The 118,695-nt window shown below is 47.3% G+C and overlaps 5 protein-coding genes across 13 annotated transcripts in view; 4 read left to right on the forward strand and 1 right to left on the reverse strand.

The window, feature by feature from the left end:
• Window positions 1-17,321: 17,321 nt before the first annotated feature.
• Mrps5 (mitochondrial ribosomal protein S5) lies at window positions 17,322-36,247 on the reverse strand. The gene is made up of 12 exons (XM_055616273.1): window positions 36,153-36,247; window positions 30,430-30,516; window positions 29,087-29,224; window positions 26,340-26,465; window positions 25,015-25,248; window positions 24,014-24,048; window positions 22,599-22,689; window positions 20,919-20,965; window positions 20,117-20,174; window positions 19,799-19,861; window positions 18,490-18,626; window positions 17,322-17,658 (listed from the first exon to the last, which is right to left on the reverse strand). The coding sequence occupies exons 1-12, from the start codon at window positions 36,208-36,210 to the stop codon at window positions 17,434-17,436; spliced, it is 1,299 nt and encodes a 432-aa protein (XP_055472248.1). The 5' UTR covers window positions 36,211-36,247; the 3' UTR covers window positions 17,322-17,433.
• A 3,654-nt stretch (window positions 36,248-39,901) lies between these two features.
• Window positions 39,902-49,288, forward strand: Znf2 (zinc finger protein 2). Of its 5 annotated transcripts, XM_055616486.1 has the most exons (6): window positions 39,904-39,945; window positions 41,337-42,371; window positions 42,897-43,220; window positions 43,677-43,803; window positions 45,932-46,045; window positions 46,709-49,288. In XM_055616486.1, the coding sequence occupies exons 3-6, from the start codon at window positions 43,188-43,190 to the stop codon at window positions 47,698-47,700; spliced, it is 1,266 nt and encodes a 421-aa protein (XP_055472461.1). In that variant the 5' UTR covers window positions 39,904-39,945; window positions 41,337-42,371; window positions 42,897-43,187; the 3' UTR covers window positions 47,701-49,288. The 5 variants fall into 5 exon arrangements, with proteins under 5 accessions (XP_055472707.1, XP_055472461.1, XP_055472528.1 ...); XM_055616732.1 differs by lacking the exon at window positions 41,337-42,371 and having other exon boundaries at window positions 39,902-39,945; window positions 43,151-43,220; XM_055616553.1 differs by lacking the exon at window positions 41,337-42,371 and having other exon boundaries at window positions 39,924-39,945.
• A 4,577-nt stretch (window positions 49,289-53,865) lies between these two features.
• On the forward strand, window positions 53,866-69,795 carry Znf892 (zinc finger protein 892). Of its 2 annotated transcripts, none has more exons than XM_055616904.1 (5): window positions 53,866-53,881; window positions 54,642-54,773; window positions 56,632-56,733; window positions 58,021-58,100; window positions 62,391-69,795. In XM_055616904.1, the coding sequence occupies exon 5, from the start codon at window positions 62,414-62,416 to the stop codon at window positions 63,653-63,655; it is 1,242 nt and encodes a 413-aa protein (XP_055472879.1). In that variant the 5' UTR covers window positions 53,866-53,881; window positions 54,642-54,773; window positions 56,632-56,733; window positions 58,021-58,100; window positions 62,391-62,413; the 3' UTR covers window positions 63,656-69,795. The 2 variants fall into 2 exon arrangements, with proteins under 2 accessions (XP_055472879.1, XP_055472807.1); XM_055616832.1 differs by having other exon boundaries at window positions 53,872-54,017.
• Window positions 69,796-93,849: 24,054 nt separating this feature from the next.
• Window positions 93,850-107,984, forward strand: Prom2 (prominin 2). 2 transcript variants are annotated; one of them, XM_055603572.1, is made up of 24 exons: window positions 93,850-94,172; window positions 94,698-94,747; window positions 95,096-95,298; window positions 95,405-95,525; window positions 95,723-95,786; window positions 96,043-96,132; window positions 96,443-96,645; window positions 96,986-97,060; window positions 97,936-97,999; window positions 98,206-98,365; window positions 98,586-98,738; window positions 99,622-99,745; window positions 100,174-100,265; window positions 100,413-100,497; window positions 102,387-102,533; window positions 103,354-103,425; window positions 104,133-104,225; window positions 104,362-104,415; window positions 104,652-104,732; window positions 104,905-104,973; window positions 105,659-105,748; window positions 105,910-106,016; window positions 106,306-106,378; window positions 106,543-107,984. In XM_055603572.1, exons 1-23 carry the CDS (start codon window positions 93,929-93,931, stop codon window positions 106,367-106,369), a joined length of 2,505 nt encoding a protein of 834 aa, XP_055459547.1. In that variant the 5' UTR covers window positions 93,850-93,928; the 3' UTR covers window positions 106,370-106,378; window positions 106,543-107,984. The 2 variants fall into 2 exon arrangements, with proteins under 2 accessions (XP_055459547.1, XP_055459552.1); XM_055603577.1 differs by having other exon boundaries at window positions 106,348-106,378.
• A 5,527-nt stretch (window positions 107,985-113,511) lies between these two features.
• The window catches only part of Kcnip3 (potassium voltage-gated channel interacting protein 3), a 62,130-nt gene continuing 56,946 nt past the window's right edge, over window positions 113,512-118,695 (forward strand). Inside the window, exons 1-2 of one of the 3 annotated variants that reach the window (XM_055617098.1) lie at window positions 113,806-113,824; window positions 114,014-114,122. In XM_055617098.1, the coding sequence (XP_055473073.1) occupies window positions 114,108-114,122 (15 nt within the window). In that variant the 5' untranslated portion in view covers window positions 113,806-113,824; window positions 114,014-114,107. Of the gene's footprint in view, window positions 113,616-113,805; window positions 113,825-113,978; window positions 114,123-118,695 lie in introns of those variants that run through there. The other 2 variants (XM_055617171.1, XM_055617018.1) reach the window with 2 other exon arrangements.

Raw genomic sequence — 118,695 nt, forward strand, 5'->3', positions numbered from 1 at the left:
GTGTGTGTGTGTGTGTGTGTGTGTGTGTGTGTGTGTGTGTGTGTGTGAAAGAGATGACAGAAAAGTGAGCCCACTGAGAACACTGGGAGGAAACATTGAGGCACAACTGAATTTTCTTCTGGAAACAAACTAAATGATCACAGTTAGATTATTCTTCTCCCATCACTCCCGAGCTTGACCCTGCCTCAGAGGTGGCTATGACCATCGGGTTGACGTAAGGCTGCAAATCTCTTACCTCCTGGTATGAAGGATTACACCAGTTACAATTTACAAAGCAAAATCCTCTAAAATGGACATGTCATAAAGCTCTGGGAGACACGTTTGTGGGGGACATAAATGCCATTATGCGTTTATGTGCATGGCTGTGTGGGAAGCATGTCATTCGCGTTGTTCTCTGACTCCACACAGTCACATGTCCTAGTCTTCAGTGTGTCAAGACACATGCTTAATTTCTTATTGGCTGAGGCTTTCTTTCACTGGTTATTTAATTATTACCTTTTTTTTTCCACTGATTTTAAAATGTGTTAATAACAAATCTCATTCTAGGAGTCTTCCTCCAGAGTAGATACCAAAGACTAAAATTCCTGAATAGCACATTGAAAATTTGGATGGTGTGTACTGTGTTCTGCCTGCATGTGCGCCTGCACACCAGAAGAGGGCACCAGCTCTCATTATAGATGGTTGTAAGCCACCATGTGGTTGCTGGGAATTGAACTCAGGATCTTTGGAAGAACAGACAGTGCTCTTAACCGCTGAACCATCCCTCCTGCCCAATAATTAATTTTTTAAAAGATGATATTTAAAGGATTGGCAAGATGGCTCGGTGGCTAAGTGGCTGCTCTTCTAAAGTTCAAATTTCCACACCCATGTGGAGGTTACATCCATCTGTAACTCGAGTTCCAGGGGCTCTTCTGATCTCCATGAACTGCACACACTTGGTACAGACATACATTCAGGCAAAATACCCATTCAAATAAAATAAATTAAAGATATTTAAATGTTCCTCCAACGTATATGAAGGAGCCTATTTTTGCCTCTTTTCTCAACACATACCATGACTATTCTTAATTTTTGTATAAAGTTATGTTCTTTGAACTGGTATTGTCTGTTAGTTGGGTTTTCAATCTTTCAAGTGCATATTAGTTGTACTCTGTCTTATGAGAATCACCGATTTATAGCCACACCTCTTTTTCCCTGGGCTGTCTTTCCCCTCCAAGCAATCCATCATAGCTTAACACTGGGGTTTATTTTATTTCTAAAGAAAATTTATTGCACTTTATCTATGTGTATACACACACACACATATATGGGAGTACAAGTGTGTGGAAGACAGAAGACAACCTGTGGCCATCAGTTCTCCTCCACCACGTGGGGTCCAGGGACTCAGCTCAGGCTAGCAGCAAAGACGGTAACCAACAGAGCCATCTCATCAGCCCATCTGCGGAATGCCTTATGGTAGAAATGGAATGCTTCCTCTCCATCACTGCCCCGGCACGCCTTCTTTACTTCCGGGTCACAGACATTCTTCTGGCCTTTCCAGAGGTGCCACAATAAGCCTTTTAGGTGGATTGCCAGTCTGACAGCCTGGGCTTAACCAGTCAGGCGGCCAGCTCTTCAGCTGTCTGGTCTGCTGATCACTTCCTGGGGCCGCTGTGAAGATGAGGTGAGACAGGTAAGGTGGTCCACCCCAAGCCTGGCCCATACGGAGCACTCAGTGGACGCCAACTATAAAACGATTGCTCTCAGTTATCACGGCGCTCACGTGTGTGTACACAGAACCATCACGTGAGCATTTGCTCACCACCATTCTGAACTCAACTTCTATGAGTTTGGCTTTTTAATATTTATTATTATTATTATTATTATTATTATTATTATTATTATTATTTTGAGACGAGACTACTCGTAGCCTAGGCTGGCCTTAAATTCTTGCTCCTCCTGCTTCTACCTTCTAAGTGCTGGGATTACAGGTATGTGTCATTATGCCCAGGTCTAAGTTTTGAGTCTTGGGCACTCTTAAAATTTTATTTCTTTATTTGTTTGTTCATTTATTTATTTGAGACAGGCTGGCTTTCAACTCTATTTGTAGCTGAGGTGGATCTGAAATTTCTGGTCCTCCTGTCTTCACCTCTCAGGTGTGCGTCTTCATGTCTGACTTACATGGAACCCACCCAACTCGTGTCTTCTCTCTCTCTCTCTCTCTCTCTCTCTCTCTCTTTTTCTCTCCCACCCATCTAGTAGTGATTGTGTGTGTGTGTGTGTGTGTGTGTGTGTGTGTGTGTGTGTGTGTGATGGTTTCTCTTTCTCAAGGAGAAAGACACAAAGTCTTAAAGCAGGATGTGGGGTGTGCGGCCACTTTCAGCTTCACTTCAGTCAGCCGCTCCTGGAAGGCTGTAGCGGCCCACAGATCCTCACAGCTTTCTTGTCTCCTTAGAGGCTGTGTCTGGTTATGGTTCAGTGAGCACGTGCACAGTTCAGGCCCTGAAGGATGAGCCGCATTCAGCTGGGCCTCAAGCCATTTGCTCTAAGGGGTGAAAGGAAGCACCAAGAACACCTCCAAGCCAACCAGGCCCGAAGATCCCGGCTCCGAACTGCGGCCAAAGCCCTCTGCATCACCCTCCGGGAGCACTGAGCCACCCACTGTGGAGTTAAGGACCATCAGGTTTGGAGGAAAGTGTGCACTGAGATGGCAACTCCTTGCTGGTCTTTATCTCTCACTGTCTTGCAGCTTCTTCCTCTTCTCCTTCTCCTTCTTCTTCTTCTTCATCTTCTTCACCTTCTTCGCCTTCTTCTTCCAAACTGGAAAGACATCTCAGTATATCATCACTCAGAAACCCAGAAGAGAAATAACAATGAATTGCAAAAGGTTCCAATAGACTAGTACCCTGGGTTTGTTGCTTTATTGTTTTTAAATTATCTATCTATCTATCTATCTATCTATCTATCTATCTATCTATCTATCTATAGTATTGAGATTTGGATCTCATGCATGCTAGACCAGTACCCTACTTCAGAGTTTTATTTGCAGCCTGTGTGGTGGGCTTTGAATGTGCCACAATTTATTTGGAGTTTGGGATTTTGGATGTGTACATGGAATTGATATGCAGTTGTGTGTGTGTTGCCTAGAAAATAATAATAATAATAATAATAATAATAATAATAATAATAGTGATGATGATGATGATGATAGCTCTGAGCTCAAAGCCTTGTTCTGCCAGTTTCCCAGAGGTAGACTGAGAAATCTGTCCTTTATGTGTGTGTATATGTGTGAATGTGTTCAAATGTGTACATGTGTTCAGGTGTGTTTGTGCATGTGTGTGCCGAAGCCAGAGGAGACCCTCTAGTGCTGTTCCTCGGATCCCACCCACCTTTGTCATTATTTATTTGCTTTTACACAGGGTCTCTTACTGGTCTGGAACTCAGTAAAAAGGCCAGACTAGCTGACCAGAGAGCCCTGCGTCTACCTTCCCCAGTGCTTGGAACTAGAAAAGCATGCCACCATAACTGGGCTTTTTATTTCAGTTCTGGGGATCCGACTCTATTCCCCTGCAAGCTCTTTTATTACTGAGCCCTCTCCAGCCTGGAGTCTGTACTTTCAAGAAGGCTGTTGAGGGTTCTTATGCAAGTCAGGTTGGGACATTGAGGCAAAGGGTCTAGAAGATCCTGGCCCCACACTTAATTAGTGTCCTAAAACAGAGGGTTCATGGAAGGTCTCAGAAAAGTCCTGAGAGCCATGGGCCTTTAATGGTTGACCTAGCGCTGCCTCCAGTCAAGATGAGGCAGGAATGTGTGTACCTCAATGCACATCTCCTGGGGAAATGGGGGATGCTCTGATTTCACAACCAGTGGCTTCACCGGGCACCAGTGTACACACCTTGAATGTCAGCACAGGGAGGTAGAGGTAGGCAGATCTCAGTGAGTTTGAGACCAACCTGATCCATAGAGTTAGTTCCAGGCCAGCTAGGACTACACAAAGAAACTCTGTCTTGAAACACTAAGAATAACAACAAAAACCTGTGGCTTGCACACTGAGGGGCCTTGAAACTGGATCTGAGCCCCCTACTCCCCCCAAATTCAAGGGTCCATATATACTATAATCCTAGTTAGCAAATATATGCAAATATATCTATGATGCCCACATTCAAAGCATGGAAGTCAGAGCAGCATTTAGATTTTGATTCCCTCTAGAACTGTACCTGTTATCAATGTGTCACAGCTAAAGGGCCAACTGTTTTACCAAAACATAAAATTGAGGGGGTGGAGGGTAGGGTTTCTTGTAGCCCAGGCTGCCCTCAAACTTACTATGTAGCCATGGATGATCTTGAACATCTGATCCTCCTACCTCTCGAGTACTGGGATCACAGGCGTGTACTGCCATGCTGGTGGTGCTAAGGAGCGAACCTGGAGTTTCCTGCATGCTAGGCAAGCAGGAAACCTGGAGTTTCCTGCATGCTGTAGGCTAAGCTACAGCACCAGCCGTGTTTTACAGATATTAAACAGACATGGCCAGGCTGGATATTCTCGGGGTGAGAGCCTTCCCAGAGCAGCAATGGCTAGTGGCCACTGGCCTGACCAAGTGGGCAGGCAGTCACCCCATTCCTCCCACCCCACTTTGGTGACCAGCTGTCTTGGGTGCTCTCCAGGACTTGTGTCATCTCATCATCTCAGAGGAGAGGACAGAGTGAGCCTTTGGAGCACAGAACAGCTTGGGGTGGGGGTGAGAGTACCACAGCCACCATCTTTAATGAGCTGGCCATCACTACCTGACCCCTCAGTCTGGCTTCTATTCTAGAAGAGTGCTCAGCCTGGCCAGCATCGAGTAGAAGAGTCTAGATGTCAACGGCCCTAAAGGGTCTAGTCAGAATGGTCACCCTAAGACCCTCATGGCTATCTACTCAGAGAACAGACTTTGTCCTTAGGCGTCTCTATAGCATAAGAAGCCCAAACCACATTAAGACCTTGGGAAAACACTGGACCTGGAGTGCAGTTGGGGGTTTTCCTGAGCTACCTTGAACTCCCTCTTCTCAAAGCATCTTTTCTAAGCCCCGCTCTCTCCTCAGCTGAGAGTTTCTACTTGGTCCCAAGTACATGCTGTCATTAAGAAAGAAATGCTACCTTCTCAAGGTCACTTCAGAGGCCTCTTTTTTCCTACCCTCTGAGAACCAACAGAATGCTCTGAACTGGTTATTTGTGTTCTCTGAAGACCTACTGTTCTCTGAAGTTTTACATGGAGGCAAGAACAAGCAATTCCTCAGCCAATGTTCACTTCAACAGGAAGAAGGGAGGGACTGGTTGGAACCTGTCAGATCCAAAGGAAACTCCATTTCCCCAAGTTCTGGTGGTTAGACAAAAGCCAGCATTCCTCAGGAGCTGTGAAGCCGGTTCCTTTTAGTAGAAAAGTGTGTGCGTGCCTCAGTGTGCTTGCGGTAGCTGCCCCGTGTTCGCGCAGGCCAGAGGCCACAGAGCCTCCTGGCAGCAGGATTACAGGCAGTTGTCAGCCATCCAGCCTGGATGTTTTGAACCCGACTGTGGTCCTCCGAAAGAGCAGTCTGCGTTTTTAACCACTGGCCCGCTTCCCAGCTCATCCACACTACTGATAACTGGATAACTTTCTAGGTTACTTTCTAGGTGCTGCAGGAAGAAGATAAAAGCAATGCAGCCCTGTTGTCTGGACACTGGTGGCTACTCCCCCACAAGGGACCGCTTGCTTTCAGGGAATCCCCATCCCGGAAGACTGCCTTCAGCTAAGAGCTTCAGTTTGCTCAGGCCCATCATCCCTCCTCCCCAGGCCTGTGCAGGGAGGAAGTCGGTTTCCCCAGGCAGAGTGCAGTAACCTTGACAGCATGCTCTTAGTCCGTTAATCACTCTATCTGTCTCTTAGCTTTATCGATATGTAAACTGAGGACCCCAGAAAAAGCAAGAGCAGCCTGGGCCACATGGCTTTTTGTTGTTGTTGTTGTTTTCTTTATTTTTCATTGACTCTTGGGTAGAATTTTGACTCCTTATCATTGGGGAACAAGTGTGTTTTCTTTCAGTCCTTCAATCAATCACAGGTCTGTGTTTAAAAACTTTCCGGGGCTTTGAAGCCACCCCACTGTTTTGCCCATTTTGTACCTTGTTGTGAGTGTGACGTTCGTGGGTTTGCTGCTTCCCACGGCATTTGAAAATCAGTCACCACAGAGGTCTGGCCTTGGCCGCCCACGGTGTGTTTGGATTCCCGGGAACAGCCTCCTCTGCATCCTCTGCGCCGTGCTGCCAGGTCTCCGGCCTGACGGAAGGAACTTCCTGGTGTGAGGAGGGCTGGAAGGCCCGCGGTGGTGTCAGTCAGGGACACAGCTAGCCCTTGTTTGCTGGCTGCACTTCGGGGACGGTCTCAGTCCCGCTCAGGCCCGAGGACTTTAGGTCCCACGCGAAGCACCCACCTCTCCTGCTGCCCCCGCTAATCGCTTGCCTCGCAAGCAGCCACAGGCCTTCAAGGCTCACAGAACCATGCCACACACAGCCCAGGGGCCCCAGAGCTGGCCTCTCTGCATCTCAAGGACAGCCTGGGAGAAGTCTTTGGGGCAGAGGCCAGCCAGATCTTGCAGGGAAGAGGAGCCCTTCTGGACAGGAGAGCTGCAGCTTCCAGCAGGTGAACCCCCAGCCACCCACCCAAGCCCAGGAGCCGTTAGCAGCCCAGTTGGGGCACACCTGCCGGAGCTGTCGCCCGGCACCTTTCAGCAATGACCTGGCGGGAGCAGTTCGAGGCTGGCTATCCTCACTTTGCTGTTGGAAACATCCCCCGCGACTGCGCTCCTCTTTGGTTCCCGCAGCCATGCCGCGACAGCGTTCCAGGCGTTCCAGCAAGGTTCTGGCCTTTCCCTGCCACCAGGGCCTACAGAGCCACAGAGCTGCTCCTTAGTGAGGAACGAGCCAGGCAAATCCTCACTACAGGAGCACAGTGTGAGCACACAGGTACACCCCCATTCTCACCGTCTTCTCGGCATCCCTCTCCCCCACTCCACCTCATCCCCCACGGAAAAAGCAAACAAAAACCCCTAGATAAAGGAACTCCCTTGCCTTCTCGGGCAAACTGGCCTCAGGAGCTGGCTCTGGAGGCCAGCTGCTCTGGCAGCCTCCAAAAGGGTGTTGCCTTGAGCCAATTCATTTACTCTAGGGATCTCAGTACTCAAAGGTTTTTCGTTTACATGTACAAACGGACTGCAATGCCGTAACTCACGTTAAATGCTTTAATAAGTGCCAGCTTTTCTGTGTCCATAGTAAAAACATTGTAATTTGCACCTTTCTGGTCCAAAGGAGTCATAGCCAATCTCGGAGAGGCAGGAATCAGATTTCATGCTAAGAAAGGGCCAAGCGCCTCTGTTTGCACTGGCTGCCACATTACAGTCAGGGACACTGTTGGGTGGCCGACACCCAGCTGCTCCCCAATAATCCCAGACTGAAGCATCTCCTGCCTCTGCCAGGCTCTCCACCCTCACGCCAGTCAGTTCTGGAATTTGACTGAAACAATGATCTGCTGTTGAGTTGTCAGGGCCTCCCAAGCCAGAGCTATGAGGAACCCCAACTCCTCTCTCTACCATTGGCGCCTGCCTCACACATTCCTGGCAGGAAATGTGGGGGCTTCCTGTATCACACTTTTGTCACTGTCCCTACTCACTCTTAGAAAGCGAAACTGGGTCTCGGGGTAGAGAGTAATTCCGCGATTTGACTAATGCCACGCCCGCAGATAGACTTTGGAGTCACCCCACAGCCCCGACTTCAGTTTGGGCCTGTAATAAACCTGTCAGGGCCCCAGCATGTTGCTATACACCTTTAATCCCAGCACTCAGGAGGCAGAAGCAGAAAAGGATCTCTGTGAGTTCTAGACCAGCCTTGTCCACGTAGCAAGTCCCAGGCCAGACAAGGTTGCACAGTGAGTCTCCAATAAGTAATACAATTAAATAAATAGACCTGTTTGAACCTGGTGATCTGTGGCTGGAAGATGCCAACAACACACCCACACCTCATGACGAAAGCCCATGTGATTCCTTCATTTGCTAAGTCAAAGTGAACATTTAAATGGAACTGGCATGCAGCACTTGAAAGAACAACTCACTTCAAACTGCCCGTGTCAGTGACAAGACAGAAAGGTTTCTGTGGGAATTTCTACATGGCAGCAGTCCCAAAGGGAATCCAACTAGTTGAGGAACTCTGCCCTCTGGTGGTTGTAAGCAACTTAAGAAACAAAACGAACAAACAAAAAATGAAGTTTAAATAATGGAGGAAGACTACTCTCCCCCCCACACCCCTGGTCCCATGGCGATCCTAGCTGTCTAGAGGAGGCCCCCAACATCCGTCTGAGCCTCAAAACAGTGCAGGGTGATAAAGCAATCCATCAGACCTCCATAGCAAACCCATCCCACCAAAAACGGGAGCTGCCCCGTTCACAGCCAAGTTTCTGCTCCTAGTGAATGCAGTTCAAGGAGCCCAACTGCCACAGAACCCATGCGGAAGCTCTTGGGCACAGGTGTTCGGCTGGCGCCTCCAGGTTTGGCTCCCCTCCATCCTCCCTTCCATTCCTCCCTCTCCGACCCTGCTCAGAAAAAAGGCACCAAAAGCCCAGTCTCACATTCCAGACATCCGTCTCAATCCCCTTACCTGACGGCACCAGCCACCCAAGCCCCTGCCCAAGATGACCACACCTGAGCACAAACCCAGCATATGACAGATACATCATTGTCTTTCACAGACAATCCATAAAAAACTGCCTGACATAGTCTTCCTAGTGTCTTTTGGTCTGGTCCCCTGAGGCTGGTAAACTCAGGAGCCCAATCCCAAACAAACCTGATGTTTTTTACTTGCAGTTTGGCTTGAACTGGCTTCTTTCAGTTAGGGGAGAAAACCTATTAGCAGTGGGCTGCATTTGAACCACAAAAAAACCTGCAGGACTTACCCATTTTCCATATAACAGAGGGAATGCAAGAGGGGAGAGGGCTGCCGTTTCTTTCCCCTTGGGTTGCTAATGCCCCTCAATGGTCCCATTTTACATTTCACTTGTTTAGTTCACAAATCTTAATGCAGTAGCCCACTCCTAGGTGTGATGATGTCATTGGTCACCACCACCAGGGGCCCAGGATAGGGGGACCCCTGCCTCTTGCTCTCCTCTTGCATTCTCTCTGCCTCTGTTTCTCTCCTGGGCCCCTCCACCATGTCTCTCTCTCTCTCTCTTCTTCCCTCTCTCTCTTGTTCTCCAGCCAATAAATATCTTTCATATAATATCTGTTATGTGCATGGCACCATTGGTACATGGGCCGGGAAGGGCTCTCCTGGGAGTGTCTGGTCTGGTCAAGCCAGAACCCCTTACTCTGAGCCACACTATCTGCAGATTTGTCTTCTGTTTCACTAATCGCTGCTCAACCACATGTGCCGTGATGCTTGTGGGTCAAAACCACCAAACCGTGCCTCCTGTCCAAACCGTGCCTCCTGTTCCAGCCACCCCTAAGGTTTGCTTCTTCTTCTTTTTTTTTTTTTTTTAAGATTTTTATTTATTATGTATATAGTGTTTTGCTTACATGTACTCCTGCTCCCCAGAAGAGGGCATCAGATCTCACCATAGATGGTTGTGAGCCACCATGTGGTTGCTGGGAATTGAACTCAGGACCTTTGGTAGAACAGCCAGTGCTCTTAACCTCTGAGCTATCTCTCCAGCCCCAAGGTTTGCTTCTTAAATCTGATCCTAGAGCTACTCTTTCCACAGAGAGCCGCTCATGGCTCACCCTCCCCCAACTCCTACCCAAAAGTGTGTGCTCTGCCCCTCCTGTGCCCTTCTGCAGCAGGTCTGCGGGGGTCGAAAGCAAGCCAATGTGCCCTCTCTCACTTCTTTTTCTGCTCTCAAAACAATAACAAAAAGACGAAAACAAAACCTTAACACTAAACTATAAACCTTAAGGTAACCACATGGTATGAAGCAATTTTAAAACTTTTTAATCATAATCAGCTCTGTTTATTTTTTTTCTCCTTTTAGACTAACAAAACAAGTCCCATTTTAAATTCATATGGATCTTTACACGAATTAAAATTATGTTTTTACAACCTGTTGTATATTTGATTCAACCCTGGTTCAAAATAATTTTTATATAATGCTAAAATTTCAAGATGATAAAGGTCTATTCAGATTAACAAGCTAATTTAAAATATATGTCTAACTGCCCCACGTTCCTAAACTGGTAAACTGGTTCCTAAACTGGTAAACTGGTTCCTTTACCAGTTCCTAAATTAATGAATGAATGTTGTTTCTCCTGCCACCAGCTGCCTGTGATCCAGTTTTCTGGCTAATGGATTTGGTATAATAAATTCAAATATAATTTTAAAGTTGTTTTATACTGTTCTGATATATTATTGGTTCTAAAACTCATAATTCATTAAAGTTTTTGACTAGATATCTTTAAACTATGTGATATAATGTTAAAACTTGGTCATTATGCTATAGCTTTACTCTCAAGAGGCTATATGGTAATATTATTAATCTATACTGTAGCTTTAGATTTTTTAAAGCTATGGACTATGTTTATGTCTTTTAAGGCTCCAGCTTAACAGGGATGAAGCCTAGAGTCCTAATATTTGATGGTTAACAAATGCAAGTTAATAGTCATCTTGCAAATGATCCAGTCCTTTAATGTGTCCAAAAATAGATCTATAGTCCTTCAGATGCAAACACAGTCTCGCTGCCATCTTAACTAAATAGCTGAGGATGGTTCCTAAACCCCCGTACAGGAGTTGGTAAAAATGATTTTTAAAGCCTGAAAGGAGCCTTCCTGACAGGCTCAGATACAGCAGAAAACTCTGTTCCTGGCCTTGGCTGCTGCCCTGAGGTTGTCGGCATTCCTGAAGAGGAATCAAGGAAGTCTCTGATGCCCCATCCCATGGAGGTTGAGCCTAAATTAACTCTGCCAGGTACCTGCTTCAAATGCAGCCAAAAAGGCTGCCCATCCCCCAGCTGCCTCAACAAGCTGTGCCCTGCCTGCCAGCAGACTTCAGGCCTCTGGAAGTCAAAATGCTCCCATGCAGGCTTGTCCTGTGCCTAGACATGGAAGCTCAGCCAGCACAAGTGCCACAGACACCTCAAGACTTCGAGCTCCTTGGCCTGGTGGAAGACAAATGGCTCAACCACCTCACCAAGCCCAGGGTAACGCTGCAGGTCTGTTTTAACCTTACACTCAGGTCCCACGATCATACTGCCAACTTCTGCCTTGGGAAGCTTCATATGCCTTCTCAGTCCTCTTCATATGCAGGAGACCAAGCCTTAAGCCTCACTCCTAGAGCTGCTACTGTCACATCTAGATACAGGCTACTTTGTTTTCCGACTCAAAAGAACAGGTCTCAGATGTAACCTTTTACCCTTCCTTTAGCTAAAGGACAATGAATGTTCACAGAAGTCTCACCCTATGTGTCATGGTAAATAATTGGATACAAGGCCAAAGGATACAAATTTTAGAGGGTCTAAGGTGATTCAAGTTATCCTAAATAGATAAAATGCTTCCTATTTCTTCCTGTTGCTGTGCTGTTGTATTAACTTCCTGGAGCTTTTATATTAATCACTGGAGCTCTGACTTATTAACCTAACTCTAACAAAGACACTCCACTATACAAATCCACTATTATGGATCCAAGCTCAAGATATTAAATCTCCTTTGTCTTTTAAGCATAGACTTAAAAGTTATTTCTCATGGTGCTAAATTTATATACATCCAGTCTTCTGGATAGAAGCGGTCTCTCTTCCATGATGTGTAGTCATACTGAAGGTCAAGGTCCAGTGAGCATTTGCCCCTTCTACCTCATGGAAGGCTTCTGCCTTTCCTAAGCTCACCTCAAAGAATGTTTGTGCTTTTAACCCAAGGTTATTTCCCAAGCCTCTGCTATGCTCTAACACAAAGGTGTACGTCTACTGCCTTTCCTACAATGCATATTTCACTGCAGATTATTATAGTGATGCTAACATGTCTAAAGTTTTATAAAATTTGTAAAATTAAAAAAGCATTCTTGTAAGCTGCAGGAAATCCACCCGAATCCTCCTCTCAGGTCAAATGGAAGCCAGATGAGTACTGTCAATCGACAGCCTACATTTCCCGCCCATTGCCTAGCTCAGAGGGTGAGATTCCTCCTCCTTTTCCTGGTTTTGGAATTCCCCTTTCCTGGCTACACAACCAGTACATCCCTTCACTCAACACTGGCTAACAGGTAGGTCTTCATTTCTGGTTGACCCAAACACTTCCTACCGTTCCCACCAACCTATAGCCAAACCCTTCATCTAGGAACTTTTTCCCTTTGGGTGATATCCCTCTACCAGCATGGTTTCGCTCCTTCCACCTCTTGTCTACAAAATCCTAGTGCTTGGTAACTGCGTCCACTACAGGCAATTGTGCCCTCGGTCTCTGACCAATGCTGATGAGCTGCTGGAACAGATTGTACCAATCTACTGAGTCACACCTTGCTCTTGGGATACCTTGATGGGTTATTAAGCCCAACACAAGCCTAATTTCCAGGAGGTAGATGAGGTGAACTCAGGAGACCAGCTCAATCGATGCAAAATTGCAAGAGGCTTATTTTGACCACTGTGCAATGGGGTCACCCCTGCTAGTCAGCAAAGAGTGGCCCTGGGAGACAAAGGCCTTGGGTTTTTAAAAGACAAGGCACGGGAATTTTCAGGGGTTGCAGTCTTGGCAATTCGGGATTGGATGAGGAAGCTATAAGGGTAAAATAATTGGTTAGTCTTCCAGTCCTGCTAAGTGTGGATGTGGCTGCAATTAAAGGTGGGGGTGGGGGTGATTAGCTCATCCTTGAAGATTGGGGCTGTGGGCTTTTGGCTGGAGGTCAGGGGCTACTCAGAAGGACTACTCAGAGGCCATCTGGGTTGGTTGCTAAGAAACGCTATCTTGAAGACAAGGGTCTGATCATTCTTTTTGCTGAGCAAAGGTTGTTGCTTGCTCTCTTTTTTATCTCTGTCCTCACAGATGGCCAGGGTCACATTCCTCTGTTCTCTGGAAAAGTACTAAGAGGCTTTAACTTAACCTGGGCTTAAAACTCAAAAATATAGATTTTAGAAGACATAAAGGTTACAAAGTTAGCCTGATCCTTTCAGGGTCACTGACTCCTACCTGCCCAATGGGAGTGGTCCATTCTCCCGTTCCTCTGGGGTACCTTCTACAGAATTCAGATTTCTACACCTAGCAACCGCTTTAAGGGCAAGCTTACATGCCTCTGCAACAAAACTTGGCCTCAATTTCCCTTAGATGACAGATCCAAAATAAAACCCTTTTAATTACTGCCGACGATCGGGTAAATGGGGTTCCTATGTTCAAGTCTCTTCTTCTACCTCTGCTCCCTCTTCCAAAAGTTTCAAATGTAGACCTAAAGGAATTTTCTCCCTAACCTACTTAGCAAAGTCTTCTACCCAAATAATATATTTCCGTGTCCTGCCAGACCCAGGTGTTTCCTATACCCATGACAGCGCCAAAGCAACCACCGCCAGGTGCTTCAATCTCAGTCTAACCTCACAGACTGTGTTGGGCCAGACCTGCACTTTCACTCCCGGCCACAGATATTCTCACAGATCCTGGACAGCAAGTACAACAGCCTGCTCTTTCTGGACTTGGCCAATATTTCAGCCTTTTGCCCTCCCTATTGCCGTCCCAGTGTCAGCAGAAAGTAGCCAAAGATGGTTGATTTCTTCACCCGTTATACATTTATTATCAACAAAAGGCTGGAATGATGTGCTTCTGGCCCGGGAACAACAGCTCTAGGTTCTCCCAGCATTCCTCAATCTCTATCTGCTGCAGTGCATGGCTGGCAAACTCCACCCTCTACCCTGAACTTTCCAGGGCAGGGGCTTCCCCTCCTCCTCACCATGTAATCTGAAGTTTTTAGTGCTCTTACTCTTCCTTACTCTCTCTTACCTCCCTCCTTGGCAGCCAAGAGCTCCCTCAAATGAACCCACATTTCCATGCTTTACCTTGCCTTGCATGAGCAGTCAAGCACCCTCATTCCCACCTTGACAGCCTTCCCTACCTTCCCCTCTAATTATAGGAAAAGGAGGAATGTTAGTTCACAGTCTTGATGCGCTAGCCCACTCTCAGGTTGCTTAGACACCTGGGATGCTATCACTGGTCGCCACTGCCAGGGGCCCAGGATAAATGGACCCCTGCCTCTTACTTCTCTCTCTCTTGCTCTGTTCTCTCTTCTCTTGTATTCTCTCAGCCTGTTTCTCTCCTGGGGGAACCCTGTCTTTCTCTCTCTATCTCTGTCCAATAAATATCTTTTATATAATATGTTGTGCACATGGCATCATTTTTATATAAATCCTAACAACTTGCACACACCCGACCAATTAGGGCCCCAACAGGCTCTATGTAACCAGGCACATCACCTCTGCTGCCTCCCAGCTGGGGTCGGGGTGGGGCAGTTCCCAGACCATCCTGTTTTCTTCAAAGAAAACCTGAAGATTTCAGAGTCTGGCTCCCAGAGATGTGTCACAGCAAGATGCTCCTGTGACTTCCACTCCCCAGCCAGACCCTCAGAAGGCCCACCATGTGCAGACGTAACTGGCCCCTACTCCTTCCTGCTAGATGAGGCTTCTGATGCCAATGGAAGGCAGTTCACCTTGCCTTGAGGGGCCCTTGTTCTGCCACTTTGCCTGCAAGTAGCGGGCAGAGCCCCAGAATTCCAAGGACCAGGACCTGTGCTCTGCAGACTGGCTTTGCAAAGGATTGCTCTCTCCGGGCATGCCGAGACTCTTTGAGAGCTCAGAATTGTAACATTTATTGACAGTCTCCCTCCTGCCACCCAGAGCCCAGCCGAGGTTAGAGCTGTCACACTGGAAAGCTCTCCCAGCTGCATCTCAGAATGCTTTGCATTTGGATTGTTGCTCCTAACTAGCAAAACCAAACAAACAAACCAAAGTTCCCCTCTGTCTACTTGTCTGCTCACCCTTTGTCATCCGCCCTCTGCATTCGTGGAAGGAGGTTAACTCAAGCGTCCAAGGTAAGGCCCTTTCACAGTATTTTAAAAGCATACTCTTGTCAGTCTTGATGCATGTACACACCGTGAAACCATCACTACACCACCATGACATATACCATTCATGCTTTCAACTCCTGCACCACCAGACCCAACCATTTTCCTGTGGAGTCTAGTTAAGAAAAATTTTAGATACGTTTCTAACGTATCTAACTTAAAGGTATTTCTTTCATAATAATTAGCTTCTATCTATAGCCTTAAATAATGTAACACTGGAAAAAAATTTCCTTTGAGGGTATGTTTGTGCAGGGCCCTGAACCCAGGGCCTTAGACATGCTGGGCAAATGAAGAGAAACCATGACCAAGGCTTGCTTACAGTTTCAGAGGACTGGCAAGAAGCATGGCACTAGGCAAGCAGGCATGGGGCTGACAGCTTTGCATCTTCGTCTATCTTCAGCAGGCAGAGAGATAAAGAGGGCCTGGTGCGGGTGTCTGAAACCTCAAAGCCCGCTCCAAGCGGCACGCCTCCTCCCGCGGCCACACTTCCTAGTCCTTCCCAAACAGTTCTAACAGGACCAAGCGTCCAAACAGAGGAGCCTATGGTGCCATTCTCATTCAAACCACCACACCCTCTCTCAAAATATGAATTAAACAAACAAAAACGAAACACCCAAAATGCTGCAGAGAAACAAAGAGCATCTTTAATGGGCTCATTACTAGACTGAAGAGAAGGACCTCTAGTTGGTGGTTACATCAAGAGACACTTACAAAGCAGAAAGGAGAAGGGAGGATGGGGCTAGGAACTGTACGACCCTCCCCCAGCACATCACAGTTAAACTGCTGAAGACCAGAGAAAAAGGAGAAAGACGTCTTTAAAGAGGAAAAGACGCTTGTATAGAGGAGCAGAAATAAGCAATACACCCAACTTCTCAGAAACCGTGAGAGAAGCCTCACAAACCCACAGTTCTGTGCCCTGTAACACTGTCCTTCAAAGGGTGAGACAGGCTGACAATTAATGGGCTTTGTTACCAACGAAGCTGCCTGTAAGCTAAGCTACAAGAAGAGAAGGTGGTGGAGGTCAGAAACAGACTTAGGGAAAGAAGAACATCCAAGAATGTGAAAAAAGCAAAACAAAAAAACCAACACTTTAAACTTTCCTTCCTTGCTCTAACAGAGGTTTACTAAAAACCATAACAGTAACAGTGAGCAGTGAGCACTGCTCAGGTCTATGTGGCCTGCACGGCAGCAGGAGCAGGAGGGGAGGAGGCAGGAACTGAACCTCCATTAGGGTAAGGTACCTGACTAAACTGCCTATGAAGCAGGATGGTGCTGCTGAGGGGAGACCTGGATTAGTTATAAATGTATAAAGCAAACTCGAGCATAACTACTAAAAAAAAAAAAGATAATTGATACTGGCAAACACTGATTTCACTATATTGCAACAACTTTATGTCAATGACCTAAAAACACCAATAATAGGTCAGTAAGGCAAGTCTAACAGGGAAGACAACAACAACAAAACCAACCCCACCCCCCCCAAAGCCGAAACAAAACAAACGAAAAACCAGGACCTAATTGTATGTTATATCTGATAGATTTGTATCTAGAATACAAAAAGAACAATCACAGCTTATAAGAAAAACACACAGGGGGCTGGAGAAATGGCTCAGCGGTTAAGAGCACTGCCTGCTCTTCCAGAGGACCCCGGTTCACTTCCCAGCAACCACACGGCAGCTCACAACTGTCTGGTCTATAACTCAAGTTCCAGTGGATCTGATTCCCTTACATAGATATATATATATATGTATGTCAAATGTATATAAAAATAAATTAAAAAAAAAAAAAAAGAAAAACACAAATAACCCAAATTTTTAAGTGGGCAAAGGATCTGACTGGACATTTCATCCACAACACACACGAATGCCTAGCAAGGCAATGAGGGCACTCAAGGTGACAGTGAGTGAGACACCACTTTAGAGACATCAGAATAACTACCACCCAAAGCCCAGGAAACACGACCAAGGGTGAGGAGAAAGCCTGGGACCATAGTTCTGGAACATACACAACACGTGCAGCTGCCGGGGAAACCGGCTGACAGTGGCTCAGCCAGTCAGGCTATTCAACTCTCCGTAAAACTGAAAACATTCACTTTTGGGTGACTCAGGAGTAAGCATCACCGTTAGCTAGCGCAGCAATGGCTGGTGCCGTTCACTACTGGTGGGTCCATTAGCTATCTCCCATTCCACTCACACTTCCTAGTTTAAATACTGAATTCCTCCTGGCATTTGCACGTAACATTCCCATCATACCGATGGCTATATACCACATGCTCAGCAAACCAAATCTATAATTATTTATTTGAAAAACGGTTAGATTTCTTTAAGAAAACAAAAGGTGAGGGACAGCCTCCTCCAGGCACCGGCTGGCCCGGGCTGCGGGCGCTCAGGTGGCGGATCTCTTTAAGTCAGACCACACAGAGTGCTTCATCCCCTGCATGGCCTTCACTTCTTCCCAGTCCAGTTTGGTGTCGGGAACCTCGGGCTCAGGCTCCGGCTCCTTACTCAAGGGCCCCCGTGGGGAGGCGACTACAATAGGCAGAGGGCCACATTCCTCCCGGAACTCCACCACATGGAGACTCTTCTTATCCGCCAGATGTTGGTGGGTTTCCTGGAAAACAGCAAGTGGAGAACAGATTAGATCTGTGAAGGCCACCTGAAACTTGGAGGGTCAGGGCTCCTGTCAACTGGAAGGAAGCCAGCATCAAGAACTCTCGGAGCTTAGAGAAGTGAAGTAACTATTTCATTTTATTTGAGAAATACCTCAGTGAGACTGGGAGGGTGGGTCCATACAGATTTACCTCAGCAAAATAGCTCAGATGGAGGAAGACCAAGCCAAGGTCACAGGGCTGCCAGAGGGCTCGCAGTCACAAACCTTTCCCTCCATAAGCGGTGGAAGGACCATGAGCCAGGCCCCACTGGACAGAACGCAGGATCCCACCTCTTAGAGGACATGACACTCTTTGCTTCTATGACTGCACCAGATAGTCAATCCACTCAAAGTAACTTTTAAACAAATGCCTCATGGACTTCTTCAAGTTTAAACTTCAGTATTTAGAAAGTCAGTAATTACATTGTTCTATCATTAAAACATACTTGGTCTAGTTGTTCAACTACATGAAAATACCAAATAAAAAGAGAAAGTCCATTTGCTAGCTTAGTCCTATCTGTTGGATTTGGTGAAGCACCTATGGCCCCTCCATTTGGGAGGAGCACAATGAGTCTTTGTGTTACCCACAAATGGTTCACACTGACCTGAGCTAATTGGACCGATAACCATTAATAAGCAAGAGTGTATTTCCTAAGAGGTGAGAGCCTCAGTTTTTTATTGAGGCCAGGACTGGATCAGAATCCCTCTAAAGCAGAATCCCTCTAAACCTGGAGGAGGCCACACAGCAGCAGAGCCTGAAACACAAACGAGCATTTCCACCCAGGAGCTTACCTGACGGCTAAGTCCATGGAAGACGCCCCGGGTGAGGTTCATCATGTTCATGGACCCACTGACCTTCGCATACATGTCCTTGATGCCAATGAGACGGCAAATGGTGATAATGGCCCTGTGGCAGCGGAGGCCATAACCTACAAGAAGATCATAATGAAACACCCAACAGCTCTCCTACAGCAGGTGTCACTCACTCTGCTGGCTTTCATACGCTCCAGCCTCTGCATTTAGAGAATAAACGTATCTAAACCAGCACTCTCAACAACAACAAAAAAAGGCAATGCAAGCCACAAACAGAAGCCATGTTATTTGAATTTTTCTCATAGATAAATTAAAGTTGTTTTAAGAATAAAGAATTTTTTAGCAATATTTTTTATTAATCTAACAGGTCAAAATAAGTACCACTTCAAAATGTACTTCATACAATATGAGAGGAGTCTTGACATCCTTTTTCCATAGGAAATGTGGTGGGTGTTTGATTTGAGTGATGTCAAGAGCCACATCCGAAATACACAATCACCTACTAGCTGGCAGCCATTCTGTGGAACAAAGGGGTCAGCAGGCATCTGAGTGAACAGTTACAGCCGAGAAGCAGGAGGCAAGTGTTGATGCATTAACAGGTTGATGTGAGTGTTTGTTTTGTGAAGGGTGATGGTGTTTTACCCCACAGCTCTAGCAGAACTGTATTAGAAGCTTTGAAATAAAATTTTAAATGTTTGAACTACTCAGACCCAAACACTTAGCAATTTCTATGACCAGGGTTATCTGAGACCAGTTTTTGCTTGTAGAATTGCAGGTGAAATGCAAATGAATCTACAGGGACCATGGGGATGACTATCACAGCCCCGGGGATAGTCACAGTCACTAGCATAAACTCTGCCTGATTCTCCAAAAGGCAGGAAGAGCCATTTCCAAATGCCCAGTGTTTCAGCAGAGACCTCACAGAAGATGGGCACTCGGTGTGGAGGAAGATCTGGGGACATAGCTTAGTGGTTGTCACCTTGACATAAGCTAGAGTCATCAGAGTGGAGGGAACCTCAGCTGAAAAAAATGCCTACGAAAGTTCAAGAAAGGTAGCTGGATGAGGTAGCACACGCCTGTAATCCCAGCACTCGGGGAGCCAGGGCAGGTAGATCTCTGTGAGTTTGAGGCCAGCCTGATCTACAAAGCAAGTTCAGCACAGGCAAGGCTACACAGAGAAGAAACTGCCTCGAAAAAAACCAAAAGATCAAGAAAGGTGAACAGAAAGAGCAGAAGACCCGGCTGCTGCAGTCTCTCCATTTCTCTTAACAAATGGTGAGCTAGTTACCTCTGGGTTGTTTCTTCATGCTGATATGTGTCCTTTTAAATCTTAATGAAATATCATGGAATACTGGAGGAAAAAACACACATACAAGAAGGGTCAGGTGAGAGGTTGAACAGCTCTGCAATATCAAAAACCAATACCTCCTGCCCCAACAGCAGCACTCAGTGGCCAAGCATGGAAACATGCTGGTCTCCAGGTTAGATCTGTTTTTATATTCCATGCATTTATAAGAATGGAGTAACAGAAACACGAAAATATCTTGCCAGACATTCTGAACCAGATACATTCCTGCAAACTTCCAAAGAAATGCCCCACACTCACTTGTATGGTCTTCATATCGTTCTATATAATGCAAATAATGAATAGCTCTGTTCTTTGCCTATAAAAAAGAGAAAAAGAAAAAGAATTCTTAAATATTTTGTTGGATAGCTTCGTGTTGTGGCACCCACCTTTAATCCTAGCACTCAGGAGGCAGAGATCTCTCTGAGTTCAAGGTCAGCCTAGTCTACATAGTGAGTTCCAGGACAGCCAGGGCTCTACTCTCTAGAGAGACCTTCTCTTGAGTCAGGATTTTGCTATGTATTCTGCTCAAACTTAAATCCCCCTCCTCAGCCCCTAAAGTGCTGGGATCACAGAGGTGTGCACCATGTCTGGCTTCTTGTTGGAGTTCAGAAACATTTTTTTACAAAACATTTTATTACAAGCTATTCCACCTATATGAAAATTTTAGTACTTAAGAAAACAATAAAACCTGTAAGCATAATTTCACTGCTCCACTTATCGATCCTCCTGAGTGCCTCTGAACAGCCTCTCAGAATGAAAGTCCCCACAGCAGGCTCATAACAGACAGCAATGACAGGTCTGTAACAGGCACGTGAGAAATGGCTTATGAGGTAAGAAACCTTTGACAGCAAGCCTGAGAAGGTTCTAGAACAAGGTATTATTTTCTTATGGTTCCCAGGTTGTCTAACACATAGTTCATTATCTTTTACTAAATGTGAGAAAGAAAACTCTATGTAGCCAGATGTTGTAGCAATACACGTGAACTCGCAATTCTCTGGAGGAGTATCTGGCGGTCACAGCAGGACCCTGTCTCAAACAAGCAGAAAGATAAAGCACATACCTTTCTGAAGGCGTCTGCCCGCTCAGTAGCTTTCCCAACAGCAAAACCTTCCAAAGAAAAAGCAAAGATGTGGAACAGAAGCAGCTCTGCATGCAACATGCTTTCACCACAGCCCAACTGCATTTGGCGCCAACTGTATTTCCAAGCACTACATCTTCCCATCACCCACAGAAAAGCTGCTCCCATAACCAGCAAGCACAAACACAGGGCTTCATATGTCCGCTCTGAACATTTTACTTTTGAATATGTTCATAAAATTCAACATTCAATACACTACACTGCTTTTAATAAATCTCTTCTGAAGTGAAGTGAGAATGGGTTATTCATTTATTTATTTAATTTGCTTTTCTGAGACAGGGTTTCTCTGTGTAGCCCTGGCTGTCATGGAACTCACTCTGTGGACAAGGCTGGCCTTGAATTCAAAGATACACCTGTCTTTGTCTCCTAAGTGCTGGGATTAAAAGTGTACACCACGCCTAGCTCTGAGATATTAATTAATTAATTGATATTTGTATGTGTATGTGTCATACTGTATGTCTACGTACTACATGCATACAGGAGTTCAAGGAGGTCAGAAGAGGTGTCAGATCCCTGGCACTGGAGTTACAAACAGTTGTGAGCTGCCATGTGAGCACTGGGAACCAAACCCTAGTCTTCCGAAAGGGCAATGCTCTTAACCCTTGAGCTATCTTGCCAGCCCCTGCACTCAGGTCTTAAAAGGAAATACGTCCTAAGTTAACAGGCAAATGATTTCTAACACCTTTGGAAACAGACTGTAAGCAGCGGGTAGACATACAGTTGTCCTTCACCCTATGATTATTTTAAATAAGGCTTTTCATAGGTTCTTGGAGAGCTCCTGACACCTGCTGTCTATATTAATTATTGCAGTGAAGATTTACTTTGTACGTTACACAAGGAGAAGCATCATCTATAAGACACGAGACACTCAGGATACCTGAGACCCGGGACAAAGAGTTCCCATGAGTTCTAATTTTCAGATAAATGAAATAAACAAAACCATTGATATCCTAGAGGAAAATATGAGCAGACTTATTTATAATCCTCAAAACAGACTCTTTAAGCAAAGCACAAAATTGGAAGAGTGACAGGTCTGCTATATAAAAGCTTACAACATCTCTGCATTTAACACTGTGAAGAAAAAAACTCAGTCAAAGCATCTGAAAGGCAGTGGGCTGACATATGCCTTCGACTTACATAAAGTTTATGCTAATGGTTGTTTAAGCAAACAACCACCACTTTATAAAAATTGGGCCAAACACATGAACTAACAAAGCTCAAAAAGAAAATGGCATGGTCAAAAAACATGCAAAATTGTGCCCACACTTCCTAATTAAAGATATGCAAGTCAAAGCATGCTCACATTATGCTGTCAATCTCTGAAGCTTGACAGTACGAGGGGCAGAGGCATGATGGGAGGCAATCTGGTGATTCTTATCAACATATAAAAGACAGCGACCTCACTGCAAGCAGTCTCCCCTACTCCTCCACCAGGAAAAGTACAAGCTGTATTTATTAGGTTTTGTTATGTGGTAAAAATTTGGGTCTGTGAGCCCACACCACTAAACAGCTTAACTGACTGGAAAGACCAGGCCAGCAACATGGACTCTCAGGTTTTCAGCAAGGCCAGGCCAAGCCCAACTTCCACACTACTCCCTTCACCTGCAGCCCCATTTCCGTTCCCCACAGCAACCAGGACACGGATCGACTTCCTTCTTCCCTCTTTCGCTGTCATATTGAAAACGTTTCTTACCTAGAAGACAAAATGTCTCATCAATATCACCTTAGGAAAATTCTGAAGGAGACCAGTGGTACTCCTCCCTGTCCCAGTCACATTCCCAGCCTGTGGGTACTGCACCTTCCAGGGCTGTAAGACAAACAGACTTTCTCCCATCAAAGGCTCTCAAAGCTGCCCTCTGGGCCATCTCCTCAGGAAGAGAATGAAAGGAACACTTTCTTTTTCTGTTTCACAGGCTTAGTGGAGGATTCAACTGAGATGTTGAAAAGGAAATTTGAAACTTATGCAAAACCACTTTCCTTAATGAAGGTGCCACAGGAAAGAAAAACACTATGGATTAAAATGGAATGGCTCATCAGTATGGTATAAGAGACAGCCAGTCCAGCAACAAAGATGTTAAACTAGCTGCATATGGTGAAACACAGCACACAGAAATAACTGCATAGGACTGGGTCAATGGGTAATGATTAGGCTTAATGGGAAATAGATTGAAAATGCCTGCTTATGATGAACTACAAAAGAAATCTGCAGGTGGTTTGTTTGGTTGGCTTAATCTGACACATTTTAAAGGCTGTAAACTATGACACTGTTAACTAAACCACTTACGGGGTTCAGGCTGCCCCTTTACTGTAAAATGGAATTAAAGAAAAAAGGGAGCTTGCATCTGCTCTTGTGGATTATCATACAGGAAACTATCAACATAATCGAAGTTTGCTTTCAAAATCTCTACTTTTGGATAATGACAGCAATACTGATGGACACGCTGTGCCTGGCAGGACAGAGGCATGCTCCGCCCAGTTCCCGCTCAGGTGGCTGCTTCCCAGGCTACTGCACAGAAAGTGTGCAGTGCTAGGCCGAGGGCAGTGACTATCCTAGAGTGTGCTCTGGAAGTTCATCTCATCGGGGATTCAGTTCAAGGGCTGGCACGAGCCCAGAGCTCATCTCCAGCAAAACCAGACAACCACCTTCATGCTCCACCTCACCCAAGTCCCTCAAACTGAGTGCTGGATCTGATTGGTTTTTAACTCAGTGATAAACTAACCCTTCTTGAGCTTTTAGAATGGAAGGATATACACATAAGCTCCAAATCTGTTATTAAACAACTGATGAAGTTGTCTTGTCATGAGTTCTCAATTTGGACGCTGAAGGGAAACAAGGCAATACTAAGTAACTTAACAGGAAGTTTCATTATTTCATTATTTCCTTACCCAAATCAGCTCTGCATCTGAGAGACGGCCACCATCGAAAGCTTTTCTCTCCAGTTCTTTTGCCCCAGCCCTACTCCTCACAACCTAACCTCCCGAGAGACTTGGCAGGGTACTTAATTCTGTGTGCCTACCTCGAGAACCCTGGTATCGAAGTCTTCATATGTTTCTATAAGAAGAAAGACAAAGCATAAAGATAAATGAGTCTGTAGTAGTAACACATGAAAGTATTTTTCAACATAGGCACATTCACAGATATTTTGCTTTGTTGGGGGTTATTAATGAGGAACAAACCCAGGGCCTCGTGTTTGTTTAGACAAGCCTTCCACCAATGAGCTACATCCCAGCCCCATCACAGACTCTAATGTTAAAAATCTCGGGTTCTCTGGTACCCCTGTCAATGCCATGTCCTGGTCCCCTATCCTCAACAGATTGTTCTAACTCTGGACTTACGAACTGGATCACCCTCTCCCATCTCCAGTGCTCTGCCTTATCAGCTCTAAGAGCCCTCCAGAGCTTTGAATACCATTTGCCATTGGGCCAAGACAGTAAAGCCCATCACTTTCCAAACTCCCCAACCTTCTTCCCACACTCCCTTTCCTGAATCAGGACAGCTTTCTGGCCACACCCCGACTAATGGGCATGGCTGGACAGAATTCAAAGAATTACACACTCAGTCATTTAAAACTCACAGTCTCTAGTTCTGCCAAGACCCTCAGCTATGGTGGTTTTGTACCTCATTCTCCACACTCTGTTTTTTAACTTTTCAAAATATTCTTTTTATTCTTTGACATTTTTACATGTGTGTAATGTTACTTTCATCAGAATCACCCTCATTCTCCTTCCTCATCCCCTCCCACTCACCCTGAAGCATGTCTCTTATTTCCTTTAAAAAAACAAAAACAAAAACTACTGAGTTTAGTTAGAGTAACTACATGAGCTTAACTTATTATAGAAAATTCTATCCACACTTTTTGGTTGTGTTCCTTACAATACAATTTGGACAATAACGTTGTAAGTAATCCAAAGATGCTCAAGCCCTTTACAGGAAAAAAGAAACCTAAACAGTAAATAAAATTATTTCAAAAAGCACCCTAGCCCTGTCACAAGGCAAGTAAGATGGGAACTCAGCTACCTCCATTGGGTCCCGGGTCTGGGGGACCAATGCTGACACCGCCCCATGTGTGTCCACTCCAACCACGTTCCCGTTTAACTTTGATCTTCCTCTTCCGGTCCCACTCCTCTCTCTGCTGGGCCATGTTGGCCTCCACCTTCTCCTGTTCTTCTTTGCTTCTTTGGCCAATGTTCTGGACTACTCCACTTCGCATAAGAGGTACATTCAGACCAGGCCACAGAAAGCCAGAACGCCCTGAAGATTTAAAAATATTCATAGATAAGAGTTTGAAGATTCATTTTTCCAGTATCAAAACGCCAAACAAGATATGAACAGATAACCCAGGTTGGTTCAGCTTAAATAACATGATTGCTCAGCATGCCACTTTGTGCTGTCAAAATTGTAAATGTGTGCGGGCTAAATCACTGCAATCCTTACCACCTAAAGCAAGACTCTCATATCAGGACAAGGCATACAGGGCATAGATAAGCATATCCACTGAACTATTACTGCAAAAGCCGAAACTGCACTGTCCTAAGTGTTCAGGCCAAATGGCACAGCTGGTATGTAGGATATTCTGCATGAAATCCAAAGAGAAGTCACTTTCTAAGGCCTGATGTGGACTGATTTCCTAGACCTACTACTGAACAACTACTGAAGCAAAATTTAAGACAGCATATCCTAACTTCCTTTTCTACTATGATAAATACTCTGACAAGAGCAATTTAGAAGATTTTATGTTGACTCACAGTTCCAGGTTCCCATCCACCACTGAACAAGGCAGCTAGCCACAACCACAGTCAAGAGCAGAGAGAGCTCACTCTCTCCTTTGTGATACAGCCCCAGACCCAAACTCCTAGAACAGTGCCTCCTACTTTTAGACTGTCTTCCTGTGTCAATTGACAAAATCAAGACTGTCCCTCATAAACATGCCCAAAGGCCAACTTGACCTAGACAACCCCTCCCTGAGGCTCTTCCCAGGTGACTCCAGAGTATGTCAAGGTGACAGCTCCACTGCAGAGCACACAGAATAATTAAATTATCTTCAGAAAGGCATTTATATAAAAGCATTGAAAAATATTAAAGGAAACTTAACAAAACAAGACAGGAGGAGGCAACAGGACTAGAGGCGACTGAAAGGAGACATTCAATGTCCTCTACAATCCTTGCATTTTTTTTACCTGACAAGATATACTAGATATACATTTTATACAAAGGTCAGCACATTAGCTGGGAGTTCTGGCACAAGTGTCTAATCCTAGTTCCAGGGAGGCTTAGGCAGAAAGATCATGAGTTCAAGGCCAGCCTGGGATATACAAAACAGGAGATTAGATGTTTAAGTTTACCTTCACCAATGATCTGGCCTCTGTTCAAATCCTTTTTCTTCTTTCTCTTTGTTCTTTTGCCTCTGCCTTTTCTTGCTCCAGCGCCAGTCTCTGCTAACGCACCTTTCCAGAGTTCTTCTGCAGTCACTGCAATGAAACAGAGTTTGCTGCTTTAAATTCTGCACTCTTAAAGCAATCATCTAAGGTCTCCTGTTGAATAAAACGGCCAGAAGAAGCCAATTCATGTACACCTCTGCAGTGACATTAGAAGAACAAAAAGCCACTCTGTTTGCGCACCACACATTCACATGTGGAAAAGTATGATACTTTTACTCTTCACAAAAGACAGCCGACCCCGAGTCCAGGTCCCTACCAGCAGGCCTGTTTTTCTGACATCTGGTCAGCTATGACTTAAACTGTTTCCCTGTTTTCTTGCCTCCACAGTAACATCTCCACTGGAGTAATAAGTATTCTATTATCCCAGGTTAGTCTTTGTGGCTGTGATAAATCACTCTGACCAAAACCACCGAAGGAGAGGAGCACCTGTGTGTGGCTCACAGTTCCATTCACAGTCCATCACCGAGGAAAGTCAGCAGGAATTTAAGCATGAACTTGAAGAAGCATTGTGTTTAAATTTCATCTTTCCAAGTTCACCAACTATTTTATAACTAGATTTTATTCCATTATCAACTTATATAATAATAATAAAAATGAAGCCAGGGAAGGGAAGATGGTTTAGTGGGTAAAGTGCAAGCACCTTGCAAGCACAGGGCACACCTCTGATCACAGAACCATGTGAAAACAGCCAGGTATGGTAGCACATGCTTGCAATCCCAGCACAGGAGAGAAGACAAGGTGACTCTCTGGGGCTTGCTGGCCAGCCTAACAAATGAGTTCCAGGCCAGTGACACTATTGTAAATAGGGATAGTATCCAAAAATAATGCTACTTAAAATTACCTTTCCCTGATTAGTCTACCTCCTCAGCTAAAAGGCACAACTAAACGGAGCCAGTAGATTGGTTTGGGTGTTTTGTTTCGTTTTGCTTTAAGATCTGAAAATCTGATCATTTGTTTGTTACTCTGAAACTAGACTTATTTTTGACTGGACTCAAAAGTAGAAGTTCTTAGCAAAGACAGCCTACGTCTCTTGACAGTCTGTTCTGGGTATTTTTCTTTGGCTCCCTTCCTTCTCTTGGTCAAAAGTTTAGTGTATTCTGCAGCCTCCTCCTCGTTTTTCTTAGTGTGTTGTTTCTTCAGAGCAACATGTCAGCATTTGTGTTGCAGGACACCTGAAGTAACAAGATGGTCTTGGGCTTCTTCTTGTTTAAGGCTTTCTGACAACATATTGTGGGTTTCTTTACAGACTGAAAAGCTTTCATTTCCTGTGAGTTCTTCTGGACCTCAACAGCTGAGGGCAAGAGTCTCTGTCAGTCCAGTGTTGGGAGTTGGTCTGATGCTGGTATTTTGATGGTAATTACTGGCCCTCAAGATCTGGTTAATGCCTGAATAAACCGACCCTTGTTGTGTAAACCTGCCTAAGACATTATACCTGGACTGGTTGATTAAAGGCCTAAAACCTGGGCAGGGCAGAATGGGGTAGGTGTGGCTAAGGTAATCACAGGAGACAGATGGACAAGAAGAAAGGAGGAAGGAGGATGCCTCAACGGGTTAGCTGGAGAAGGAACCATGTGTGGGCCAAGAGGAAGAACTCCAATAATGCCATGGAAAGGCCCAGATGAAGAATAAAAGCAAGTATTTATTTATTTATGGAAGGAAGGTAGCCCAAATAGAATGGTTAAGGCAGATGGCACTGGATGGGGCTGAGGTGGATGGTGAGGTTACTGAGACGGTGTAGGTGAAATACTGCCCAGCCTTAGGTGAATAAGGCAATTATAAAATTTAACAGGTGTCTCTGTCTTATTTGTGGTAGCGGGTTAAATAATGCCGCTGTGGTAATCATAGGGCAAATAATAAATAATATAGAGCTAAACACCAATTTTATTTACTACAACAGTCCAGGAATCCCCTTCTCTACTATTTTTAACAAGGACCCACCCAGACTGGCATCCACAGAGCACGCTCTAACACACCTGCACTACTCCTCTCCAGTTCTCCTTGGTCATAACAAGGATGCCCTTGACTCGATCGATACCAGGTGAGCTCTTGTGGGTCAAGACCCTGCTTCACGGAAAAACCTTGTTTGTCATTCCCAACACTAATTCGGACCACAAAATCCTTCCACTTTTCACCCAGAGCATCCGCAGCTACCTCTGTGACCAAGTGCTTCTCACAGAAAGTACAAAGCTTGGCGTTCATTACCCACTTCAATGAGCTTTGACAGCCAATGGTTAGAAAGGAGGCAGTGAGCTTCATCGTGACACAGTCAACTGCCTAGGAGGGGCCAGAAAAAGAGAGCACCAATGTATCTTTTTTTTTCTGGCAGGGCTCTAAATCAGCAGGGTATTTGGCCATGATCCAATACTACTTAGACCTCAAGTGTTCCAAATGAAGAACCTTACATTTGCTAGACAAATGTTCCACTGCTGAGCTACACTCCCTAGCCTTCAAAGTAAACTTGTTATCAATTGTACAACTGATAATATGTAGGTAATTCTAGGGGGTATTTTAAGGAATGCTTTATTTTAACCAGATATTATAAACTAGTCATAACCAGCTATTATAAAATGTTTAAGAAAGAAGACAAACGAAAGCACAAGCACCTTCTGTTATCTGGCTCCATGAAAAGAGAAGTTTATCATTCTACTCACATTTGGTGAAGAAGCTGTAGGGTCTGTACTGCTGGCCTGTCCAGTTGCTGGGACAGGAAATACAGCACTGTGACTGCAGTGCATGGCTCAAGCTGGCCAGACAATGGTTGTGCCTTGTTCCCCTTGGTAACAAAGAACCTACAGGCAGGTAGAATAAAACTTTGTGTTAGATCACCCCTGGCTGTAGAGAAACACTGCTAGGGCTGAATATTCATACTAATAAAAACAAGGCAGTAAGGGCTGTTGAGATGGTTGGGCAGTTAAAGGCACTTGCTGCCAAGCCCGACAACTGAATTTGCCCTCAGAAACACAAGTGGTAAAAGGAGAAAGCCAGCTCTTACAAACCGTCCTCTGACTTCCACACATGTGGCAGAATCAGAGTAATATATACATAATATATACTCACACACATCTTGTAAGAATTTTTTGGGGCTAGGGAGATGGCTCAGCAGTTAAGAGCATGTATTGCTCTCAAGAAGAACCCAGGTTTGGTTCCCAGCACCCATTTCAGATGTCTCACAAGCACCTATAACTGTTCCTCTGAGGAACCTATGCTTCTGGCCTCCTTAGGTACCTGCACACATGAGGACATACCCACACTCCACCTGATGAAGACACACAGACTTAACTAAAAGAAGCCTATTTTTTACAAAAATCAAATTTCAAGACATCTTCAAAACAAAATAATCTAAATGGCCATGCTAGTCAGAGAAGCTGCTTCTCCTCCAAACAATGGATGCAGCATCCACCAGCGCACAGCCTACTGTGGAAAGATAGCGCCCTCTGCCATGTGAGCCAGGGAGTGTGCAATGATCCGCAAATGTCCCAGCAGAGCAAAACACCAGTGTGCAGAGTACCCTGTCTCATGTTTAAAAACAGAACAGGTGTGACTATGAGTATGTCTTGCACACCCCAAAAGCACATACAAGACGCTATAACTACAGCTGACCCTGGGGAAGAAAATTAGTGCATGTATCAGTAGATATGAAAGCTTTGGCAGCGCCCTAGATGGCCACCTTCACCCAAAGCCCCTGTAACAGAACTACTCTATAGTAAATAAATCTTAAAATAACAGAGATGTGGGCTGGTGAAATAGTTCAGCAGTTAAGAACACTGGTCCTGAGTTCAATTCCCAGCAACCACATGGTGGTTCACCACCATCTATAAAAGGATCTGATGCCCTCTTCTGGCATGTAGGTATACATGTGGATAGATTAAAAAACAAAACAAACAAATTACATTAAAAACATTAAAAAACAAAAAAAAACATACACAAATAAATAAATTTTTAAAGAATATTAAAAAAAAAAAAAAAGAAGAACAGAGAGGTGGTAGAACCTTACCGTGGCTAAGAGCTGTCTTCACTGCCAAAAAGGAAGCAGCTGCTGCTGGAAAGGTGTTTAAAGATAGCTGCCTAGACAGGAAATGACCTGTAAATTGGGAGGAAAAGGGTATGTTTAAGATACTTTCCTACATGAAAAGGGGCATTTTAAGCAGTAATGCCCATGAGATATTGACACCTACAGAACAGGATTAAGGCAAATGAGTAAGCCATCTCAGGGCTCCACGGCCACTTGCCAAGTAGCATGGCATCTCATCTCTACCCTTCATCTCCAACCCACCCAGTTTCCAAGTCTCATGAAATGTCCTCGGATGCCAACCCATCTGTCACCTGTACCCTGTGCTGTCCCTGCCGGTCCTTCTTTGCTAATGCCTCCTCATTGGTCAGGCACAGGATAACTCATCTCCTAGCAGGTTTCACTCCTGCCCTCTCTAACTCAACATCTTTCCAACATATCAGACAGAGGCACGTCAAAGCCCTGACAGGTTCTTCTTTGGTTCCCTCGTCTGCTAAAAAACAAAGTAAAACATCTTCAGCATAAACTGTGTTTACAAACCCAGGACTCAATGGAGAGAAAAGGATCTGGAATCAAGGTCAGCTTAGGCTCCATAGCAAGTTCAAGATCAGCTTAGGTAAATGAGACCCTGTGTCAAAAAATGAGTAAAACAATCCCTCAGCACATCCTGCAGGCTGGCCACATGGCCCAGGCTTCCAGTCTGGTCTCCTGATGTCCCTCTCTCCTACATTCTCCCTCTAAGCTTGCCAGATCTGTAGTTAGGTCTGAACTGACCCTGCTCTGGCAGACTTGTTTCTCCCGGCTCGCTGGCACAAGGTGTTCAGTAACTTCCTTAGAATAGAAATCCTCCCTTCAGGAAAGAGGGAGAGGCTCATGAGAGTGCAGGAATAATAGAGGCACTTCAGGTGACAAGAAGGCAGAAACATGTAAGATTCACAAGGACCTCACCACAAGACAGTAAGAACAGTAAACAGCTGCTGGGGACAGGGCTCTGACCAACAGAGTTGCCTGGAGATTCTTGGTTGCTGAGGGGCACGCAAGTCCTGCAAAGAGCTCTGGTAATGCAGCTTTCATGAGCTGCGTCAGAGTGGGCTTGTCACCAATGCAGCTGCGTTTGAGTATGCTTGTTCCTGTTGGTAACTCCTTACACATACTCCTGCAAACAATCCCAGGAGAACTCACTGATTCGCTGAGGTAGACTTTGGGAGAATCATCATGGCATTCTCTTGCGGTTCCCTAGCTGAGGTGAATAAAGCTTGTGTGTTGTTTCTCCCCAGAAGAAAGTGTCTTGTTCACATCAGCTCAGGTGAAGCCTCCCAGATCCCCACTCCTGCTCCCTCTGGTTGTCCTCCAACCTTCAGTTAGTGTGTTCTAGAACAGGCTCTGACAGCAGTGGTGAGGACACTGATGCATGGAGACAATTGGGCAGTAACAGGCGGGTGAATGAAGTTGCAGCTCTACCTCAGATCATATATAAAAACTAACCCCCAAATTGGCCAAGGGCAATAGTCGAAACTATAAAACTCTTAAAAGAAAACATAAAAGATCACAACCATGGATTTGGCAGTGGTTTCTTACATATAACACCAAAAGCACCCCCTACCAAAAGAGAAAGAGGAAAAAAACATAGATAAATGAGACCATCAAAATTTCAAATGTGTTGTGTTTCAAGGCTAGAAAACAGCTAGGTAGTAGAGCATTTGCCTAGCATGCACTAGGATCTGGATTCTCACAGACAAAAATTTATGTTTCAAAGAACACTATTAATGTCAGGTATAGTGGTACAAATCTACAATATCAGCATTTGAGAAGCTGAGGCAGGAGAATCATTGTGAATCTGAGGCTAGACCACATTCATAGTGAGAACCTTGTGGGGGACTTAAAAAATCAACATGCAATATGGGATAAAAAATGTTTCTTCATGAGCCAGGTGTGACAAATACCTTTTATCCCAGTCTAGAAGCAGAGACAGGCTGATCTCTGTGAATTCGAGGCCAACCTGGTCTACATAGTGAGTTCCAAGCTAGCCAGGACTACACAATTTGAGTCTGTCTCAAAAAAAAAAAAAAAAAAAATACTTTTTTTCCTTGCAAATTATATATCTGACATGAAACCTATATCTAGAAAATGCAAAGAAGTCCTCCAATGCAATAATAAAAAGGTCAACCCAACTGAAAAGTGGACAAAAAGCAGGCTCACAGACCAGCTATTAGAGAGGCTGAAAAGTTCAAGCCCAGCACGGGCTAGAGAGTGATTTCAGTAACAGCCTGGGCAAGTTATTGAGACATGTCTCAAAAAAAAAAAAAAAAAAATTTACTTCTTGTTTCTGTGATAAAACATCCTGGCATAAGCAACTCAAGGGAAAAAGGGTTCTTTTTGTTCAGCACACAATCCCAGATACAATCCAACGTGGAGGAGACATGGCAGCAAACACAGACAATATGGCAGGACCTCTCATCCACACCCAGGAAGCAGGTGATCAGGAAGTGGGGGCAGACTATACAGCTTCACAGACCACTTCTGATGACCCACTTTCTCCAGCAAGGTTCCGACTCCTAACCTTCCCAAACTGTTCCACAGATAGGTACCACGTCTTCAAACATGGGTGCTTAAAGCCCAGTGGTACAGCACTTGCCTAGCAGGCACAAGATGATAGCAGGGGTGTCCAACCTTGGCTTAACATGACACAGACCTTTAATCTACAGAGTTCATGGTCAAGAAGCACACAATCAAGTTACACACACACACACACACACACACACACACACACACACGGAAGGGGGGATTTTAATTCAGAACGTAGCTGCTCTGGCAAGAGATCATGTCCAAAGACCTTATACGTCTGTGTGATCTGGCTGGAATGCATACAGCCTCGAGTTTAATCCCAGGAGACAGAAGCAAGCAGATCTCTGAGTTCAAGGCCAGCCTGGTATAGAGCAAGTTTAAGGTAAAGAAAAGCTTAGATCCAGGCATGATAGTACATATCATGTACAAATGATAGTGCCTCAGCTTCTCAAATGGTACATGCATTTAGTCCCAGCACTTAGGAGACAGAGGCATGCAGATCTCTGAGTCTCTGAGTTCTATTCAGTAAGTTGGTTGAATCAGTGGGTTGAGAGGCAGAGCAGTGGAGTTGTATTTATGGCAGTAGGGGGAATCGAGGCAGTTTTTTACCAGGAGAGTTTTAGAGACAGGTTGAAGAGAGAACAAGATAAACACAGGTGAAAACAGAACAAGCCAGAGAATGAAAAGGAGCCAGAAGATTAGAACATATTGTCAAACAGAGCAATTCAGTCAGAAGGTGAGAGAAAAGCCAGACTGAATCAGTCAGCTAGGAGAGGAGTTTGAGCCAGTACAACTGAGTCGAACCAGCAAGCCAGAGTTCAGAAAGAGCTAGACAGGGTGAGCTTATTCAGCAGTAAGTTTCAGAGGCTGAAACATTCTAAGCCTAGAAAAGACTGTAGGGAGGTTAGAAGCCTCCAGGACTAGGCCTAGGTTAGCAGAACGAGGGAGTAAGCCTCTGAGATGACAATTACATCAGGCAAATAAAAGCTACTTTAATACACATACATATACACAAATCTTACAATGTTTTTAAAAAGTTTACAATTTTGTACTGGGCCACACTCACAGCCACCCTCAGGCCACAGACTGGCATTCTCAGTGTACACACACACACACACACACACACACACACACACAAAGAGACAAAAGATTTGAAAAGACATTTCTTCAAGAACATACACAAATGGCTAATAAGCATATGAAAACAGGCTCATTAGAAATCAAATCCACGGGGCTGGAGAGGTGGCTCAGTGGTTAAGAGCACTTAACCACTCTGCTCTTCCAGAAGTCCTGAGTTCAATTCCCAGCAACTACATGGTGGCTCACAACCATCTATAATGAGAGCTGGTGCCCTCTTCTGGCATGCAGAACATTGTATATGTAATAAAAATAAAAAAAAAATCAAAACCACAAACCACAAAGTTAGTACACTGCCATACTACTAGCTTGGCTATCTGAACACAACAGATAATAACAAGTGCTGGCAAAGAGAAACTAAACCCCTCCACAGGGCTGGTGGGGCTGGAATATGGCACAAATACCTGGCAGTACCTTAGTTAAACATGGAGCTATCACTTTAACCAGCAATTCCACTCTCAGGAAATACACAGAGGACGGCTATGGACACAGACAAAAACACAGCATTCAAATGTTCATGGATAAACAAATTGTAGCATATTGACACAAGAGTATTATTGGGTCACAAGCAACATGGGACTGGAATGTCACAGCATGATCAAATCCTGGCAAACACTGCATTACCGGCAGAAGCCAGTCACAGAGACCAGCTATCTTTTGATTCTATTTATTAAAAAAAAAAAAAAAAAAAAAAAAAAAAAGTCTGAAACAGGCAAGCTATAGCCAGATGGGAAATAGAGCCGTGGCTACATAGTGTTGAGCACTAGTGAGAGATGGGGGAGGTGGAGGCAAGAGTTAAGCAGTAGTTGTTTTTTTTTCTTTTGAAGTGATGAAAATGTTCTAAAACTAACTGTGATGGCAGATGCACTGGTCTACAAAAATACTAAAAAAAAAAAAAATGCTCAAGTATACACTTCAGATAGTTGAATTTTATGGTACTAATTTATAAGTCAATAAAGCTGCTACCAAAAAGAAAAAGAGGGGGAGTTACACGGGCAGGGGAGCGGGGTCAGGGACAGGACTTGAATGAAGCAAGTTATTATGGGTGTTAAACTTTAAATCTTAATCTATGGGCAATTTTCTCGTCTCTGTGTGCTGTAATTCCCTCATCTATAAAACAAGAATAAGGAGGCAGAGTCTGACAGTAAACAACGGTAACTCCGGCGTTTAAGAGCAGATATAGGAGTCTTATAAATTGGGAGACCACAGTGACACTTTCTCTCAAAAACAAAGGCGGGTGGGGGTGGTATGAGAACACAACAGAATCATCAAGGCACTGGTGAGGAGGAAATGGAGGAATAAAATCATAAATAGCTTAAGACCGTTTCTGGCACAGGGTAGGCGCTTGTGACAGAAAGCAACAACTCATTATTTACATAGGCCTTAAGGAGATAGTTTCAACGCCGGCAAAACAAACGGAGGCTCCAGCCACAGGTCCCACCAAGTGATTTCAGGTCAAATATTTGCAACAAAAGGAACTTTCAGGACCTGCGCCGTGGGCCTAATAAAGCAGCACACTGTCCATCGCGAAGCCATTCCTACAGGCCAACACTATGCTAGGGATCGGCACACAGCTGAGCAGGGCGGGAGCAAGACGGTGACAGCCAAAGTACCTTCTGGCAAACGGATCGGCCCGGAAGCTAAAATGACAGCTAGTTAATCTAACAGACTCGGCAAGAGAGCGGTCCTGTTAGTGTTGAGCTTCGTTGCTCAGGCTCGAAGGCGAGACTGACATCATCCTACGAACCACAGGGACGCTTGCTACATCCGCTCCCCCTCACCGAGTGGGCGCGAGCAGTTTCCCTGGCTGGAAGCACAGGGCCCATTCACCCGCTGTAATCTCAGAGAGGGAAAGAGGTGCGCAAGGTCACACAGCCCGCCAGAGCCGACTGAGAGTCCTGGATCAGGGGCCCAGTGACTCCTCGCGGCCCTCGAGCCGGGACCCCTCAGACCCGAAGGGAAGACCCCTGCTCGTGCACGCTTACGGTCCGCATCCAAGCGCTTACCTGCCGGCACGGTACAGAGGGCAGAGAGACAGCCCGCCGCGCGCACGGCCGCCGCCATGCTGCAGCCGGAGCGGCGACGCTGCCGGTCTCTGGGACCGCCTTCTCCACCGCCTGTCGCAACCGGCCGTGGCCGCGCCTCGCCAGACGTTAAACATTAGCGCAAGGAGGTGTGCTGAGACGCGAGGAATACTAGTCAGCGGACATGGGGGTCGGGAGACTGTCCACATAGACCACAAAGACAACTGAGTCAGGCTCAGCCACGGACAGCTCTATGGGGTCCTCGCGCTAGGACCCCAGGCAGGGGCGGAGAGAGGGCGGGGCTAGCTCTGACTCCTTCCTCAAGATAGTAGCCAAATCGTCAGGTACAACCACCGGTTGTCCTGTCATAGGAAAGCCAAATCTGCGGAGCCGGGAAAAGGGTCCGGGAACAGCAGGAAGGATCCAGGGGGTGAATGAGACAAAAGTTTGGGAAGTTCGTATCAAACTCTGTAAAAGTCTAAAGTTTATTAAATATTATGTTGCCTTTGATTTCAGAGGCATTTGCCTATTCATGGTAGCGGTTGTTCAAACACCATGTTCCAGCCCTAAGCCATATTTTTGTTTTGTTTTTTTGTTTGTTTGTTTGTTTTTGGTTTTGTTTTTTGTTTTTTTGAAACAGGGTTTCTTTGTGTAATAGCCTTCGCTGTCCTAGACTCTTCTCGTAGACTAGGCTGGCCTCAAACTCACAGAGATCCGCCTGCCTCTGCCTCCCGAGTGCTGGAATTAAAGGCGTGAGTCACCACGTCTGGCTAGGCCATGGCTTTTACTTCAGGTGCTCATGGCTTTACACTATCTCTGCTTGCCCCCAATGAGTCGCATATGATGATCCTGGACTCCCCATCTTGAAATAGTAAAGCTCCCAATAAACTATTTCTATGTTGCCTTGGTCATGGTGTTTTGTCACGTCAATAGGAAATAACACAGGGGTTTTCTTCATTAGCTTCTTCGGGATATAATTCAAGGCAGTGGTTTTCAGGTAAGCTGTGAGTATTTGCTAATGCCTTGCCCATGGTTTGAAACACCTGGAGAATCTAAGAGAGCTCAAAACGGGGGGGGGGGGGGGCGATTGCTTCTGTATCAAAGCCGGCCACTTGGAGTCACGGCTCCCGACATGCACGGCAAAAGGCAGACTGCTGCAGCAAGCAGCGTCAGCAGCAAGCCTCAAGTCTCTGCCTGCCTCCTCTATCTCCAGCCTTCTTCTCTGTCTCCAGCCTTCACTGTGTGTCTCCAGCCTTCTCCTCTGTCTCTAGCCTTCTCCTGCCGTAACTGTCTTTTTATTGTAGAGTTTCTGAGCCAGAGTAGAAACATCTCAGAACAATAGGTTAATTTGCACAAGGAGCTAGAGGAAGAGGTGTGACCCTCACAAGCTATCCCACCTGCTGTCACAAACAAAAGGAGATGGACTTGCAAGTTCTCTGCCATTAGTAAAGGCCTGCTAAAAACCATCTCTCCACCGACACTTCTGAAAGTGGGCTGGCTACTTTTTAAGCCTTTTCAGTATGGGCTGGAAAGGCTTCAGTTCATAAAGTGAGGGTATCCATGAAGACCAATAGGCAGTTGAAGACTTGGTAGGTGGGAAGTCAGTGAACTGCATCTTCTAAATCTGTCTTAGGGTACTGACTATGTCTGTGGGTGGTTACAAAGGGCCATTGCAGCCCGTGGGAACTTGGGAACAGACTGGAAGAGTCCTTTTCCTGAGAACAGGTGATTAAGTGTTCCTCTTGACCTTGTCCAACCAAAGTATCATGGAGCTCGTTTACAGGCTTCCATTGACTACTTGCAGTTGAGGATTTCTGTATGTAGCCATCCTTTGGGATTACAGAAGAACCCTTTCACAGTCGCCTTCTCCACTGACTGAGGTTTCCAAGGGATCCATCAGACTGACAGAGGGGAAAGAGGTCAACAAAAATTAGGGCACCTTGGCAGTCTAGTGATGTAATCTATTCCCTCCATTGAGGAGTAAGCCATCCCTTTAGTATTCTGTGTAGCAGACATGGTAACACTGGAGAGTTTTGGGATGTTGTGCATGAGAGACAAAACCTGTGGTCAATACTTGAAGGAACTGCACTTGGAGTTCAGTAAACCTCTTTCCTTCTAGAGGGCAGCATAAGTGTGTAACACCAAGGAGGTATGTATTTACTCAGTAGAAGAATTCACTTCTTTGAAACTCTAGGTTCTATTTAAGAAAGACTGACATTGGAGGGACCTACTTGATAGCTACAGAGATCATTTTTTTTTTTTTTTTTTTTTTTTTAGGAAGGAGGTGTAGAGATAGCAATGGGAGATTAAAGAGTCATTGTCAGTCCCTGCAGATACTGGGGTCATCTGGGGCTTCAGGGTCTAGTTGTTCAGATAGGTATACTGTGGACCACCTGCAATACCCAGTGGTCCAGTGAGGATTGCTATCAACCCTGCTTTGGTGATGTATAGTTGAAAGCCTGTCCCTCTTGGGAAGCCCATCAAAAGACTAATCTTTGGTACCTCGATTACAAAGGTTTGGAGCTCTCATTTAGTTTCCCACAGACTGGCCTGGCTGTTTCCTTAAATGCTGCAATCCGTATTCTGCAATACCTAGTTAGTCCCAGAAAAGCCCAAAGCTGTCTCTTAGGTCAGAGAGAGTGAAAATCCAGATATCCTGGGGCCAAATGAAGATTCAGTAGTTGACTTTTTTCTCTGTTACAAATTGAGTCTTTTCCCTAGAAACTTGACAGGCAGGGCAGTGCACACTTTAAAGTACTTTGGAAACAGAGGAAGGTGGAGCTCTGAGTTTGAGGCCAGCCTGCTCTTATAAAGAATGAAAATCCCAACAGTTCTATTTTTACCAATAATGACTCAGGAGACAGATGCTGGGCTTAGAGAGGCAGAGTTCAGGCCTCCTAGGGCTACATAGAGGCCTTGACACACACACACTGAGCTAAAAAGTTTAAAGCCTGTATAGTTCCTACATACAGAGGCCCTGTCTTAACAAGCACACACCCAATCCAGGGTCTGACCAAAACAGAACTGTCTAAGATTTTTTTTTTTTTCCCCTCGACAGGGTTTCTCTGTATTACATTCGCTGTCCGGGACTCTCTTTGGAGACCAGGTTGGCCTCGAACTCACAGAGATCCGCCTGCCTCTGCCTTCGGAGTGCTGGGATTAAAGGCAGAGACATCCCGTCCACCTCAGAATTCTTGGTGGAAGACTGTAATAGGTATGTTTCTAGGCTCATGTATCTGGGATACTCCACTGAAAGGCGACTAAGAACCGGGAACCCTGGCTTTCAGAAAAGATAGGCAAACCGAAAACGAACCAGAAATCGGACTTGTACTATCTTAGGCCCTTCCTCCCGGCTGCTCTGCTCAGGTCCTCCTTCTCCTGATAGCTATTCTCCAGGTTTAGTAACACACACACACACACACACACACACACACACACACACACACACACATACACACACACACAGACACACACACACACAGACACACACACAGACACACACACACACACACACACACACACACACACCACCACCACCACCACCACCCCCCCCCCCCACCCCCGTCCCATCCATTTCAGCACCACAGATCTGGAGTGCAACTTTCTGCTAGTTTTTACGTCATCTTTCAGCGCGCCGGCTGTCGAGACTTCTGGGAAATGGAGTCCACGCGAGGGCAGCACTTTGATTGGAGCTCAGAGGTCGAGCGCGCAGGCGCACTGCCTTCCCGACCGGAGGCGGTGAGGCGTTCGCAGGTTCCCAGCACTCTTGCCGAAGGTGAGGGCTGCGGGTCTAGGTCTTCGAGACGCCGTTGGACGCAGTGTCGGAAAGACGGGGACTCTGGGGACTTGGGGGAGGACTAGTGGGCGTGTCCTGGCGGACCGAGGTTCCGCGAGAGCCGCGGACCGAGAGCCATCCGGTCCTGTGTGCATAGATTCCGTGGGGCACGGACATAGGCACTGCTATCAGTGTCCTTGTGGGGTACGTCCACTGTGTCAGAATCCAATACTTTCCAAGTTGGAGGTCCCAGTCTTCTTTTTTTCCATAATGGATGTTGGCGACCACTCCACTCTCATGCAGTCCCCCAGGTCAGCTTCTCGCCCCGAGCCTGCGCCGGAATATCCTGGCGTGAGCATAGGATGCTCATGGAGGATACCGGATTTGATGTGAAGAAAACCCCAAAGGAAATGGCAAATGGCTTTAGGCAGATTTGAGACGATTTTGACTGGAGTGCACTGTCAAGAAATAGTGGGACATAAGGGTGAAGGAACTATACTGAGCCCTTACAAGAGCCAGAGTATCAGGGTAAAACCCACCATGCAGGGTATTTTGTGGGTTTTAAATGAGATCAACACAAATAAACTTTGCAATTCTAGAGGTAACGTTCTGACCAAAAGTCAAACACAACTTAAGACCAAACCACCAGTAATCATCATATGTCTGGAAGTCCGTCTGATGACCAGTTGTCTATTACTCTACTGAGGTTGATTGCAGTTTACCAGTGATCTTTTCCCTGGTATTTTTTTTAACATTGGAGATACAGTCTTATTTTGTAACTTCACCTGGTGGTAAGCCAGGAGTCCTCCTGCCTCAGCCTTCCAAGTGCCGGCATTACAGGTGTATGTCACCATACTTCTGTTTTCTATGAAATTTCAGTTATGCATATTAGGCTTCCCAAAATGCTGGGATGTGTTGCAGGCGTTTCTATTTTAGTCTGCTTAACTTTGTGGCTGTCTTTCAATGGAAATAAATTATAACATAGAATTAAAAGCTTCCAGGGAGGCTTTTTCCTCAGCCTTTTCCAAAGCCTGAATGCCTTAATTGCTGTGACATAGTACCTGTTATTGATGTACAAGGGTGGAATTAAATTATACTTGTAAGGAGCACTTAGCATAAAGCCTCATGAGAACAAGTGCTCAAAATACTAGTTAAGATGATGTTTAATAGTGTTCCATTGTGTGTCTGTCCTCTTGACAATAAATTATTTAAGCAAGTTTTCTGTTGTAGATGCTTAGAAGAGTTTAGATTTTAGTTGCATTATTTAAAGGTTAAAACAGACGATATATATATATAATGTGCTTAGGAAGTTGGCTGGCAGATAACCTTCAATAAAGATATGTTGGTGATGGTTAACTAAAAGCATTGTAACTATTCTCTCATGTTTCTAGAATAAATTCCAGAAGAGAATTGGCCAATCTGAGACTGTTTAAAGGCCCTTGCTACTCATCCCAATGTACATATCATTCCTAAAGTACATATCTAATGAGGACACAACTATGCTGAAATCCCTCCCAAAGCACCTTTTGATGTAGTTTGACCTCTGCTGGCTTCTCCATGTTCATCTTCCCTCCAGTGTTGCTCATGACTAAGTCTCCCCATATCTAATCTCAGTAGTAATTATTTTATTTTATTTTATTTTTTAGATTTATTATGTATACAGTATTCTGCCTTTCATATATTCTTGCTCACCAGATGGGGCACCATATCTCATTGTAGATGGTTGTGAGCCACCCTGTGGGTGCTGGGAATCGCACTCAGAACCTTTGGAAGAACAGCCAGTGCTCTTAATCTCTGAGCCACCTTTCCAGCCCCTAAGTAAATCTTTTTTTTTTCTTTTGTAATTCTTTATGTGATAAAGATCTGCCTCTTACTTATTCGAGACTCAGGCTTTCCCTGCCTGTAATATTGCTCCTCCCTCTCATCAAAACCGTAGACCCCAGTTGTGCCAAGAAAGCTGCAGCACTTCTCCCTCGGTCCCTCCAGCCTGGACTAAGGGAGCGGTGAGACTGCAAACACGCACCACCGCACCTACCAGTCTGTAGTTAGACTCTTCACTGTGAGACGGTGAGATCCATTCAGCTAACCCAAGCAAAGGGAGGTCGAAGAGGAGAAGAGTCTTCCGGAAATCCACGGAACTGGAGCTCACTTCCCTAACTCATCTGGCACTGCCCATGAGCGCCAGTGTTCCACCACTGTGAGCCACAACCATTGGTTCTGTCTCCTGGTGACTCTGCACTCCTGGTCCCGTGATTACTTCAGCACCTCCTGATATCTTTTTGCCTCATCGCTTGCATAATGTCCCAACACTTTAAAATTCATGTTCACAAAGAAGGATCTTTTCATCCCGGACCATATCTGTCATAGTTTTTGTCAACTGAATACATACTCAGGAAGAGAGAATCTCAATTCAGCTGCCTCCACAGGTCTGTGAGCATGTTTGTGTGGGGCATTTTCTTAACTGCCAATTGATATAGGAGGGCCTAGCCCACTGTGGATAATGCCACCCCTGGGAGGGTAGGCCTGGGCTGTATAAGAAGATAGCTGAGCAAGGCAGTAAGCAGTGTTCCTTTAGGTCTCTGCTTCGGTTTCTGCCTTCAGGTTCCTGCCTAAGCTTCCCTTGGTAATATTCTGTAATCTGTGGGCCATATAAACCCATTCTTCCCTGAGTTGTTTTTGGTCAGTGTTTCATTAAAGCAAGAGAAAGCAAACTAGGATGTCTCTAGTAGAGCTACTAGTTACTAATTGCCCAGTGTAGTTCTAGAAGTGAGATGTCTTAAGAGTGAGAAGCATCAGGCATGGATGCAGTAAATGGAATGCTACTCCTCTGAAGAGGTGTTGTCTTATGCATATAGTCATTTGTAAAGTTACTTATGGTTTCTTCTTCTCAGTAAACATTCAGGGCAATATTAAGTGTGAATATATAAATCTTACTGTGTTCTGAATCGCAGGAACAGAACTCTACCCTGAAGATGATGGGCTAGCAGACACTGCACTGCAGTTTCAATATCCACAGCTTTTGTTCTCACTCTAGAATGAGCATGGTGTGCCCTTGGCCTTGCTTTGACTGCTCCTTGTAAGGTTATGGGGATGAAGGTGGTTGCATTGCTCACTGGTATATGGAGAGGCCTTGCCACACGGATCAGAAGACCCTGGGTTTGGTTATTCTCATACCTTCTCTACTCCCACACTTCTTCCTCACTAGGACTCTGTCCTTCCCTACCAGAACAGCATAGAAGGGAATGGCTGCTGTGTCTCCACCTACGAGATGTCAGGTGAGGAGGACTTTTTTTTATTCTCTAAAATACTGTTACTAATTGCCAACATGTAATCACCCTCTTTATCCTGAGAGTCTTCTTTCACAACCCTCCACCCCTAAGCCATTGAAAGGCTCCAAAGTAAAATGATCTTCAGCACCTTGAGCCTGTGCCTACTGCTAGCCTGTCACCAAGCTTAGAACACCTGTAGCTGTTGCTCTACCTGACTTTCCCAAAAGCTGACAGAATAGATCTGCTGGAGGATTCTAGGATCAGTGGTTCTGTCTTGACCGTCCCTTTGGTGCAGCCAGTTCTGGACTGAGAGTCAGCCCCCATATATCAAAGAGGGCTGGCTTAGGCTGGAGTGTGCGGTGCATGCTATAGAGCACTCAGACTTAGAGCCTGTCTTAAGAAAAACAAAACAGTCAACACGAAAGAAAAGGGTTATAAGGGAGAGTGTGGTTGTGTTTTCAGGCATCAGTGACATTTGAAGATGTGGCCGTGACTTTCTCAGATGAAGAGTGGAGGTGTCTGGTCCCTGTGCAGAGGGCACTCTACAAGGCAGTGATGCTGGAAAACTATGAGAGTATCATCTCACTGGGTAAGGAGGCTTTCTGTGAGGAGTCAGAACTTGTCCCGAACCAGAGTGGGTCACATGGGCTGAGGATCACCTCTTCAACCCCTACCTGAGTTCAGAGCCACTAGACAGGCAAAAGAGCCAAAGGAGGTGGCTTTAGGTGCACAGCTGGTGAACCCAGCCCTGGACAGATGGCTGCCCTGATGTTACCAGCACTGAGAAACCACAGGCCTCCTCGTTCAGCAACAGAAGGCAGTCTAAAGGATAGAGCAGAGCATTTGTGTTGTACGTAGGGATCTGGCTTTCTGGAAGCAGCAAGCAGAAGAATTAATAGGTCCATGTCTTCTGGCATGCCAGCAAGTAATGCCCTCAGTTCCATCTGGCAGAATAAGGAACCATCTTGGTGAGTGGAGATATCAAATCCCTTCATGGAAGCCAGAGCTTCCTTTGAACCCGTGAAAAGGAGAAAGGTTATCAGAAATGTGCTTGATTCTGAATATTTGTTTTAATGACAATCTTAGATACCTATAAAAGGTACTTTGTAATTACACTTATGTGACAAAGGGGAAATTAAGAGTTATTGTTGATGTCAGCTGTTAGTGATGTAAAGTGAAGTCCCTCTAGGTAACAAGGAACTCTCAGAAGCTTCTAGAATAAGAGTCTGAAGCCAAGCACAGTAGTGTGTACCTTCGCCACTTTGGAAGCAGGAGTACAGAGATGCAGAAACAAGCTAAAACAGCAGATAACAGTCAAGTTCACATTGCCGATTTATATATAAAAGCACATATTGGGCTGAAGATGTAGCTAAGTTTTACAGTGTTTTCCTAGCATGTGCAAGGCTTTCTGTTTAATACCTACACACATACACAAATACTTCTGGATTAGCTTAAGCAGGCAAAGTCATATTCCAAACAGAACAGAGTGTTCAGTTGGCATTGCAGAAGATCCTGAGGTTTTGGAAGAGTGATAATATTAGACAGTATGGAATTCCTGAGGTCAGAGCCCAGAAGCCACAGAAGGGATGACAGTGGCCAGTCTGTCAGAGGAGAACCAGCACACAGCACACAGGTGCTTCTCAGGCAGGGGAAAGCACCCGTCTCCCGGAGTAGAACCCATGCATGGGGAACATAGGGCTCAGGTGTTTCCAGGAGTGAGCTCTAACTTTGTTCATGTGGCTGTGGATATGATTGCTTCTAGAAATTGACCCAAGGAATGTAATAGGATTACCAGTTCATACAGCATACCAGGAGACATTTGTCACACTGCTGTACATGAATAGCAAAACATTAAAACCAGTAAACTGTCTTTTGGTAGGGATTTGCTAAATTATTTATCTATACACTATTATATAGCCATTAAAACATTGTAGAAGATCTGTGCTAATTAAAATTAATGTTTTAAATGTATTACATTAAATGAACTTCAGTTTAACAGTCAGTAGTATTTCATTATCAGGGTTTGTAAAGTTCTTATAAACATTTATTTTTATTGCATTTTTCTTTATTTACTGGGGGCATCCATGTGCTACAGCATATATGTAGAGGTCAGAGGACAACTGGAGGGAGCTGGTTCTCTCTTGTATCATTTGGGTTATAAGAAGCAAACCTATTTTACCAGACTTGGTGCACCTACTAAACCATCCCCCCAACCCGTCATTATCCAGTCTTTAACAGAATCACATATAAGCTCAAAATGAAAAGGAAAGAAAAATTAATAGAAAGCATGAAAGGTAATTTTTCTTTTGCTTATACATAACCTAATTTTTCTACAGTGAACACAACTGACTCATTTCAGTAAAAGCATTATGCTAAAAATGAGCAAACAAACAAAATTGAAAAAGCCTCCTGAGGCTTTTTCAGTCAAGATGATTTTTTTTTCTTACTCTTGAGCCAAGGGCCTCTATTCTGCCAGTGTCCAGATGAAAAGCTTCCATTCGCTGCCTGTGAGTTGAGGTGGCTTTTGTGGGCACTACCCTAGTGCTGGCCGTTTGTTCCTTCCAAGCGTCTCAGTCCTGACCTTCCCTCAGGTTTCTCTGGTCTGCACTCTGCATTTCTGGAAGAGTCTTCTTAGAGGCCAGAGACTAAGTTTTGGAATGGTTAGGTATTTTCATTACAGCAGCCACCTGCTTTACTTACTTTTTCTCCATGAGCAGGGCTTCCTGTTCCTCGACCTGATATGATTCTTCAGTTGAAGAGAAGGGGTGAGCCGTGGATGCAGGGTCTTCATAGATCTGAGGAAAAAGAATGGCCAGAGAGCATCTCTCTAGGTAACCAGGTTTGAACAGGATGGGCAGAGTTTTGTTTGTTTCTGTTATTTGTGTATGGGAGGCATGTTAGGAATCTCCTATCACATTCAGGTTGTCTGTTTGCATGTTTGTTTCCTGTTATTCATCAGTTTTCTTTTTCTCCCTTCTACACTTTTATTATTTATCTGAGCCTGGTGTGGTAGTGAACACAGTGCTCGAGAGGCAAAGGCGGTGGATCTGTGTGAGTTCGAGGTCAGCCTGGCCAACAAATGAAGTCCAGGACAGCCAGGGCTCTGTTATACAGAGAAACCCCATCTCAAAACAAACAAACAAACAAAGAAAACAAAACAAAAAACCCAACCAAACAAAAAAAAGTATTATTTATCTGTATTCACCAACCTGTTTTTCAGAACTGCAACCTTTTGCCTGATATTTTTATTGGTCACCCAGCTCTCTCCTCAGCCCACCCTATTTAAGCTATTGGCCCCAATCCCAGATCCATTCTCCTGTATTCTGAGAAATCTGCTGTCAAATTTCTCCCTGTTTTTGGCTTTCTCAGAGTGTAAGAACTGTCTTGGAAATGAGCTGTGTCGTGACCGGGCATTACCTTTACATCTGTCATACCATCTGTCTCGTCTCCTAGTCCAGAGAAGAAACTGCATCTGTGTTTTCTCTTCGTTGCAGACCAGGAGACTAAGTCTGAGATCCTAGGTGCTTCAGAAGGAACACCAAGAGAAAGCTATAGAAAGCGAAGTTCTCTGTGCCCGAAACGTGAAGTTCAAACTCTAGCAGGTGGGTTGGAACCAGAGAAGAAAAGTTCTAAAGCAGAGACTTGCAAGAAACCCCTTTCCTTGGATAAGAGCTTGCAGCAAAGGTCAGCCCCATCCAAGAGAATCCTCAGTAAACATCAAGACCAGGAATGTAGTGACTGCGGGAAGACCTTCTTTGACCATTCCTCACTCATCCGCCACCAGAGGGCTCACACTGGAGAGAAGCCCTACGACTGTCCTGAGTGCGGGAAGGCCTTCAGCCACAGGAGCAGCCTCAGCAGACACCTGATGTTCCACACAGGACAGAGCCCATATGAGTGCAGTGCATGTGGCAAAGCCTTCTTTGACCGGTCGTCCCTAACGGTGCATCACCGGATCCACACAGGAGAGAAGCCTTTCAAATGCAATGAGTGTGGCAAAGCCTTCTTTGACCGGTCGTCCCTTACTCGCCACCAGAGGATTCATACTGGGGAGAGTCCCTATGTATGTCAGCAGTGTGGGAAAGCCTTCAGCCAGAAGAGCATCCTCACTCGCCACCTGCTGATCCACACTGGCAGGAAGCCTTACGAATGCAGGGAATGTGGGAAAGCGTTCTATGGTGTCACATCCCTAAACAGACACCAGAAAGTGCATACCGGGGAGCCACGCTTTCAGTGCAGTGACTGTAGCAAAGCTTTCTTTGACCGCTCTTCTCTCACACAGCACCAGAAGATACACACTGGAGACAAGCCGTATGAGTGCAGTGAGTGTGGGAAAGCCTTCAGCCAGAGGTGCCGGCTCACACGACATCAGAGAGTTCACACAGGGGAGAAACCCTTTGAGTGCAGTGTGTGCGGCAAAGAGTTCAGTTCCAAGTCCTCTGTTATTCAGCATCAGAGGCGTTACGCCAAACAAGGGATAGACTGAACAGGGGAGAAGCCTGAGCTAAACAAAGGGCCTTTCTAGAAACTCAGTAGGTCTCCTTGTCATCGACAAATCCAGCCTTTGCTCATTCCGCCAACTCTGGCGACGATCTTCCTGCCCCACCAATGCTCCAATGTCTAAGTAAACAGTGCACTCACTGTACTACAAAACCAATGTGGAGTGCAGAAGCTACAACAGGAAGCTCCAGAATCAACATTTTGGGTGGAGGCTGGGTGTAGCTCAGTGGTAGAATACTGCTAGCATGCATGAGGCCCGTCAGCTTGATCCCCAGCACTGCAAAAGACATTGAAGAGATTGCCAGATGGCTAGATGGGTATTAGAGGAGGGGAATCTACAGACATACCTTGTGAGGACAGGCTGTTATCACTGTACTTTAATAGCTGCAGGCAGGAGGGGAGTGTCACAGTTATGGGAGAAGAGCATTTTCTTCAGAAGCATCTTTAGAAGCTTGCTGTCTTGTGCCCCAGCATTTATCCTCCTAGTGCTACTAGTGGTAGTAATAGCACTTACTAAGCACTTACCTTGGAGTAAACACTCAGTGAATTTTTAGAAGGGCTATAATGACTGATTCTCTCGCTGAATCTGTAAAACAGGCCCTTTTGCTGTCTGAATTTCACAGAGGCGCACACTGAAGTTTAGAGAGATCAAGTAACATACTGTAGGTCACGCAAAGTGAAGCCAGGCATCTTGGTTGCTTTTCTGTTGTGCAGAGACTCAATGGCCAAAGCAACTTATAAAAGAAAGCATTTACAGGGCTTGCTTCTAGCTCCAGAAGGTGAGTCTGTGGCCATCGTGGCAGGGAGCATGGCAGCAGATAGGCACAATGCTGGAGCAGTAGCTGAGAGCTTACATATGATCCACAAGCAGTAGGCCAAGAGATGGGGACAGACAGACAGACACACTGGTCTTGGCACAAGCTTTTGAAACTTCAAAACCCACCCCCAGTGGCACACCTGTTCCAACAAAGCCACACTTCCTAACCCTTTCTAAACACTCCATCAACTGGGAACCAGACATTAAAATACGTATATGAGCCTGTAGGGCGATTCTCATTCAAACCACGTTCTACTTGAGGACAAGATCAGCTGATCTTCATGCTGAGAAATAGGTCTTTTTGCTGTCCGAATTTCACAAATGAGCACACTGAAGTTTAGAGATTTAGTAACATACTCTAGACAACACAAGGTGAAGCCAGATCTTTGGTATGGGACTGCCTTCAGTGTTTCTACTACAGTAAGATGCTCTTAAGTTTTGTCTTATAATTTATATGCCTGAATTATCTTCTCAACTGGATCGTAAGCACTTGAAGGTGTGATTTAATAGGTCTCTGTCTTACAGGGTGCCTTTCAAATATTAGGTGATCAATAAATGTTTATCTAAATGAATACCCAGGTCTCTATTCAAAACCTGCTTGGGTCTACCTCCTATCTAAGTTTTCACAATCTGGCCTCTAACATCCCAGTAGTCACTTCTAAGTTCTATTTCTTCCTTCTTAATTGCTCAAGATAAATACTAAGCCCTGCACAGTAACAAAGAAGCCTCCTAAATAAATAAGTTCCTGTGTCTGTCATCTGGTGTGTATCTGTCCATTCAGACTACACAGTTTGGGCCCCACCCATCACTGGGAATGAGGAAGGGAAAACTAAAGGATATTTATCAGCTAAGTGCCATTCTGATGACTTCTACTTGAGGTAGAATCCACACCTGAAGGCTAAGAACATAAACAGGCACCTTGACACTTGGATGATACTAGAAGCAACTATCAGAGTTGCATTTTGCATGTAACTTAGCTCTGCCTTTCCACATGGCCCCTTTCTGCCCAATGTTCCAGACCTAAAATATTTCTCTATTGAATGAAATACCTTTGGATATTTAAAATCTTCCTTAGTTCACTCCCCCATCACTAAACATTAGATCCTAAGTACCCAAACACATCTATTTCCCAGATAAAACCCTGTATTTTGTTGTATTAAAAGTCAGGTATGAGGCAACCTTGACTTTGGGAGTCTATATTCGCTTTCTGCAAGGTAAGGCCTGGGAAAGGGCTTGTGTATTCCAGTAGATCAAAGTGGGTTTCTCTTAGACCTGAGAGGAAGCTGCCTCTCCCATGCTACTAAACAAATTCATTTTGGTTTCTTTTGAAGCAGAAAACTTTCAGGGAATACATTTGATGTGCATAATATTTATAATTTATGCACCTTGAAGAAAAATGTCACAAGATCTGTGTGTAGATAATACCTAATGTTTCATAATGTCCAGAAAAATTAAAGGGACTATTGACACATCTGTTGACTCTTTCTGAGAGTTCTGAGTTCTGCAAAATAAATGTGAGTGTCAAATATTAGTATTTGTCTAAGATACTCTGCCACTATCAGTGAAATGAGACTGAGGCAAATCCACACTTCTAATGGACTTTTGGAAGAAGTGCCTGAAAACAGGGGGAAGTCAATTTATAGCTTCCTTTTGTAAAGTTAGTCTGTACTACCAGCAGCAACAGCAATGTCTGATGCTTGTAAGACTCTGCCATCAGCCCAAGCCACTGGTCAGTGATTTTACACCTATGATAACTAGCTATGCAAATTCTAGGTTTCCTTTGTTCCTTCCCCTTTGGAGCCTACAGCTATCTGCCGCTGACACCCAAAGACAACTTTTACATATGTCTTCCCAATGTGACTGAAAGAATCAGACTAACCTTGTAACCTATGTTTCTTTTAATTGCCTTATAACTTATATTTTCAAGTTTTAGGCCCATGTTAATTAAAGCCTCTTAGTGCTTCTCCAGAGAACAGAGGAATGTAGAAGTTCCTGACATGGGCCATCTGTGAGGGCAGAGATAAGCAAGAGAACAAGCAGAGATCTCTACCAGGTGGAGAGAAAATCACCGGCCGGCGCCTGTGAGATCAACTTTGTTTGGAAACTGGGCCAAATGGCCCAATCCTTCTCCTGAATAGCTCCTGACCTTTGACCAAAGCCTGCAGCCCCCACTCCTCAGAACAGACACAGGATGAGTTAATCACTCTCCCACCTTTAACTGCGGTTATATTTCATATGGCAGGAAATTCCAAACTGACTTGAAGATCAGATATTCCCCAGATATTTACAACAGGACTGACTGGACCAGAAACAACCAATTATTTTAAAAGTTAAATATCTCATCCAATCCTGAATTGCCAAGACTGCAATCCCTGAAAATTCCTGCACCTTGTCCTTTAAAAACCCAAGGCCTTTGTCTCCCAGGGCCACTCTTTGCTGACCAGCAGGGGTGACCCCATTGCACAGTGGTCAAAATAAACCTCTTGCAATTTTGCATCGATGAGATCCGTCTCCTGAGTTCTCTTCATCCCTTCTGGAAATTAGGCTCATGCTGGGCCTAACATGACCACACCAAAACTGAATGTATTTTTCCTTCCTGCTATTACTTTTTGTTTGTTTTGAAGAGTAAGTGGCCAAGCCTGGTTTATTGAGATTTTCCCAAAGCCTAGCTAGACTCCCTGTGGACTAACGTAACATTTCTACTCTCTCACTCATCTACCATGTTTATTTGCATGAACCCTGACAACTTGTTTGTGGTCCATCCAACATGAAGAACACAAGAAACTCTCCTAAGATGTACTTTTGTTCTCACCCCACTGGCAGGAAGAGAAATGATAAGAAAAGGAGTTTTTATCCAAGAAGCTTTAGGTCTACCTAAAATGTAGGGACTGTTGGAGAAAGGGCAATTTGACATTGTGACCTGTTCCTGGAGACATGGGTGGATCAAATCTTCTGTAAATACAAACTGGTTATCAAATTGGCTAGTTTCCCATGGGAAGATAAGTGAGGATACACTAGCTGAAGATTCACAAATCTACAGAATCCCAGAGCTCATGTAGGCAGTCTGTTACAGACTACCATGCATCAAAAGCAAGATCAGAGTCCTTTATTAACCAGTGACCAAGAGCAGGCTCTTGTCCCCAAAGAGCTCTTGACACTGAAGCTTAGGTATACACTGTTTATTAGGCAAAACCACAATGACATCATTGTCAAGTACAGGTCAGGGGAACCTGGTAACATCTGTTTTGGTAGAACACATGAGTTGTTTGGGTTATATAGCTGAGCCATGCATAGTCCAGGTCAAGGAAATTCTTGAATGGGCATCTCGGATTGTTTAGAGATTCACCATGACCATAAATAAATTTTAATAAGAGGCTTTTATTTTAGATATCAGTGTCCAGTGTGAGGCCAGGACTGCACCTGAGAGAACTCCCAAGATGCAGCACCTAGCTATATCAGTCCAAGGCTTATAAAGGCAAAATCCACCAAATTACATGTATTTTGTCTATGTGTAGGTAGGTTTAATTTTAACATATATGTCTTGCAATTGTCCAGCAACCTTTTTGAATAGAGTAAGCAAGTTTGATTGACAAAACGACAGTTCAGAGGGTAGGGGTTGAAGATTAGGACAGGAAGGTTTTACCTTGGCCACTCTGATATGGCTAACAGTAGTACCAATTCAGTAACCCTGCTGGAACCTGGCCACTTCTCAGTTGAGGTAATTTGTGGGCTGAAAATCCACATTTCCTTACTCAGAGCAGCCTGACACAAGCACCTTTAATTACTTCACATCAACCAAGGTAAATCTCTATCTCAATTACACTGGGCCTGTCAGTGAGATGAGCTAAATAAACCCTCTCTGGCTCCATTTGCTTTGATTTCATTTTAGTAGTCACTATTTTGCGGGGTGGAGAAGTAGACCACCCCAAATGTACCGCTACCTTGGTGCCTCTTACCTGCCTCTGAACATAAAGCTCCATATACAAGGCTTACAATCCCCTGATAAGACGATCTTTGTTGGCCACAGCTTCCACTTTCCTTGTTTTGTCAGTTTTCCAAATAAACCCTCCCACCCCCAATACACACAACCATCTCTCTTCAAATGGGCAACTGAAATGATCAAAAGGAGCTAGTTATTTACAACCACGCTAAGTAAGCCAATTAAAAGTTTTGAGTCCTTTTATTAATAGCCAGTCCAAGAGTAAGCAAGCTTGTGCCTCTCAAGACTCTTGGTGTCCAAGCTCAGGGGTACGGTGTCTTTTAAAGACAACCACAACTACATCAGGGCTGGGGTAGGAGGGTGTTACATTACAGAGGGAATCCATGTGGTCTAGTAATATCTGCTTTCTAGGTACTGAAGAGCTCTACAGTATCTTCAGCCATTACAAAATACGTCTGGCCCATGTTCACGGCAGTCCCCAAAACGTCGCCAAGGTGAATGTGGCTGGTGGGGTTGGGGTTGAGAAGTGTCTAGGCCGACACAAAATTAAGTCAGGACAAGATGGCCTTACCTTAGTCATTTCACAGCCAAGTGTTAGTTGTTACAAGCCAGCCCCCAGTTACAAGTTTAATGAAAGTGGAGGCTGGGACACGGCACCGTGGGTAGAAATGCCTGCCACCAAGCTGGACTCATATATGAAGGGACAAGCTACTCTATCAAGTTGTCTTCTGGCCGCCATAGGCACTTTGGACCATAGCTCCAAACAAACAAATGATATTGAAAGCTTAGTTCAGGCAAACAAGCCGGGAAAGCAACCAGGCATTTCCTCTTATGAAAAACGAAAAGCCTGCATGGGTAAAGGCGCGCGATCTCGGTATACAGTCACCCGGGGCGAAGATCCCACCGCCTGAGGTTTGGTGCACTAAGTATTAGTAATCAGGCAGCTCCGCCATCAGCCCCATGGACTTGACAATAGCAAAGCACATCATCACCAGCGCAACACCTTCTTCAGTCGCCAGGAACCACGTGTTGGTTCCCGAACACGTCCGGAGAGGCAACAGCTTTAAGACAGCCCCAGAGCACGCGTCTACCTCCCGCACATGCGCAGAGTCACCTTATAGAAGGCCAATTTGCTCTGCCCTTTTTCTTCTCCCCGCCACTTCCCCCAGAAGCTGCTTCTGTGTTCCCCTTCCCTAATAAACCTCTCACATTTGCGACATCGTTCAGCTCCATCCTCTAAGCGCTGGAGTAGAAGAAGGCGCCCGGAGCTCCTCTGGGAAGCGCCGGGAGGGGCCGAGGTGCTAGGTGCACAGGATTCTGGGAGTTGTAGTTCAGTTGAGCAGCCAGCTGGCGCGGCTCCGCCCAAAGATCAAGGTACCTTTATTGCCGGTGAGATGGCGGCTTAGCACGGTGAGCTGATGCCAGGTCCCTCCGAGTTTGCGGAGCGCCTCCCCTCTAGGTGCACCCGACCGGAGCCCTCACGCCCTTCCCTGGCGGGTGGCGGGGCGCGGGCAGTGAGTCAGTCTCTGTGGAGCCCGGATCCAAGGTGAGGCGCTCTTACTGAAGCGACGGAGCCCGTGGCTTCCTTATTCTGGGTCCCATATTGGGGTTCTGAGAGCACAGTGACAGGCAGCCCCCCTAAAACTCACCGCTTTGACAGGTTGGCTTCTGATATCGACTTGCTTTTGTCCCTGTGGGAACCCCATAAGGAAAGAGAATAACCCATTTTGGAAGATAGGAAAAGCAGGGATTTGAAGTCTCGGGTTTTATTCAGAATCCTGTTTGTTTGGGTTTGGGATTTTAATTGCTTTTGGTTTTTAACGGCCTTAGGTGTTTTTTCATAAAACTCATCTTTGTTCTGAGAAAGAAGGTATTGCATGTGAAAAGCCAGTGGTCAAAAAGAATAAAACAAATTTGTCTTCATGCATCCCTTGAGCCGGGAGTACAACGGAGATGAATTATTAGTTGAGACACGGATCTACTCACAGATCTTTATTATTTTGACTAAGCAGATGAAAAAGAAGTATGTACTTGTATGATGTACTCAGGTTCAGGAGAATTCTACCATAGTGTGAGTGCAAAGGTGCACAAAGAGGAGCCTGAGGTAGAAATTCATATTGGCTATCTTGTATCTGGGATGTGATAGCTTTTCCCCTGTGTTAACTTTTAGGCAAGCTAGTGGCTGGCAGCTGGACCAACTGTGATGGCTCCAGACTGACTTTCTGAGGACTCAGACCTTCCCAGTGCTGGAAAACCAAAAGAAAATGGCATAACCGATGTGTTCTTGACTCCTGGGACTCAGGTAAGTCGATATTTCTTCCTTTCTTAGCATGGATATGTTTTCTTCTGTTCTCAAACTTGCTCTGCCCCATTTCCTAGACCACTGGGGTCATCCTGAGAAGCAATGAATGGTGAACCTTACAGGAAATGTTCCTCACCTAGACAGAACTTTCCTTCCCAGTATTGCTTCTTGGCCATCACTTAACTGCACATGTTCCAGCTACTCGAAGTGGCCTTGTGAAATAGAAAGTACTGACAGCCACACACCCCATCTCACAGTGTTTGCTGAAGCAGGAGACTATAGATATATAAAATAGACAGCATGAAGGAGTACATTTATAAATATGTACTTTAAATGCATTGTCCCTGGTGAGTTATTAATGACCCTGGAAGACTGTTCATCAACTAGCCTATTTGAAAAGGGTTTAAGATAAAAACCTTGGTTTGAAAAAGAGGGTACTTGGTAGTTGGAAAATAGAATACAGGGATATTCCAAGAGAGAACAACTTAGGGGGGGGGTATCCATAAGTGATTGGAGAGGTCAATCCAGCCAGCCACAGGAAAAAATCTCTCCTGGATCTTTACTCACATTGTAAGCCACATAGGACACAAAGGTTTTCAGAGGCCCAACGAGATGAAACATGCCACAAACAATTGGAAAGAAATTAGTCAAAGTACTTTTGTAGACCCTTGAAGACAGGCAGTCCTTGTGTAAAGATGGCACAGCTTAGCCATATCATACCCACTTCTGGAAATACAAAACCAGGCATATAGTTGCTGATGATGGTGGATGGGGTGAAACACCAGTTCAGAGGGCTGGAGACAGAGAGGTTTAGAGGCTAGTAATGGTCAAATAAATGGGAGCATAGAGCAGGGAGAAGGCATTCAGGAATAGGAAGCAGCATGCATCAAGCGGCAAGAGGCAACGTGACACAGTTCCAACAGCTGAATGGTAGCCACCAATGGGGAGTTTAGAAGAAGGAGCACAGAAACCAGAGTCAATGGAGGACCAGGGCCTGTTATCAGTGCTTTGTGAAAAATGACAAGAGCATTTGGGGAGCTGCATGATAATTTGAGTTTGGGAAAACCCGTATTCTGTGGCACATGCAGCAAACATGTTCACTGTTAGCATAAACAATGGACATAAACAATAAACATAAACATAAACAATGGACTGGAAAGGAAAACTAAAGAGAAAAGGCACTTTCTCTTTTGTGAACCCCCTATGTTTTGTTTTGCTGTTTTGTTTTCTATATTTAAATTTTTTTTTCTTCACAATTCATTCATTATATATTCCGATTGATGCCCCCTCTCTCAACTCCTCCAGTCCCACCCTCCCTCCCGCTTCCCCTCATCACCTTCCTCCAGTCCACTGAAAGGGAGAGTTCTCCATTATTGCCATCTACCCATAGCTTGTTAAGTCTCATCAGGACTGCTTGGATCTTCTTTGTCTGTGGCCTGGCAAGGCTGCATTATCAGGGGCGAGTGATCAGAGAGCAGTCAACTGATTTCATAATTGAGGCAGACCCTCAACCTCCTGTGTTTTAAAGAACCAAAGAAACTGTGCTACTTTTTGTCTCTTTCCCTGAACATATAGTAAACAATTCCGCAGTTCTATAATTCAATAACATATAAACTAGAAACTTGTCACCTTCGGGTTCTGCATTTTCATGTGCTGTCTGCAGGTAGCATGGATTCTGACGCAAAACAACAAAGAACAAGTCTGTGGGGCACAAGTATGCCAAAGGATCTTAGTGTTAAAAGGGCTGTCAGTCATTTAGTCTACTCTTCCCGTCATCCTCCTATACTGTCAGTTTGTTTTTTCTGGCAGGTATCCCACAGGAGGCCTTTGGTAAACATTGGTGTGTTTGGCTTTTCAGGGATTGCTGATCTGAATAATGGCTGAGGCTCTCACCCATGGGGAAAGCCCAACCCAACCCGGGGAGATGTGCCTAGGAAGCCCGGGAATCTGGTTTTGCTGGGTAAGGATGGTGCCCCTCAGGTCTCCTCAGGTCTCCTCAGGTCCCCTCAGGTCCCCTCTCCCTGTGAGTTAACCTGGCTTAGTGCCTCACTTTCTGGGGTCCCAGGAGCTCTAAGGCCCATAGTTCCAAAGATTCTTAATCTTTGTAAGGCCTGACATAGTTCCTGCTTTTGGTTTCTGGTTAGTTCCATGACTCCTATAATTAGGAATGGACATCTTTATTATAATCAACCTAAGTATCCTTCTCTATTCCTTAGTCAAGGATATCAAGGCAAAGTTCTAATGAGAACAGTTCTTCAGAGAATAGGTATTTATTTTTATAGTGAGATAAAAAAAAAAAAAAAACAAGTGATTTAATTGTTCTGAACTCAAATAAACCCTGTGCTGGCTAATTTATGTAAACTAGACACAAGCTGGAGTTATCTGAAAGGAGGGAACCTTTTCTTTTCTTTTTCTTTAATGTCTATTATTCTTAATTTTGTGTATGGGAGGGTATGTGCACCTGAATGCAAGTACCCACAGAAGAGTCAGATTCCCCCTAGAGCTGGGGTTACAGACAGTTGTCAGCCACCTGATGTGGGTACTGGGAATCGAACTCAGGTCCTCAGGAAGAGCAGCATGTGCTCTTAGCCAGTGAGCCATTTCTCGAGGCCCCCGAGGCATTTTCTTAATTAGTGAGTACTGGGGAGGGCCCAGCCCATTGTGGGTGATGCCATCCCTGGGCTGGTGGTCCTGGTTCTGTAAGAAAGCAGGATAAGCAAGCCCTGAGCAATAATGCAATAAGCCACACCCATCCATAGCCTCTTCATTCGCTCCTGCATCCAGGTTCCTGTCTTGTTTGAGTTCCTGTCTTGACTTCTTCAATGATGAACAATGATGTGGAAATGTAAGCCAAAGAAACCTTTTTGCTAGGTTTAATCCTAGCATTTGGGAGGCAGAGGCAGGTGGATCTCTGAGTTTGAGGCCAGCCTGATCTACAGAGTGAGTTCCAGGATAGCCAGGGTGACACAGAGAAACCCTGCCTTGGGAAAAAATAAAATAAACGACTTTTCTTCCCAAGTCGCTTTGGGTCATGGTGTTTCATCACAGCAATAGTGACCCTAACTAATGCAAACCTCATATCAACTTTTCTGACTTATTTCTGAGCACTGTTGGAGAAATACAGAACTGACCCCTCCTTCCTCTCCCTTTCTACTCTCTTTCCCCATCCCCCGAATCTTCCCTTAAGACCAGGAAGCCATCAGTGCACTCTTTACCAGACTCCCATTTTTTTTCCCCTTGTGAATAGGGCTTCTAATTGCCAAACCTGATGTGAGTCGGAGTGTGGGGAAGAACAACAGAGGAATGTCTCAAAAGCAGCCAGTCCAGGTGAGTGACCCTGGGGGACGATGGGGCTATAACCCACATAGATGGTTGTGTAAGCGCTTGTAGACTGCCTATCCAGGCTGCCTCCACCCATGGAGATGCCCACCTGGAGACCTGCTCTCCTCTGTGCTGCTCTCTAGCCTTGTGAAGATGACTGGGTACAAAGCCAGAATTTGATCGGGATGGGTAAACATTCTACTCTTTCAAATCAAATGACACGGAAATTGATGAATATTTAAATGTTTTTGGTAACTTGCTTTGTGAGGGTCTCCGCAAACTCCGCGGTCAGCAGAGTGTCAGTCTGTGAGAGATAAGAAGGCAGTCCAGGTCAACACAATGAAGTACCAGGTTTATTTGTTCAAACTTCGAGATTTGTTTGTTGGTTCACACTTCAAGATTCTGACCCCAAACTGTTTAGACATACTTAAACACAACACAATTTGGTGGAAAAAAAAAATTTGGTGGTAATTAGCTCACTCCTATGTGTACAATAAAGCATAAGATATGACTACATGAAAACTCTTTGTAGAGTACTTGTGACATCTTCCATAAAGACGGGTTCTATAGATTGACTAAGGAAAACAAGCTCCTGAGAAGGGTCTAGGAGAGGCTCTGATGTGGTCCCGGGCACACAGATAGTGCAAAGGCCACCATATGGTTAACCACCTCTGCCCTCAGCCTTCTGGGGGCTAAGGGAACAGTCTGTACACCTTGCCCTTTGGGGAGACAACCCTGTATGTTTAGCATTCCCGGTTTCGCTAGTACTTACCGGTGAGCACAGGAACCACTGCCCCGTACATTTTTCCATGCTATTTTACATTTGCAGCATAATAGCCCACTAATAAATGATTGACTTCTGTATTTTTCCTGTTCAGACAGAAGCAGCATTGCATAGTGGTTCAGGGTATAGATTTGAAACCAGTCTTCTGGGTTCAAAGCTGGTCTTAGCCACTCAGCATTTCATTGACCTTTGAAAAGTGAGTTATCTCTTTTGTGAGTCAAGTTTCCCAGCTATAAAACTATAAGCTCTTAAGTCATTGTGGTGAGGATCAAATAGAATAGTTTAAGAAAATGTTCAGAACAGTACCTTCCTATATGCTAAGCCAATGTATGTTATTGATTAACTATGGTATTTTTAAAATGATGTCATGTTACTTCTGTCAAAATGAATTATTGTGGTAGATTGCCACCATATTATATTTCTTTGGTCTTAATCCTTGTGTAATTGAAGAAGCATTGTTTTGCAAGTTTCTTCAGTGAGTTGCTAACTCTTCCCAACTACCTTTCTCTACCTTCTTCTGAGATCTTCATAGTCTACATGCCCAAGCTTTTTGACTTCTCTTGAATCCTTAACAGAAAGCAGGAGTGTCTCCTAGTATCCTCCACTCATCATGCGTTCTCTACAGATACTTAGATCTTCAATTCTTCATTTCACTTAGATGGACATCCATGTGCTTTTGGTATTTTTCTACCTGTTTGTCCTTTAAAATTCTAGGCACTTTGGTGAATGTGGCATGCAATTTATAATATTTTGAGACATGGCTGGATACTACATAGCATCTGTATTAGTTGTCTTATGTTGATATGTGCCAGGGGCCTTCCCTGGGGGCCTTTCCCAGCACAAAGAGGAGAGTGGGCATCTTTGCTGACAGGGCAGCCCACAGAGGAGATAAGGAGCCAATGGCAAAGGGAGGGAGTGAGCCAAGCGAGATGGTCAGGGGGATCTTGCAGCTAACTGTCTGGCAATCAGGCCGCTTCTGTGGCTCTGACTCCAGCAGCCAGGCCAGTTCTGTTCTGTGGCTCTGATTAACTAGCAATCAAGTGCTTCTTTATTTATACAAGTATTATAGAACAAAGACAGACTAATGATTGCCTAAGTGGTACAGAGTATGTGTTTGATATTTTTATTACATGTCCAGGGTTACAAGTTCAGCTGCAATTAGAAAATACAAACAGAACAGATTTTATTATTATTATTAGCCCTATAACTCTAATTAAAAGAACCTTAACAATGTCTCCTCCAAAGCAAATACATTTAATATATGACAGCCTGCATTTTACCTGGTAGTGTTTGCTGTTTGCTCTTTGAAAACACTCCAGCCAAACAGAAAATATCTAAACTGATCTTTTTATGAATAGCAAATACTAACACCTTACTTCTTTTACTATATGTCTCATCATCTACTGTATAAAGTAGGAATAGTCTATTTTTATTTACTGAGTTTTATTCCTTTAGAAGTGTACCCTAGATGACGTCTGTATTTCTCAAGAGCTCTAAGAATAGAATAAAAAGAGCCCTTGAATCTATAACCTATTCTCCTAGCCAGTTGGGGGTTGTCAATAGTCTGTGTTTACCCTGAGCCATTATACTGTTCAAATTAGCTTGGAGGCAGGTAAAAAATTCCCAAAGTAATGGCCTCATCTGGCTGTGTCCTTATCTGTGCTTAATGATCTCCAGGGCATAAGGAAGATGACCAAATAGTGCCCAGATAAAGTTAATTTTAGGATTTTCCTAAAAAGACTCAGGCATAATTTTTCTCATGAAAAGACATAAATGGAACCATAATACAGAAAGTCCCCAATAGTGCAAACACACAGAGACCAAAACTCAACAGTTATTAGGTAAAAAGGACAGTGATTGTAGCCATCCATTCAGCTTTGGCGGAACCGTGTCAAACAACTGTGCTGGCTTCATGACTCTACACTTCCAGTGAATATGGCTGTGCCATATATGTTCAAGAACAAGTACTTTGTAAGAAAAGAAATTACTTAGAGCTCTCTGGAAAATGAAGACCTTTGTGTCACATCTTAATGGGGCTGTTAAGAGCTTCCTTGACTACATGACCGTTTGGCAGAGAAACAAAAAGGGAAATGGTCATGTGCAGAAGGGACCGAGTACATAGGGTAGTCTGATTTTATAACAGCCCGTTCTTGCAAGAATTAATTCACGCCTCCAACACCCTTCCAAGAGTATTGGCCTCTTGATCTAACACATATTCTTAATCCTCACTTCTTAAAGGTTCTACCACCCCAACACTGTTGCACTGGTTCACGTTAGCACATGAACCTTTGGGGCCACATTCAAACTCTATCCAAGTGATAACACCTTGGACACCTGGAAGGATTTTAGACATTTTTAGCAATGAAACTTTCCCCTTGAACTCTATCAGCGTATCAGGATGTTGATCCAGGTACCTTGACACACCAGGAACTAATCTGAGCAAATGGAACTATGACCTTGTGTGTACACGTTGCTCTTCCTCTTTTAGAAAATGTGATTCTAAGCCAGGCTCAGTGTCGCGTGCCTGTAATCCCAGCACTCAGGGAGGCAGAAGCAGACACATCTCTGTGATTTCAAGGGCACTCACAGAGTAGTCTATTAAAAAAAAAAAAAAAAAAAGTGATTCTATTTTGTTCTATGTATTTTTTTTTTCTGGTTGGGAATAGTAGTAAGCAATCAGATATTTTGTTGTTTGTTTATTTGTTTGTTGAGACAGGATGTCTTGGTGTAGCCCTGGCTGTCCTAGAACTTGCTCTATAGACCAGGCTGGCCCAGAACTCACAGAGATTTCCTGACCCCTGTCTTTGCTTCCCAAGTGCTGGGATTAAAGGCGTGTGTCACCATGCTTGGCTGTCATGTATTTTCTAACTACTCAGCTGTATAATAATTTGAATTGGTAGATCCATACAACATTGAATACTAGCTTCTAGAATTTGTGTCTTATTTTAAAACAGTAGCAAACTCCCTCCCTCCCATCCTCCCTTTCTCTCTCTCTCTCTCTCTCTCTCTCTCTCTGTGTGTGTGTGTGTGTGTGTGTGTGTGTGTGTGTGTGTGTAAGAGATTAGTTTTCAGTCATGGGACATAAGAGCCTGGGAAAAGATTATAGCAAGAAGGGAGATTAAAGATGCTTTCTGTTGAGGTGTGCAGTTATAATCTCTGTGAGTACAATGTAAGTCTCTAGAGGCACTTTTTTCTGGTCCTATCCTTGTGTCCTACAGACCCTGCTTTTGTCTTGTCCATTCCTCAAGTCACCACAGCTTGGCTTTGTTCTGTTACTGTTCATCATTTCCTACCAAATGCACTGTTGCCTGGCTGCTTGCTCCTTCCCTCTTTGCAGCATCTTTTCTCAATCATTTTTTTCATGTCCTCTTAATAGTGCAAGACTCTTTGAGACTTTGAAGTTTTATATGATTTCTGCATTTTTATTTGTTTTATTATTTCTCTAGTATAGAGGTTATTTTTCTCTGTGTGTGTAATTTGTTTTTTATTTGTTTGTTTGTTTGTTTTTTCAGAGTGGAAGACAATACCAGAAAGCATGAAGCTAACTCCAGAGAAGCACTTTTCTGAAGAGGCATCATCTCCTGGAATGTTACTGGAGAGCTTTCCAGAGGAAAGATCCAGAGACTGTGAAAACTCCTTAGAAAATCAGCAGGAAAACTGTGAGAAACACCCAATACGAGAGCTGGTCCCTCAGAAGAGACTTTCTGCAGAGAGAAGTTACCGGTGTGATGAAATTAGAAGGAACTTTAGTCAGAAGTCATTACTTGTTAAACATCAAGGAGAGAAACTTCGTGACTGTGGTTCACGTAAGAATTTTAAAAATTCAGATATGATTAAACAAGAGAAAACTTGTACAGGAAAGAAACCTTGGAAATGCAATGAGTGTGAGAAAGCCTTCAGTTACTACTCAGCTTTTGTCTTGCATCAGAGAATTCACACAGGAGAAAAGCCCTATGAATGTAATGAATGTGGTAAAGCATTTAGCCAGAGCATACATCTTACTCTACACCAGAGAATTCATACTGGAGAGAAGCCCTATGAGTGTCATGAATGTGGGAAGGCCTTCAGTCACCGATCTGCCCTTATTCGGCATCACGTAATTCACACTGGAGAGAAACCCTATGAGTGCAACGAATGCGGGAAGGCCTTTAATCAGAGCTCATACCTCACCCAGCACCAGCGAATTCACACTGGAGTGAAACCTTATGAATGTAATGAATGTGGGAAAGCCTTCAGCCAAAGCACGTTCCTCACCCAGCATCAGGTCATTCACACTGGAGAGAAACCGTACAAATGTAATGAATGTGGCAGGGCTTTTAGTGATTGCTCAGGCCTTCTTCAGCACCAGAGAACTCATACTGGAGAGAGGCCTTATGAGTGTAATGAATGTGGGAAGGCCTTTGGCTACTGTTCAGCCCTGACTCAGCATCAGAGAACACACACTGGGGAGAAACCCTATAAATGTAGTGACTGTGCCAAAGCCTTCAGCGACCGCTCAGCTCTTATTCGTCATCAGAGAACACACACTGGGGAGAAGCCCTACAAATGTAAGGACTGTGAAAAGGCTTTCAGCCAGAGCTCATCCCTTACAAAACACCAGAAAACCCACACTGGAGAAAAACCCTATACGTGTAAAGAATGTGGAAAGGCTTTTAGCCAGACTTCATCTCTTTCTCAACATCAGAAAATTCATGCTGGAGGGAAAAACAAAGTATATGGACAAACCTATAATGAGCGTTCAGTCTTTGGCCAACAAAAGAGAATCCATACTGGATGAGTGTATTCCAAGGGGTTTTGTTTTGTTTTTGAGGATTTGCCTTATGTCATGAGGGCTACAAACAAATTTAAGACTATTATCTTTACTGAGATAACTGCTGATGTGGGACACAACTCACTTAGGCTGAGAAAGGAGGTTTTATATTTTTAAAATAATTACCGAACAAAAGTCACTAAAAAGAAATTCTCTTCCAGCATTCTAACGTGTGTGTGCACTGCCAAATTCTTGAGAGAATAGTCTATAGCATTGTGGAAAGAAGTTGTCTTACTTGTGGTATATAGTCTCTGAATGCTGAGGAGATACATTCTAAGGAAATAAGTGGTCGTTTTAGGAATAGAAATAAAACATTGAGAATTCACAGTGAGTTTGCCCAGGATCAAGAAAGGTAGAACAGTTGTCCTTCAGCCTTAAGTCCAAGAACACAAAAAGAAATACATGAAAAGGACAGGGAAAACAGTTGAGGGGTGAATCCAGGAAGTCTTGGATGCAGTAACTCAGTGTTGAAAACCAGAAAAAAAAAAAAAATAGTAGACTTGACAACTGATGTATTGCAAACCTCATGTGAAGGAGGGCAGCTTTGCCCTGAAGCGGAGGAATATTGTCATGGGGACCAGCTTCTGCACTTTTTTGTCTTTATATCTTGCTTTTTAAGATATGTGCTAGGAATCACTTTAATCCCAAGGCTGAAGACTTACAGCTTAGTTAGTTTACAAAAGAGACCTTTGATATGTTCAGTGTGTTCTAAACTGAGTTACTGAAAATATTTATTTATAAAGATTTATCTAAGTTGTAAGTAGTTTATACTTGAATTGTTTTTTTTATGCCATAGAAAATTTAATTGATTAATAAATAATTTTTTTTAAAAGGCGGGGAGGGGTTGCTGGAGAGATGGCTCAGCTGGTAAGGGCACTGGCTGCTCTTCCAGAGGTCCTGAGTTCAATTCCCAGCACCCACATGGTGGCTCACAACTGTCTATATTCCCACTCCTGGGATTCCCTCTCCTCGCAACCAGGTGTATATGCAGTTAGAGCACTCGTACATAAAATAAACAAAATCTTTAAAAAAAAAAAGAAAGAAAGAAAGAAAGAAAGAAAATTTACTTGTAGATTTGCACAGTCAAGTGAGAGCCTTGACTGAGAAGCTTGCCATTCTCCGTTATGCTCTTGAAGTAGGGGCAGGTGACTGTCGACACTTTAGTTGGAACTGTGAAGGCTAGTATTGGAAACATTGTTCCGGTTTCACTGTGCTGTATCGTGGTGTGGATTTCTCTGAGTGGATTTCTGTTTTGTAGTCGTTGAGCTGCTTCAATCTATAGGTTTATATCCATTGTCAAATCTGAGGAATCTTCAGCCTGATACCAGTTCTTCAAAACACATTTTTAGCCCACTACCCTACCTGTTCTCCATTTCTGGATTTGGATAGTATAATTGTTAGTTAATTAGTTTGTTTGTTCGTTTGATAGGTTGGTTGGTTTGATTTGGTTTGTTTTTCTGAGACAGGGTTTCTCTGTATAGCTCTGGCTATCCTAGAACTCTGCCCACCAGGCTGGCCTTAAACTCATAGAGATCTGACTGCCTCTGCCTCCCAAGTGCTGGGACTAAAGGCCACACCCATCTGTTAATTTTTTAAGTCAAATTTTTTTTTTTGTATTAGTCTTCTTGATCTGCTGAAACAAAATCTCTTTGTTAAGATGACGTAAGAAAAGAGTCTCCCAGAGTTCTGGAGGTTGAGGAGTGCTCTGACTCCATTTCCTGCTAGGCTTCTGTTTTTGACTCACAGACATCTGCTTTTCCTTTTTGGTTTTCTAAGGATCTTACATAGCATATAGTCCAAGCTGGCTTCAAGTACTCTATGTAGCTGAAGATGTTCTTGAATTCCTCGTCCTCATGCGTCCCCTCCCCACATGCTGGTATTATAGGTATGTACTTTTATATCATCTTGATGATGTATGGCTGTCTTCTTGATGTGTCTTCTCACAGACTTTTGCTGGTGTGTGTGCAGTGTGTGTGCAGGGTAAGAGAGATACCTCTCCTGTTATATGATGAGTCCATGAGTCCCGTTGGACTAGTACCCTACTCTTATAACCTCACTTAGCCTTAATTACATCCGTAAAGTCCTGTTTCCAAACACAGTTTACACTAGGATCCAGGCCTTCAGTATACATGATTTTTTTTTTAAGATTTATTTATTTATTACGTGTACAATGTTCTATCTGCATGTATACATGCAGGCCAGAAGAGGGCACCAGATCACATTATAGATGGTTGTGAGCCACCATGTGGTTGCTGGGGCTTGAACTCAGGACCTCTGGAAGAGCAGCCAGTGCTCTTAGCCTCTGAGCCATCTCTCCAGCCCCCAGTACATGTGTTTTAAGGAGACACAATCAATTTTTTTGTCATGCTACTCCTGCCGCTCTCCGCCAAATTTATATCCATGCATGACATCCATTCACTCTGCTCCAGCAGCTCCCAAAGTCGGAAACTCCAGCCCCAGCTATAAAGTCCAGAGTTTGGTCTGTCACCTGAATCAGATATGACTGAGATGTTTGATTATGCATCCTAATCTGCGGAACTGAGTTGTGTATTTCTAAAATATGGTAGGACATGTATGCCAACACTGAGGGATAGAAATGTCAATGAAGGAATGGGTGATGGATGCAAAGCAAGTTCAAAACCTAGCAAATTAAACTAGATTGTAAGATACGAGAATAGCCCCTTATGGTTGCTTCACAGCCTATGGACCTGTTGGTGTGACAGTCCTTCTTCCATGGCTCTTCCAGACAGCCCCATCCCCAGGGCTCTGCCGGGCAGGCTTACCTGTCAGATTTAAGTTTAGTGCCATCCCGCCTGTTGAAGCCAAGATGAACTGGTTGACTTTGCCTACGAGCTATCGTCATCCTTGTATTAGCCCATATGCTATACCCATTATCTTATCAAATGACTGTTCGGACAGAGCACTGGCGTTCTCTCCCTAACAAACTCAGTTTTGCCCACATGAGTAGAATTTCCCCATACTTTGGATTCTCATTCCTTCTTGATTAACATCCCAGCGTTAGTTCATCTCTCCCATCTCCCATCTTAACTATAAGCAGTGAGACTGTACTCTTCAGTTTTAGTACTTTATTTAGAAATTGCTGCTAAATAGCCAGTGTCATCACTCTCAGCTTCTTCCACAAAACACTAGCGTGTGCATCAGACAAATTTAACACTACAAAAAGGTCAAGGTTCCAAGAGCATGTTCCTCGTTGCCATCCAAGTCCTCACCAGAGTAGCCTTTACATTCTCTGTGTACCTCTTCACATTCTCTGTGTAACCCTCCTGGCCTCTACCCACTCTCCTGTTGCAAAGGTGCTTTGACATGTTTAATGTTTGCTATAGCAGCATCACTTTTTTTTTTTCTTTTTTTGGTACCAGGATCCTTCCTCAGGATGCCATAACAAAATACTACGGATTGTGTTGCTCAAATGTAAAAAAGTAAAAATTAAAAATTAAAAAAAAAATTTTCACAGTTCTGGAGGCTAGAAGTTCAAAATCAAGGTCCAGCAAAGTTCAGTATCTGGTGAGAGCACTCTCCCTTTGAAGATGATCTTCACATGACCTTACCCCTGTACGTAGGGAGAGAGACCTGTCCCTTGCTTTTATAAGGCCAGCAGCCCAGTTGACTAAGACCTTACTCCATGACCTCTTTTAGCTGTAATTGCCTCTTAAAAGCCCGTCTTCAGATACAGTCACATTGGAGGCTTGCAATAGCTTTTCTTGGTTGTCAACTTGACTATATCTGGGTTTACCTAATGCCTAAATGGCTGGGCACTTGTGAGGGCTTTTTGTTAATTAACTCCTTTGAAGTGGGGAAAACGCTCTTCTAATCAGGATCTTTGATATGGGAAGATCCACTTTTAATCTGGATGACACCTGGTGGCAGCCTGTATAAAGGAAATGAAAGAAGGAAGCTGGCTCTTTTCCTACTTGCACTCTTGCCAGCAAGTTTTTTGTTTGTTTGTTTTGTTTCTTTGGTTCCTTCACTGGCTTTATATCCCAAATTATATTCCCAAATCCCAAATCTTTGGGATTTCAGAATATAATGAAGACCAGCTGTGACATCCCACCTCATGGATGGGAAAACTCCTGGATTCTTGGACTTTCTGGTGGTAGACATCTAATATTGGGATGGCTGGACCACAGCCTGTAAGCCACTTTAAGAAATCATATGAAAGAGAGGGAGACAGAGAGAGATTCTGTAAGTTCTGTTCCTCTAAAGAACCCCGACTAATACAAGGATAGAGTTTCCACATAATGAATTGATGGGGTGGGGGACAGATCGATACAATTCAATCTCTTGTCATTTTATCTGTTGGTCATATTAGATATTTTCTTTTGTTCTGTCCTCAAGTCCATAGCCAGTTTTTCCTCTCTCCCACATGTGCGTGCCCCCTAGAGTCTTGCCAGGCAGTTGTAACATCTATGCCACATTAGTGTGTTGGACATCTGTGAATTACCTTTTCATTCAGGTTAAGATTTTCTTGGTCTTGGAGTGAGAGTGGTTTTATGCTGAAATCTGGATATTTTGTGTATTACAAGAGTCAATATTCTACTTAACTCTTGAGCCTTGGCAGGCCTGCCCTGACATCCCTCTGCTGGAGAAAGGGTTGAGGTATCCATGTTGCCTTGTTCTCTACTGGCACCATGGTAGGGGACAACAATTCTGCTAGAGCAGGGGAGGGTTTGTAGCTCCCCATTCATGCCACCCTGTCTAGGAAATCTACGAATGTCGTGCCTACCAGTATTAGGGTAGGATGAGATGACCTCATTACTGTGGGTCAAATCCTGACTAAGCCTCTCTGCTGCCAGTAAGGCTGGGCAAGGGATGTCTTGTCTCTGGGTGGTTTTGGAAGCCTCATCCCTTCATATGTCTTCCACTGGCATTGGTGAGGAGGGGGCTGAGGTAGGGTTTCAAAAGCTGGCCCCTTGATCTCCGACACCCCCCCCCCACAGGGTTGGGTGGAGAGTGGAGAGGCTCCCCAGCTAGCCCTTGCAGGTAGGAAAAGGGCTGCATTTCTTCTTGTGCTAAAACTGGGCATTATTGTCTAAAAGTTTTCTGTCCTGCTGGTTTGCTTCTTTCCTGACCCATTTTCTAGGAAGAGTAAGTAGACTTTTCTTGGGCTTTTAAAAATCAACCTCCCCCTCTTCTCTCTTTCTCTCCAACTCTGCATTTTTTGGGGGGTGGGAGGAGTTGCCAGCTTCCCCAAAAAGCAGTTTGTGATACAAGGCAAAAAAACAAAAAACAAACAAAAAAAAAAAAAAACCAAGAAATTCTGCTGTAGGATCCCTCAGGTGTTTAGGTCCTTGTCCATTTCGTCTGTCTCTGCCTGTTAGAGCCTTCTTATGTTTGTTTTATCCAGCTTTTCAGTGGACTTGAACTCTTAGGGAAAACAGCTGCTGCTTTTCCTCGCCATCCTTGCCCTGGGCACTGACACAGCAGGTGGAGCCCTGTGGAGCACAGCCCACAGGTCTCTGGCATACAGATGGCAGTGAGGAATAACCAGCTGGAACTGGAATGGTCCCTGGTCCCCGCAGATAGGCTCCTATGCGGGAACTACACGCTGCTCCCTCTAGCTCTGGGGGAACTATACTTTTTTCAGTTGAAGCAGCAGTGTTTAATTTGTGCGTTGCAAACTTGAGAAGGAAAGATAGCTACAATTGTGAATGTAAACTGTGGTTTACATTATTTGTACACTACACATATTTTTATTTGTACCTTTACTCCCAAAATGCCTAGGAACCATTGGCAAATTGAATTTACGTTTTTCAATTGGATTTATTTTTCCCAATTATGTATTACTTATATATGGCTATCAGTTCATTTGAATTTGATATTATAGAGAACCAACGAAATTAAGAAGATAATTGATATTTGAGACAAGTCACTTCATGTTTGAAATATTTATATAAGTATTTTTTTTAAAAGTCATGCCTACTTTGTAATGGCTAGAACTAGGTAGAGAGTGGGTGTAAAAGTGATTTGTAAACTACCAAGTGCTATATAATTATTAGCTATTGTTGATACAGTCATTTATATGACATGTCCATTCTGTATTCTTTGTGATGGTGTATGTAGCTCAATAAAAATGACTGTCAATATAATGGAGAGATTCTTTGTATCTTCTTTTAAAACTAACTTTTCTTAAGCAGTTATTTATACATATATATGTATATATATACATATATATGTATATATATGTGTGTATATATGTATAGTAATAAGCATAATTTTCATTTTAAAAATATTTATGTGATTGTGTGTGTGTGCCTGTGAGTGCTCACAGAGATCAGACACATAAGGTCTCTTGGAGCTGAAATTACAGGCAGCTGTTGAGTTGTACAAGTGGGTGCCAAGAGCTGAACTCAGGTCCTCTGCAGGAGCAATACACACTCGTAGCTGCTGAGCCATCTGTCCAGTCCCAAGCTGGTCATTACTAATGTGACAAACTGTGTTGGTTTTGTTTTATGCTAAAGAACCCAAGCATTCCTGGGATTTACCCAAGGCCATGACTCCTCATCTCCAGAAGAGTTTGTATTCTTTGAATGTCTGTGTTCCCCTCCTAAATTGGGATTGATGTGTTTGTAGATTTGTTGATTAGCTTTAAGGGTTAGCATTATTTCTTTTTCTTAAATTTTTGTAAGTTTTTCTTAAACTTTTTTTTTTGTCATTTGAGTTCATTTTATTTTTTATTTTCCATTTCACCTCTGGTTTGTAATTGTGTCCTTTTCTTGTTGAGATTGCTTCTTTATAGTCTTTCTCTTGATTCTGTTCACAGAATCAAGTTTGTCAATTTTACTAGGCCTTTAAAATTAATTTTTTGGGTTTCTGGAAAATCAACATTACCAATATTTACTTTACATACAATAAAACTCATTCACTTGTTCAACAAGCTTGAAAAGCTAATGCTTGTTTCACCCATCACTGTAACTGTGCTGTAGCCAGCTTCTCCAGCCCCTCCCTCCTTGCCTTCCTCTCCTCCGTTCCTCCTTCATTTCTTCCTTTATTACCCACTGGGCTGTCTCATTTGTTCCCAGATTTCCGTTTTAAAGCTGAATAATATTCCTTTGGCTATATATGCTTCTTTGTCCTTACCCATTAATCATCAGACATTTAATTTGCTTTTATCTCTATTATCTGACTAATAGTGCTGTGAATACGGAGATATGGATTCATCTGAGATCTTGTTTCCATTCTTTTAGGCATACGGGTTGCTGTGCTATGGTGATAAAAAAGAAAGTGGGTCTGACTCACAGTGTTAGTGATTAAAACCAGCCTGGGAAGTCCCATTGTGAGGGAGCACAGTTTGATGGGCGCATGTGTCGGAGGAAGTCAGTTCACTTCAGGGCAAGGAATGGAAGAGGAAGGAGAAGGGGCCGGGGTCCCTGTCACCCTTTCAAGAGCACACCTCACTGGCCAGAAGATCTCCCACTCTACAACATTTCTTCAAGGCTCCACCACCTCCAGATAGTGTCAGGGTCGAGGGAGCAGTCCTTTACCACAGCAGTTTGGGCAGACACTTAGCAATGCCAGAAAGTGGGATTGCTGGGTCATCCCGTTCCATTTTTAATTTCTGTGCCATCTCTGTGGTGTTTTCTTATTCCCATACATTTGACTGTATCTCCATGTCTAACCATAACTTCTTAACTCAACCCACGAAATCAAAATACTCTGTTGCAGAGCATTTCCTTATCCATAGTTTCCCCGAAATAGCATTTGCAGTTCCCCTGTCCTGTTTCCAATCAGTAATGACCCATATTGCATGTATTCGCTTTGCCTCTTGTTGTCTCGTTCAGCCTGCTATAATTAAGAGTCTTAAGTGTACTTCCAAAAAGCCCATGTGTTGAAGACTTTATGCAATGTTCAGAGGTCAGACCTTGGGGAAGTGATTGGCTCATGGGAAGGCTGATGGGTTTGCAGTTAAATGGATTGAAAGGAGGGGTAGAGATTGGGGGGCAGGGCCTGACTGAAATGGGTCACTGTGGACAGTAATTTGAAAGGTAACTAGGTCGGCTAGTTTCTATGTCAAAAAGAGGTACACAGCTGTAACCCCAGCATTCCTAGTGGGAAATGGAGACAGGAGTATCCGACAGAAGCCCACAAGCCAACTGAACTGCAGTAAGCCATGTAACAGCAACAGTAAGAAAACCCCTGCATCAACCAGTTGGAAGGAGAGATTGGGCTCCCAAAATTTGTCCTTTGATGTCCACATAAACACATACTTTAAAAAACATTTTTTTTTATAGTCACATAAAACTTTTTTTGAGATGTTATTTTTGCTTTAGGTGTGTGGCTGTTTAACCTGCATGTATGTCTGGGCCCCATGTGTGTACAGGGCCCATGGATGCCAGAAGAGGGTGTCAGATCCTCTAGAACTTTAGTCACAGGCAGTCATTAGCGGCCACGAGGGTGCTAGGACTCAAACCCCGGTTCTCTGGAAAGGCAGCCAGTGCTCTTCACTGTTGAGCCATCTCTCCACCCCTGCATTTTCATTTTAAAATTTTTACAAATAAAACTTAATTACCTCATTACCCCTCTTCCCATTCCTTCCTCCTACTCTTCCCATGTCCCTTCCCTCCACCCCTTCCGTGCACCCCCCGTCAGCGGGGCTAGAGAGTTAGTCACGGTTAAGAGAACATGCTGCTTTTGCAGGGGACACTGGTTTGGTGCCCAGCAGTCACATGGGTTGTTCACAACCACCTCTAAGTCCAGATCCAGGAATGTGACGTCCTCTTCTGGCCTCTGCACTGAATCCATGTGCATATCCATACTCGGATATACATAGACACAGAAAACCATAAACAATAAAAACGTTTGAAAACAGGATATGTGCAGTGTTGGCAGCGGTTGATGGGATAGAGCTTAGAGCCTCTCGGAAGCTAAGCATGCACTCTGCCCTAGAGCTACATAAACTGAGTGTTTTGTCTGTTTTAAAATTTTAATTTTTATTCCATTTTATTCTGTGGGAGCTTGGTAGACATAGGCTTGATGTTCTCAGATACAGCTGTATTTATCTATCAGGATGTGTTCCATGATGTTCCCAGTGGAACATGAAGCCTCATGTAGTTCCACATCTTACATACTTTATACTTGTAGCCTGTCTTTGACACATGTGAGTCACTGGTCTTGTTCCCAAGAGCCATTACTGAGTAGAAACAAGGGTTCCCTAAATGCAAGCACTGTGATGCTCCGGCAGCCAATCATAATAACCATGATGGCTAACTGAGGAGGAGGAGGGTACACCGTGTGGATAGACTGGACAAAGAGGTGATTCCTGTTCCCCCTCCGGAGGATGGAGCTGAAGGGCATGGCAGTTCAACACACCACTCGGACCATTGCACAACTGAAGCATATGAGCTGACTATCTCTGGGATCTTCCATTGGATAGTTTCCGATGGCACACAGATAGAGACCCATTATGTTTGTACAGGGATATTATCTCCCACCATTCAGTTACAAAAAAATTAATAATAATAATAATGATGGAGAGCCAGTGGATAGAAGTACCTACCACCAAGTCTGACAACATGAATTCAATCCCACATTGACGTGTGGGCGTATGCCCAAGAGAGATGAGCACACATTCACAGAAGGATTTCTGCAAGCGTGCCGCTAGCTCACCATTACAGCAGCCCAGACTGGAAACGGTCCAAAGGTCCATCGGCAGTTGGACCATTGAAAGCGAATTACAGTATGTTCATGCAATGGACCATTAGTCAACAATAAAAGAAGGAGCTGTTGATTCACAAATGAATTTCACAAACATCCTGCCGAGCGGAAGGAGCCAGAACCCAAAGCACAATGCTATCTTGACTCCTTTCACGGGACCCTTGAAAGGAGGCCAGAGTGATGGATAATAACAGAAGGCGGAAAGGTCTTTGCTTCTTAGGGAAGGACTCTCTGTGGCAGGCATAGCAAGCTTTCCAAGTTGCTTCCAAAAGAAAAGAAGAAGCCGCAGGTTACGGGTGGTGAGCCCCTGCTATCACCACACTCAGGATGCTGAGGCAGGATTGAGACGTGGAAGCAACCCTGTGCTAAAATGGAGCTCTGTTTCAAAAAAAAAAAAAGAATATGGAAAATGCCAATGATCTAGTAAAGGCCTAAGATTGGTTTAACTTTGGGGTTCCTGGGGCTGCCTGAACGCTAATGGGCGCCGAGGGTGCTCCCCCAGCTGAGCTTTGGATTCCTGTGCCTAAGAATTTCCGTGTCGTTCTCATAATCGCCACTAGGGGGCAGTGTCAACCAGCCAGTCAGACTCCTGAGGCAGCTCCAAGGAGACACTTGCCTCTCTCTGTGCAGCTAAGCAGGGCTGTTTTCACTGTCACCATCAGTCACTTTTTGAGTAGATCACATTAGTCACCTCAACTGCCTATCTAATCCACCAGTCTCAGCTTATCTGTTTGTCTAGGTCACATCTGTGGCTCCGATACAGGAACCCAAGGACTGAACAATAGCGGAGGTCACAAATACTGCAGTGGCATATGGGCAGCACAGACCCCTGGGGAAGGGCTTGGAAAACCAAGGGGGCATCCCATCTGCAGCCAAGTATGATGGCGTTTGTCTGTAACCTCAGTGCTTAGGACGCGAAGGCTGGAGAAGCACAGATCAAGGCCAGACTGGCCTACAGAAATAGTCCAATGCCAACGTGGGCAATAGAGTGAGCCTCTGACTCATTTAAAAAAAAGTTAGAAACAGTCTAGCTGTGTCTGCTGGAGTACTTGCCTGGAGTAGCCGTGTGTTTCCAAAGTCAGTTTCCAAAGCCGTGATGGCAACGCCCACAAGACTGGTTCACCAGCCTTCCGTTGCGAATGAGGGAAGGACTCACGAAGCCCTGGACCTCCCAGAGGAGCTGCAAACAGTTAATGGTTGCTAGGAGATGGGAAGACATGTTCCTTCATGGTATAGTCACTAATAAGATTACCCTTCCTCAAGAAAATGGCCCACACCAGCCGTGCTCATGGACCAACACTAATTAAATGCAGTCAGGCACACCAAAGACAACAAAGTAAGAAGGTGCTTGCTGGGAGGAAGAGAGAGGGGTTAGTTAGGAGGAGGGAGGAGAAGACGGGATGACAGGGAAGGACTATGAGCAAAACACAGTGTGTCTGCGAGGTGAGGAGAGGAAGAGGGAGATTGATTATGAAAGGCAGTTGTGGTGGCTCACAGTAGGGTATCCTGACAAGGTGGAGGCAGGAGGATCACAAGTTGGAGGACTGGTGAACCAGCTCGGCAGGTAAAGGTGCTTTTCTCCAAGCCTTGCCATGTGAGTTCCCAGAACCCACACGGTAGGAGAGAGCCAGCTCCCGAAAGTCCCCTTTACTTTCATGTGTGTGATGCAGCATGCCCCATCAGATATATAAATAATTATTTTTAAAAGGACTTGTGAAAGAGTAGATAAATTGAAAACAAAGCTGCATGCCCCCCCCCCAAAGGCACGGCACCTCTCAGCTGTGTTGAGGGGCCCTGGTCTCCGTGGGTAACCGCTGGCCCTTGTTGAACGCATGCCACCTCCCATGCTCAGCTGAGGCTGCTGGACATACTTGACAGCTTTAAGATATCGGGACTGTCGACCTCTCAGTTTTGAGACAGAGAAACAGGCAGCCAGGGGCTCTCTGTGTCTCATGCCACTGGCAGGACAGCTTCACCACAACTGATGGGGCCACAGATCTGAGGCGCTCCTGGCTTACTGCCTGGGGAAACAAAATGATATGGACTTGATGTCTCCACGTTTTGTGTTCCTTAAAACCTCCTGAGAAGGTCCCCGGTTCAGCAGTCCTCCGTGTTGGTGCCGCCCAGGTACGTGCTGAGAGGCAAGCCAGACCTTCACAGCCGGCCAGAGCACGGCGAGACCCTTCAAAGTGTCACCAACGTGACTGACTGAACACAGGCTGACGAAGGGCAACACTAGACATTCCAAGGTGGATGGGGGAAAAGACCAAGAGGCCTCAATCCTGCTCAAAAAATTGTAGGCAATTAAGGAACGCTGAGAGTGGGAGTGATCCTCCCCAGGCAAGAGCGCACCAATTGGTTATCCAATACCAAATGGTCAACCCTGAAAATGTGCATACGAGTAACTATACAGACTGAGCAGGCTATAGGTGTGTGTGTGTGTGCTCATAGACATACATACATACATGTACGCATGCAATAACAATTAGTGAAAAAGAGGCCACGAATTTGAAAGATGGCAAGGAGGCTTTGGAAGGAGGAGAGGGAAGAGAGAGAGAAATGGTGTTATTATATTATAATCTCCAAATGGGAAAAAAAATTAAACAAGCCCTAAGAACGGAACGTGACTCTCTCGTGTGCAGTCTTGGCACAGCCACAGCTTTGCACCTTGATCCTGTGAACAGCTGTCGCCGCAGGCTGCTCATAGTTTGCTCTTAAGGGATGGGAGCTGCAGGCACCCCCTTGTTCCCTGGGGCTCTCAGCCCGGGGTGGCTACATCATGGGTAAAGGAAGGTGTGTGCTTGGAATGGCCGGCTGATTCTTGGCAAAAGGAACCTGGAATTATTTTTAGCTCTCTAATCCTCACTTGCCTCATTATGTGGGATGTCCTGTTCCCTGACAGACTAATTGTTTCTGAAAGATGCCCTTTCCCAGGAGACGGCTTCCAGTCACATTCTTGGCTTTTGGCTCTCCCCCCACTCAACCCTCACTTTGTCCAGGGGCTCTTAAAGGGACTCCAAATTATAGCTCTTTGGTTTAGCTTTGTAAACACGCACACACACACACTCACACACATTCTCTCTCTTGCATACACACACACACCTTAACTGTACTCCACACGCAGCTCAAAGCAGGCTGTTTCTAGGTGACACCTGCAAGCTGCTGTTTCGTGCCCCCAAAATTTCTCTTTCTGGGCACGGTGGGGCCAGTAGCCAGCCCTTCTCCAGCCATTTCCCACCATTTCAGCTCTGTTAATGTGTTTCCACGGACACACCTAGGGAACGAGTGGCTGCGAGGCAGAGCCAGCCTAGAGTGTGAAGTGGCCAAATTCTAAGCTCCCCTGCCTGTCAGATGGGAAGAACGAGCTCTTGGGATCTTGGGAAGGGCTCTGGGGATGGGAAGGGGAGTCAAGTCGCTGAGGAAATGGGACCTCTCAGGAGACACTTGGAAGAAGCTCCCTCTAGCTTGGTGGGAAGGTGGAGCCTGAGACCCTGCACCAGGAAATGTGCCCTTACAGTCTGGACCTTGAACATCCACCATAGAAAGGCCGATGTGTTTAAGGCTCAGTTCCCAGCCCAAGGTGCTGCCGGTGGTGGAACCTTCAGGATATGAGGCCTAGAAACAGGAAGTGGAGCCTCAACTTGAAGGGTCACATCCTCAAGGGAAATATTGTGATCCTGGCCCCTCTTCCCCTCTTTCTTCACTTCCTGGCTCCCACAAGGTGAGCTGGTTCCTCTGTCACTTCCCCAACGATATGTGCTACCTCACCCCAGGCTAAAAGGCAACGTGGTCAAGGGACCACAGACTGAAGCCCCCAAAAGGGTGAGCGAAACAACCTTTTTATCTTTACAAAGTTGGTTTATCTGTGTGACAGGAACAAAAGCTAACCATTGCGCGTACCCTCCAAGAGGTCGTGCCCAACCTGCTCTGAGCACTTCCAGAGACTAACTCACTGCTCAGAGAAACACCCTCTTCGGTGGTGTAGCCACTGATAAGCTGCCCACGCTCCTGCGACGAGCCTCTCACCCATGCTCCTGTGAGCAACTCTAGTGAAACTCATTGCTTAACAAAAACCAAAACAAGAGGTGAAAACAGAGGAGGACCTAGGGAAAGAGGAAAGAATCAGTGCGTGTGTGTGTGTGGAGGGAATATAACTGTGTGTGTGTGTGTGTGAGAGAGAGAGAGAGAGAGAGAGAGACGGAGAGAGAATATGATAAACAAAACATTATATGCATGTGTGAAAATTATCACAATGAAACCCATTATAACTTATAAGCTAATAAAACATTTTTAAAAGGATTCTCTGTTTTGTTTTTGTTTTTTTAATGAGAGACACCTTCAAGTGGAAGTATGGACTGGAACACAATTACCTCATGAGAAGGAGGGTGCGCCCAAGCAAATAGGTATTCCAGAACCCTGCAGCCCCCGTCCAGATGATGCAGTTAGAGGTTTAGCTGGTGGAAAACTGTGGGAGGACGTTCAGGTCAGGGGACAGCGAGTACTTGCAGAGAAGAGGCTTGGGGGACTGGGGTATAGTCAGGACACGGACAGTCTCAGTGTAGCTACTACCGGAGGACTGGGAGGTTGGCCAGCCTGTGAAGAAACTTAGAAGGCCTCCCACCAAGAGCCCAGGAGTCTGGGGGAGGCTTCAACACCAGGCCCTATCCAGGTGTATGTTTCCCTGGGGTCAGGGCCGGTGGCTGATGCTAGCGCATGGAGGGAAGGCACAGGTTTCTCTCCTGTTGTTTGGAGAATTAGATTAGCAGAAGGTAAGATAGTAGCAAGAAAGCATGCAAATATAATTTTTTTTTTTTCATGACACATGAGCCTTTAAAAGGAAATAAAGAACCAACAAAACTGATGTACGGGACTGGAGAGATTACTCAGCAGTTAGGAGTACTTGCTATTCCTGCAGGGGACTTGGGGTCAGTTCCCAACACCCGCATGGCGGTGGCAGTGGTGGCGCACAACTGTTTGTAACTCCAGTTCCACAGGATCTGACGCCCTCTGCTGGCTTCTGAGGGCACCTGCATGCACTTGGTGAACACACATACACTCAGGCGCAGAAACATACATTTTTTTTCTTTTGGTTTTTCGAGACAGGTTTTCTCTATACATCCTTGGCTTCCTGGACTCACTTTGTAGAGCAGACTGGCCTTGAACTCACAGAGATCTGCCTCTGCCTCCTGAGTGCTGGGATCAAAGGTGTGCGCCACCACGCCCACCCATGGATATTCTTTTGAAGGGCGTGTTTTATATGATAGAACATTGAGCAAAGGGAGGCAGTTGTGGAAAAGAGTCTAAGTGGGCAGAGTGTGGCGAAAGGAAGATGCAGATAACTGAACAGAGTAATCTGTAGGAATCCTCTGGCTGTGAGTCCTCCTTGAACTGTTCCTTCCCTCCTCTCCTGCAGGGATTTTAAATCTGCCATCTTGAGGAACAGAGAGATAGCGTGCCCTACTCGTATCTGCTGTTCTTCAAGCTGTCCTTGAGGGTATCCCTGTGTCAAAGTGGCATGGTGTGTGGATGGCATCACCCTGAAGGGTGATTAAAGGTGTTTGATATATGTAGGTAATTCTGCTGAGACCCAGGGATCCAACTGACAGAGGCACTGATAGTTGATAATAGCATGCAGCTTTAGGGACCTCACTAAAGGGAGCTGTGGCCTTTCAAAAGTATTTTTTTATTCATTTAAAGTAATTGTTGTCTCTGAAGCTTACTGCCTCTGCCTGCTAACCTATGCTTAGTCCTGGAAGCTTCTAGCTTCCATACAATCTAACCTAGGCCTAGTTAGTCTCAGCCTCTGAGACTTACTGCTGAATAAGCTCACCCTTTCTAGCTTTCTGAACTCTGGCTGGCTGGTTCAACTTCGCTATTCTGGTTCAAACTCCTTTCTAAGCTGAGTGATTCAAACTGGTTTCTCTCATTTCTGCCTGAATTGCTCTACTTGGCCTCAAACTAACTCTAGCAATCTGGTCTAATCTTCTGGCTCCTTCTCATTCTGTGGCTCATTCTGTCTTCACCTGTATCTAGCTTGTTCTCTCTTCAGCCTGTCTCTGTAAAACTCTACCGGTAAAAAGCTGCTCTCTGGTTTCAACTGCCTCTGCTGACCTGCACCGAACTCATGAAGAACTCCAACCTGGCTGCTTTCTTCTACCAACTAACTTTACCTTCATTGTTTGGGATTAAAGGTGTGGTCCAAGGGCATGTCTGTATTCCAGCCAGAGTAGCCATGTTGCCAGATTAGAATCCCTCTACATGGCCCCTTAATATTGTCTGGATGAGGTTTGTATCAAAACTCCATATACGGAAGATTGGTTCTTAGTGTGACCTAATTAAGAGGTGTCAATATTTTCAAGGGGTGGGGCCCAGCGGGAAGTCATTACCCCAGGATCCCCACTCTGGTTTCCTATTGTACCCACTCTGCGATCATGCTCACAAGGGTCTCTCTCCCATGACTCTAGCAATCATGATGTCAAACAGCCAAAGTGTCCTCACCAGAGTCAGTGCTGTGCTGGTTAGAGTTTTAGCCTCCAAAACTGGGAAGTAAACAACTCTTGAACTCTTGTTTTGTTAAGAACACAGCTTCAGGTGTTTTGTGACAGTAAGGGAACAATCTGGATTTCACTCTTGCTTTGCCTTAACTTCTACCAGTAGATTCTCCTCCAGTGCTGGTCCCACCCTCTCAGCTCGGCCGTGAAAGAGGCCGTAAATGCTCACCTCCAGCACATGGGAGAGGACAGCGAGATGGGGCCTGGGGTTTGACGACAGTGGTCATGGAGTGTTTGGAAGATAGCTTTACTATTATTATTTTAAAATTTTTAACTGTTACTGTTGTTAATGCTGCTGCTGCTGGTGTGTGTGAGTGTGGGTGTGCGTGTGGCTCAAAGGACAACTTTTGGGAGGTTGTTCTCTCCCTCTGTCCTGTTGAGGCAGAGCCCATGTCGTGTCGTGTTGCTTCCTCTGTGCCAGGGACCTGTCTCCACCTCCAGTCTTGCCGTAAGAGTGCCGGGATTGCAGATGTGTGTCAACACATCTGGATTTATACGTGTACTCCATCTGTCTAATTCAGGTTTCCCAGGCTTGTGTGGCCAGTGCTCTTACTTCACTGAGCCACCTTGCTAGCCCAGACCTTTTTGTTTTTAAGTAATTAACCAGTCTTTTTTTTTTTTTTTTATGTATGGTGCTGGGCATAGAACCCACAATCTTCTACCAGTGGGTCGCTTAGTGTTTTTGAGACGATATCTGCGTTAAGGTTACTGTTGCTATGATGAAACACCATGATCCAAGGGCGACTTTAGGAAGGAAAGGCTTTGTTTGCCTCACATATCACAGAGTCACATGGAGGGAAGCCAAGGCAGGGACTCAGGCTAAGCAGGAGGTGATGCAGAGGCCATGGAGGGGCACTGTTTACTGGCTTGCTCCTCACAGCTTGCTCAGCCTGCTTTCTGTTGTTGTAAATAAAATTGAGTGTTTGGCCAAATAGTATTTATTATTAGCCCTGTAATTATTGTGGCAGTATTATTTGACCCTTTATCACAAATCATAAGACACAGACACCTGTTAGATTTTATAATTGCCCTATTTACCTTGAGCCGGGCAGATATTTTACCTACGCTGTCTCAATAACCTCACCATCCATCTTCCAGACCCCATCCAATGCCATCCGCCTTAACCATCTTTATCTGGGCGACCTTTCATCCATAATCTTTTGAACTCTTGCTTTTTTATTCTTCATCTGGGCCTCTCCATGCCATTATTCGAGTCCTTCCTCCCGGCTCACATGGTTTCTTCTCCACACTAACCCATCGTGGGGTCCTCCTTCCTCCTCTCTTCCCACCCATCTGTCTCCCATGACTCTCCTGTCCTCAAAAGCCTGGGAACCTTAGCCATGCCTACCCCTCTCTGTCCTGTCCAAAGTACAGGCCGTTTAATCAATCAGGTATGTCTTAGGCAGGTTATATCTGGGGAGTAACCAGATCTTGAGGACCAGCACCAGAAAACCCCCCAAAAGCTTTCTTCCAGCACCTAGGAGCTGGTCAGCTCAGGAGTGGCACCGCCCACAATGGGCTGGGCCCTCTGGCATCACTTACTAATTAAGAAAACACTCCAGCCTGCAGCCTGCCACCCCATCTTGGGGAGCATTTTGTCAAATAAGGTTCCCTCCTCTCAGCTGACTCTAGCTGTGTCAAGTAGACATAAAACTAGCCAGCACAGACAGGGTCTCACTGTGTAGCTCAGGATGAACTCATAACACTCCTGGCTCAGCCACCCTCGGTGCTGGGATCACAGACTTGCACCACTGGGCCTGGCTAGGGCAGAAATTTACTGTGAGGACATGGGGTAGCCCTGTAGCGTTTTGAGTGGGAAATGTCGTCGTCCTATGGTGGCAAACTGTCCTTCACAATGATGTAGGCAGCACATGAGCATTTGGATCCCAGAACAGAGAGGTGATTTTGCCCACTGGCCAGTGCAGAACCTGGAGGTGTAGCAGGTGCTGCCTAGCCTGGAGAATTTCTTTTGCTAGAAAGAGTCTTAGAGGGGACCCCAGGGGCTTCCCTTGCTCACACAAAGTGAAGACCACCATGAACAGGGTGCCTGGGGGAGTCTGACACCCACCCATCCACCCACCCAGGAGGAACCATATTAGACCCTGACTTGGTTGAATCTGGATCCTTGAGCCGAGTCTAGAAGCTTCTGCCTCCAGAATTCCTGCCCAGATACTGCTGCCCTGACTTCCCAGCAGGCCCCAGGGCCCAGGCCTTCTTCCTGCTGCTTGGCCTCTGCGTTGCCCGTTGCCTGCAAAGGCACTCCAGGCTGCCTGCTGCCTGCTGAGGCTTGCCCGTGCTGGAGCTCTCTGGTACCTGTACTCACCTGCTTATCTAGTTCCTGCTCTGCAGGCAGCTGCTTCCTCGTTTTGCCAAATATCTGTCCACTCCTGCATTTGCCACCTCATTGCTTCACAATGATTTGGAAGTAATTTGGGCGTGTGGACACTATACTCCAAGCCCACCCCCTGACTGAGCCCAGCTCATAGCTCTTCCTTTCCTGGCTCTGCCTGCTGACACCTCCACATCAAGGGTCCCATCCCCATTTGGGCCCACACCTTCCTCACTAAAGTGCATTCTTGGACATCCAGATGCCATCTCTTCTGCCAGCTTGCAGCCAGTCACGCCACACTTCCCCTCAGTGTGCGCCATCTACCCAGGTGGCCTTCTACCCAAAGTCCTTGAAGCCAGTCTCTTGGCTTCCTGTCTTGTGCCTATGGGGCCAGGAGGACCTGGCTGTGAGAGCAAAGAACCTGTCCCTGTTTCTGTCAGCCCTGCCTCATCTTGGAGAACTACGCTTCCTGGGCAGAACTCACCCTCCCTGAACACAGGCAACTGGCCTTTCTTCTCAGCTGGTGAAATCAGTGGTGGGTCTGTAGAGCCAGAGGTCAAACCCCAAAGGTTAGCAAGGTCGTACTTCTGTTTTGCTCTTGGGAAGTTGGGGGTCTTGCGGTTAGTGAGGTATGCGGTGAATAAGCCTGCTTTGGGAGGCCACGGCCAGCTTAGACATAGAGTAGTTAGTTCTGAGTGCACCACACCTAGCTCCCAGAGTGACCAGCAAAGGGCCAGGCATGTGGAGGTGTCACCTCTAGCCCCAAACAAAGCTCCCTCGTGTTTTCACCAGTTTGTGTTTTTGGTTACCAGGATCTAAAGAGGAAGACCTAGCACACTGCTACTGTTTGACCACCTTCCCTCCGGAGTGCAGGCATAAAAGCTGCGTGGCTGCTGGGATGGTATCCAGAGGCAGGGCTTCAGGCTCAGTTTGCACTGTTTGCTTGGCGTTCCAGAAGCACCAGATTTGATCCCGAGCACATCAAAAACTGGACAAGGTGGCACATGCCTCAAATTCCAGCACTCAAGGGGTGGAGGCCAGAGCTGCAGAGATCCAGTGTCATCCTCTGCAACATAGTAAGTTGGAAGTCTGCCTGGAATATATGAGATCCTGTCTCTGGCGGGGGGGGCAGGGGTGAGGGACTGGAAAGATGGCTCAGTGGTTAAGAGCACTGGCTGTTCTTCCAGAGGACCTGGATTCAATTTCTATCACACACATGGCAGCTCACAGCTGTCTATAACTCCAGCTCCAAGAGATCCAGGCCATATTCTGGCCTCCACAGGCATCAGGCAAGCATGTGCCCACACACATAAAACAAAAATAAATATCTTAACAATTAAATTCAAAATAAAAAAGTGGAGCCTTTGAGGAGAGATGAAGGACCTCCATCAGGAATGGACGAAGCCCTTATTACAAGGGTCTTTAAGTTTAACAGGGTCTAACCAAATAAGAATCAAAAAATCAAGGGATCCAGCGGGCCTCAGGGCCTCTTCTGAAGAGAGTCACACAAAGACGATGTTCACATGCCACACAGCACACAGGCACCCGAGAGTAACGTGTGGATGAGAAGTTGGAAGTGACATAGATTGAAGACCCCCTCTCCTCCCTGAGCTATAGCTGTTATACAGTGTTTGCAGAGCACCTGGGATTCTGGGCAGCCTTAAGAGCATGTTCTAACACAGAGACAAAAGCCCAGGGTTTGGGGGCAACTTCTCAGAAGGCTGTTCAGAGGAAACACCCTCAACCAGGAGGGAGCTCAGCCCCTCGAACTCTGGACCATGAACATGATGGCTGCAGAGCGCCTGGCTAGTTTTCTGCATGCAGCAACCACAAGTTAGAAACAGAAGTGTATTCCTCACAGTTCTCTAGACCGAGAGCGACAAGGTCAAGATGCCACCAGAGAAGACCACCCAGGCCAGCTAGGAGTGTAAGAAGGCAGCCCCTGGTGCTCCTGGGCCCACCCACAGCTCGGCTTCCCTGCTACTTCACTGCCCTGCCCTCTCTGAGAACAGCCCTCTCCCAGCCCCACACCCTGCTTGCTCTCTCCTCTCTTCTACACCTGTAGCCTGAAACCTGCTGCTCTGATGACTTATCCTTAAGGTCAAGGCTGCCTGCCTGAGGTAGATAGGAAGGCGGGGTACACATGGCCGAAGCAAGAATGGAGTCTTGATGGCCCTTCCACACCCTGTACAGAAACCTCGGAAGGGTGGGAAGTAGGGTTGCCTTGTTCCCTCAAGTAAGGGCTTCTCCTGGGACAAGGGTCCATGGTGCCCCGGCTCTTCGTCCTCCTCTCTTACCAAAACTCTGAATCCTGACCCTGGAGAGTCTCATTTGGGGACCTTGAGTGTGACCCTGACATCCCGAAGCTTGGTGGACATCCCAGCCCTTCCATGGCTGCCAGGCTGTCTTTCTGCTCTTGTCCCATCCCTGCTTTCTGACTGAGCAACCAGAGGCACAGGCCCTTCATGGCCCCGAACCCCAAAGGACCTGCCCTTCAACTAGGTTATGTGGGTGACTTTCGTATAACCAGGAAACACAGAAAACCCCACAGGAATGAGCACTTTGCCACCGTCTATGGTCTCAACAGCATAACATTTCTTTGTTTTGTTTTTTTTGCAATAGAGTTTTATGTATCCCAGGCTGCCCCCCCCCAACTCACCATGTAGCTCAGGATGACCTTGAACTCTTAATTTTTCTGCCTCTATGTTGGAATTCCTAGTTGTACCACCATGCCTGACTGTAACAGCTGGCATTTCTTTGGGAAAAGGCCTATGGCCCAAATGTCTCCCCCAACTTTATGTCCCTCATGTTTTGGGGCACAGACAGCTGCAGAATTCATACACTGTAGTGCCACTTGCAAGGAAAATATGCTCACACTTTTTTTTTTTTTTTTGAGATGCTTGTGTTTCAGTGAACAGTAATTCTGCATCAGATAAGTACATCTGTCCCCCAAAGATCCTAATTTTTGTGTGTGTGGGGGAGGGTGTTCACGGGCACTCATGTTTCTGGGGTGCCCCCTGTGCTCACTGTCATGGTCTGGTGGCAGGGGTGGGAGTGGGCCCAACACCCTCAGACTCATCTCAGCCTGCAGGGGGCACTAGCTGCATGGGAAGGAAAGGGCTTCTGGGAGTCATGTCTATGACTGTCCTTCTGCCTGTCCTCATCGTCTATGGCTGTGACTCAGGCTTCGTGGCCAGGTATATAAAGGGGCAGGGGGTGGACATGGGTGCTGGACGAGTGGTCAGGCCTTTTGACTGCATCCAGTGTGGAAGACCAGAAGCCAGGGTGGTCTCTCCCCCTCCTTATTGTCCATGTTCTGACCCTCAGGTGGCCCCTGTCCTCCGCCCAGGCAGCCTCTCCTGGCTTAGCGTCCTTCGTCCCTGCCTGGAGGCCAGCCTGTACGCTGCCATATCTGGTCATGCTTATCTGTGGAGGGCACTCAAGCTCCAGGGCTGAGCTGCCCCGGAGAGCAGCCCGGCTGTGTGGCCTGACCTGTGACATCTCAGCTGACCAGAATTACAGAGCTGTCTTAGGTGTCTCGCCTCATTATCGACTCTGGATTGTGGTCAGGCAATCCATTATAGACTCTGTGTCCACAACAGTACAATCTAGGAATCTGTGGTTTGGTCATCTATTTCCCAGGCCTCTAAGTGCCGCTGTGTGTTTGAACCCATCCTTCCAGTCGGTCAAGATTCTTTGAGACTTTTATGCTGTCATCTGGCCCTGAGCTGTTGTACCACCCAACTCCCACCCCACCCCAACCCGACTCCATTCCCTTGCACGTGAACACTTGCCGATTTGATGTAATTAGTCATTTTTGAAATAATTTCTAGGTGTTGAGTGGAATCAGGCTCTGAGGATGGGCAGATGGCACCACCAGGACTTCCTTGAGAGATCTGGGGTGGAGCTGTGTATCAGATTTATCCTCTCTCTCTCTCCATCCCAGTTGGCTGCACCCAACCTCACCCTAGCTGGGTGGATTTGTCTATAAGATAAACTCTTTCTGCCGACCCCCTCTAGAAGAAGAACCTCTACCCCCTACATCCTGTGTCTTCCCCAAACACACCAAGGGAAGAGCGCATGACCCTTCCAAGCTATATCACATCTGTTAGTGTTAAACATGGTCAGAGGACACTTCGTGTTCACAGTGCTCCTGAGAGTGTGAGAGATGCTGCTGTCGTGATGTTGTGTGACAAAACTTTTACTGGGACATACAGCACACGTGTCTACTCGTCCCGGATAGAGGAGCCACAACAGAGCAAGTATGGATTCTACAAAAAGTCCAGCTTGGTGAACCAGTGAGTTTTATTAAGGTTACTTACAGGAATATAGGTGAGGAGTTACTTACAAGGGCAGAAATGACTCAAAGACAGCTGTATCAGCCCAGCATAGCCGACAGCTCACAAACCTGGAGCAAACTGTGTTCTTTCCAAGTGACTCAGTTGATCGACACCTCTTGCAGGCAGCGTGGCTGATTTCTGTTTCTTCCTGGCAGCTGGTCTGGACTCAGAGTCTGCTTTGCAGCTGGGCCTGTCTGAAAGTCTTCTCTGCAGCTCAACTTCACTCATGACTCAGCCTTTGTTGCTTACTGTGGCAGGGAGCAGCTGAGAGAATTTGTTCAGTTTCGGGGACTTCCTGAAGCTACTATCTTCAGTTGTTTGTTTGCCTTTCTGTTTAAGGAGCTTCCCTTCAGGGTGGGACATTCCAGTCTTGGAGGAAACTTTTACACAACACATCAGCCCAGATTACAAAAGATGCTGCTATGGTTCCTGTAATCTTGGCTGTTCTCAAGAGTTCATATACTGAAAGCTTGGTCCCCAATGTGGTGATGATGAGTTAGCAGAACCCTTAAGAGGTGGGGTCCACAAAAAAGTGACTCAATCCTTGGGACCACTAAATAGACTATCACCCTTGCTTTAGCATCACCGTGACCACTAAATAGAAACAACTTTCTTAAAGGAGAAAATGGAGATTAAAAGATTTTTATGTACTGGTCCATTTCCAGGATGTTTTACAAAGAAAAATTATATTACATTAGTATTGTTTTCAACAAAATGTCAGTCGTTCGATTTCACCAATGAAGACTCGGGAGCCCGATGCTGGCGTGAAACCCTGCTAGCTCAGAGAGGCAGAGAAAGCACCCAGCTGACCTTCCTCTTCAACAGACACCAAAGAAGGGGGGGGGGGAAGCTCTCCTTCACTCTGTCTCAAAACCCCTCAAACTCAGTGTCCCTCCCTTCTAGTTCCTGCATGTCTCTCTGTCCATTCTCCTGACTTCTTACTTTCTATGTTTTTTTTTTCACTGTGTTCACTCCTTGTCAACTGATTGCTTGCTCTGCCCATTGACCTAGAGTTAATTTTATTTAATCCTGTTTACAATACTCAAGCAGAAAGCTCTTGGATTAAAGAGCTAGGGCTAAGCTGTACCACAACTAGAAAGAGGTTTCTCTAGTAAGCAACATAATCTCAGGGTTCTCAGTGTGATGAAATATCCTGCAATACATATAATTCTACACTATTACATATATCATATAATTCTATACTATAATATGTAATGTTATAAAGCATACTATAATTTGTAATATTATATAATTATATGTAACATTATAGAATGATATAATAGTTCAGAATTATATGTCAAAGTATATTTATTCAAATTCTAATTTTACAAACATAATGAAAGAAATACAGATTTTATAAATATCTATTCAGAACAGTAATTATGAAGTATTAAAAATATCAGCCCCAGATTTTCTTCTTTAAATACATAACTTTTCCATAGGCTCCATAAGAATTCCTCTTCAAGAGCCAAAGACTTCATTTTACAAAGCCAGCTAAGTTCTCATGAGACACAGTCAAAGCTAATAAGAACACCAAGAAATAGAAGAGTTCTGTACAATGGAATACAGATAACACACAGGTAAATCCAATTACCACACATACCTTCTGTGTTCTTTAAATACTTTATAAAAACTGAATGAGAATCCTTGCCTGACTGTGGAAGTGTCTCAGTTATCACCCCTCCTCATGGATGACAAGGCTACAGCAGGAGCTGGGGAGACAAGTCACCATCATGTTCCCTGAGGAGGAACCGGAGCCACAAAGACCCACCGCTGCCCTGACAGTTGCTTTTTCTAGTGGTCCGTTCATTGTTCCCCTTCACTTCAAAAAATGCTTTGGATAAACAGATGGCTGAAGGCTGTCCGGATGAGAGAGGCAGGTAATGTGTCTGTTCTGTGTATTCAGTCACCAGACTTTGGAAGCCTGATCTGTTACCACTGCCAGAGACGCACCCAGACACCCAAACTCAGTGAAAATGCCAGTGTAACCCCAGGCTGCCCCTTTGCCTTTCCTTTCTGGTCTAAGCTGCTCTGTGGCTGCAGTATGTCAATCACTGTCTCTTCCAACCCTTCTGGAAAGAGCTCTTTTTAGAAGTGTGATTTCTAAGGTCATCCTTGTATTCATTTTGGGCCTGGAGCCCGGCACTCTGCCTCCTCCTCTCTGCTTGGGTTATGTCTACCCCAAAAAGTGTCTTCAAATCCCATGTGAGAGTCTGTGGCTGCCTTTACCCTCTTGGTCAATTCTTCATCTACAGTATGTGTGGGTGTTCTCTTCATTGCTCTCTGGGATCCATCTTTAGAATCAGCCTGGTACATAGAGACAACTGATCCAAGACACTTAGCCCCAGAGTTCACCATCAGGACACTTGTCAACCTCAGCAGGAGGGCCCTGCTTTATACAGTCTTGGCTCATATTATCCTCTGGAAATGTGTCTTCTTTGAAGACATAAATTCAACCCAAATGTGAGGCTTGAAACCTGTGAGGAAGCCATCTCTGTGGGTCAAACGGTCATCAAGAAGCATCCCAGCTGCAGAGCGATGGCCATGACATCGCAAACCTTCTATGGGGCCGTTTGATGACGGCTCCTTCAGCTCACAGCTGCAGAGGGATGTGGCCCATCACAGCAGGGCAGCCCCACTCACAGTGGGTGAGCATGTGGGGAAGGCTGTTTACAGCATGACGGAGCAGGAGACAGAAGGCAAGATAGGAACCAGGCCCCCACGTCCCATCAGCTAGGCCCTGCCTCGGAGGTTCAACATGTGCTGGAGCTCTTTCAGGCTCTCAGAGGGGCTCCTGGGGTGCTACTAGATCGCATGTGGCCCCTCAACCTCAAGGCTCTGTAAAATGGACTTCCATTTCTGTCTTCTTCCACAGAGCCCCTGACTGCAGTGTCATGAGAGGAGGAGGGCTGGACGTTTGGTATAAACTGTGGCCTAGGCCCTGATACTGAGCCAAGCCCTCTTGTGATTAAGAGAGGCGGCGAAGGAGGCTCTGGGTGACCAGAAGGATGTGTTCCCAAGCCAGTAGCCCTGGGGAGGTCTGGCTAAGGCCAGAAGGTGCTGTCCTTCTATCTGACACAGCTTTTAGCACATGATGACTGACTCTCATATCCTAGGGACTCACTTGGCCATGCAAAGAGTACAGAACCTACCTACCCAGTGAGCTCGTGCTGCAGGACCTGAGGTTTTAGCTGGCCCGAGGCCTCGAGATCATCTTAGAGGATCTATTTTAATATTAGGTTGCTGCTTCCAGAAGCTTACACTGTCACGAGTAACCAAAGCTCAGCCATTCCTGCCTGCATGGGCCCTGGCTCCCAAGCCTGGCCACTCTAAACTGCTGTGGTCCCTGCATATGCACCTTCCAGCACATGTTCAGGAGCTACACAGAAGTCACACCTAATCTGTTGTTATTGTCAGGGACTCTCAAGCCCTTTTCTGAGCCCAGTGGCCTCTCCTTACTACCTGATGAGGATATGAAGCTATTCCCAGGAGCAGCTGCTTATCAAAGAGCCTTCTTCAACCCTGCCCCACCTGCTTGACCCCTTGCTCTCAAGCTTTCTCTTCATGCAGAACTTTGGTCTGGGGCTTGCCCATCTGTTTGACCTATCTGCTTTTAAATTATGTTTGTTTGTTTTGAAGGCATCTTACTAGTGTACCCAGGCTGGTCTCAAACTCCTGGGCTCAGGTCATTCTCCCACCCAGGCTTCCTAGTGGCTGACACTACACAGGTGTGTGCCTCTAGCCAGCTCTCCTCCCTGCAGACAGAGGCTACGGTGTAGCCCAGGCTGCCCTCAAATACACCATCCTCATCCCTCTACCTCGGCCTCTCACCTATTGGAATTGCGGCTACACGGATTTGCACCACCACCTGACTTTACCATCAATCCCCGATTCACACTCTGTAAGAAGATAGGACAAGCTCTCACTTCAAGGTGGTTCCACAGAAGTTTTCAACGTATGACAATGTGTAAGGGTACCTGTACAGCCATCCTGTTGTCCACTCTCAGGATTTAGCAGATTGCATGAGACATTCAACACTTCATTATAAAACAGGCCCAGCAAGTAAAGGCACTTGTCACCAGCCGGGGGACCTGAGTTGGGTCCCTAGGATGCACATGGTAGAAGAAGCGAACCGACTCCCAAAATCGGTCTTCTGACCTCCACATGTATGAACCTTGTCCCCACCCAACAAGGAAATGTAATTTTTAAAAAGCAGGGAGGTGGAGAAATCAGTCACTAGAACACTCTGCTCTTGCAGAGGACCCGAGTTCAATTCCCAGTACCACATCAGGTGGCTTATAAACACCTGTAGCCTAGGCAGGTATGATGGTATACGTCTTTAACCTGCACTTGGGAGACGGGCAGATAGATCTCCATGAGTTCGAGGCCTGGTCTATATGAAGAGTTTCAGGCCTGCCAGGGCTGCATGTTGACCCTCTCTCAACAACAAAAAGTTGTCTTTTATAATCTATTCATTTTTATTTTATGTACATTGGTCTTTTTGACTGCATGTATGTCTGTGTGAGGGTGTCAGGTCCCCAGGAACAGGAGGTACAGATAGTCGAGAGCTGCTTTGTGGGTGCTGAGAATTGAACCTGGATCCTCTGGAAGAGCAGCCAGTGCTCTTAACTGCTGAGCCATCTCTCCAGCCCAGCTGTTGTCCTTTAAAATGGACTTTGTACTAGATGATTTTTCCTAACTGTAGGCTTCCTTAAATGTTCAGGACTCCATACTTTTGCCCTGTGCACCCCAGCTATCCCATGTATGGCTGGGGTGGAGGAAGTGGGACTGAGCCAGTCTGGTAATACCTTGTTCTACTAAGGCCTGGCTTGGTGGTGGCACTGGTTCCTGATCTGGAGACTGACTCAGAAAAGTCCCTTCCCTGACTCAGTTTCTCCACCTGCCAAGTACGTGGATTATCGCCTTTCCTACCCCGAGGCTGAGGAAGAGGCTTGTCCATTTTGCTTTTTTTCCTGGGGAAATCTCACCTTCAAAGTGCTACATTTTTATTACAGACGTTTATGAAAACAATGGTGGCAGGGCAGTGATTGTCTTAATTACGATAATTACGGAGCAAGAGTGAGTGGGTAGAAGACCTGCTTATTTACCAGGTCCTCAAAGATTTCAGTCTTCCCCCGATATCCCCTACAATCCCAGAGCTGGGACATAAACTCCTATGCCACTAATTCAGCCAAATCAGCGCGCGCGCGCACACACACACACACACACACACACACTCTCACCTTTTTTAAAAAATCTTCAGTGGAAGCTTCTATTTGTCCAATAGGTGGATTATATCAGGTTTGGTGAGAAGCTATTTTCATACCGCTGGTGATGGGGCTTGAGTTAGACTGTGATAGGTCGGGGATCATTCTAACAGCCAGAACCTAGGGTGAGGGAGAAAGGAGACGTGGGCCAACAGGGAGGATGGTGAGCTGGGCTGGGTGAGCATAGCCTGCGTTTGGCTTTTCAGCATAGTCGGGGGTCTCCAGGGCCAGGCTTGAGGAGAAATGTTGGTCTGGTATTCTGCCTGGGTACCGGGACACCACAACCCACTCCTCACCACAACCTCGATCTTCATCTCTGAATCATCCTTTAATGAGGTCCCATTTTCAATCTGTACCCCATTATTAAGTAGATCATGCCTTCCATGACAGTGTATTATTGTCCCCCAACTCTGAGAGAACTGTGGGGGTGACAGTTGGAAGTGTGAGGACCCTCCTGTGAGCTCAGCCCTGACTCACACTTAGATTCTTCTTTAGCAGAAATCCCACCAGGGTGGCCCACCTGCCCCAAAAACCAGTCCTGAACTGAGCTGGGTCCACTCCAGGGAAACTCACAAATTTCTCTTATTTTTTATTTTTAAAGGCAACATCTCATGTGCCCTGGGCTGGCCATAAATTTGCTATTTAACTAAGGATGACCTTGAACTTGAACTCTTCATCCTCCTACCTCTACTTCCAAGTGCTGGGAATATAGCCAGATACGGCCACCAAGATGGGTGGGAAGGGACAGGTGGGTTGGTGCCAGCATGATGCCCGGAGTTTGATCCCTGGGACTCAGATAATGGAAGGAAAGAACCAACCTCTGAACGTTCTCCTTTGACCACCACATGCGCACACACAAAGTAAATAAATGTAATAAAAGAATTGGTTTTAAGGCCAGCTGTGGCGGCGAGAGTCTGCAACGCCAACACTCCTAGGTCAAGGTGGGAGGCTGAGACAGAACTACCCAGAAGCCCAAAGAGATCATAACTCTGCAGAAACCATAGGAAGCCTTCCCTGTCGACAAGGTGGATTGGTAAATTTGTTCCCTGGTCTCCCTACTCACACACCACAGTACTTCTGCACTCATACACAAAGACAAACTAGTAATATATAATGCATATATTATTTGTATATACTGTATGCATACATATATGTTAATATATGCTTTATTATACATACAACATGTGTAACATATATTTTGCCCATGGTTCGACTGGAAAGGATCGCTGTTGTGTGTCTTTGTGTCACAGACTGCTCTGTGATCACTCTTTGTGCTTATTAATTTACGAGGATCTACCCAGGCCAAACGGGACACGTCCCGTTCACTTTGGTGACTGTCCCTTGTGCTATGGAGGGTGTTTCTTTCACCAGTTCCCCAGGCGTGGCCTTTCAGGTTGGTTTCTGGTGCTAGGAACATCCTCCACCCGTCAGGAGTATTTCTCCATCACCCACTCAGGTACAGGATCCCGAGTCCTTCACAAATCACAGAGCTTTGGAGACACATCTCCAGAGATAGCTTTTATCAAATTCTTGCCACTTATGCCCAGATGGGCATGACTAAGCCAGAGGGTACCCCTCTGTTCTCCTGATGGACAGGACCTGCTCCAGATTGCCCTGACAGAGGAAGCAGGGAGAGCCAGGCTGGTTCCTGGTTTGTGGAGCTGCTCTTAGGACCCCTTCCCTGGGCCAGGGTTTCACTCAGTGGCCATGTTTAACCAGCCCTCAGGTTGAGCTTGAGTGTGGAAAGTTCTGTTTGAAACTGGGCCGTCCTAGATAATCCAGAGACTCTGAGGTACCCCTGGACAGGCTCCAGGTTGACCTTGCCCAGTAATGTGGGGAGGGGAGAAAGGCCCAGGCTCCACTGAGATCGCCAAGGGCTGCTGGGCCGGCCCTGCCCCCTATCCGGCCTCCGCCCCTGCCCTTCCTACGCTCCCGGCGGGCGACCTGGTAGCTCGGGAGCCCAAACCTGTCGGGCCGGTTTGTAGAGCCACGGGGACCGAGGGAAGAAGGCTACAGAAGGATGCACGGCCTGGCCCGCACTGTCCGCCGCCGGAGCCTGTCCTGCCCACCCGCCCGAAATCATGACGCGCACGCCGGGCCTCATGGTGCCCCTGCTGGGCCTGAGCCTGGGGCTGGCCCTTAGCCTGCCCAGAGCTGTGGCAACCGACTGCGGGTCCCTCGGGCGCGTGGAGCAACTGGCATTCGCTCCGGCGGCCAGGACCCGATGGCTGGCCCCTCGGTTCCGCGCGCCAGGGCCCCTGGACTCCCTGTATGGCACCGTGCGGCGATTCCTCTCCCTGGTTCAGCTCAACCCCTTTCCTTCAGGTGAGTGTCCCCCTCTCCCAGAGGACCTCTGCAGGCACTGGGTCCCCAGCTAGCCTCTGTGCACATCCTGTCCACAAGCACTTGCAGGGTGAGGTTTCTTCTGGCACTGCACAGCCTTCTTTTTCCACAGGTTCTTAGATTCCACAAGCAGCTCCCTAGCCATGTTTGACCTTGGGCCAACCCCTTTTCCTCTCTAAGGGCAAGCACATTATATTGAATCATGGCTCCTTGTCCCAGCGCCGGGGGGAGGGGGGGTGTCAGGGGTCAGGAGGGCCAGAGGAGGCAGCGGGAGGACAAGGACTACCAGGCCAGCTGCAGGGCCTGCCAGAAGGGTCCAGAAGGTCTGCTTGAAGCCTTCTACCAGCTGCGTCTCCTGCAGCATGATGAGGCCTGGCACGCTGTCACGGCAGCCTGCCTGACACTGCCTTCTCTAAGAATGTCCCTTAGCCTGACAGTGGGGAGAGGCTAGACACAGGGGCAAGGCAGTGGCTGTCCCCAAACCCTCCAAATGCTTCCTTTCCCTAGAGTTGATAAGGGCCTTGCTGAATGATCCACCTTCTGTGAAGACCGATGAGGTGAGGACAGAGCCACAGGTGCTGGGGGAGGGAGTCAAGGGTGAGCAAAAGGAGGCCTCATCTGCTCAGGTCAGCCCACCTTGCCGAGGGTTTGCCGGAGTGGGGTCTTTTTCCTTTCCTTTTCCCCTCGTTTTACTCACAGTGGGGTTTGGAGTGATCCCCAGTGCCCCTAGACCCCAGTTACCTCATCTGTACAATGGTAATCAGCAAGGGTGCCCCTCACCTCCTGGCTGCCTGGGTTCACCAGGGTCCAAGCAGAGGCACTCAGGCCTTGCCTCCACTTCTGCCTTCCACGGAGAGTAGGGGAAAGGCAGGGCGGGCCCCCTCATGCCTTGCCGCCTTGCCCAGGTGGTTCGGTATGAGGCAGGCTACGTGGCGTGCGCTGTGATCGCCGGCCTCTACCTCCTGCTGGTGCCCATCACTGGACTCTGCTTCTGCTGCTGCCGCTGCCGCCGGCGCTGCGGGGGCAGGCTGAAGACGGAGCACAAGGCCATGGCCTGTGAGCGTGGCACCCTCATGACCTTCCTGCTGCTGACCACGCTCGTACTTCTGTGAGAGGCGGCCTGGGTTGGGGGGCGGGTAGGGGAGGGCTTGAGGGGGGCCCTGTGCTCCCAGGCACACTGCAAACTCCTTTTCTCCTTGCCTCCCCCACTGCAGGATCGGTATGGTCTGTGCTTTTGCTACTAACCAGTACACACATAGTCAGACAGGCCCCAGTGTGAAAGCTGTCCCTGAGACCCTGCTCAGCCTCAGAGGCCTGGTCTCTGATGTTCCTCAAGTGAGTACTCAACTAGCCAATTCCCTCATCTATGCGTGAGTGCCCTGCTTCAAGCCGCACAAGGAGAACCTGTGGAGGGGGTGTGCCTTCCCATATGCACCTCACTGCCCACTGATGGAAAGTCCCTGAATTGCCTACCTGAAGGATGCGGTGGCCCAAGGACAGGCAACATGGCTTGCTCCCCTGTGTTTGCTTAGGAGCTGCAGGCCGTGGCTGAGCAGTTCTCCGTGCCCCAGGAGCAAGTCTCAAAGGAGCTGGATGGTGAGGGTTACAGTTGGCCAGCTCCAGGTCCCTTTGCCCTAGCCTATTTTGGGGAAACCTCTCAGCTCCCTCACCCTGGACCCCACCAGGGTGTCACTTCACAAAGAGGGATCTCCTTGTGTAGCAGCTGTGCTACTGCAGGACAAGGAGGCCAGCATCACTTTGCAGAGCCCAGGGCTCACAGTGGAGGCATCCTCGGCTCCTGGGGGTGGGGGGTAGGGGGGACCAGCTCTGTCAAGTGCCCTGTGTTGTCCAGGTGTCGGTGAGAACCTTGGGAACATAATTCATAACCGGCTCAAGAGCACAGTGTACCCGGTGCTAGCCTCAGTGCACAGCCTGGGCCAGGGTAAGTTGGACCAGTGCCCTGCATGTGGGTGGGTCCAGCAGGTGTTCTCCAGGAGCTAATTCTCCCATCCCCCACCCCTGTATTTCATGTACTACCCCAGCTCCACCCAAGCTTTTCTCCTTCCATTATGCTGGGATCCTGTATGTGGCATCCCTGCCTACTTCCTGGCCTCGTGCACCCAGCAGCAGTTTCCGTTGTGGCTATAGATAGTTTACATCCCTTTTGGCCGGAAGGAGAGTACCCCTTTTTCCTAGGCTGCTGAAGGCACCAGGAAACCAGGAGCTCCTCAGGCCACGCGTGACTCTCTTAGCCCTGCAGGTCTCCATAGACCATCTTCGAGCCCTGAACGCCACCTCAGTGGAGCTGCAGGAGGGTCAGCAGCACCTGGGAGCCCCTCTGCAGGCACACCGGGAATACCTGCTCACCCTCCTTCAGGAGAGCTGGTGCCGAGGGAGCTGCCAGGGGGTCCTGAGCCGGGCCAGTGCTCTGCAGCTGGGTGCTGACTTCAGCCAGGTACAGGCCCTGAACAAAGTCATTGGGACTTGGAAGGACTGGTCTAGCCTGCACCTTTGGAATCCTCTGGCATCCTAGTGATCAGGCGGCTGTCTTTCCTTGGGCTTTGCCTACCTTCCCATAGCACCCAGCGTGAATGACCCTTCCTTCTTAGCGTGAGCCTAAGCTCTCCGCATGCTACACACTGAGTCTCCTGAACTCGCTTCTCAGGCTCTGCCTCCTAGGGTGATGGTGGGGGCGCTTTGTAGTCCCCATTTTACATATGAGGATGCTAAGGGTTCCAAGGCACCTCCTCTCTCCTATAGGGATCTTTCTCGTGTATAGACACTCCCTATTTCAGGTGCCCTCTGTGGATGATGTCCTGCACCAGCTGAAGGGTGTCCCGGAGGCCAACTTCTCCAGCATGGTCCAGGAGGTAAGCCCTATCTCGGTTACCGGGGCTCTTGCTCCACCAGCCCAGGAACTCACAAGGGAAGGGTCTCAGTTTCACTCTTTGGAGCAAGAACCCGGGTAAGCCAGGCAATGGTGGCCCATACCTTTAATCCCAGCCCTTGGGAGGCAGAGGCAGGGGAACATCTGGAGTTCAAGGCCAGCCTGGTCTACAGAGCCAGGGTTATACCAGAAAACCCTTTCTGGAAAAACAAACAAACAAAAAGGAACCTGGTTAAACTGAGTCCACCCCCGCCCTGTGGCAACTGGGGCTAGAGGCTCATTGTGCCAGCGCCTACTGCACACAGTCAGATTGGAGAGGCTGGTCTGCAGCTCACTGAGCTGGGCTCCCATAAGGCATGGGGTCTTTGGGCCACAAGGGAGCAGGTGCTTTGTCTGCACCCTGGAGGGCAGGCCTGCTTTCTGAGTGGGGACAGCCAAGGCGGGGGTGGTACTACGTGAGTCAGAGCCTGTGACCCAGGGCCTGGAGTTGGGGAATCAGTGAGTCAGCTGTGCCGGGAGGCTGGGGAGAAGGAAGCCAGACTAAAGCAGATGGAAGGTTGGAGCTGGACTGAGGGAGTAGAGCTGGCTGTTGGGACAGAATGAGTGGGACAGGTGAAGGGTGAAAGCTGCTGCTGTCTAGGAATCGGCCACAAGTAGAAGGGGGTATAGGGGTTGGTATTATGCCCCGTGTGCAGGACTTGAGTCAGGCAGGGGGAACCATGTTTGCAAGGACAAAGAGGACCACTTCCTTTGCTGGGAGCATTGAGCAGCAGCACCCTCCCTCTGGGCCTGTGACTTTGAGGCCCCAAGGTGGAATTCCAGGCAGAGAGCAATAGACAGCCTTGCTTGGCTCTGCAGGAGAACACCACCTTCAATAGCCTCCCGCTCCTGGTTGCAATGCAGACGGCCAATGTGGTCAAAGGTGAGGCCCTGCTCAGGGGTCTGGCTGCCTGGCGTGCCACCCCCACCACACCCCTTCCAGAGAAGGCTTGCTGAGAGAGGAGCTGGGCAGTGGTGGGGATATGCCTATCTTCCCTGTCTGGTGGGCTTCCTGTGGGTCCCAGAAACTTGGCCTGACTCCTGGGTACCCTCTGTTGTATCCCCTAAAACCCCCGCGGCTTTGGGCAGATCTGAAAAAGGCACTGGCTGAGCAGCCTGAAGGTGTGAGGATGCTAGCCCAAGAGTTCCCAGGCTCTGAGGCGGCTTCCCGATGGAGCCAGGCACTGGAGAGGCTGGAACTACACAGCCGCCCCTACTTGCAGGAAGTGCAACGGTATGAGACATACAGGTAAGTGGTGCCTTGAGCCTCCATCCTGTCCATCTTACCTTCAGCCATGTGTGCCCAAACCTGAACCTGGCGACCTTGCAAAAGCTACCAGACCTCAGGAAATGTTTGCACCCCTGCATTCTAAAGACCTGGTCTGGTGCCTAGAGGCCCAGGTCCCAGGCCAGGCCTCTGGTGCCAGCTGGCTCCCCTCTCAGTGAGCCCCATACTCTCTCTGTGGCAGGTGGATTTTGGGATGTGTGCTGTGCTCTGTCGTCTTGCTTGTGGTGATCTGTAACCTGCTGGGCCTCAGCCTAGGCATCTGCGGGTTGTTTGCCAGGGAGGACCCCAGCCACTCTGAAACCAAGGGCGAGGCTGGAGCCCGCTTCCTCATGGCGTAAGAAAGGGCCAGGGCGGGGAAAGGGGACCTCACTGCTGGGTTGTCAGATTTCTCCTGGTAGGGCAACATGAGTGGAATCTAGCAAGTTGGGAGAATGGTGCTGACCTGGTCCCCATTCCTTGAGCAACTCTGGGTAAAGCGATGACCTCTCTGGGCCCCAGTGTCCTTTCCCTAAGGGGTTCGGGCTGAAGCAGGAGAGCGACACCATTAATAACTACAGTGTTCCCACCAAGCCCAGACACAGCTTCAGAATCTTCCTTAACCCGGCCTCTAGACAGTCCCAATGCCAACAGGAGGGAGCAACAAAGGCAGAATCTGCTTGTCACCCTTAAACTAGATAGCCTTTCAGGTCAGGGATGCCACATATAGTTGGCCAAGCTGTTCTTTACACAAGGTGCTGATGAAAGGGATTAGTGAGGAAGTAAAATCTACCGCACATTTCACAGTCAGGGCCTCAGGGCCTGACATGGGGTTGTGCCCACTCCCAAAGAAACTGTACGTCAGTGGCAGCAGTCAAAGAGTCCTTACTGCCCAGGGTCTCTGGAGTGTTATCTGTGTGGACCAGTCATGTCTCACTATGCCAGTTACTATTTAGAAAGATTGGGCACTAGAGCTGGTTTCTTCCATCTGCCCTAAGTACAGAAATGGCTCTTTGAACAAGCAGGTGTCCTTCCTCTATGATTCCAGGGCAGCAAGACCCAACAGTAGGATGGGGTGGGAGTTTGGGGGTAGGGTGCCAAGGAGTTGCCAGGGGTGCTGGGTTCTCCTTTGCCCAGGAGGCATGCCTTGTTGCCAACCCGTGGCCTGTGCTGGCCCCAGGAGGTGGGTGGTCCAGGCAAGTCAGCTTCTATGTTCCTTCAACTGTGTCTCTCACCTCCAGAGGTGTGGCCTTCAGCTTCCTCTTTGCAGCCCCGCTCATCCTTCTCGTGTTCGCCACCTTCCTGGTGGGTGGCAATGTGCAGACGCTGGTGTGCCGGAGCTGGGAGAGTGGAGAGCTGTATGAGGTGGGCCTGGGCCTGCTCCAGCTCAGAGGGAGTTGAAGGGAGATTGGGCCAAGAGACTGAGTCAGGAGGAAGTGGGAGCCAGAGGTGCAAGTGGGAGAGAGGGACAGGAGGAAGGAGATCTGTATGCATGGGAGCATATAGAGAGACACCTGTGAGCCCCGAGCGCCTGGGGTGTTCCCCTGGGCCCAGCAAGGATTCCAGGTGGCCGCACCTACACTCTAACTCTGTGCCTGGGAAGGAAGGGTACTGTAGCGAAGGTCCAGCTTGCACTATTGCCAGAGATTCATAGGCAAAGTCCCAGGAAGGAGTCAGGACCTGGAGTCCTTTGAATTAGAGAGCAGGTTTGGTTGGAGTAACGGTGTCATCAAGCATTCAGGTAGCCTCGCCCCTCACTCCTCTGTGCACCATCTTTTCCTGGCCACCTGCAGTTTGCAGACACCCCGGGGAACCTGCCCCCATCTATGAACCTGTCCTACCTTCTTGGCCTGAAGAAGAACATCAGCGTCCTCCAGGCCTATCGGTAAGTGGGGAGGCCTGCAGCTGGGACTAGGGTCTGGAAAGAGGAGGGAGGTATAAAAGTGGGTGTTCCCTTAGAGTGAAGCCAGCCCCACCTGCCATCTTTCATGCCTTTTTTTTTTTTTTTTTATGTGTATCTTTCTTCCCCCAGACAGTGTAAGGCAGGGGCCGTGCTCTGGAAGGTTCTGCAGCTCAATGACTCCTATAACCTGGATAAGCACCTGGATATCAAACAGGTAGGAGAATGTTCCAGAAGGCTGCTAGGATCCTCCTCATGCACATCCCTTTTATTCTGTTCTTCTGGGGCACTGTCTCTGAATTAAAAACATCTCTATCAAGGCACCCCAAGGCAGAGATCTTAACAACCAACTCAGGGCCTGGCCAGACTTTGAACTATGGAAGATTCTGGGGATGTGAGTGTGTGAGTAGATGGATGCCATGGCCATCTCTGAGGATGTGCTCCAGGGAAAACTGAATACAGCACAGGTCATGCGAGGCGAGGACAGTGACAGTAAGAGTGTGGGAGGGGTGGGGTGGTCCTGATGAGGACAGATCCCAGGTAGCTTGTTCTAGCTGGGAGTGGCATGGAAGTGCTCCTGACCCAGCGGAGTGACACTGTTGGAGAGCTCCCTGCGGCCCTTCCTGAACCCTCAGAGCCAGTTGGTGGTAGATTCTACTCCCCCAGTCTGACCCGGAGTTTCAGGCTGTCTGTCCTCCCAGGACTTAGGTGGAGAAGTGTGGAAAGGTAGGAGGGACATGGTAGAGAACAGAGGCCCTTGTCAGCACTGGCAAAAGAAAGCTTCAGAATCTGGCGGGGGGTGGGGAGAGTTCATTTTAGAATGTGGCTCTAAAGATGTATGAAGCATGCCTTCTGTCCTCTCTCCATCCCCAGAGAAGATAGGGGAGAGGCCCCTGAGGAGCCATTTCTCTAAGCATGTCCTAGACAACACCCTGCAAAACACACACACACACACACACACACACACACACACACACACCCTGGCTAGCACTCTTGCTGCTCACACAAAGCTAGCTCATTTTGATCCACCCAAGAAATTTCTTAGGTCTGTCTCTATCACTAGTCATGGGTAACACGGTCGAACAAGACCAGTCCTGACTCCATCGCACCTTAACCCATGGCCGGGGATGTTTGTTTAATGTCAGCACCTTTTTTCCTCCAGTGTCTTTAACCAAGGAGTTGCCCCATGGCTTCAGCTTTTACAGCAGGGCCCTGGGCACAGGGGATCTCCAACCCTGCCAGCTGGAAGTCCTCTCAGCCTTACGTAACCTCAGCCCCAGAGGAGGAGAGCCCAGCTTTCAGAAAAGCATGGATCAATGAGGCTTCTGGTTCTGAGGGACCAGAAAGTTCTTTGAGGTTTCATGATATTTTATCAAATGTGACCTTGAAAAAAAAAAAAAAAACTTCTCAGAAAGCCACCAAGGAACCAGTTATGCACAGATCAGAAAGATAACATGTGCTGTTCAGGGCACCAGAATGTCTGCTGCTTCATGCCCTATCCCTGTCCTGATGCCTGGAGTGCTGCTACTGAGAGAGTTGAGGATCCCTCTCCCTGAAGAAAGGTTACCTAGTGGGATGGGAAGAGGTGATATCAGATGAGTTACCTTCTCTGGAGCTGGATGTCATGACCACAGGATAGGCAAATGCCAGATGTCTTTCCTGGAAACGTGGGTGTATCATTTATTCACTCTCTCACTCACTCACTCACTCACTCTCTCATTCACTCAGTCACTCAAAGCCTACAAACTTGTCTCTCAACCACCGCTTGACAGACTCTGCTTCAGATGAGGGGCCTCCGAGTAGTCAGAGCCCCAGGTATTACTGAGCTGATGAGCTTGGATTAACAAGCCCAGGAATAAGTGATTTTAGAGTATTGGGTGCTATGATGACCTTAATACAGAGGATGTGATCAAGAAGGGCCAGAAAGCTGTTTTGCATCAAGTGGCCACAGGAAGTATATGCCACAGCCCAGTAGCCACACGGTCCCTGGAAGCAGGCCGGGACACCGAGTAGAGTTCTCTCGGAAGCCTGGGAACCCGTGTCCAGAGTAGTGGTGCTGGCCCTTAAGCCTAGTGAGCAGGCTCAGCCACGTGTCCTCTCCCACAGTACACCCGCAAGTTTCAACAGGAGCTGCAGCGCTTCAAAGTGGATGTGAAGGACCTTGACCTGTTGACCCCCGAAGCTCGACAGGACCTGGAGGCTTTGCAGGGTAGCAGGCTGGAGAAAATCCACTATGGAGACTTCCTTGTACAGGTCAGTGAGACGCACATCTGCCCAGCAGGATGTGACACCCAATGGAAGGGCCATTCTGGGTGTGTTTTCACAGTCTCTCTGCTCCCGGGACTCTTTCCCGTTAAGGAAGTAGACATTCTCCCCCAGGTCCCTCCGTCTAGGCCACATGCCGCTGTTTGTGGTCCTGAACCCACTGCTGCCAGAACGCCCCACATGTATGGGTGTTTTGTCTGCATGTATGTCCAGGCACCATATGAATGCAGTGCCCGTGGAGACCAGAAGAGGGCAGCAGATTCCATGGGACTAGAGTTTCCGATAGTTGTGAGCCACCATGAGGGTGTTAGAAATCCAACCCCGGTTCTCTGGAAGAGCAGCCAGTGCTTTTAACGGCTCAGCCGTCTCTACGACTCAACCATGACTTTTCTTTGAGGCACTTCAGGGGGCATCTTCTTCTTTTTTTATTTTTTATTTTATTTTTTTCCTATTTCATTAGAAACGCTGAAATACTTCACAGCCTCGGTTCAAACTCACTGTGACTCCTCACAGTAGGCTTGCTGGGGCTGGGGTGTGTCTGGCTCAGTTGGCAGAGTGCTTGTCTCTCAAGCGCAGAGCCCTGGGTTCATTCCCCAGTACTGCATTAAAGCCTCAGGCCTGAATCTCAGTGCCTGAGAGGTAGAAAGAGGAGGATGTGCGAGTCTGAGTTCAGCCTAGGCTATATGAAACCATCTTTGAGATAATAGCAGCAGTGATGGAGATGCCATGGAAATGATGAGTCTGGGAATTCAGAGGCTGAGGGTAACTGGGGACATCTGGGTTCAGCCTTCATCCTGCCTTCCCTCAGATCCAAAAGCCTGTGGTGAAGACTGACATGGAGCAGCTGGCGCAGGAGCTGGAAGGACTGGCTCTGGCCCAGGTGAGAAGGGGGCAGAGACCCTTCATCCAGACGGCCATTAAGAGGGAGACCTGGGCAGGAGGGGCTAGGTATGCTGGGATTGGAGAGGGGACAGGGACAGAGGCTGGGGCCTGAGGACACCACCCGTGGGTGCTGAGGCTTTTTGCCCTGCCGGTGGGCTTGAAAGCTCTGCAGCTTCGGTTCCCATTCAGGCCCTGCTGCCGATTTTCTGTGCGGCCTTGGGCAAGCCATTTCGGATCTCCGGGCCTGTGTCTCTGCATCTGTAGACTGTCCCAATCTCAGATCAGATGAAACATCTGGCCTAACCTCACACAGCTGGGCCAGCTTCAGAGCCTACTGGGATGGGTGCCGAGAAGACACCCCCCTCCCTTGTGGACACGTGTGCTCAGTACAGGAAGCCACTCTCTGTGTTTAGAGATGTGTCAAGTTTCTGAAGGTCCCTTTAAGACATCTGAGACTCCACAGCCACCTTGACCCTGGGTAGAGCAGGGAGCATTGCCCAGTTTTAGCAGCGCTCTCCAGAAGCTTACATCGTGCTGTGGCAGATTTTAGTGGCATCCAGCTCAGGAAAGACGTAATACAGGAAGAACCTGAGCTTGGGGGCTTTCTGTCTCTGAGCCCAGCACTTTCCACCTCCCTTCATCCCCTTGGAGGGCTGCTCTTCCCGTTGGGGTGGGAACAGTTCTGACCTTTTTGTCTGCCCTCAGAACGACTCTGCACTGAGGCAGCAGCTACAGGAGGAGGCCAGAGAGCTTCGAAGCCTCTACCAGGAGAAGGTTGTCCCCCAGGAGAGCCTTGTGGTAAGTTTGGAGGGAGTCTGGGGCCTGAGGGAGAGGAGGGATGGAGAGAAAGCAGTGAAAGGAGAGCGGGATCAGACAGTCTTCATTTCTTGCCTCTGAATTTTTGCCTGTAACTACCTTGATTCTTCCTCCACAGGCCAAGCTCAACCTCAGTGTCAGGGCCCTGGAGTCCTCTGCCCCAAATCTTCAGGTGGCTAATGGGAGAGGGAGGGTGGCAAGATGGCTGCTTGAGATCTCTGTTCTGTTCTGTCCTATTAGAAGGTGAAGGGGGAGGAAGGGGAGGGGTCAGATCATTAGGGACCTCTTTCTTTGGCCTCTGGGTCCTAGAGCCTGCCCCTCCTCCTTTAAGCTGATGTGTGGTACAGTGTAGGATGGGTGGATGGTGAGTGGATATGAATAGCTGAGTTGGTCTATCGTCTCCTGCAGGTGAATGCCTCAAACATTCTTGGCAATGTCACTTATCTCAAAGGAGAGCTGCCTGCCCAGACCAGCCTCATCCTGAGGAATGTGAGTTGAGGGCAGGGTATTGCCTTTAAGCCAACCATGAGGAGTCTATCCTGGGCTTCTCCAGCTCATCTCTCAGTGTGGCTCCCGTGAGAGCCAGGCTTGTCCTGATGATGATGATGAGGTGTGGAGAGGCAGGACCTTTGCCAACCCAGGGCTCCTCTCTTTCCCGTAGGCCACTGAGTGTTTCCTGACCAGGGAAATGGACTACTTCTCTCAGTATGTGGCCTGGGTAAAAGAAGAGGTAAGTGAGGACACAGAACCCCACCTGGGCCTCAAAGTGTACCCACCCCGGAGGACCAGCTGTGGGGCCCTTTGGGGGTGCCCTAGGCCTTTGAGATTGGACCCAAATTCCCAAACCTGCCATCTGCACTCTGGCTCACAAAGATGACGATGTCCACCCCACTTCTACCCCCAGAACTTGTGTGAGGCCCATGTACGAACTAGGTTGGCCATAGCTTTCTAGAATATCCCATCTATACCTTGTCCCCATGCCTCTCCATGGACGGATCCCTCACCCCGCCATCAAAGCCCACCTCCTCCTGCATGCCCTCTGGGCTTCACAGACTAACCTTGCCTATCTTGGCTTACCCTGAGTATCTGTATGTATGCACACATGCTTGTGTGTGCCTCTCCAGCAAGAATGGCTTAAAGCCATAATTGGGGACATAATGAGACTTACATGTAGGCTGGTGAGTAGGTACAAAGGGTGAGAGCTGAGTAGGAAGTTCAGTATCCCAACCTTCCAATGGACCCATGGCCATTATGTCTGCACGTTCACCTGCCACTCTATGTTCAAGTGTGAGGCATCCCCAGATGTGGCTGTGGGCTTCTCTATGTTCCTATCAGCCTCATCCTCAGAGGAGGGGGTACACACCTGTGGATCCCGGTGTCCTCACATACAACCTGCCTCGTGTTTGGCACCACAGGTGACTCAGCACATCGCCACCTGCCAGCCCCTCTCTGTAGCCCTGGACAATGGTCATGTGATCCTGTGTGACATGATGGCCGACCCCTGGGTGAGTGTCCCCAGCCCATCATGGATACAGAGGCCAATGGAAGGGGACTGAAGGAGGGCATGAGGCCAGGTGGGTGGAGTCAGTGCAGGGCCTCTGGGCACAGGGCAGGTGGGAAGGCACTAGGCCCATCCTGGTGAGCTGACCTTGTGGCTCCCATCCAGAATGCCTTCTGGTTCTGTCTGGGGTGGTGCACCTTCCTCCTCATCCCCAGCATCATCTTCGCTGTCAAGACCTCCAAATACTTCCGTCCCATCCGGAAACGCCTCAGGTGAGGGGCTGCCAGAACCACAGTGGGCATCAGATATCTAGGAATTCTTCACAACCACTGGGACACACCCTGTCTGGGAACCTCCCAGGCACCAGCTCTAAGGAGTGTTGGGGCCTGAAAGTTCCTACATAAGCCCGCTGCATGTCTTTCTTGCTGTGACATATCCACTTGGGGACTAGCTTCTTGGGACTTCTCATCCTCTGAGGGATCCCTGACAGAGCTCCAGCTGTCCCTGTGTCAGGGCTGAGAGTGTGTGCTGGGGACTCACTTTAGTTCTGTGGTGTCACAGCTCCACCAGCTCTGAGGAGACACAGCTTTTCCATATCCCCAGGGTCACCTCCCTGAAGCTATAGGACCCACTGGTGAGTTCCACACCCCGCCCCCCACAATCCCTCAGTGCCTGAGCTGAGGGGCTGCAATCTGGGATTCTCAGCATCCGGGAGGGCAAGAAGGCTTGGGGTCTGGATCTGCCTGGAAACGGAACCCATCCCCCACCACCACCTGTTCCCTTTTTCATTTACAACAGGGCAAGGTGATCCCTGGGGGCTTCCTGTCCTTCTTCCTTGTCTCAGCCTGGACCAGAAGACTTCCGTAATTCCTGTCCCAGAGCCCAGGCTGGCCTCTAGTGCTGGCCTGTCCCCTCTTCTCCTCCAGCTTACCAGTCTCGCCTTTGCACCCTTTCTCCTCGTGAACCAAATCATACTCGGCCTTTACTGAACTACAGAGCCAATGGGTTCTTCTGGCCATCTAGCCCTTGTCCTCCTTGCTGTGGTATCTCAACAACACAAAGGGCCTCTTCTCCGCCCATGGAAGCTCCTTCTCCAGCCTTTAGGGACACAGATTCCTCCATTTGCCCCATCTCTTTCTCCCCTCTTCCTGTCCTAGCACCTCTCCCCTTGGCTGAGTTTGGTCCCCCACCTGTCCCAGCCTCCTTCCTGTTCCCTGCCCAGCTTGCTCTCTCCATGGAGGTCCTGCCTCCCTCTCCCCTCTTTACCTTCTCCTTGCTGCTACCTTGCTGGTTCCCAGCAGACGTCATGGTTGAGGTCGTGACCCCTGAGCCTTCTGTAGCTCTAGTCTGTATCTCCTGTTCCCAGCAGGTAAGGCAGGCCTGTGTGAGGACTGAGCTGTTAGAAATAGCAGTGCTGGCCCTATCTTCTCTCTGAGCATTGCCTCCTAAGATAGGATGAGGGATGTGGCCACACTGGGGTTCTCCCTTTGACTCACAGGCAGTAGCATGGGTGGTCCCCACTGTCTTTCCCTGGAAGGATCTAAGTGGTGAGAACAAAGTATTTGCACTCCTCCTTCCATTCTGCACATATGGCCTGGGCTCACCCCTCACCCATCTCTGCATGGTCCCTACGTGCTGGACACTGGGTCCAGAAAGGACGAAGAAAAGAGAGACAACATGGACCAGCCTCTGTTCCATTAACATGTTCTCACATCCCTAAGCTTTGGTTCTGGGTCCCTGAGGCTGGTCTCTGAGGCTGAGGCTCAGTATACGTTTGGTATTTAATGCACATTTGTGAGAAGAGCTCCAAGGCCTCTCTGACTGCAGGCATCCTGGGACTGTGGGATGATTCAGTGGGAGGAGCAGCGCCTGCCTAGTCATGTGATCACAGCCTGGTTCTGATGCTGCTAGCTGGGGCACCTCGTGTTGCATGGGTTCCCCCAAGCCTCGATTTCTTTTATTGTAAAGTGGAGGGTTGTGAAAGTCACACATGATGATGGGCAGAAAGCCTCGACAGGGTCTGGTGTTGAGCAAGTGCAGCTCCCGAAGCTCAGGAGTTCCGAGCCAGGCTGAAAGAAGAGTCAGGGTCTGGGCATGAGGGAGGGATGCCCTTCATGATGCTTGCCGGCTCTGTTTCTGGAAATGTTGAATTACATCTTATGAACTGGATAGTGGTCCCCAATGCACTGAGACTCCTGCAAGCATATGCTCAAACTGGCATCCTGGCAGATTTTTTTTTTTTTTTTTTTTTTTTTGCTTTTCCAAGGGGTTGGAAGTTTTTTTTTTTTTTTTTTTTTTTTTTTTTTTTTTTTTTGGCTTTTCCAAGAGGTTGGAAGTTTTTGTTTTGTTTTTGTTTTCCAGTTGTTATTTGTTTGTTAACTTGGGGGTGAGAAAGTGACACCCTGTATTTTTTTAAATGCAATTGATGGGATCTAAACAAACGAAATAAAAGCAATTAAAGATGATTTCCAGTTCAATGTCAGAGTCCCTTATCTGATCTCTTATACGCCTGAGCACATTAACCCATGTTATTTTGAACTTGACTCTCTCATGTGGATGGCAGCACCTGGTAATCTGCTCCCAGTGGCTGTTGGGTCCCTTGTTTTGTTTTGTTTTTTGTTTGTTTGCTTCATCTTTCCTCTCTTATATGGTGGAGTTAGTTGAAAATTGACACTCTTGTATCTGAAAATCTGTCAGAATAACTGGAGGCCTTGGATGACATCATCTTCCCTGAGGATGCCGTATGCATCTAGCAGTGGTGGAGGGCCCAGCAAACAGGGTCGCTGTAATACACTGGCAGAAACCAAATAACTCGAAGTTCCCAGGAGAGTGGGTCTGTGCCAACTCTTCATATTCCTAGGGCAGTGCCCACCCCAAAGCATGGCAGATTTGTCGGGCACACCTCTCTTTAATGAGCTTGGCTTTTAACTAGGTGCCATTTAAAGCTCTTCTCATCGTTCTTTGGAATGAGAACACGCCCTAGGATGGAAGTAGGCCGCTACTCCCACAATGCCTGCTTTTATACAATGCTGCGATTCGAACCCAGGACTTCATGCATATTGAGCAAGCATTCTATCAAATGAGCTACATCTCTGTTCCAGCTCTGTAGTTCTTTACCGGCCCATTTGCTCCCTGCAGTTTAAATGTACATGATTTCAAATGCTCAAAAGGCACATACGTCGCATGTTCTCAATTACAAGTGGTGTTTAGCTGGGAATTATTCCTCAAGCACCCAGAAATTAGCACCCAGAAACCTCGTCACAGCCCCCCCAACACTGGTTTGGACAATAAGGGTTGTTCAGAGGTACCCAGGGATGGTGTGGTGCTGGCAGTTGACAAAGAGACAGAAATAGATGCAGAGGGAAACAGATGCCCATTTTCCCGGTTTTAAATCCTGGGTGGAACCTGGCTAGAGCTGCTTCGTATAGAAACTAAAACCCATCACTGTGGCAATTGTCTGCTACCACCACACTCTCTGAGGAGGAGGTCAAGTTGGTATCTGTGGTTGAGCCTGATGAAGCTCCAGGAAGTTACCTGGTCGCCTCAAGGTCATCTAAATTAGATCCAGGTCCCTGGTCCTGATCCTGGACGTGTCCTCTTGGATTCTCTGCATGTCTCCATCTCCTGTGGGCACATGGGAAAGAGGCCCTGTCTCCAGAGATATTTGAGTCAGATGTCCTTTGATGTCCCCGTGGCAGGAGGCATGACAGATTGGGGGCCCTGGGAGTTCTGCCAGATGCTGCCCCGGGTCACTCGGGCCCTGTGGCAGATTCTGCCAAAGGAGCATCATGTGGGATAGGGCATCTGGGGTCCCAGGTGGACAGCTCTGGGCAGCTCGGGAGGCACAAGGCAAAGGCCACATGGCGGGGTCTGGAGCAGAGTGAGCTAAGCCTGCAAACCAGGAAGTGTGCTAGGCACTATGAATTAGCCGAGAGAAAGGCCAGCATTTAGCTACTTGGTTTAGAAAAGGAAAGTGCAGAGATGGGGCATGGACAAGAACCACCCAGAGGAGTCCACAGATCCTGGTGGCACACCAGCACCCATTGGAACTCCCTGGGGTCCGGTCTGAGGTCCTGCTCAGAGTTGACCAGGGACAATGTCCCTCCTACCACTGTCCAAGAGCCAAAACACATTTCTTTACCACTTCTGGCTAAGGACTGAGCTAGGAGGCTGGCAGCCAGCCTGATGGAACTAAACTTTTTCTCCTGGCAACTAGTCCTTTCCTGCGTATCTCGGATATGCCAGATATGCTGGATATGCCGGATATGCCGTGTGGAGTATTTCACACTCTTCAGTCTTACAGACAGTAGTAAAGTTGTCAACATGGGTGAGGAGAGTTGGAATAATGGGGAGGTGGGACCCGTCCCAGTCCTGACCGCTGCCCACAGTGATGCGGGATTGGGGACAAGGCACCTGAGCCCTTGTCTACATTGAGGGTTCCTAGGTACCAGGGCCAGCGGAGACTTGAGGGAGGTAGGCTAAGCCCGAGGGTGAGGTGACGTGCCTTCCCTTCAGGAAAGCCAGAAGGCATAAAAAAGAGCAGGAGGGTCAGCAAGATAGCTCTGTGGATAAGGAAACTTACTGCCAAGCCTGATCGCTAGGACCCAAGTGGTTGGAGAACCGCCACCCACAAATTGTCCTTTGACCACCACGTGCCTCCTTCCTGCCCCTTTAAAAAGCAGAGCAAGTGGAGTTCATGAGGTCCCTGCAGTCTGAGAAATGTAGCGACCAGATGCTTCATTCTTCCTCTACAGGGTCACTGTTAGCTGTGTAAATGGAAGAGCTAATGGGGAGGGCTCCTGGTCCAAATGAAGGCTCCGGTGAGAGCTGGCATGGGGCTGTCTTGGTTGGCCCTGTTTCAGGCCTGATGAAGAAACAGACTTCAGTCAAGAGCAGGTGAACCTACCCGTGGGTGTTGGAAGCTCCTTGATAGCCATGGTTCCCCAACCACAAAACAGCCACCTGGAAAGATGGACCGGCCAATTGGGAACAGGCCTCCATCAGACGGGCCTGTAGGCAAGGCTGTAGAGCATTCTGTTAATTGATGATTGATGTGAGGGGGCCCAGCATACTGGGAGCAATGCCACTCCTAAGCAGGTGGGTATGGGTTGGATAAGAAAGCAGGCCGAGTAAACAGTGTTCCTCCATGGTCTCTGCTTGAGCTCCTGTTCTGACTTCCTTTCATGCTGTACTATAAGCTGAAATAAACCCTTTCCTCCCACAAGTTGCCTGTGGTCGTTGTCGTATAATATATAATTAGGCCACACAACATACCTGGTATAAGGAAGTTTATTTGGGGGAGGGGAAGAGGAGAGGAGTTGGGGCCTCCAGGAGGAGAGGTGGGGACAGATGATTGGACATATGGACAGGCAGGCAGAAACGAACAGTCATGAGGTCAGAGAAGGACGAAAGAGAGAGAGAGAGAGAGAGAGAGAGAGAGAGAGAGAGAGAGAGAGTGCAGGGTGGCAGAAGTCCTTTTTATCCAGCACATACCTGGCATGCCTGGCAGTGTCCACAGGTGATGTCATGAAACCCTGCTAGGACCCTGAAGGCAAGCTAGCGTGTACATTAATAGTTGTCTTTATCACAATAACAGAAAGGAAAGTGGGACAGTAGGCCCCTGGGGCTACCCAGGACAGAGAAAGGGAGAGCCCATAACTCCACCAACCCCAGGAAGTGGCTTAGCTAGGCTGACCACCCACCCTCCCTGGGAGCAGGCCTCCTGCCTACAGAAGTCGGTTTGGTCCCAGTGGCCCCCACTTCAGGGCAGGTGTGCTGAATACGAATGAGCCAGAGGAGAGCCCGGACTGTGCTATGTGGACTAAAGCAACAGACCAAGAACTGCTTCTGTCCCCCTCCTAAAAAGTGTCCTGGGCCTGTCAGGTTTCCATGTGGCTAGTGGCAAAAGAGATTTCAAGGGTCTGAGGAAGAGAGCAGAAGTGACCCCAGGTGTTCACAGTTCCGGGCTGTGTCCACTTTTGAGATTTACAGCACCCAGGGGAAGGCTTTTTAGGGCAGCAGGGGTCTTTGGAGCTCTTGTGAGATTAGAGTGGAGGTCCTCTCACAGGTAAGGGCTGTGAGGTGTGGCTCCTGAGAGACGCCCACAAGGCCCTCTGCAAGGTCCAGACACAGCAGGGACCTGAGGCTCCTGGTATGGAGAGGTCATGAGCAGGAACTGAAAAGGGTTCAGAAGACACCAAGGTTTTTGGTTGTGGTTGTGTAAGTTTCTTTCCTAGATAGGAGGAAAGGGCCCCTGCTGGCTGAAAGAGGGCCATGGCTGCATCTTCACGTGTTGAAATAATAATAGCAGCTTCCTGAAACTTGAAATTACCCATCCCCCTTTCTCTTGCAATCTGCACCCCCACCCCACCTCCAGGCGCACCTGAGGAAGCCACAGCTAAAACCCACCAGCCTAACTTGCCAAACCACACTGGGTCTTCTTTAGCTTCCTAAACCTTTTTGGCTCCAACAGGCCAAATTCCAAGAGTCTCTCTTAGGGGAAGTTAGCCCGTGCTCATTTGGCAGAGCAAGGCTGAGGTCCACTTGAGGCCCCTTGGCCCCTTTTCATTCCTCCATCTCCCAGAGACCCTGGAAGGACCCTTGAAATGCCTGGGGCCCTGGGAAAGCCCCTGAGAGAACTGGAAGAAAATGGGTTAGGTGACTCAAGGCTCCTGGCAGAGCACAGGTTTTCCCCGGGGCCTGTGTTTATGAGGGGCACCTGCTGGGTAGGGGCTGGGGGGGTGGTTGTCACTGGCTCCCTGGTCAGCCAAGGAGGAGGGGAGCTGCTCTAGACTAGCTCTGGCCATAGCCTGTTATTCCCAATAAACACATATCAGAGGTGGAATCTCAGCAAGGGCGCCAAGCAGAGACTTGTGGCTCTCTAAAAAGAGGCACTGGCTTGGGGGTGGGCTGCTCAGAAGACCCTGCCTCCTCAGAAAATGCCATAAGTAAGGCCAGGCCTGTCCTGGGCTATAATTTCCAAGCTGATTGCTGAACCTGTAACTGGTGGGTAGAAAATTCCCCCAAAACTGGCTTTGACTGAAAACAGCCCTGATATGCTGCTTGGTCGGGTAGGCAAAGATTTGGCTTTTCTGAGTTTTACCATCATTAGCACAGACTGGGATAATGACCCTTTTCTCACCAGCCCACTGTGTGACTCCAAGGCTTTGTGGGAACTTGCCTAATGCCAGGAGAACACAGCTGTGAAGACTGGACCAACCCTGGGAGCCTCTGGGGCCCTCGCCATCCCTTTTTCCAGAAGCCTCAGTCAGCTGAGTGCCTTGCCAAGAGTGAAGTCCTGTTGAGCAGAAGGCAGAGCTGTCACCTCTCCTCTGGGGACAGCCTTCCTGCCTGGGGATCAACAGCCCCAGGGTTTTGCCTCGGGAGGGTCGGGCAGCTGGAGCTAATTGGCCAACTCAATAAAAAGGGGTGGGGCAGGGTAGGGAGGGCAAGCAAGTGCTCCTGGGCTTTCTGGGAAGGAGGGGCTGGCTCAGGCTCTGTTTCCATGGGAACCCACTGGCACAGGCAGGCTCCTCAGGGCGCCAAAAAGGGAAACTTGGCGCAGGTTTCGGCACCTGTCTCCTGGCGAATTCCCTCAGGGATTAGAAAATGTCCCAGAGCTTGTCTCCTATAGGGCAGGGTGGTCCCTTCCTGGGGATGCTCAGGACCCTTGATGCCTTCTTCCATTCCCAGATCCCATTCCATGCGATCTCGGGGAGGTCCTGTAGCTGCCCAGAATCTCTCAATTTGGTCCCAACCTCAGAGCCAGCGGACAGTGAAACCGGGAAAGCGTGTGAAGCGCCTGCTCCAGCTTGGAAGATTTCCTTACTGAGGGGTGGCACGGAGGTGATGAAGGGATGGGAAGACCCCAGGTATTACCTTAGTGACGCAATCCCAAGGGCTCCCCTCTTTGTCCTGGGCAGGGACTGGTGGTGGAGTGGCCCCCCACTCCCGACTTTCCCTCTGACTAGGAAGGGTGGGAACAGATCTTGTAGTAGAGGGAGATGAGAGCCAGGGACAGACCCTGCGCCTGCACAGGGGGACTAATAGGCTGAGAGGCCAGGAGAAAGAGACACTGGAGGTTGGGGGAGAGGGGGATGGAGGGAAGGAAGGATAGAAGGGAAACGGAGGAAGAAGGGGGAGAGAAGAGGCAGAGGAAGAGAGGTGGAGCTAAGACCCAGGAGAGAGGCAGGGAGGGAGGGAGGGAGGGTGGAAGGAGTGGGCAGGGGGCGGGGGAGAAGCCTCCAGTGACAATTGCTTATGGGTCCAGGCAAACATGAGGCAGCTGCCAGCCAGACCAGGCAGTCTGGCTCTGTCGGGTTGCAAAGCGGGAAGGCTAAAGACAGTTCCCTTCAGCAGCCGAGATGCAGAGGGCCAAGGTAGGTGCTGAGGGGCCAGGGGCTTGCCTGGACTTGGGGGAATGTGGGGCTCCGGAGTTGCTCTTGACCAGGGAGTATTTTCACTGTGGTCCTGGTGCCTCCTTCCTCAACCCCTACTCCTGCTGACCCCCGTAAGGGAAAGTAATTTTGGGGGGCATCCTGAGTGGGAGGCTGGAATCCATCCACCCTCTTTTGGATGGAAGAGGCTCTGGCTGTCTGTGGGCAGAAGAGAAACTCGAGGTTAGTTCTATGGCTGGTCCTGTTCAGTTAGGTGCCCCCCAGGGTGGGGACCAGGGTAACTAAACCTAGCTTCATGGACTTTAGTGAAACGCAGGAGCATAGAGAAGGGTGTGTGTGTGTGTGTGTGTGTGTGTGTTCCATGGAGCTGTTGGGGGATGGAGAGAGAGGGGAGGCAAAGAGGCGCCTGGCACAAAGTTCAAGTTCAAGAAATAGTAGTGCAGTGAGGGGAAGGATGGAGCCAAAAAAAATAAGCTGTGCCCCAACTTAGCAGTGACCCTCAGAGAGTCTGGCCTGGAGCCCTGCATTCTCCCCACAAGTCTGGAATGGTCCTGCTTACGGGAAGAAAGAGCCGGATCCAGGTCCAGTTGAATGCCCCAAATAAGGAAATCAAAGGTCTTAAAAAAAAAAAAAAATGAAAATAGGAATAGCAATTCGGCTGGCATCTTTCAGTCTTTCCTCCAAAGGGATGGCTTCCTTCCCCCTCTCCATGAGGACAAGCAGCCCAGAGAGTTCTGGGGACAGGTTTCAAGGCCGTACTGCCTGAAAGTCCAGGATGTTATCCCTGTCCTGCCTGGGCCATTTTCCAGGATACCCAGAAGGATCAGCAGATGAAACAAAGCCTTTTGAGCAGAAGAGCAGGGCACCTTGAAAGGTACTTCCTCTGTTGTCACAAGTGTCCCTAACAATCTGTGGATTGGCAGGGCAGAAGCAGAAACAACTCCCTCTCTGTGTCCACGGATACAGGGATCCCTACTGCCAGGTGTGTGTAGATGTGTGCACAGCTGGCTCTGTCCCCCTTCCCTTACCCCTCTCTGATGACTTGAATTTCCAGAACTCTCCCTGGGATCTTGACTTCCACTGCCCTACCACACGGGCAGAGTGAGTAGGCAGAGTGCCACAGTCCACCTGGCCGTTCTCTTGGCCAACGTGACCTCCATCATGCCCACAATCGGCTACTGGGCTCCCACGGGGCTCGTTATGCTTACGCCTGGCCCCTGGATTCCCATGTGTAGCCTGGCCCAGGATGGAAGCCAGACCCACAGTGACAGCGGTGCTGGGTGAAGCCCCCACTGTCCCCTTCCAGTAGGAGATGATGAAAGTGGCAGGAGAGACAACCAGCAGAGGCCAGGAGCTGGTCCTGCTCTTCATGGTCAGAGCTGCTGCCAGTCCTGCCCCTGCCTTTCCTCCATACGCTCCAGTCATTCCATTATTGGCCCTCACTTAGAGCTGCAGAGTAGGCACTGACCATGATGCCAGCCCTCCTGAGCCAAACCTTGCATCAGGAGGAGTGAGCCAACAGCATTCAGGTGCTGAGGTGCCTGTATGGATGAATCAGTTTGGCCCTGAGAGCCTCTCCAGCTTCTTGCAAGATGGACTTTAATTTGCCCTGTTTGTGAAGGCAGTAACTGAGATCCCAGACAGGGTCGGGAAGGAAGGGTCCCTGAGGCCACCCTTCCCTCTCAGACACCGTCCTCATGAAGCCCACCAAGCAGGCTGTGGTGTTGTTCTTTCTCTACGGGTGAGAAACAGAGGCGCTTCCTAGTCTGCAAGCAGTATTGAAACTGGGTTTGAGCTCTGTCTTGTCTTCCACAGCACAGACTCCAAGCGTGGGGTGGGGGAGGGGCGGGGGTGGAGTGGAGGTGGGGAATGACAGGAGCAGACTCCAGGGGAGAGAGGCATGCCTTTAACCAAGGGGGTTTGTGCCTTCAGCCTGCCACTTAGTGACAGAGTGGAACTCTGTCCCAGCCATGACCCCTGCCTGCATTAGCCCCTACTCCTCTTTTCCGGGCTGTGTAAAGGAAAGAACCTAAGATTCCCTCCCTCCTTTCTTTTCTTTTTATTTTCTGTGTCAGATAGTCCAAGCAGGCTTTGCTATGTACCCAAAGATGACCTTGAACTTCCGATCTCCTGCCTCTCCCCCCTGAGCGGTAGGATTACATGTGTGCGCCGTTATACCCAGTTCACGCTGGGGCTCAGACCCAGGGCTTTTCACACACTAGACAAGCAGTCTGTCAACTTAGCTCAACTCAGCCTGGTCCCCTTCCCTCGTCCCCATCTTCCCCAAAGTAGAGAGCTGTTTGAGAAACTCAGGCCAGCCTTAGGGGCACCTTCTCCTCCCTCAGACCCCTGGTCCTCTACTGGCATTCTCAGAAGAAGTCGCAGGCTGCCTGATGTGGCCTCTGTGAGGACTTTCAAGGCAGAGAAGAAAGGGGGAGAGCGTCTGCCTTGGCCAGCCCTGCCCCAGGCGGGAAGTGTGCACACTGTGCATGACACAGTGCCCCCCCCAGCTCCGAGCCCCCCCCCTTGAACAGGTGCATCTATCAGCTGTGATCAGCCCACGTCCTAGAACATCACAGAGCAGCCATGTGACAGTACCAGAACTGGAGCAGGGGGAGCTGGCAGGCAGGAGGATAGCCAAGAGGGGCCTGTCCCTCAGCTCTCCCGTTCTAGCCTGTCTCAGTCCTGTGTCCAGCTGCCCTTGTGCTCCATTCAGTGAGGCAGAGCAGGGATGCCTGGCTGAGGGTCTCATCTCCCCGCTTTCCCCAACCTCCAAGCTGACTTCCCTGATGACATGCCCTTGCCCTTTGCCTCATCGTAAAAGCCTTTTTCTAGACAGGCACTCAGGGCAGTGGTCGCAGGAAACTCAGTGCTAACTAGGGCTCTGTCCCCATGCCTCTGAGGCTTACTTGTCCCTCTCTGGGCCTTCAACTTCCCACTGGGCAGCTGGAAATAGCACACTTCAATGCCTGCTAGAAAAGCCCAGGTGCCCATCAGCACCTGTCCACCCTGTTTAGTACTGGAAAGCCCTGGCTGCAGAGGAGGTGGCTTGGTGAGGGCTTGGGGCTGCCTCTGTAGTCTGGGAGCCCTGGCTCTGCATCAGGTGAATCTGGGCTCGGCTTTAGCCCCTTCAGGTATCAGCTGTGTGGCCACAGACAAATTACTTAGCTCCTCTGTGCCGAGGTCTCCTATCACCAACCTCCTTGAAGGATAAAACCCTCTACCAAAACATTTAGCCTGGACCTCACCTATCTGATCGCTGAATCTAACCTAATCTTGACAGGAGGGTTACCAACGAGAAGCTAGGTCAACCCCTGAGTTAATGGGGGTGTCCTCACAGACAAGGGCAGGGGAGCTCACGTCCTGGCAAGTTGGCAGGCATGAGACACAGAACCAGGACCACCCAGTTCTGTCCTCTGCTGCTGCAGCACGCTGAGTGTAAGGCTCAGGGATGTGTGGTGCATGTGTGAGGGTACGCACACTCGTGTGTGTGTGTGTGTGTGTGTGTGTGTGCGCGTGTGTGTGTGTGCGCGTGTGTGCGTGCACACGCCTGCCCCCACCTACAGGAACGTGTGGCTGTCTCAGCTTCCCCTGCCAGGATGAATTACCTGGCTCACATCTGCCTGTGCCCGGCAGTGGGTGGAGAACTCGGGCTCTCGCAGCTTCCCCGTCCCTGGGGACCTGCACGACGCAACACCCACCACTGCCTTCTGCCATCTGTCCCGTCCGATGGAAATAGAGCAAACAACCAGTGGGTACTGTGTGAGCCGGCGGGCATCCAGGCAGTCCCCGTGGAAGGAAGGAGGGGTGCAGGCCAGCCCCGCCTCTGTCGCAGAGCCTGGCCTCAGGGGCAGTCTGCATGCGAGGGGGGGTTGGGAATCTGGAGCACCCCTCCCGTACCGAGGTCCAGAATGTTCTCTCTGGTGGGATAAGTACTCTAACCCTTAGCTGCATTGCTCACTCTACAGAGGACAAGTTTTTAGGTTTGGTTTATATTGTGTGTTTGTTTGCCTTTTAATAAAAATGAGCAGGTAGGTGTGTGCCCCACAGGCCCCTCCTGTCCAGGTGGGCATAGCTATTTGGGTCTCCCCACACAAGGTTCCTGAGTTTGGCTCTTGTGGATTGCTCTTGCCGCCTTGCACAAGCAGTAAGACCCCCAACTCAGGGCCATAAAGACATCGATGACTGCCATGGTGGGGGCGGGGCAGTTGTATTCATTACTTCATCTGTATTTCTGGGAGGGCATGCTATGGTCCCTATCTGCAGATGAAGAAACTGAGGTTTGGGGTAGCCAAGGGCAGGATTTCCCAATGAGGGCTCAGCCTTCAAGTCTCTGCCTACCTGGCCATGGGGCCTCTTCCCTCTGCCTGAAATAACGCCAGCCTGTCCCGAATGCCCCACCCACAGCAAGGTGTGGCCTCTGCACCAGCATCCAGTGTCCTGGTTGCTTTAGAAAACTTCTCACTGCTGTTTCCATTCATGAGGCTATGTACTTGTTTGTCTTTATGGTGTGTGTGTGTGTGTGTGTGTGTGTGTGTGTGTGTGTGTGTGTGTG

The sequence above is a fragment of the Psammomys obesus genome, unplaced genomic scaffold, assembly GCF_907164565.1.
Source record: "Psammomys obesus unplaced genomic scaffold, mPsaObe1.curated_primary_1811, whole genome shotgun sequence".
Classification (NCBI taxonomy): Eukaryota; Metazoa; Chordata; class Mammalia; order Rodentia; family Muridae; genus Psammomys; species Psammomys obesus.

Excerpts from the sequence above, each read along its gene's own strand:
- Mrps5 (XM_055616273.1), bottom strand. The coding sequence starts at position 36,210 with ATGGCGGCGGCCGTGCGCGCGGCGGGCTGTCTCTCTGCCCTCTGTACC. Across the intron at positions 22,690-24,013 it reads TCGATACCAGGGTTCTCGAG|GTAAGAAACGTTTTCAATAT; the intron begins GTAGGCACACAG and ends TTTGTCTTCTAG. Across the intron at positions 20,175-20,918 it reads GGGCAGACGCCTTCAGAAAG|GCAAAGAACAGAGCTATTCA; the intron begins GTATGTGCTTTA and ends TCTTTTTTATAG.
- Znf2 (XM_055616732.1), top strand. The coding sequence starts at position 43,188 with ATGGCTGCTGTGTCTCCACCTACGAGATGTCAG. Across the intron at positions 43,804-45,931 it reads TGAGAGTATCATCTCACTGG|GGCTTCCTGTTCCTCGACCT; the intron begins GTAAGGAGGCTT and ends CTCCATGAGCAG. Across the intron at positions 46,046-46,708 it reads GCCAGAGAGCATCTCTCTAG|ACCAGGAGACTAAGTCTGAG; the intron begins GTAACCAGGTTT and ends TCTTCGTTGCAG.
- Znf892 (XM_055616904.1), top strand. The coding sequence starts at position 62,414 with ATGAAGCTAACTCCAGAGAAGCACTTTTCTGAAGAGGCATCATCTCCT.
- Prom2 (XM_055603572.1), top strand. The coding sequence starts at position 93,929 with ATGACGCGCACGCCGGGCCTCATGGTGCCCCTGCTGGGCCTGAGCCTG. Across the intron at positions 103,426-104,132 it reads AAGGACTGGCTCTGGCCCAG|AACGACTCTGCACTGAGGCA; the intron begins GTGAGAAGGGGG and ends GTCTGCCCTCAG. Across the intron at positions 105,749-105,909 it reads ACATGATGGCCGACCCCTGG|AATGCCTTCTGGTTCTGTCT; the intron begins GTGAGTGTCCCC and ends GCTCCCATCCAG.